At 48.4% G+C, this 143,034-nt stretch overlaps 1 long non-coding RNA gene across 1 annotated transcript; it reads right to left on the bottom strand.

Moving 5' to 3' along the window:
* Nucleotides 1-16,572: 16,572 nt before the first annotated feature.
* Nucleotides 16,573-20,465, bottom strand: LOC309653472. Its single transcript, XR_014259207.1, has 2 exons — nt 19,885-20,465; nt 16,573-18,362 (listed from the first exon to the last, which is right to left on the bottom strand). It is a non-coding gene; the product is annotated as an uncharacterized lncRNA (long non-coding RNA).
* Nucleotides 20,466-143,034: the final 122,569 nt, after the last annotated feature.

Here is a 143,034-nt window from a genome sequence, read left to right as displayed (position 1 = left end):
GGAACATAACTGAGGTTGGTTTCTGGAAGCCTGTTCACTGGGAACATGACTGAGGTTTTATTCTGGACACCTGTGTCCTGGGAACATGACTGAGGTTTGATTGTTGAAACCTGTGGCCTGTGAACATAACTCAGGTTTGATTCTCGAACCATGTGTCCTGGGAATATGACTGAGGTTTGATTCTGGAAGCCTTTGGCCTGGGAAAATGACTGAGGTTTCATTGTGGAAACATGTGGCTTGGGATCATGACTGAGGTTTGATGGTGGAACACTATGGCCTGGCAAAATGACTGAGGCTTGATTCTGGAACCCTGTGGCCTGGCAACTTGACTGAGGTGTGATGGCAGAAACCTGTGGACTGGCAATATGACTGAGTTTGATTGTGGCACCCTGTGCACGGGGAACATGACTGAGGCCTGATACTGGAACCCCGTGGCGTGGGAACTTGACATTGGTTTGATTCTGGAGCCCTGTTTACTGGGAACATGACTGAGGTTTGATGGTTGACACCTGTGGCCTGGCAACATGATTGAGGTTTGATAGTGGAACCCTCAGGCTTGGGAACATGAGTGAGGCTTGATGGTGGAACCCTGTGGCCTGGCAACATGAGTGAAGCTTGATGGTGGAACCCTGTGGCTTGGCAAGATGACTTAGGTTTGATTGTGGAACACTACTGGCCTGGGAACATGACTGAGGCTTGATGGTGGAACCGTGGTCTGGCAACAGGACTGAGGTTTGATTGTGGAACCCTCTGGCCTGGGAATATGACAGAGGTTTATTTGTGGAACCCTGTGGCCTGGGAACATGACTGGGATTTTATTTCTGAAACCTGTGTCCAGGGAACATGACTGAGGTTTTCTTCTGGAACCCTGTGTCCTGGGAACACGACTGAGGTTTGATTCTGGAAACCATTGGCCTGGGAAGATGACTGATGTTAGAGTGTGGAATCCTGTGGCCTGGGAACATGACATCGGTTTGGATTCTGGTACCCTGTTGCGTGGGAACATGTAATCGGTTTGATTCTGGAAACCTCTGACCTGGCAACATGACTGAGGTTTGATTCGGATCCCTGTGACCCGGGAACCTGACTGAGCCTCGGTTCTGGAACCCTGTGGACTGGGAACATGACTGAGGTTTTATTCTGAAGCCCTGTAGCCTGGGAGTATAACTGAGGATTGACTCTGGAACCCTTTGGCCTGGGAACATGACATCGGTAGATTCTGGAACACTGTGGCCTGGGAACATGAGAATGGTTTGATTCTGGAACGCTGTGGTCTGGGAATATGTCTGAGGTTTGACGGTGGAATCCTGTGGCCTGGCAACATGAATGAAGTTTGATTCTGGAAGATTGTGGTCAGGGAAAATGATATTGGGTTGATTCTGTAAACCTGTGTCCTGGGAACAAGATTGAGGTTTGATTCTGGAACCCTGTGGCCTGGGAACATGACTGAGGTTTGTTTCTGGAACCCTGTTCCCAGGGAACATGACTGAAGTTTGATTGTTGAAACCTTTGGCCTGCAAACATGACTAAGGTTTGATTCTGGACACCATGTGCCCTGGGAATATGACTGAGGTTTGATGGTGGAACACTATGGCCTGGCAAAATGACTGAGGCTTGATTGTGGAACCCTGTGGCCTGGCAACTTGACTGAGGTTTGATGGCAGAAACCTGTGGACTGGCAACATGACTGAGGTTTTATTCTGGAATCCTGTAGCCTGGGAACATAACTGAGGATTGATTCTGGAACCCTGTGGCCTGGGAACATGGCATCGGTGGATTCTATAACCCTGTGGCCTGGGAACATGAGAATGGTTTGATTCTGGAACCCTGTGGCCTGGGAACATGCCTGAGGTTTGATGGTGGAAACCTTTGGCCTGGCAACATGACTGAGGTTAGATTCTGGAAGACTGTGGCCTGGGAACATGATATCGGGTTGATTCTGGAAACCTGTGGCCTGGGAACATGACTGAGGTTTGTTTCTGGAAGCCTGTTCCCTGGGAACATGACTGAGGTTTCATTTTGGAAACCTGTGTCTGGGAACATGACTGAGGTTTGATTGTTGAAACCTGTGGCCTGCGAACATGACTCAGGTTTGATTCTGGAACCATGTGTCCTGGGAATATGACTGAGGTTTGATTCTGGAAACCTTTGGCCTGGGAAAATGACTGTGGTTTCAGTGTCGAAACTTGTGGCCTGGGATCATGACTGAGGTTTGATGGTGGAACACTCTGGCCTGGCAAAATGACTGAGGCTTGATTCTGGAACCCTGTGGCCTGACAACTTGACTGAGGTTTGATGGCAGAAACCTGTGGACTGGCAACATGACTGAGGTTTGATTGTGGAAACCTGTGCACGTGGAACATGACTGAGGCCTGATACTGGAACCCCGTGGCGTGGGAACATGACATTGGTTTGATTCTGGAGCCCTGTTTACTGGCAAGATGACTGAGGTTTGGTGGTTGAACCCTGTGGCCTGGCAACATGATTGAGGTTTGATTGTGGAAACCTATGTCTTGGAAAGATGACTTACGTTTGATTGAGGAACACTCTGGCCTGGGAACATAAGTGAGGCTTGATGGTGGAACCGTGGTCTGGCAACAGGACTGAGGTTTGACTATGGAACGCTCTGGCCTGAGAATATGACTGAGGTTTAATTGGGGAACCCTGTGGCCTGGGAACATGACTGGGATTTTATTTCTGAATCCTGTTTCCAGGGAACTTGACTGAGGTTTTATTCTGGAACCCTGTGTCCTGGGAACACGACTTAGGTTTGATTCTGGAACCATGTGGCCTGGGAATATGACTGAGGTTTGATTCTGGAAACCATTGGCCTGGGAACAAGACTGATGTTAGAGTGTGGAATCTGTGGCCTGGGAACATGACATCGGTTTGGATTCTGGAACTCCGTGGCTTGGGAACATGTCATTGGTTTGATTCTGGAGCCCTGTTTACTGGGAAGATGACTGAGGTTTGATGGTTGAACCCTGTGGCCTGGCAACATGATTGAGGTTTGATTCTGGAAGACTGTGGCCTGGGAACATGACTGAAGCGTGATTCTTGAAAACTGTGGCCTGGGAACATGACATCTGTTTAGATTGTGGAATACTCTGCCCCGGGAAACTGACTGAGCCTCGGTTCTGGAACCCTGTGGACTGGGAACATGACTGAGGTTTTATTCTGGAGCCCTGTATCCTGGGAACATAACTGGGGATTGATTCTGGAACCCTGTGGCCTGGGAACATGACATCTGTGGATTCTGGAACCCTGCGGCCTGGGAACATGACATCTGTTTAGATTGTGGAATACTGTGCCCCGGGAACCTGACTGAGCCTTGGTTCTGGAACCTTGTGGACTGGGAACATGACTGAGGTTTTATTCTTGAACCCTGTAGCCTGGGAACATAACTGAGGATTTATTCTGGAACCCTTTGGCCTGGAAACATGAGAAAGGTTTGATTCTGGAACCCTGTGGCCTGGGAATATGTCTGAAGTTTGATTCTGGAAGACTGTGGCCAGGGAAAATGATATTGGGTTGATTCTGGAAACCTGTGTCCTTTGAACAAGATTTAGGTTTGATTCTGGAACCCTGTGGCCTGGGAACATGACTGAGTTTTGTTTCTGGAAGCCTGTTCCCTGGGAACATGACTGAGGTTTGACTGTTGAAACCTTTGGCCTGCGAACATGACACAGGTTTGATTCTGGAAACATGTGTCCTTGGAATATGACTGAGGTTTGATGGTGGAACACTATGGCCTGGCAAAATGACTGAGGCTTGATTCTGGAAACCTGTGGCCTGGCAACTTGACTGAGGTTTGATGGCAGAAACCTGTGGACTGGCAACATGACTGAGGTTTGATTGTGGTACCCTGTGCACGGGGAACATGACTGAGGCCTGATACTGGACCCCCGTGGCGTGGGAACATGACATTGGTTTGATTCTCGAGCCTTGTTTACTGGGAACATGACTGAGGTTTGATGGTTGAACCCTGTGGCCTGGCAACATGACTGAGATTTGATAGTGGAACCCTCAGGGTTGGGAACATTAGTGAGGTTTGATGGTGGAACCCTGTGGCCTGGCAACATGACTGAGGTTTGATGGTGTAACCCTGAGGCTTGGAAAGATGACTTAGGTTTGACTGTGGAACACTCTGTCCTGGGAACATGACTGAGGCTTGATGGTGGAACCGTGGCCTGGCAACAAGACTGAGGTTTGATTGTGGAACACTCTGGCCTGGGAATATGACTGAGGTTTAATTGTGGAACCCTGTGGCCTGGGAACATGACTGGGATTTTATTTCTGAATCCTGTGTCCAGGGAACTTGACTGAGGTTTTATTCTGGAACCCTGTGTCCTGGGAACACGACTGAGGTTTCATTCTTGAACCATGTGGCCTGGGAATATGACTGAGGTTTGATTCTGGAAAGCATTGGCCTGAGAAGATGACTAATGTTAGAGTGTGGAATCCTGTGGCCTGGGAACATTATATCGGTGTGGATTCTGGTACCCTGTTGCCTGGGAACATGAAATCGGTTTGAATCTGGAAACCTGTGGCCTGGGAATATGACTGAGGTTTGATGGTGGTACCTTATGGCCTGGCAACATGACTGAAGTTTGATTCTGGATCCCTGTGGCATGGGAGCATGACTGAGGCGTGATTCTGGAAAACTGTGGCCTGGGAACATGACATCTGTTTAGATTGTGGAATACTGTGCCCCGGGAACCTGACGGAGCCTTTGTTCTGGAACCCTGTGGACTGGGAACATGACTGAGGTTTTATTCTGGAACCCTGTAGCCTGGGAAAATAGCTGAGGATTGATTCTGGAACCCTGTGGCCTGGGAACATGACATCGGTGGATTCTGGAACCCTGAGACCTGGGAACATGACATCTGTTTAGATTGTGTAATACTGTGCACCGGGAAACTGACTGAGCCTTGGTTCTGGAACCCTGTGGACTGGGAACATGACTGAGGTTTTATTCTGGAATCCTGTAGCCTGGGAACATAACTGAGGATTGATTCTGGAACCCTGTGGCCTGGGAACATGACATTGGTGGATTGTGGAACCCTGATGCGTGGGAACATGACATCTGTTTAGATTGTCGAATACTGTGCCCCGGGAACCTGACTGAGCCTTGGTTCTGGAACCCTGTGGACTGGGAACATGCCTGAGGTTTTATTCTGGAATCCTGTAGCCTGGGAACATAACTGAGGATTGATTCTGGAACCCTGTGGCCTAGGAACATGACATCGGTGGATTCTGGAACGCTGTGGCCTGGGAACATGACATTGGTTTGATTCTGGAACCCTGTGACATCGAACATATCTGAGGTTTGATGGTGGAAACCTGTGGTCTGGCAACATGACTGAGGTTTGATTCTGGAAGACTGTGGCCAATGAACATGATATCGGGTTGATTCTGAAATCCTGTGTCTTGGGAACAAGACTGAGGTTTGATTCTGAAACCCTGTTGCCTGGGAACATAACTGAGGTTGGTTTCTGGAAGCCTGTTCACTGGGAACATGACTGAGGTTTTATTCTGGACACCTGTGTCCTGGGAACATGACTGAGGTTTGATTGTTGAAACCTGTGGCCTGTGAACATAACTCAGGTTTGATTCTCGAACCATGTGTCCTGGGAATATGACTGAGGTTTGATTCTGGAAGCCTTTGGCCTGGGAAAATGACTGAGGTTTCATTGTGGAAACATGTGGCTTGGGATCATGACTGAGGTTTGATGGTGGAACACTATGGCCTGGCAAAATGACTGAGGCTTGATTCTGGAACCCTGTGGCCTGGCAACTTGACTGAGGTGTGATGGCAGAAACCTGTGGACTGGCAATATGACTGAGTTTGATTGTGGCACCCTGTGCACGGGGAACATGACTGAGGCCTGATACTGGAACCCCGTGGCGTGGGAACTTGACATTGGTTTGATTCTGGAGCCCTGTTTACTGGGAACATGACTGAGGTTTGATGGTTGACACCTGTGGCCTGGCAACATGATTGAGGTTTGATAGTGGAACCCTCAGGCTTGGGAACATGAGTGAGGCTTGATGGTGGAACCCTGTGGCCTGGCAACATGAGTGAAGCTTGATGGTGGAACCCTGTGGCTTGGCAAGATGACTTAGGTTTGATTGTGGAACACTACTGGCCTGGGAACATGACTGAGGCTTGATGGTGGAACCGTGGTCTGGCAACAGGACTGAGGTTTGATTGTGGAACCCTCTGGCCTGGGAATATGACAGAGGTTTATTTGTGGAACCCTGTGGCCTGGGAACATGACTGGGATTTTATTTCTGAAACCTGTGTCCAGGGAACATGACTGAGGTTTTCTTCTGGAACCCTGTGTCCTGGGAACACGACTGAGGTTTGATTCTGGAAACCATTGGCCTGGGAAGATGACTGATGTTAGAGTGTGGAATCCTGTGGCCTGGGAACATGACATCGGTTTGGATTCTGGTACCCTGTTGCGTGGGAACATGTAATCGGTTTGATTCTGGAAACCTCTGACCTGGCAACATGACTGAGGTTTGATTCGGATCCCTGTGACCCGGGAACCTGACTGAGCCTCGGTTCTGGAACCCTGTGGACTGGGAACATGACTGAGGTTTTATTCTGAAGCCCTGTAGCCTGGGAGTATAACTGAGGATTGACTCTGGAACCCTTTGGCCTGGGAACATGACATCGGTAGATTCTGGAACACTGTGGCCTGGGAACATGAGAATGGTTTGATTCTGGAACGCTGTGGTCTGGGAATATGTCTGAGGTTTGACGGTGGAATCCTGTGGCCTGGCAACATGAATGAAGTTTGATTCTGGAAGATTGTGGTCAGGGAAAATGATATTGGGTTGATTCTGTAAACCTGTGTCCTGGGAACAAGATTGAGGTTTGATTCTGGAACCCTGTGGCCTGGGAACATGACTGAGGTTTGTTTCTGGAACCCTGTTCCCAGGGAACATGACTGAAGTTTGATTGTTGAAACCTTTGGCCTGCAAACATGACTAAGGTTTGATTCTGGACACCATGTGCCCTGGGAATATGACTGAGGTTTGATGGTGGAACACTATGGCCTGGCAAAATGACTGAGGCTTGATTGTGGAACCCTGTGGCCTGGCAACTTGACTGAGGTTTGATGGCAGAAACCTGTGGACTGGCAACATGACTGAGGTTTTATTCTGGAATCCTGTAGCCTGGGAACATAACTGAGGATTGATTCTGGAACCCTGTGGCCTGGGAACATGGCATCGGTGGATTCTATAACCCTGTGGCCTGGGAACATGAGAATGGTTTGATTCTGGAACCCTGTGGCCTGGGAACATGCCTGAGGTTTGATGGTGGAAACCTTTGGCCTGGCAACATGACTGAGGTTAGATTCTGGAAGACTGTGGCCTGGGAACATGATATCGGGTTGATTCTGGAAACCTGTGGCCTGGGAACATGACTGAGGTTTGTTTCTGGAAGCCTGTTCCCTGGGAACATGACTGAGGTTTCATTTTGGAAACCTGTGTCTGGGAACATGACTGAGGTTTGATTGTTGAAACCTGTGGCCTGCGAACATGACTCAGGTTTGATTCTGGAACCATGTGTCCTGGGAATATGACTGAGGTTTGATTCTGGAAACCTTTGGCCTGGGAAAATGACTGTGGTTTCAGTGTCGAAACTTGTGGCCTGGGATCATGACTGAGGTTTGATGGTGGAACACTCTGGCCTGGCAAAATGACTGAGGCTTGATTCTGGAACCCTGTGGCCTGACAACTTGACTGAGGTTTGATGGCAGAAACCTGTGGACTGGCAACATGACTGAGGTTTGATTGTGGAAACCTGTGCACGTGGAACATGACTGAGGCCTGATACTGGAACCCCGTGGCGTGGGAACATGACATTGGTTTGATTCTGGAGCCCTGTTTACTGGCAAGATGACTGAGGTTTGGTGGTTGAACCCTGTGGCCTGGCAACATGATTGAGGTTTGATTGTGGAAACCTATGTCTTGGAAAGATGACTTACGTTTGATTGAGGAACACTCTGGCCTGGGAACATAAGTGAGGCTTGATGGTGGAACCGTGGTCTGGCAACAGGACTGAGGTTTGACTATGGAACGCTCTGGCCTGAGAATATGACTGAGGTTTAATTGGGGAACCCTGTGGCCTGGGAACATGACTGGGATTTTATTTCTGAATCCTGTTTCCAGGGAACTTGACTGAGGTTTTATTCTGGAACCCTGTGTCCTGGGAACACGACTTAGGTTTGATTCTGGAACCATGTGGCCTGGGAATATGACTGAGGTTTGATTCTGGAAACCATTGGCCTGGGAACAAGACTGATGTTAGAGTGTGGAATCTGTGGCCTGGGAACATGACATCGGTTTGGATTCTGGAACTCCGTGGCTTGGGAACATGTCATTGGTTTGATTCTGGAGCCCTGTTTACTGGGAAGATGACTGAGGTTTGATGGTTGAACCCTGTGGCCTGGCAACATGATTGAGGTTTGATTCTGGAAGACTGTGGCCTGGGAACATGACTGAAGCGTGATTCTTGAAAACTGTGGCCTGGGAACATGACATCTGTTTAGATTGTGGAATACTCTGCCCCGGGAAACTGACTGAGCCTCGGTTCTGGAACCCTGTGGACTGGGAACATGACTGAGGTTTTATTCTGGAGCCCTGTATCCTGGGAACATAACTGGGGATTGATTCTGGAACCCTGTGGCCTGGGAACATGACATCTGTGGATTCTGGAACCCTGCGGCCTGGGAACATGACATCTGTTTAGATTGTGGAATACTGTGCCCCGGGAACCTGACTGAGCCTTGGTTCTGGAACCTTGTGGACTGGGAACATGACTGAGGTTTTATTCTTGAACCCTGTAGCCTGGGAACATAACTGAGGATTTATTCTGGAACCCTTTGGCCTGGAAACATGAGAAAGGTTTGATTCTGGAACCCTGTGGCCTGGGAATATGTCTGAAGTTTGATTCTGGAAGACTGTGGCCAGGGAAAATGATATTGGGTTGATTCTGGAAACCTGTGTCCTTTGAACAAGATTTAGGTTTGATTCTGGAACCCTGTGGCCTGGGAACATGACTGAGTTTTGTTTCTGGAAGCCTGTTCCCTGGGAACATGACTGAGGTTTGACTGTTGAAACCTTTGGCCTGCGAACATGACACAGGTTTGATTCTGGAAACATGTGTCCTTGGAATATGACTGAGGTTTGATGGTGGAACACTATGGCCTGGCAAAATGACTGAGGCTTGATTCTGGAAACCTGTGGCCTGGCAACTTGACTGAGGTTTGATGGCAGAAACCTGTGGACTGGCAACATGACTGAGGTTTGATTGTGGTACCCTGTGCACGGGGAACATGACTGAGGCCTGATACTGGACCCCCGTGGCGTGGGAACATGACATTGGTTTGATTCTCGAGCCTTGTTTACTGGGAACATGACTGAGGTTTGATGGTTGAACCCTGTGGCCTGGCAACATGACTGAGATTTGATAGTGGAACCCTCAGGGTTGGGAACATTAGTGAGGTTTGATGGTGGAACCCTGTGGCCTGGCAACATGACTGAGGTTTGATGGTGTAACCCTGAGGCTTGGAAAGATGACTTAGGTTTGACTGTGGAACACTCTGTCCTGGGAACATGACTGAGGCTTGATGGTGGAACCGTGGCCTGGCAACAAGACTGAGGTTTGATTGTGGAACACTCTGGCCTGGGAATATGACTGAGGTTTAATTGTGGAACCCTGTGGCCTGGGAACATGACTGGGATTTTATTTCTGAATCCTGTGTCCAGGGAACTTGACTGAGGTTTTATTCTGGAACCCTGTGTCCTGGGAACACGACTGAGGTTTCATTCTTGAACCATGTGGCCTGGGAATATGACTGAGGTTTGATTCTGGAAAGCATTGGCCTGAGAAGATGACTAATGTTAGAGTGTGGAATCCTGTGGCCTGGGAACATTATATCGGTGTGGATTCTGGTACCCTGTTGCCTGGGAACATGAAATCGGTTTGAATCTGGAAACCTGTGGCCTGGGAATATGACTGAGGTTTGATGGTGGTACCTTATGGCCTGGCAACATGACTGAAGTTTGATTCTGGATCCCTGTGGCATGGGAGCATGACTGAGGCGTGATTCTGGAAAACTGTGGCCTGGGAACATGACATCTGTTTAGATTGTGGAATACTGTGCCCCGGGAACCTGACGGAGCCTTTGTTCTGGAACCCTGTGGACTGGGAACATGACTGAGGTTTTATTCTGGAACCCTGTAGCCTGGGAAAATAGCTGAGGATTGATTCTGGAACCCTGTGGCCTGGGAACATGACATCGGTGGATTCTGGAACCCTGAGACCTGGGAACATGACATCTGTTTAGATTGTGTAATACTGTGCACCGGGAAACTGACTGAGCCTTGGTTCTGGAACCCTGTGGACTGGGAACATGACTGAGGTTTTATTCTGGAGCCCTGTAGCCTGGGAACATAACTGAGTATTGATTCTGGAACCCTGTGTCCTAAGAACATGACATCGGTGGATTCTGGAAAAGTGTGGCCTGCGAAAATGAGAACGGTTTGATTCTGGAACCCTGTGTCCTGGGAACATGCCTGAGGTTTGATGGTGGAAACCTGTGGCCTGGCAACATGACTGAGGTTTGATTCTGGAAGACTGAGGCCAGGGAACATGATATCGGGTTGATTCTGGAAACCTGTGTCCTGGGAACAAGACTGAGGTTTGATTCTGGAACCCTATGGCCTGGCAACATGACTGAGGTTTCAGTGTGGAAACATGTGGCCTGGGATCATGACTGAGGTTTGATAGTGGAACACTCTGGCCTCGCAAAATGACTGAGGCTTGATTCTGGAAACCTGTGGTCTGGCAACTTGACTGAGGTTTGATGGCAGATACCTGAGGACTGGCAACATGACTGAGGTTTGATTGTGGAACCGTGTGCACCGGGAACATGACTGAGGCCTGATACTGGAACCCCGTGGCGTGGCAACATGACATTGGTTTGATTCTGGAGCCCTGTTTACTGGGAACATGACTGAGGTTTGATGGTTGAACCCTGTGGCCTGGCAACATGATTGAGGTTTGATAGTGGAACCCTCATGCTTGGGAACATGAGTGAGGCTTGATGGTGGAACCCTGTGCCCTAGTAACATGACTGAGGTTTGATGGTGGAAACCTATGTCTTGGCAAGATGACTTAGGTTTGATTGTGGAACACTCTGGCCTGGGAACATGACTTAGGCTTGATGGTGGAACTGTGGTCTGGCAACAGGACTGAGGTTTGATTGTGGAACCCTGTGGCCTGGGGACATGACTGGTATTTTATTTCTGAATCCTGTGTCCAGGGAACTGGACTGAGGTTTTATTCTAGAACCCTGTGTCCTGGGAACACGACTTAGGTTTCATTCTGGAACCATGTGGCCTGGGAATATATCTGAGGTTTGATTCTGGAAACCATTGGCCTGGGAACAAGACTGATGTTAGAGTGTGGAATCCTGTGGCCTGGGAACATGACATCGGTTTGGATTCTGGTACCCTGTTGCCTGGGAATATGAAATCGGTTTGATTGTGGAAACCTGTGGCCTGGGAATATGACTGAAGGTTGATGGTGGTACCCTATGGCCTGGCAACATGACTGAGGTTTGATTCTGAATCCCTGTGGCCTGGGAATATGACTGAGGTGTGATTCTTGAAAACTATGGCCTGGGAACATGACATCTGTTTAAATTGTGGAATACTGTGCACCGGGAACCTGACTGAGCCTTGGTTCTGGAACCCTTGGCCTGGGAACATGACTGAGGTTTTATTCTGGAATCCTGTAGGCTGGGAACATAACTGAGGATTGTTTCTGAAACCCTGTGGCCTGGGAACCTGACATCTGTTTAGATTGTGGAATACTGTGCCCTAGGAACCTGACTGAGCCTTGGTTCTGGAACCCTGTGGATTGGGAACATGACTGAGGTTTTATTCTGGAATCCTGTAGCCTGGGAACACAACTGAAGATTGATTCTGGAAACCTGTGTCCTGGGAACATAACACCCGTGGATTCTGAAACCCTGTGGCCTGGGAGAATGAGAACGGTTTGATTCTGGAACGCTGTGGCCTTGGAACATGTCTGAGGTTTGAGGGTGGAAACCTGTGGCCTGGCAACATGACTGAGGTTTGATTCTGGAAGAGTGTGGCCAGGGAACATGATATCGGGTTGATTCTGGAAACCTGTGCCCTGGGAACAAGACTCAGGTTTGATTCTGGAACCCTGTGGCCTGGGAACATGACTGAGGTTTGTTTCTGGAAGCCTGTTCCCTGGGAACATGACTGAGGTTTGATTTTGGACACCTGTGTCCTTGGAACATGACTGAGGTTTGATTGTGGAAACATGTGGCCTGGAAATATGACTGAGGTTTGATGGTGGAACACTCTGGCCTGGCAAAAAGACTGAGGCTTGATTCTGGAACCCTGTGGCCTGGGAACTTGACTGAGGTTTGATGGCAGAAACTTGTGGACAGGCAACATGACTAAGGTTTGATTGTTGGACCCTGTGCCCTGGAAACATGACTGTGGCCTGGTCCTGGAAACTCATGGCCTGGGAACTTGACATTGGTTTGATTCTAGAACCCTGTGTCCTGGGAAAATGATTGAGGTTTAATTCTGGAAACCATTGGTCTGGGAACATGACTGATGTTAGATTGTGGAATCCTGTGCCCTGGGAACATGACTGAGTTCTGATAGAGGAACCCTGTGGCCTGGGAACATGACTGAGGTTTGATGGTTGTACCCTGTGGCCTGGCAACATGACTGAGGCTTGATTCTGGAACCCTGTGTCCTGGGAACTCAACTCTGGTTTGATCGCAGAAACCTGTGGACTGGCAACATGACTGAGGTTTGATGGGGGTACCCTGGGGCCTGGCAACGTGACAGACGTTTGATTGTGGAACCCTCAGCCTTGGGAACATGACTGAGGCTTGATTGTGGAAGCCTATGGCCTGGCAACAGGACTGAGGTTTGATGGTGGAATACTGTGGCCTGGCAAGATGACTTAGGATTGATTGTGGAACCCTCTGGTCTGGGAATATGACTGAGGTTTAATTGTGGAACCCTGTGTCCTGGGAACATGACTGAGGTTTGATTGTGGAACCATGTGGCCTGGAAATATGACTAAGGTTTGTTTCTGGAAACCATTGGCCTGGGAACATGACTGATGCTAGATTGTGGCATCCTGTGGCCTGGGAACATGACATCGGTTTGGATTCTGGTACCCTGTTGCCTGGGAAAATGAAATCGGTTTGATTCTGGAAACCTGTGGTCTGGCAACGTGACTGAGGTTTGATTCTGGATCCCTGTGACCTGGGAACATGACTGAGGCGTGATTCTGGAAACCTGTGGCCTGGGAACATGACATCTGTTTAGATTGTGGAATACTGTGCCCTGGGAACCTGACTGAGGCTTGGTTTTGGAACCCTGTGGCCTGGGAATATGACTGAGGTTAATTCTGGAACCCTGTAGCCTGGGAATATAATTGAGGATTTATTCTGGAACCCTGTGGCCTGGGAATATGACACCGGTTGGATTCTGGAACCCTGTGGCATGGGAATATGACTGAGGTTTGATTGTGGAACCCTCTGGCCTGGGAACATGACTGATTTGATTCTGAAACCCTGTGGTCTGGGAACATTACTGGGGTTTTATTTTTGAAACCTGTGTCCACGCAACATGACTGAGCTTTTATTCTGGAACCCTGTAGCCTGGGAAAATAACTGAGTATTGATTCTGGAACCCTGTGTCCTGGGAACATGATTGAGGTTTGATTCTGGAAACCATTGGTCTGGGAACATGACTGATGTTAGATTGTGGAATCCTGTTGCCTGCGAACATGACTGAGGTTTGATAGAGGAAGCCTGTGGCCTGGGAACATGACTGAGGTGTGATGGTGGTTCCCTGTGGCCTGGCAACATGACTGAGGCTTGATTCTGAAAACCTGTGGCCTGGGAACTTGACTCTGATTTGATAGCAGAAACCTGTGGACTGGTAACATGACTGAGGTTTCATGGGGGAACCCTGTGGCCTGGCAAAATGACAGAGGTTTGATTGTGGAACCCTCCGGCTTGGGAACATGACTGAGGCTTGATGGTGGAACCGTGGCCTGGCAACAGGACTGAGGTTTGATTGTGGAACCCTCTGGCCTGGGAATATGACTGAGGTTTAATTGTGGAACCCTGGATCCTGGGAATATGAGTGAGGCTTGATTCTGGAACCCTGGGACCTGGGAACATGACTGGGGTTTATTTTTGAAACCTGTGTCCAGGGAATATGACTGAGGTTTTATTCTGGAACCCTGTGTCCTGAGAACATGACTGAGGTTTGATTGTGGAACCATTTGGCCTGGGAATATGACTGAGGTTTGATTCGGGAAACCATTGACCTGGGAACATGACTGATGTTAGATTGTGGCATCCTGTGGCCTGGGAACATGACATCGGTTTGGATTCTGGTTCCCTGTTCCCTGGGCACATGAAATCGGTTTCATTCTGGAAACCTGTGGTCTGGGAATATGACTGAGGTTTGATGGTGGTACCCTATGGCCTGGCAACATGACTGAGGTTTCATTCCGGATCCCTGGGGCCTGGAAACATGACTGAGGCATGATTCTGGAAACCTGTTGCCTGAGAACATGACATCTGTTTAGACTGTGGAATACTCTGCCCTGGGCTAAGCGGTGGGGGAATGCTGAGTGGGAGAGGCTGCCTCTCTGCTGGACTCAGAAGGCTTCTTCCCTTTAGGTCAATTCCTTTTGTGTCTTACTTCCTGGAGGAGGAAAGAGGGCGCCTAGAGATATTTTAACATGAAATACCTAAAGACAGAGGATCTTTAAGAGCTGGTTTCTCGGTGGAAGGAGCCAAAACACCTGCATTCCTAAGGTCTCTTTCAGAACTGCCAGACACTCTGTCATCATAGGCCTAAGAATTGGAAATTGTGAGGGCATGGCAACACTTGGAATCCTAGGATGCAGTGGAAGTGCGACTCTCAAACTGGATGGAAGAAGCCTCCAAGCATAGTGTTCTTCCATTTACTAAAGAGAACCCAAGTGTGTGAGGCTGGTAGCGTTGTTGCTGGAGAGAACTGGCATTCCCGTGGGCCTGTCGGTCAATTTCCTGTTTCTGACCCTCTAAGGAAACCCTTCCAAAAAGCCTTTGCGACCCGGTTAGAGAGAACAGCTGCGAAGTTGATGCACAGAACATTAACCTAGATTCCAGCCCTGGGTCCCAATCATCCATCTTTCTCTGGAGGTTACGTAGCCCACAGAGGGATTCAAGCAGGGAGTTTACCTTATACAACTGACCCATGAAACTGGGATGAGATGCAGGGCCACTCTCCTTGCCCTCACACTTCGTGGGCCGGAGAAGTTATCACGCAGCAGAATTCAACACCCTTCCTCTACACGTGTGTACCCAAAAGAAGCGCTGGGCAATGGGTGTTCTCAGGCCAAGAGCAGTTTTGTTCTCGGCTGCACCTGCTCTGTGGTTCAAAGGTTCTCTGACTCTGCTCCTTTGGAAGCCTTTCAGAGCTCACGCTATCCCTGGGCTGCCAAAGCAAGGAGGCAGAGCGGCCTTTCACACTGAAGGCATGAGCTTGTTTCCCTTTCAGAAGGTGTATGTTGCCCCTCCCAGGCTGGAGGCGTGTAAGTTGACACCATTTGCTCTGCCCCTGGAAAATGCAAGTGGGTGTACTAGATTTGGCCTGCCTGGTGAAACAACTTTTAGTCACCAGCACCCTGAGTACCTTTCCTGAAGTGTGATTCCTAGCTAGAAAAACTCGGCCATCGGAGGCTAGATGGGAGCAAACATGTTAAACTTGTGGGGAAAGTCTTTGACCAATGACCAATATGCTTGTGCTTGTGCGAGCGTTAGGCAGGAGCTTTCCAACACAGGGTTTTTACCCTACCATAAGCCGTCCCTTTGGGCTGAAGCAGGCGGGTGGTCTGTATCACAGTCTGGGAAGCAGGACCTCAGGTGAGTCTGTCAGCTGACTGCCTTCCCTATATCATAGCCAGCTGAGGAAATATGGCAAGGCTGATGGAACCCGCTTATAACCAAATGTTTCTCTTCAGAATAGGAGATTTTGCTACCAAATATCAGCAGCTCTTCTCCCTCAGAATGCTGTTCTGGTGTAGACTAGGGAAAGCTTCCACGGTCCCCAGCTTATGAAAAGCTCTTTGCCCAGTTGGTTTCATCCGAGAAAGAGCCAGAGGGGCTGATCTCAACAAATAGGGCTGCACACCGAGAGTCCTTTGGGTAGGGCGCCCCCATTCCTCCTCCACGAAGTAAGACACAAACGGAATTGCCCAAACGGGAAGAAGCCTTCTGAGCCCGGCAGAGAGGCAGACTCTCCCAATCAGCATTCCCACACGGCTGAGCCCAGGGAACGGGACAGAGAGAGGGAGAAAGAGAGCCGTAACCGCGAACTTTTCCACAGTGTAGTCTAGGCCCCACCTTTCAAGCCCACTTGAATTTCCTAGAGAAAGCACCAGGCCTCTCTGTGCTTTCCTGTGGCAGGAAACTTTGCTTTCGTTCTGTAGGAGACACATTGACTCAGAACTGCCCTACCCCAAGGACTCACGGTGTGCAGGCCGATTGGTTGAGATCAGCCCTTCTAGCTCTTTCACGGGTGATACCAACTGGGAAAAGAGCCGTTCAAAACCTGGAAACCGTGGTGGTTTTCCCTAGTCTACACAGGAACAGCACTCTGAGGGAGAGGAGCTGCTGACGTGTGGTAGCAAAATCTCCTCTTCTCAATAGAAACATTTCGTTGTAAGCGGGTTCCGTAAGCCTTGCCCCATTTTCTCAGCTGCCTATAATGGAGGCCAATCAGGTGGCAGACTCCCCTCAGGCCCTACTTCCCAGGATGTGATACAGACACGTCGCCTGCTTCAGCCCAAAGGGATGGCTTAGGGTAAGGTAAAAACCCTGTGTTGGAAAGCTCCTGCCTAAGCCTCTCACAAGCACAAGCATATTGGTCATTGGTCAAAGGCTTTCTCCACAAGCTTAACACGTTTGCTCCCATCTAGCCTCCGAAGTCTGGGTTTACCTAGCTAGGAATCAAACTTGAGGAATAGTACTCAGAGGGCTGGCGAATGCAAACTCTTTCACCAGGCAGCCCAAACCGAGTACACCTACTTGTAATTTCCAGGGGCAGAACAAATGGTGTCAACTTACAGGCCTCCAGCCTGGGAGGGGTGATGGACACATTCTCCATGTGAAACAAGCCCATGCCTTCAGGGTGAAAGGCCGCTATGCCTCTTTGCTTTGGCAACCCAGGGATAGGGTCAGGTCTGAAAGGCTTCCAAAGGAGCAGAGTCAGAGAACCTTTGAACCACAGAGCAGGTGCAGCCGAGAACAATGACTGCTCTTGGCCTGAGAACACCCACTGCCCAGCGCTTCTTTTGGGTACACACGTGTAGAAGAAGGTTGTTGAATTCTGCTGCGTGATAACTTCTCAGGCCCACGAAGTGTGAGGGCAAGGAGAGTGGCCCTGCATCTCATCCCAGTTTCATGGGTCAGTTGTATAAGGCAAACTCCCTGCTTGAATCCCTCTGTGGGCTACGTAACCTCCAGAGAAAGATGGATGATTGGGACCCAGGGCTGGAATCTAGGTTAATGTTCTGTGCATCAACTTCGCAGCTGTTCTCTCTAAGCGGGTCCCAAAAGCTTTTTGGAAGGGTTTCCTTAGAGGGTCAGAAACAGGAAATTGACCGACAGGCCCACGGGGATGCCAGTTCTCTCCAGCAACAACGCTATCAGCCTCACACGCTTGGGTTCTCTTTGGTAAATGGAAGAACACTATGCTTCTAAGCTTCTTCGATCCAGTGTGAGAGTCGCATTACCACTGCATCCTAGGATTCCAAGTGTTGCCATGCCGTCACAATTTCCAGCTCTTAGGCCTATGATGGCAGAGTGTCTGGCAGTTCTGAAAGAGACCTTAGGAATGCAGGCGTTTTGGCTCCTTCCACCGAGAAACCAGCTCCTGCAGATACTCAGTCGTTAGGTATTTCATGGTAGAATATCGCTAGGCGCCCTCTTTCTTCCTCTACGAGGTAAGACACAAACGGAATTGACCTACAGGGAAGAAGCCTTCTGAGTCCGGTAGAGAGGCAGCGTCTCCCACTCACCATTCCTCCACGGCTGAGCCCAGGGTATGGTACCGTGAGAGGGAGAAAGAGAGCCGTAACCCCGAGCTTTTCCACAATGTAGTATAAGACTCACCCTCAAGCTCACGTCCACTTCAAAGAGAAAACACCAGGCCTCGGTGTGCTTTCCTGTGGCAAGGAAACTTTGCTTTCATTCCTTAAGAGGCACATTGGCTCATGACTGCCCTACCCCAAGAATTCACGGATGTGCAGACTGATTAGTTGAGATCAGCCTTTCTGGCTCTTTTATGGATGAAACCAACTGGGAAAAGAGCCGTTCTAATCTGGGGACCATGGTGGCTTTCCAAACTTTACAGAGAAAGAGCACTCTGAGGGAGAGGAGCTGCTGGCTTTGGTATCAATATGTCCTTTTCTGAATAGAAACATTTCGTTGTAAGCGGGTTGCATCAGCCTTGCCAAATTCTCTCAACTGGCTATAAAGGAGGGCAGTCAGTAGGCCCCACCCTTCAAGCCCACTCCAATTTCACATAGAAAACACCCGGTCTCGGTGTACTTTCATGTGGCAAAGAAACGTTGCTTTCATTCCTTAGGTGTGACTTTGGCTCAGAACTGCCCTACCCCAAGGATTCAGGGATGTGCAGCAAGTTTAGTTGAGATCAGCCCTTCTGGCTCTTTCATGGAAGAAACCAACTGGGAAAAGAGCCGTACTAAGCCGGGGACCATGGTGTCTTTCCCTAGTCTACACAGAAACAGCACTCTGAGGGAGAGGAGCTGCGGGCGTTTGGTAGCAAAATCTCCTATTCTGAAGAGAAACATTTCGTTGTATGCGGGTTGCATCAGCCTTGCCACATTTTTCAACTGGCTTTAAAAGAGGGCAGTCAGTTGGCAGACTTACTTGAGGCCCTGCTTCCCAAGCTGGAAACATCGCTTTCATTCCTTAGGTGGCACATTGGCTCAGGACTGCCTTACCCCAAGGATTTGTGGATGTGCAGCCCGATTAGTAGAGATCAGCCCTTCTGGCTCTTTCATTGCTGAAAACAACTGGGAAAAGTGCCATTCTAAGCTGGGGACCATGGTGTCTTTCCCTACTCTACACAGAAACAGCGTTCTGAGGGAGAGGAGCTGCTGGCGTTTGGTAGCAATATCTCCTATTCTGAAGAGAATCATTTCGTTTTAAGCAGGTTGCCTCAGCCTTGTCACATTTTCTCAACTGGCTATAAATGAGGGCAGACAGTAAGCCTCAACCTTCAATCCCACTCCAATTTCAAAGAGAAAACAACAGGCCTCGGTGTGCTTTCCTGTGGCAAGGAAACTCTGCTTTCATTCCTTAGGTGGCACTTTGGCTCAGACCTGCCCTACCCCAAGGATTCAGGGATATTGCAGCCCGATTAGTTGAGATCAGCCCTTCTGGCTCTTTCATGGGTGAAACCAACTGGGAAAAGAGCCGTTCTAAGCAGGGGACCATGGTGTCTTTCCCTATTCTACACAGAAACAGCTCTCTGAGGGAGAGGAGCTGCTGGCGTTTTGTAGCAATATCTCCTATTCTGAAGAGAAACATTTCGTTGTAAGCGGGTTGCCTCAGCCTTGCCACATTTTCTCAACTGGCTATAAATTAGGGCAGTCAGTAGGCCTCACCCTTCAAGCGGAGTCCAATTTCATGGAGAAAACACCATACTTCTCTGTGCTTTCCTGTCTCAAGGAAACTATGCTTTCATTCCTTAAGTGACACATTGGCTCAGAACTGCCCTACCCCAAGGATTCAGGGATGTGCAGCCTGATTAGTTGAGATCAGCCTTTCTGGCTCTTTCATGGAAGAAACCAACTGGGAAAAGAGACGTTCTAAGCTGGGGACCATTGTGTATTTCCCAAGTCTACACAGAAACAGCACTCTAAGGGAGAGGAGCTGCTGGCGTTTGGTAGCAAAATCTCCTATTCTGAAGAGAAACATTTCGTTGTAAGCGGGTTGCATCAGCCTTGCCACATTTTCTCAACTGGCTATAAATTAGGGCAGTCCATAGGCCTCACCCTTCAAGCCCACTCCAATTTCATAGAGAAAACACGCGGCCTCGGTGTGCTTTCCTGTGGCAAAGAAACTTTGCTTTCATTCCTTATGTGAGACTTTGGCTCAGAACTGCCCTACCACAAGGATTCAGGGATCTACAGCCCCATTAGTTGAGATCAGCCCTTCTGGCTCTTTCATGGATGAAACCAACTGGGAAATGAGCCGTTCTAAGCTGGGGAACATGGGGGCTTTCCCTAGTCTACAAAGAAACAGCACTCTGAGGGAGACGAGCTGCTGGCGTTTGGTAGCAAAATCTCCTATTCTGAAGAGAAACATTTCGTTATAACGGGTGGCATGAGCCTTGCCACATTCTCTCAACTGGGTATAAAGGAGGGCAGTCACTAGGCCTCACCTTCAAACACACTCAAATTTAATATAGAAAACACCATGCCTCGCTGTGCTTTCCTCTCACAAGGAAACTTTGCTTTTATTCCTTAGATGGCACATAGGCTTAGAACTGTCCTTCCCCAAGTATTCAGTGATGTGCAGCCAGATTAGTTGAGATAAGCCCTTCTGGCTCTTTCATGGATGAAACCAACTGGGAAAAGAGCCTTTCTAAGCAGGGGACCATGGCGTCTTTCCCTAGTCTACACAGAAACAGCACTCTGAGGGAGAAGAGCTGCTGGCGTTTGGTAACAAAATCTCCAATTCTGAAGAGAAACATTTCGTTGTAAGCAGGTTGCCACAGCCTTGCCACATTTTCTCAACTGGCTATAACGGAGGGCAGTCATTTATCAGACTTAATTGGGACAGTGCTTCCCAGGCTGGAAACTTTGCTTTCATTCCTTAGGTGGCACATTGGTTCAGGAGTGCCTACCCCAAGTATTCAGGGATTTGCAGCCCGATTAGGTGGGATCAGCCCTTCTGGCTCTTTCATGGATGAAACAAACTGGGCAAAGAGCCGTTCTAAGCTGGGGACCATCGTGCCTTTCCCTAGTCTGCACAGAGACAGCACTCTGAGGGAGACGAGCTGCTGGCGTTTGATAGCAAAATCTCCTATTCTGAAGAGAAACATTTCGATGTAAGCGGGTTGCATCATCCTGGCCACATTTTCTCAACTAGCTATAAAGGATGGCAGTCAGTTGGCAGACTTACTTGAGTCCCTGATTCCCAGAGTGGAAACTTTGCTTTCTTTCCTTAGGTTGCACTTCGGCTCAGAACTGCCCTACCCCAAGGATTCAGGGATGTGAAGCCCGATTAGTTGAGATCAGCCCTTCTGGTCTTTCATGGATGAAACCAACAGGGCAAAGAGCCGTTCTAAGCTGGGGAGCATGGTGTCTTTCCTTAGTCTACACAGGAACAGCACTCTGAGGGAGACGAGCTGCTGGCGTTTGATTGCAAAATCTCCTATTCTGAAGAGAAACATTTCGTTGTAAGCGGGTTGCATCAGCCTTGCCACATTTTCTCAACTGGATATAAAGGAGGGCTGTCAGTAGGCGTCAACTTTCAAGCCCACTCCAATTTCATAGAGAAAACTCCAGGCCTCAGTGTGCTTTCCTGTGGCAAGGAAACAGCTTTCATTCCTTAGGTGGCACTTTGGCTCAGAACTGCCCTACCCCAAGGATTCAGGGATGTACAGCCCGAGTAGTTGAGATCAGCCCTTCTGGTTCTCTCATGGATGAAACCATCTGGGGAAAGAGCAGTTCTAAGCTGGGGACCATGGTGTCTCTCCCTAGTCTACACAGAAACAGCATTCTGAGGGAGAGGAGCTGCTGGCGTTTGGTAGTACAATCTCCTATTCTGAAGAGAAACATTTCGTTGTAAGCGGGTTGCATCAGCCTTGCCACATTTCCTCAACTGGCTATGAAGGAGGGCAGGCATTTAGCAGACTTACTTGAGACCCTGTTTCCCAGGCTGTAAATTTGCTTTCATTCCTTAGGTGGCACAGTGGCTCAGGAGTGCCTACACCAAGAATTCAGGGATGTACAGCCCGATTAGTTGAAATCAGCCCTTCTGGTTCTCTCGTGGATGAAATCATATGGGCAAAGAGCGGTTCTAAGCTGGGGACCATGGTGTCTTTCCCTAGTCTACACTGAAGCAGAACTCTGAGGGAGACGAGCTGCTGGCATTTGGTAGCACAATCTCCTATTCTGAAGAGAAACATTTCGTTGTAAGCGGGTTGCATCAGCCTTACCACATTTTCTCAACTGGCTATAAAGGAGGGCAGTCATTTAGCAGACTTACTGGAGACCCTGCTTCCCAGGGTGGAATGTTTGCTTTCATTCTTTAGGTGGCACATTGCCTCAGGACTGCCCTACCCCAAGTATTCAGGAATTTGCAGCCCGATTAGTTGAGATTAGACCATCTGGCTTTTTTATGGATGAAACCAACTGGGCAAAGAGCCGTTCTAAGCTGTGGACCATGGTGTATTTCCCTAGTCTACACAGAAACAGCATTCTGAGGGAGACGAGCTGTTGCAGTTTGGTAGCAAAATCTCCTATTCTGAAGAGAAACATTTCGTTGTAAGCGCGATGCATCAGCCTTGACACATTTCCTCAATTGGCTATAAAGGAGGGAAGTCATTAGGCCTCACCCTTCCAGCCCACTCCAATTTCATAGAGAAAACAACAGGGTTCCGTGTGCTTCCTGTGGTAGGAAATTTGCTTTCATTCCTTAGGTAGCCCTTTGGCTCAGAACAGCCCTCCCAGAAGGATTCAGTGATTTGCAGCCCGATTAGTTGTGATCAGCCCTTCTGGCTCTTTCATGGATGAAACCAACTGGGCAAAGAACCATTCTAAGCTGGGGACCATGCTGTCTTTCCCTAGTCTACACAGAAACAGCAGTCTGAGTGAGACGAGCTGCTGGCGTTTGGTAGCGAAATCTCCTATACTGAAGAGAAACATTTCGTTGTAAGAGGGTTGCATCAGCCTCGTCCCATTTTCTCAACTGGATATAAAGAGGGCAGTCAGTAGGCATCAACCTTCAAGCCCACTCCAGTTTTATAGAGAAAACTCCAGGCCTTGGTGTGCTTTCCTGTGGTAAGCAAACTGCTTTCCTTCCTTGGGTGGCACTTTGACTCAGAACTGCCCTACCCCAAGGATTCGTGGATATGCAGCCCGATTAGTTGAGATCAGCCCTTCTGGTTCTCTCATGGATGAAAAAATCTGGGCAAGGAGCCGTTCTAATCTGGGGACCATGCTGTCTTTCCCTAGTCTACACAGAAACAGCATTCTGAGGGAGACGAGCTGCTGGCGTTTGGTAGTACAATCTCCTATTCTGAAGAGAAACATTTCGTTGTAAGCGGGTTGCACCAGCCTTGCCACATTTTCTCAACTGGCTATAAAGGAGGGCAGGCATTTAGCAGACTTACTTGTGACCCTGCTTCCCAGGCTGTAAATTTGCTTTCATTCTTAGGTGGCACACTGGCTCAGGAGTGCCTACCCCAAGGATTCAGGGATGTGCAGCCCGATTATTTGAGAACAGACATTCTGGTTCTCTAATGGATGAAACCATCTTGGCAAAGAGCCGTTCTAAGATGGGGACCATGGTGTCTTTCCCTAGTCTACACAGAAACAGCACTCTGAGGGAAACGAGCTGCTGGCGTTTGGTAGCAAAATCTCCTATTCTGAAGAGAATCATTTCGTTGTAAGCGGGTTGCATCAGCCTTGTCCCATTTTCTTAACTGGATATAAAGGAGGGCAGTCAGTAGGCCTCACCCTTCGAGCCCACTCCAGTTTCATAGAGAAAACTCCAGGCCTTGGTGTGCTTTCCTGTGGTAAGGAAACTGCTTTCATTCCTTAGGTGGCACTTTGGCTCAGAACTGCCCTACCCCAAGGATTCAGGAATGTGCAGCCTGATTAGTTGAGATCAGCCCTGGCTCTTTCAGGGAAGAAAACAACTGGGAAAAGAGCTGTTCTACGTTGGAACCATGGTGTCTTTCCCTAGTCTACACAGAAACAGCACTCTGAGGGAGACGAGCTGCAGGAGTTTGGTAGCAAAATCTCCTAATCTGAAGAGAAACATTTCGTTGTATGCGGGTTGCCTCAGCCTTGCCACATTTTCTCAACTGGCTATAAAGGAGGGCAGTCAGTTGGCAGACTTACTTGAGTCCCTCCTTCCCAGGCTGGAAACTTTGCTTTCTTTCCTTAGGTTGCACTTCGGCTCAGAGCTGCACTACCCCAAGGATTCAGGGATGTGCAGCCCGATTAGTTGAGATCAGCCCTTCTGGATTTTTCATGGATGAAACCAACTGGGAAAAGAGTCTTTCTAAGTTAGGAACCATGGTGTCTTTCCCTAGTCTACACAGAAACAGCAGTCTGAGTGAGACGAGCTGCTGGCGTTTGGTAGCAAAATTTCCTATTCTGAAGAGAAACATTTCGTTGTAAGCGTGTTGCATCAGCTTTGCCACATTTTTTCAACTGGCTATAAAGGAGGGCAGTCATTTAGCAGACTTACTCTAGACCCAGCTTCCCAGGCTGGAAACTTTGCTTTCATTCCTTAGGTGGCACAGTAGCTGACGAATGGCCTACACCAAGGATTCAGTGATGTGCAGCCCCATTAGTTGAGATCAGCCCTTCTGACTCTTTCATGGATGAAAACAACTGGGCAAAGAGCCGTTTTAAGCTGGGGACCATCGTGTCTTTCACTAGTCTACACCGAAACAGCACTCTGAGGGAGACGAGCTGCTGGAGTTTGACAGCAAAATCTCCTAATCTGAAGAGAAACATTTCGTTGTATGCAGGTTGCCTCAGCCTTGCCACATTTTCTCAACTGGATATAAAGGAGGGCAGTCAGTAGGCCTCACCCTTCGAGGCCACTCCAGTTTCATAGAGAAAACTCCAGGCCTTGGTGTGCTTTCCTGTGGTAAGGAAACTGCTTTCATTCCTTAGGTGGCACTTTGGCTCAGAACTGCCCTACCCCAAGGATTCAGGGATGTGCAGCCTGCTTATTTGAGATCAGCCCTGGCTCTTTCATGGATGAAATCAACTGGGAAAAGAGCTGTTCTAAGCTGGGAACCATGGTGTCTTTCCCTAGTCTACACAGAAACAGCACGCTGAGGGAGACTAGCTGCAAGCGTTTGGTAGCAAAATCTCCTATTCTGAAGAGAAACATTTCGTTCTAAGCGGGTTTCATCAACCTTGCCACATTTTCTCAACTGGCTATAAAGGCGGGCAGGCATTTAGCAAACTTACTTGAGACCCTGCTTCCCAGGCTGTAAATTTGCTTTCATTCCTTAGGTGGCACATTGGCTCAGGGGTGCCTACCCCAAGGATTCAGGGATGTGCAGCCCGATTAGTTGAGATCAGCCCTTCTGGTTCTCTCATGGATGACATCATGTGGGCAAAGAGCCGTTCTAAGCTGGGGACCATGGTGTCTTTCCTTAGTCTACACAGGAACAGCACTCTGAGGGAGACGAGCTGCTGGCGTTTGGTAGCAAAATCTCCTATTCTGAAGAGAAACATTTCGATGTAAGCGGGTAGCATCAGCCTGGCCTCATTTTTTCAACTAGTTATAAAGGAAGGCAGACAGTTGGCAGACTTACTTGAGTCCCTGATTCCCAGAGTGGAAACTTTGCTTTCTTTCCTTAGGTTGCACTTTGGCTCAGAACTGCCCTACCCCAAGGATTCAGGGATGTGCAGCCCGATTAGTTGAGATCAGCCATTATGGCTCTTTCATGGATGAAACCAAGTGGACAAAGAGCCGTTCTAAGCTGGGGACCATCGTGTCTTTCCCTAGTCTACCCAGAAACAGCACTCTGAGGGAGACGAGGTGCTGGCGTTTGGTAGCACAACCTCCTATTCTGAAGAGAAAGATTTCGTTGTAAGCGGGTTGCTTCAGCCTTCCCACATTTCCTCACCTGGATATAAAGGAGGGCAGTCAGTAGGCCTCACCCTTGAAGCCCACTCCAATTTCGTAGAGAAAACTCCAGGCCTCGGTGTGCTTTCCTGTGGCAGGAAATTTGCTTTCATTCCTTAGTTGGCCCTGTGGTTCAGAACAGACCTCCCAGAAGGATTCAGGTATGTGCAACCCAATTAGTTGTGATCAGCCCTTCTGGCTCTTTCATGGATGAAACCAACTGGGCAAAGAGCCATTCTAAGCTGGGGACCATGCTGTCTTTCCCTAGTCTACACAGAAACAGCAGTCTGAGTGAGACGAGCTGCTGGCGTTTAGTAGCAAAATCTCCTATTCTGAAGAGAAACATTTCATTGTAAGCGGGTTGCATCAGCCTTGTCCCATTTTCTCAACTGGATATAAAGGAGGGCAGTCAGTAGGCCTCACCCTTCGAGCCCACTCCAGTTTCATAGAGAAAACTCCAGGCCTTGGTGTGCTTTCCTGTGGTAAGGAAACTGCTTTCATTCCTTAGGTGGCACTTTGGGTCAGAACTGCCCTTCCCCAAGGATTCTGGGATGTGCAGCCCGATTAGCTGAGATCAGCCCTGGCTCTTTCATGGATGAAACCAACTGGGCAAAGAGCCGTTCTAGGCTGGGGACCATCGTGCCTTTCCCTAGTCTACACAGAAACAGCACTCTGAGGGAGGCAAGCTGCTGTCGTGTGATTGCAAAATCTCCTAATCTGAAGAGAAACATTTCGTTGTATGCGGGTTGCCTCAGCCTTGCCACATTTTCTCAACTGGCTATAAAGGAGGGCAGTCAGTTGGCAGACTTACTTGAGTCCCTCCTTCCCAGGCTGGAAACTTTGCTTTCTTTCCTTAGGTTGCACTTCGGCTCAGAGCTGCACTACCTCAAGGATTCGGGGATGTGCAGCCCGATTAGTTGAGATCAGCCCTTCTGGCTCTTTCATGGATGAAACCAACTGGGAAAAGAGTCTTTCTAAGTTAGGAACCATGGTGTCTTTCCCTAGTCTACACAGAAACAGCAGTCTGAGTGAGACGAGCTGCTGGCGTTTGGTAGCAAAATTTCCTATTCTGAAGAGAAACATTTCGTTGTAAGCGTGTTGCATCAGCTTTGCCACATTTTTTCAACTGGCTATAAAGGAGGGCAGTCATTTAGCAGACTTACTCTAGACCCAGCTTCCCAGGCTGGAAACTTTGCTTTCATTCCTTAGGTGGCACAGTAGCTGACGAATGGCCTACCCCAAGGATTCAGTGATGTGCAGCCCCATTAGTTGAGATCAGCCCTTCTGACTCTTTCATGGATGAAACCAAATGGGCAAAGAGCCGTTCTAAGCTGGGGACCATCGTGTCTTTCACTAGTCTACACCAAAACAGCACTCTGAGGGAGACGAGCTGCTGGAGTTTGACAGCAAAATCTCCTAATCTGAAGACAAACATTTCGTTGTATGCAGGTTGCCTCAGCCTTGCCACATTTTCTCAACTGGATATAAAGGAGGGCAGTCAGTAGGCCTCACCCTTCGAGGCCACTCCAGTTTCATAGAGAAAACTCCAGGCCTTGGTGTGCTTTCCTGTGGCAAAGAAACTGCTTTCATTCCTTAGGTGGCACTTTGGCTCAGAACTGCCCTACCCCAAGGATTCGGGGATGTGCCGCCTGCTTAGTTGAGATCAGCCCTGGCTCTTTCATGGATGAAATCAACTGGGAAAAGAGCTGTTCTAAGCTGGGAACCATGGTGTCTTTCCCTAGTCTACACAGAAACAGCATTCTGAGGGAGAGGAGCTGCTGGCGTTTGGTAGCACAATCTCCTATTCTGAAGAGAAATATTTCGTTGTAAGCGGGTTGCATCAGCCTTGCCACCTTTTCTCAAATGGCTATAAAGGAGGGCAGTCATTTAGCAGACTTACTTGAGACCCTGCTTCCCAGGCTGGAAACTTTGCTTTCATTCTTTAGGTGGCACATTGGATCAGGACTGCACTACCCCAAGTATTCGGGGATTTGCAGCCCGATTAGTTGAGATCAGTCCTTCTGGCTCTTTCATGGATGAAACCAACTGGGCAAAGAGCCGTTCTAAGCTAGGGCCCATCGTGTCTTTCCCTAGTCAACACAGAAACCGCATTCTGACGGAGACGAGCTGCTGTCGTTTGATAGCGAAATCTCCTATTCTGAAGAGAAACATTTCGTTGTAAGCGGGTTGCATCACCCTTGTCCCATTTTCTCAACTGCATATAAAGAGGGCAGTCAGTAGGCATCAACCTTCAAGCCCACTCCAGTTTCATAGAGAAAACTCCAGGCCTTGGTGTGCTTTCCTGTTGCAAGGAAACTGCTTTCCTTCCTTAGGTGGCACTTTGACTCAGAACTGCCCTACCCCAAGGATTCTTGGATATGCAGCCCGATTAGTTGAGATCAGCCCTTCTGGTTCTCTCATGGATGAAAAAATCTGGCCAAGGAGCCGTTCTGAGCTGGGGACCAAGGTGTCTTTCCCTAGTCTACAGAGAAACAGCACTCTGAGGGAGACGAGCTGCTGGCGTTTGGTAGCACAATCTCCTATTCTGAAGAGAAACATTTCGTTGTAAGCGGGTTGCATCAGCCTTGCCACATTTTCTCAACTGGCTATAAAGGAGGGCAGGCATTTAGCAGACTTACTTGAGACCCTGCTTCCCAGGCTGTAAATTTCCTTTCATTCCTTAGGTGGCACATTGGCTCAGGAGTGTCTACACCAAGAATTCAGGCATGTGCAGCCCGATTAGTTGAAATCAGCCCTTCTGGTTCTCTCGTGGATGAAATCATATGGGCAAAGAGCGGTTCTAAGCTGGGGACCATGGTGTCTTTCCCTAGTCTACACTGATTCAGATCTCTGAGGGAGACGAGCTGCTGGCATTTGGTAGCACAATCTCCTATTCTGAAGAGAAACATTTCGTCGTAAGCGAGGTGCATCAGCCTTGCCACATTTTCTCAACTGGCTATAAAGGAGGGCAGTCATTTAGCAGACTTACTTGAGACCCTGCTTCCCAGGCTGGAAACTTTGCTTTCATTCTTTAGGTGGCACATTGCCTCAGGACTGCCCTACCCCAAGTATTCAAGGATTTGCAGCCCGATTAGTTGAGATTAGACCATCTGGCTTTTTTATGGATGAAACCAACTGGGCAAAGAGCCGTTCTAAGCTGGGGACCATGGTGTATTTCCCTAGTCTACACAGAAACAGCATTCTGAGGGAGACGAGCTGTTGCCGTTTGGTAGCAAAATCTCCTATTCTGAAGAGAAACATTTCGTTGTAAGCGGGATGCATCAGCCTTGACACATTTCCTCAATTGGCTATAAAGGAGGGAAGTCAGTAGGCCTCACCCTTCCAGCCCACTCCAATTTCATAGAGAAAACAACAGGCTTCCGTGTGCTTCCTCTGGTAGGAAATTTGCTTTCATTCCTTAGGTGGCCCTTTGGCTCAGAACAGCCCTCCCAGAAGGATTCAGTGATTTGCAGCCTGATTAGTTGTGATCAGCCCTTCTGGCTGTTTCATGGATGAAACCAACTGGGCAAAGAACCATTCTAAGCTGGGGACCATGTTGTCTTTCCCTAGTCTACACAGAAACAGCACTCTGAGGGAGACGAGCTGCTGGCGTTTGGTGGCGAAACCTCCTATTCTGAAGAGAAACATTTCGTTGTAAGCGGGTTGCATCAGCTTTGCCACATTTTCTCAACTGGCTATAAAGGAGGGCAGTCAGTTGGCAGACTTACTTGAGTCCCTCCTTCCCAGGCTGGAAACTTTGCTTTCTTTCCTTAGGTTGCACTTCGGCTCAGAGCTGCACTACCCCAAGGATTCAGGGATGTGCAGCCCGATTAGTTGAGATCAGCCCTTCTGGCTCTTTCATGGATGAAACCAACTGGGAAAAGAGTCTTTCTAAGTTAGGAACCATGGTGTCTTTCCCTAGTCTACACAGAAACAGCAGTCTGAGTGAGACGAGCTGCTGGCGTTTGGTAGCAAAATTTCCTATTCTGAAGAGAAACATTTAGTTGTAAGCGTGTTGCATCAGCTTTGCCACATTTTTTCAACTGGCTATAAAGGAGGGCAGTCATTTAGCAGACTTACTCTAGACCCAGCTTCCCAGGCTGGAAACTTTGCTTTCATTCCTTAGGTGGCACAGTAGCTGACGAATGGCCTACCCCAAGGATTCAGTGATGTGCAGCCCCATTAGTTGAGATCAGCCCTTCTGACTCTTTCATGGATGAAAACAACTGGGCAAAGAGCCGTTTTAAGCTGGGGACCATCGTGTCTTTCACTAGTCTACACCGAAACAGCACTCAGAGGGAGACGAGCTGCTGGAGTTTGACAGCAAAATCTCCTAATCTGAAGAGAAACATTTCGTTGTATGCAGGTTGCCTCAGCCTTGCCACATTTTCTCAACTGGATATAAAGGAGGGCAGTCAGTAGGCCTCACCCTTCGAGGCCACTCCAGTTTCATAGAGAAAACTCCAGGCCTTGGTGTGCTTTCCTGTGGTAAGGAAACTGCTTTCATTCCTTAGGTGGCACTTTGGCTCAGAACTGCCCTACCCCAAGGATTCAGGGATGTGCAGCCTGCTTATTTGAGATCAGCCCTGGCTCTTTCATGGATGAAATCAACTGGGAAAAGAGCTGTTCTAAGCTGGGAACCATGGTGTCTTTCCCTAGTCTACACAGAAACAGCACGCTGAGGGAGACTAGCTGCAAGCGTTTGGTAGCAAAATCTCCTATTCTGAAGAGAAACATTTCGTTCTAAGCGGGTTTCATCAACCTTGCCACATTTTCTCAACTGGCTATAAAGGCGGGCAGGCATTTAGCAAACTTACTTGAGACCCTGCTTCCCAGGCTGTAAATTTGCTTTCATTCCTTAGGTGGCACATTGGCTCAGGGGTGCCTACCCCAAGGATTCAGGGATGTGCAGCCCGATTAGTTGAGATCAGCCCTTCTGGTTCTCTCATGGATGACATCATGTGGGCAAAGAGCCGTTCTAAGCTGGGGACCATGGTGTCTTTCCTTAGTCTACACAGGAACAGCACTCTGAGGGAGACGAGCTGCTGGCGTTTGGTAGCAAAATCTCCTATTCTGAAGAGAAACATTTCGATGTAAGCGGGTAGCATCAGCCTGGCCTCATTTTTTCAACTAGTTATAAAGGAAGGCAGACAGTTGGCAGACTTACTTGAGTCCCTGATTCCCAGAGTGGAAACTTTGCTTTCTTTCCTTAGGTTGCACTTTGGCTCAGAACTGCCCTACCCCAAGGATTCAGGGATGTGCAGCCCGATTAGTTGAGATCAGCCATTATGGCTCTTTCATGGATGAAACCAAGTGGACAAAGAGCCGTTCTAAGCTGGGGACCATCGTGTCTTTCCCTAGTCTACCCAGAAACAGCACTCTGAGGGAGACGAGGTGCTGGCGTTTGGTAGCACAACCTCCTATTCTGAAGAGAAAGATTTCGTTGTAAGCGGGTTGCTTCAGCCTTCCCACATTTCCTCACCTGGATATAAAGGAGGGCAGTCAGTAGGCCTCACCCTTGAATCCCACTCCAATTTCATAGAGAAAACTCCAGGCCTCGGTGTGCTTTCCTGTGGCAGGAAATTTGCTTTCATTCCTTAGTTGGCCCTGTGGTTCAGAACAGACCTCCCAGAAGGATTCAGGTATGTGCAACCCAATTAGTTGTGATCAGCCCTTCTGGCTCTTTCATGGATGAAACCAACTGGGCAAAGAGCCATTCTAAGCTGGGGACCATGCTGTCTTTCCCTAGTCTACACAGAAACAGCAGTCTGAGTGAGACGAGCTGCTGGCGTTTAGTAGCAAAATCTCCTATTCTGAAGAGAAACATTTCATTGTAAGCGGGTTGCATCAGCCTTGTCCAATTTTCTCAACTGGATATAAAGGAGGGCAGTCAGTAGGCCTCACCCTTCGAGCCCACTCCAGTTTCATAGAGAAAACTCCAGGCCTTGGTGTGCTTTTCTGTGGTAAGGAAACTGCTTTCATTCCTTAGGTGGCACTTTGGGTCAGAACTGCCCTTCCCCAAGGATTCTGGGATGTGCAGCCCGATTAGCTGAGATCAGCCCTGGCTCTTTCATGGATGAAACCAACTGGGCAAAGAGCCGTTCTAGGCTGGGGACCATCGTGCCTTTCCCTAGTCTACACGGAAACAGCACTCTGAGGGAGGCAAGCTGCTGTCGTGTGACTGCAAAATCTCCTACTCTGAAGAGAAACATTTCGTTGTAAGCGGGTTGCATCAGCCTTGCCACATTTTCTCAACTGGATATAAAGGAGGGCTGTCAGTAGGCGTCACCCTTCTAGCCCACTCCAATTTCATAGAGAAAACTCCAGGCCTCAGTGTGCTTTCCTGTGGCAAGGAAACTGCTTTCATTCCTTAGGTGGCACTTTGGCTCAGAACTGCCCTACCCCAAGGATTCAGGGATGTACAGCCCGAGTAGTTGAGATCAGCCCTTCTGGTTCTCTCATGGATGAAACCATCTGGGCAAAGAGCCGTTCTAAGCTGGGGACCATGGTGTCTTTCCCTAGTCTACACAGAAACAGCATTCTGAGTGAGAGGAGCTGCTGGCGTTTGGTAGCACAATCTCCTATTCTGAAGAGAAATATTTCGTTGTAAGCGGGTTGCATCAGCCTTGCCACCTTTTCTCAAATGGCTATAAAGGAGGGCAGTCATTTAGCAGACTTACTTGTGACCCTGCTTCTCAGGCTGGAAACTTTGCTTTCATTCTTTAGGTGGCACATTGGATCAGGACTGCACTACCCCAAGTATTCGGGGATTTGCAGCCCGATTAGTTGAGATCAGTCCTTCTGGCTCTTTCATGGATGAAACCAACTGGGCAAAGAGCCGTTCTAAGCTAGGGCCCATCGTGTCTTTCCCTAGTCAACACAGAAACCACATTCTGACGGAGACGAGCTGCTGTCGTTTGATAGCGAAATCTCCTATTCTGAAGAGAAACATTTCGTTGTAAGCGGGTGGCATCAGCCTTGCCACATTTTCTCAACTGGCTCTAAAGAGGGCAGTCAGTTGGCAGACTTACTTGTGGCCCTGCTTCCCAGGCTGGAAACTTTGCTTTCATTCCTTATGTGGCACATAGGTTCAGGAGTGCCTACCCCAAGGATTCAGGGATTTGCAGCCCGATTAGTTGAGATCAGCCCTTCTGGCTCTTTCATGGATGAAACCAACTGGGCAAAGAGCCGTTCTAAGCTGGGGACCATCGTGCCTTTCCCTAGTCTACACAGAAACAGCACTCTGAGGGAAACGAGCTGCTGGCGTTTGATAGCAAAATCTCCTATTCTGAAGAGAAACATTTCGTTGTATGCGGGGTGCCTCAACCTTGCCACATTTTCTCACCTGGATATAAAGGAGGGCTGTCAGTAGGCGTCACCCTTCAAGCCCACTCCAGTTTCATAGAGAAAACTCCACGCCTTGGTGTGCTTTCCTGTTGCAAGGAAACTGCTTTCATTCCTTAGGTGGCACTTTGGCTCAGAACTGCCCTACCCCAAGGATTCTTGGATATGCAGCCCGATTAGTTGAGATCAGCCCTTCTAGTTCTCTGATGGATGAAACCATTTGGGCACGGAGCTGTTCTAAGCTGGGGACCATGGTGTCTTTCCCTAGTCTACACAGAAATAACACTCTGAGGGAAACGAGCTGCTGGCGTTTGGTAGCGAAATCTCCTATTCTGAAGAGAAACATTTCGTTGTAAGCGGGTTGCATCAGCCTTGTCCCATTTTCTCAACTGGATATAAAGAGGGCAGTCAGTAGGCATCAACCTTCAAGCCCACTTCAGTTTCATAGAGAAAACTCCAGGCCTTGGTGTGCTTTCCTGTTGCAAGGAAACTGCTTTCCTTCCTTAGGTGGCACTTTGTCTCAGAACTGCCCTACCCCAAGGATTCTTGGATATGCAGCCCGATTAGTTGAGATCAGCCCTTCTGGTTCTCTCATGGATGAAAAAATCTGGGCAAGCAGCCGTTCTGAGCTGGGGACCAAGGTGTCTTTTCCTAGTCTACAGAGAAACAGCATTCTGAGGGAGACGAGCTGCTGGCGTTTGGTAGCACAATCTCCTATTCTGAAGAGAAACATTTCGTTGTAAGCGGGTTGCACCAGCCTTGCCACATTTTCTCAACTGGCTATAAAGGAGGGCATGCATTTAGCAGACTTACTTGAGACCCTGCTTCCCAGGCTGTAAATTTGCTTTCATTCTTAGGTGGCACATTGGCTCAGGAGTGCCTACCCCAAGGATTCAGGGATGTGCAGCCCGATTATTTGAGATCAGACATTCTGGTTCTCTAATGGATGAAACCATCTGGGCAAAGAGCCGTTCTAAGATGGGGACCATGGTGTCTTTCCCTAGTCTACACAGAAACACCACTCTGAGGGAAACGAGCTGCTGGCGTTTGGTAGCAAAATCTCCTATTCTGAAGAGAATCATTTCGTTGTAAGCGGGTTGCAACAGCCTTGTCCCATTTTCTTAACTGGATATAAAGGAGGGCAGTCAGTAGGCCTCACCCTTCGAGCCCACTCCAGTTTCATAGAGAAAACTCCAGGCCTTGGTGTGCTTTCCTGTGGTAAGGAAACTGCTTTCATTCCTTAGGTGGCACTTTGGCTCAGAACTGCCCTACCCCAAGGATTCAGGAATGTGCAGCCTGATTAGTTGAGATCAGCCCTGGCTCTTTCATGGAAGAAAACAACTGGGAAAAGAGCTGTTCTACGTTGGAACCATGGTGTCTTTCCCTAGTCTACACAGAAACAGCATTCTGAGGGAGACGAGCTGTTCCCGTTTGGTAGCAAAATCTCCTATTCTGAAGAGAAACATTTCGATGTAAGCGGGTAGCATCAGCCTGGCCACATTTTTTCAACTAGTTATAAAGGAGGGCAGTCAGTTGGCAGACTTACTTGAGTCCCTGATTCCCAGAGTGGAAACTTTGCTTTCTTTCCTTAGGTTGCACTTCGGCTCAGAACTGCCCTACCCCAAGGATTCAGGGATGTGCAGCCCGATTAGTTGAGATCAGCCATTATGGCTCTTTCATGGATGAAACCAACTGGACAAAGAGCCGTTCTAAGCTGGGGACCATCGTGTCTTTCCCTAGTCTACCCAGAAACAGCACTCTGAGGGAGACGAGGTGCTGGCGTTTGGTAGCACAACCTCCTATTCTGAAGAGAAAAATTTCGTTGTAAGCGGGTTGCTTCAGCCTTCCCACATTTCCACACCTGGATATAAAGGAGGGCAGTCAGTAGGCCTCACCCTTGAAGCCCACTCCAATTTCATAGAGAAAACTCCAGGCCTCGGTGTGCTTTCCTGTGGCAGGAAATTTGCTTTCATTCCTTAGTTGGCCCTGTGGCTCAGAACAGTCCTCCCAGAAGGATTCAGGGATGTGCAACCCAATTAGTTGTGATCAGCCCTTCTGGCTCTTTCATGGATGAAACCAACTGGGCAAAGAGCCATTCTAAGCTGGGGATCATGCTGTCTTTCCCTAGTCTACAGAGAAACAGCAGTCTGAGTGAGACGAGCTGCTGGCGTTTAGTAGCAAAATCTCCTATTCTGAAGAGAAACATTTCATTGTAAGCGGGTTGCATCAGCCTTGTCCCATTTTCTCAACTGGATATAAAGGAGGGCAGTCAGTAGGCCTCACCCTTCGAGCCCACTCCAGTTTCATAGAGAAAACTCCAGGCCTTGGTGTGCTTTCCTGTGGTAAGGAAACTGCTTTCATTCCTTAGGTGGCACTTTGGGTCAGAACTGCCCTTCCCCAAGGATTCTGGGATGTGCAGCCCGATTAGCTGATATCAGCCCTGGCTCTTTCATGGATGAAACCAACTGGGCAAAGAGTCGTTCTAGGCTGGGGACCATCACGCCTTTCCCTAGTCTACACAGAAACAGCACTCTGAGGGAGGAAAGCTGCTGGCGTGTGATTGCAAAATCTCCTATTCTGAAGAGAAACATTTCGTTGTAAGCGGATTGCATCAGCCTTGCCACATTTTCTCAACTGGATATAAAGGAGGGCTGTCAGTAGGCGTCACCCTTCAAGCCCACTCCAATTTCATAGAGAAAACTCCAGGCCTCAGTGTGCTTTCCTGTGGCAAGGAAACTGTTTTCATTCCTTAGGTGGCACTTTGGCTCAGAACTGCCCTACCCCAAGGATTCAGGGATGTACAGCCCGAGTAGTTGAGATCAGCCCTTCTGGTTCTCTCATGGATGAAACCATCTGGGCAAAGAGCCGTTCTAAGCTGGGGACCATGGTGTCTTTCCCTAGTCTACACAGAAACAGCATTCTGAGGGAGAGGAGCTGCTGGCGTTTGGTAGCACAATCTCCTATTCTGAAGAGAAATATTTCGTTTTAAGCGGGTTGCATCAGCCTTGCCACCTTTTCTCAAATGGCTATAAAGGAGGTCAGTCATTTAGCAGACTTACTTGAGACCCTGCTTCCCAGGCTGGAAACTTTGCTTTCATTCTTTAGGTGGCACATTGGATCAAGAATGCACTACCCCAAGTATTCGGGGATTTGCAGCCCGATTAGTTGAGATCAGTCCTTCTGGCTCTTTCATGGATGAAACCAACTGGGCAAAGAGCCGTTCTAAGCTAGGGCCCATCGTGTCTTTCCCTAGTCAACACAGAAACCGCATTCTGACAGAGACGAACTGCTGTCATTTGATAGCGAAATCTCCCATTCTGAAGAGAAACATTTCGTTGTAAGCGGGTTGCATCACCCTTGTCCCATTTTCTCAACTGGATATAAAGAGGGCAGTCAGTAGGCCCCACCCTTCAAGCCCATTCCAATTTCACATAGAAAACACCTGGACTCGGTGTACTTTCATGTGGCAAAGAAACGTTGCTTTCATTCCTTAGGTGTGACTTTGGCTCAGAACTGCCCTACCCCAAGGATTCAGGGATGTGCAGCAAGTTTAGTTGAGATCAGCCCTTCTGGCTCTTTCATGGAAGAAACCAACTGGGAAAAGAGCCGTACTAAGCCGGGGACCATGGTGTCTTTCCCTAGTCTACACAGAAACAGCACTCTGAGGGAGAGGAGCTGCTGGCGTTTGGTAGCAAAATCTCCTATTCTGAAGAGAAACATTTCGTTGTATGCGGGTTGCATCAGCCTTGCCACATTTTTCAACTGGCTTTAAAAGAGGGCAGTCAGTTGGCAGACTTACTTGAGGCCCTGCTTCCCAAGCTGGAAACATCGCTTTCATTCCTTAGGTGGCACATTGGCTCAGGACTGCCTTACCCCAAGGATTTGTGGATGTGCAGCCCGATTAGTAGAGATCAGCCCTTCTGGCTCTTTCATTGCTGAAAACAACTGGGAAAAGTGCCATTCTAAGCTGGGGACCATGGTGTCTTTCCCTACTCTACACAGAAACAGCGTTCTGAGGGAGAGGAGCTGCTGGCGTTTGGTAGCAATATCTCCTATTCTGAAGAGAATCATTTCGTTTTAAGCAGGTTGCCTCAGCCTTGTCACATTTTCTCAACTGGCTATAAATGAGGGCAGACAGTAAGCCTCAACCTTCAATCCCACTCCAATTTCAAAGAGAAAACAACAGGCCTCGGTGTGCTTTCCTGTGGCAAGGAAACTCTGCTTTCATTCCTTAGGTGGCACTTTGGCTCAGACCTGCCCTACCCCAAGGATTCAGGGATATTGCAGCCCGATTAGTTGAGATCAGCCCTTCTGGCTCTTTCATGGGTGAAACCAACTGGGAAAAGAGCCGTTCTAAGCAGGGGACCATGGTGTCTTTCCCTATTCTACACAGAAACAGCTCTCTGAGGGAGAGGAGCTGCTGGCGTTTTGTAGCAAAATCTCCTATTCTGAAGAGAAACATTTCGTTGTAAGCGGGTTGCCTCAGCCTTGCCACATTTTCTCAACTGGCTATAAATTAGGGCAGTCAGTAGGCCTCACCCTTCAAGCGGAGTCCAATTTCATGGAGAAAACACCATACTTCTCTGTGCTTTCCTGTCTCAAGGAAACTATGCTTTCATTCCTTAAGTGACACATTGGCTCAGAACTGCCCTACCCCAAGGATTCAGGGATGTGCAGCCTGATTAGTTGAGATCAGCCTTTCTGGCTCTTTCATGGAAGAAACCAACTGGGAAAAGAGACGTTCTAAGCTGGGGACCATTGTGTATTTCCCAAGTCTACACAGAAACAGCACTCTAAGGGAGAGGAGCTGCTGGCGTTTGGTAGCAAAATCTCCTATTCTGAAGAGAAACATTTCGTTGTAAGCGGGTTGCATCAGCCTTGCCACATTTTCTCAACTGGCTATAAATTAGGGCAGTCCATAGGCCTCACCCTTCAAGCCCACTCCAATTTCATAGAGAAAACACGCGGCCTCGGTGTGCTTTCCTGTGGCAAAGAAACTTTGCTTTCATTCCTTATGTGAGACTTTGGCTCAGAACTGCCCTACCGCAAGGATTCAGGGATCTACAGCCCCATTAGTTGAGATCAGCCCTTCTGGCTCTTTCATGGATGAAACCAACTGGGAAATGAGCCGTTCTAAGCTGGGGAACATGGGGGCTTTCCCTAGTCTACAAAGAAACAGCACTCTGAGGGAGACGAGCTGCTGGCGTTTGGTAGCAAAATCTCCCATTCTGAAGAGAAACATTTCGTTATAACGGGTGGCATGAGCCTTGCCACATTCTCTCAACTGGGTATAAAGGAGGGCAGTCACTAGGCCTCACCTTCAAACCCACTCAAATTTAATATAGAAAACACCATGCCTCGCTGTGCTTTCCTCTCACAAGGAAACTTTGCTTTTATTCCTTAGATGGCACATAGGCTTAGAACTGTCCTTCCCCAAGTATTCAGTGATGTGCAGCCAGATTAGTTGAGATAAGCCCTTCTGGCTCTTTCATGGATGAAACCAACTGGGAAAAGAGCCTTTCTAAGCAGGGGACCATGGCGTCTATCCCTAGTCTACACAGAAACAGCACTCTGAGGGAGAAGAGCTGCTGGCGTTTGGTAACAAAATCTCCAATTCTGAAGAGAAACATTTCGTTGTAAGCAGGTTGCCTCAGCCTTGCCACATTTTCTCAACTGGCTATAACGGAGGGCAGTCATTTATCAGACTTAATTGGGACAGTGCTTCCCAGGCTGGAAACTTTGCTTTCATTCCTTAGGTGGCACATTGGTTCAGGAGTGCCTACCCCAAGGATTCAGGGATTTGCAGCCCGATTAGGTGGGATCAGCCCTTCTGGCTCTTTCATGGATGAAACAAACTGGGCAAAGAGCCGTTCTAAGCTGGGGACCATCGTGCCTTTCCCTAGTCTGCACAGAGACAGCACTCTGAGGGAGACGAGCTGCTGGCGTTTGATAGCAAAATCTCCTATTCTGAAGAGAAACATTTCAATGTAAGCGGGTTGCATCATCCTGGCCACATTTTCTCAACTAGCTATAAAGGATGGCAGTCAGTTGGCAGACTTACTTGAGTCCCTGATTCCCAGAGTGGAAACTTTGCTTTCTTTCCTTAGGTTGCACTTCGGCTCAGAACTGCCCTACCCCAAGGATTCAGGGATGTGAAGCCCGATTAGTTGAGATCAGCCCTTCTGGTCTTTCATGGATGAAACCAACAGGGCAAAGAGCCGTTCTAAGCTGGGGAGCATGGTGTCTTTCCTTAGTCTACACAGGAACAGCACTCTGAGGGAGACGAGCTGCTGGCGTTTGATTGCAAAATCTCCTATTCTGAAGAGAAACATTTCGTTGTAAGCGGGTTGCATCAGCCTTGCCACATTTTCTCAACTGGATATAAAGGAGGGCTGTCAGTAGGCGTCAACTTTCAAGCCCACTCCAATTTCATAGAGAAAACTCCAGGCCTCAGTGTGCTTTCCTGTGGCAAGGAAACAGCTTTCATTCCTTAGGTGGCACTTTGGCTCAGAACTGCCCTACCCCAAGGATTCAGGGATGTACAGCCCGAGTAGTTGAGATCAGCCCTTCTGGTTCTCTCATAGATGAAACCATCTGGGGAAAGAGCAGTTCTAAGCTGGGGACCATGGTGTCTCTCCCTAGTCTACACAGAAACAGCATTCTGAGGGAGAGGAGCTGCTGGCGTTTGGTAGTACAATCTCCTATTCTGAAGAGAAACATTTCGTTGTAAGCGGGTTGCATCAGCCTTGCCACATTTCCTCAACTGGCTATAAAGGAGGGCAGGCATTTAGCAGACTTACTTGAGACCCTGTTTCCCAGGCTGTAAATTTGCTTTCATTCCTTAGGTGGCACAGTGGCTCAGGAGTGCCTACACCAAGAATTCAGGGATGTACAGCCCGATTAGTTGAAATCAGCCCTTCTGGTTCTATCGTGGATGAAATCATATGGGCAAAGAGCGGTTCTAAGCTGGGGACCATGGTGTCTTTCCCTAGTCTACACTGAAGCAGAACTCTGAGGGAGACGAGCTGCTGGCATTTGGTAGCACAATCTCCTATTCTGAAGAGAAACATTTCATTGTAAGCGGGTTGCATCAGCCTTACCACATTTTCTCAACTGGCTATAAAGGAGGGCAGTCATTTAGCAGACTTATTTGAGACCCTGCTTCCCAGGGTGGAATCTTTGCTTTCATTCTTTAGGTGGCACATTGCCTCAGGACTGCCCTACCCCAAGTATTCAGGAATTTGCAGCCCGATTAGTTGAGAATAGACCATCTGGCTTTTTTATGGATGAAACCAACTGGGCAAAGAGCCGTTCTAAGCTGTGGACCATGGTGTATTTCCCTAGTCTACACAGAAACAGCATTCTGAGGGAGACGAGCTGTTGCCGTTTGGTAGCAAAATCTCCTATTCTGAAGAGAAACATTTCGTTGTAAGCGCGATGCATCAGCCTTGACACATTTCCTCAATTGGCTATAAAGGAGGGAAGTCATTAGGCCTCACCCTTCCAGCCCACTCCAATTTCATAGAGAAAACAACAGGGTTCCGTGTGCTTCCTGTGGTAGGAAATTTGCTTTCATTCCTTAGGTAGCCCTTTGCCTCAGAACAGCCCTCCCAGAAGGATTCAGTGATTTGCAGCCCGATTAGTTGTGATCAGCCCTTCTGGCTCTTTCATGGATGAAACCAACTGGGCAAAGAACCATTCTAAGCTGGGGACCATGCTGTCTTTCCCTAGTCTACACAGAAACAGCAGTCTGAGTGAGACGAGCTGCTGGCGTTTGGTAGCGAAATCTCCTATACTGAAGAGAAACATTTCGTTGTAAGAGGGGTGCATCAGCCTCGTCCCATTTTCTCAACTGGATATAAAGAGGGCAGTCAGTAGGCATCAACCTTCAAGCCCACTCCAGTTTTATAGAGAAAACTCCAGGCCTTGGTGTGCTTTCCTGTGGTAAGGAAACTGTTTTCATTCCTTAGGTGGCACTTTGGCTCAGAACTTCCCTACCCCAAGGATTCAGGAATGTGCAGCCTGATTAGATGAGATCAGCCCTGGCTCTTTCATGGATGAAAACAACTGGGAAAAGAGCTGTTCTACGTTGGAACCATGGTGTCTTTCCCTAGTCTACACAGAAACAGCACTCTGAGGGAGACGAGCTGCAGGAGTTTGGTAGCAAAATCTCCTAATCTGAAGAGAAACATTTCGTTGTATGCGGGTTGCCTCAGCCTTGCCACATTTTCTCAACTGGCTATAAAGGAGGGCAGTCAGTTGGCAGACTTACTTGAGTCCCTCCTTCCCAGGCTGGAAACTTTGCTTTCTTTCCTTAGGTTGCAATTCGGATCAGAGCTGCACTACCCCAAGGATTCGGGGATGTGCAGCCCGATTAGTTGAGATCAGCCCTTCTGGCTCTTTCATGGATGAAACCAACTGGGAACAGAGTCTTTCTAAGTTAGGAACCATGGTGTCTTTCCCTAGTCTACACAGAAACAGCAGTCTGAGTGAGACGAGCTGCTGGCGTTTGGTAGAAAAATTTCCTATTCTGAAGAGAAAAATTTCGTTGTAAGCGTGTTGCATCAGCTTTGCCACATTTTTTCAACTGGCTATAAAGGAGGGCAGTCAATTAGCAGACTTACTCTAGACCCAGCTTCCCAGGCTGGAAACTTTGCTTTCATTCCTTAGGTGGCACAGTAGCTGACGAATGGCCTACCCCAAGGATTCAGTGATGTGCAGCCCCATTAGTTGAGATCAGCCCTTCTGACTCTTTCATGGATGAAACCAACTGGGCAAAGAGCCGTTCTAAGCTGGGGACCATCGTGTCTTTCACTAGTCTACACCGAAACAGCACTCTGAGGGAGACGAGCTGCTGGAGTTTGACAGCAAAATCTCCTAATCTGAAGAGAAACATTTCGTTGTATGCAGGTTGCCTCAGCCTTGCCACATTTTCTCAACTGGCTATAAAGGAGGGCAGTCAGTAGGCCTCACCCTTCCAGGCCACTCCAGTTTCATAGAGAAAACTCCAGGCCTTGGTGTGCTTTCCTGTGGTAAGGAAACTGCTTTCATTCCTTAGGTGGCACTTTGGCTCAGAACTGCCCTACCCCAAGGATTCAGGGACGTGCAGCCTGCTTAGTTGAGATCACCCCTGGCTCTTTCATGGATTAAATCAACTGGGAAAAGAGCTGTTCTAAGCTGGGAACCATGGTGTCTTTCCCTAGTCTACACAGAAACAGCACTCTGAGGGAGACTAGCTGCAAGCGTTTGGTAGCAAAATCTCCTATTCTGAAGAGAAACATTTCATTGTAAGCGGGTTGCATCAAACTTGCCACATTTTCTCAACTGGCTATAAAGGCGGGCAGGCATTTAGCAAACTTACTTGAGACCCTGCTTCCCAGGCTGTAAATTTGCTTTCATTCCTTAGGTGGCACATTGTCTCAGGAGTGCCTACCCCAAGGATTCAGGGATGTGCAGCCCGATTAGTTGAGATCAGCCCTTCTGGTTCTCTCATGGATGAAATCATATGGGCAAAGAGCCGTTCTAAGCTGGGGACCATGGTGTCTTTCCTTAGTCTACACAGGAACAGCACTCTGAGGGAGACGAGCTGCTGGCGTTTTGTAGCAAAATCTCCTATTCTGAAGAGAAACATTTCGATGTAAGCGGGTAGCATCAGCCTGGCCACATTTTTTCAACTAGTTATAAAGGAGGGCAGTCAGTTGGCAGACTTACTTGAGTCCCTGATTCCCAGAGTGGAAACTTTGCTTTCTTTCCTTAGGTTGCACTTCGGCTCAGAACTGCCCTACCCCAAGGATTCAGGGATGTGCAGCCCGATTAGTTGAGATCAGCCATTATGGCTCTTTCATGGATGAAACCAACTGGACAAAGAGCCGTTCTAAGCTGGGGACCATCGTGTCTTTCCCTAGTCTACCCAGAAACAGCACTCTGAGGGAGACGAGGTGCTGGCGTTTGGTAGCACAACCTCCTATTCTGAAGAGAAATATTTCGTTGTAAGCGGGTTGCTTCAGCCTTCCCACATTTCCACACCTGGATATAAAGGAGGGCAGTCAGTAGGCCTCACCCTTGAAGCCCACTCCAATTTCATAGAGAAAACTCCAGGCCTCGGTGTGCTTTCCTGTGGCAGGAAATTTGCTTTCATTCCTTAGTTGGCCCTGTGGCTCAGAACAGTCCTCCCAGAAGGATTCAGGGATGTGCAACCCAATTAGTTGTGATCAGCCCTTCTGGCTCTTTCATGGATGAAACCAACTGGGCAAAGAGCCATTCTAAGCTGGGGATCATGCTGTCTTTCCCTAGTCTACAGAGAAACAGCAGTCTGAGTGAGACGAGCTGCTGGCGTTTAGTAGCAAAATCTCCTATTCTGAAGAGAAACATTTCATTGTAAGCGGGTTGCATCAGCCTTGTCCCATTTTCTCAACTGGATATAAAGGAGGGCATCAGTAGGCCTCACCCTTCGAGCCCACTCCAGTTTCATAGAGAAAACTCCAGGCCTTGGTGTGCTTTCCTGTGGTAAGGAAACTGCTTTCATTCCTTAGGTGGCACTTTGGGTCAGAACTGCCCTTCCCCAAGGATTCTGGGATGTGCAACCCGATTAGCTGAGATCAGCCCTGGCTCTTTCATGGATGAAACCAACTGGGCAAAGAGCCGTTCTAGGCTGGGGACCATCGTGCCTTTCCCTAGTCTACACAGAAACAGCACTCTGAGGGAGGAAAGCTGCTGTCGTGTGATTGCAAAATCTCCTATTCTGAAGAGAAACATTTCGTTGTAAGCGGGTTGCATCAGCCTTGCCACATTTTCTCAACTGGATATAAAGGAGGGCTGTCAGTAGGCGTCGCCCTTCAAGCCCACTCCAATTTCATATAGAAAACTCCAGGCCTCAGTGTGCTTTCCTGTGGCAAGGAAACTGTTTTCATTCCTTAGGTGGCACTTTGGCTCAGAACTGCCCTACGCCAAGGATTCAGGGATGTACAGCCCGAGTAGTTGAGATCAGCCCTTCTGGTTCTCTCATGGATGAAACCATCTGGGCAAAGAGCCGTTCTAAGCTGGGGACCATGGTGTCTTTCCCTAGTCTACACAGAAACAGCATTCTGAGGGAGAGGAGCTGCTGGCGTTTGGTAGCACAATCTCCTATTCTGAAGAGAAATATTTCGTTGTAAGCGGGTTGCATCAGCCTTGCCACCTTTTCTCAAATGGCTATAAAGGAGGTCAGTCATTTAGCAGACTTACTTGAGACCCTGCTTCCCAGGCTGGAAACTTTGCTTTCATTCTTTAGGTGGCACATTGGATCAAGAATGCACTACCCCAAGTATTCGGGGATTTGCAGCCCGATTAGTTGAGATCAGTCCTTCTGGCTCTTTCATGGATGAAACCAACTGGGCAAAGAGCCGTTCTAAGCTAGGGCCCATCGTGTCTTTCCCTAGTCAACACAGAAACCGCATTCTGACAGAGACGAGCTGCTGTCGTTTGATAGCGAAATCTCCTATTCTGAAGAGAAACATTTCGTTGTAAGCGGGTTGCATCACCCTTGTCCCATTTTCTCAACTGGATATAAAGAGGGCAGTCAGTAGGCATCAACCTTCAAGCCCACTCCAGTTTCATAGAGAAAACTCCAGGCCTTGGTGTGCTTTCCTGTTGCCAGGAAACTGCTTTCCTTCCTTAGGTGGCACTTTGACTCAGAACTGCCCTACCCCAAGGATTCTTGGATATGCAGCCCGATTAGTTGAGATCAGCCCTTCTGGTTCTCTCATGGATGAAAAAATCTGGGCAAGGAGCCGTTCTGAGCTGGAGACCAAGGTGTCTCTCCCTAGTCTACACAGAAACAGCACTCTGAGGGAGACGAGCTGCTGGCGTTTGGTAGCACAATCTCCTATTCTGAAGAGAAACATTTCGTTGTAAGCGGGTTGCATCAGCCTTGCCACATTTTCTCAACTGGCTATAAAGGAGGGGAGGCAGTTAGCAGACTTACTTGAGACCCTGCTTGCCAGGCTGTATATTTGCTTTCATTCCTTAGGTGGCACATTGGCTCAGGAGTGCCTACCCCAAGGATTCAGGGATTTGCAGCCCGATTAGATGGGATCAGCCCTTCTGGCTCTTTCATGGATGAAACAAACTGGGCAAAGAGCCGTTCTAAGCTGGGGACCATCGTGCCTTTCCCTAGTCTGCACAGAGACAGCACTCTGAGGGAGACGAGCTGCTGGCGTTTGATAGCAAAATCTCCTATTCTGAAGAGAAACATTTCGATGTAAGCGGGTTGCATCATCCTGGCCACATTTTCTCAACTAGCTATAAAGGATGGCAGTCAGTTGGCAGACTTACTTGAGTCCCTGATTCCCAGAGTGGAAACTTTGCTTTCTTTCCTTAGGTTGCACTTCGGCTCAGAACTGCCCTACCCCAAGGATTCAGGGATGTGAAGCCCGATTAGTTGAGATCAGCCCTTCTGGTCTTTCATGGATGAAACCAACAGGGCAAAGAGCCGTTCTAAGCTGGGGAGCATGGTGTCTTTCCTTAGTCTACACAGGAACAGCACTCTGAGGGAGACGAGCTGCTGGCGTTTGATTGCAAAATCTCCTATTCTGAAGAGAAACATTTCGTTGTAAGCGGGTTGCATCAGCCTTGCCACATTTTCTCAACTGGATATAAAGGAGGGCTGTCAGTAGGCGTCAACTTTCAAGCCCACTCCAATTTCATAGAGAAAACTCCAGGCCTCAGTGTGCTTTCCTGTGGCAAGGAAACAGCTTTCATTCCTTAGGTGGCACTTTGGCTCAGAACTGCCCTACCCCAAGGATTCAGGGATGTACAGCCCGAGTAGTTGAGATCAGCCCTTCTGGTTCTCTCATGGATGAAACCATCTGGGGAAAGAGCAGTTCTAAGCTGGGGACCATGGTGTCTCTCCCTAGTCTACACAGAAACAGCATTCTGAGGGAGAGGAGCTGCTGGCGTTTGGTAGTACAATCTCCTATTCTGAAGAGAAACATTTCGTTGTAAGCGGGTTGCATCAGCCTTGCCACATTTCCTCAACTGGCTATAAAGGAGGGCAGGCATTTAGCAGACTTACTTGAGACCCTGTTTCCCAGGCTGTAAATTTGCTTTCATTCCTTAGGTGGCACAGTGGCTCAGGAGTGCCTACACCAAGAATTCAGGGATGTACAGCCCGATTAGTTGAAATCAGCCCTTCTGGTTCTCTCGTGGATGAAATCATATGGGCAAAGAGCGGTTCTAAGCTGGGGACCATGGTGTCTTTCCCTAGTCTACACTGAAGCAGAACTCTGAGGGAGACGAGCTGCTGGCATTTGGTAGCACAATCTCCTATTCTGAAGAGAAACATTTCGTTGTAAGCGGGTTGCATCAGCCTTACCACATTTTCTCAACTGGCTATAAAGGAGGGCAGTCATTTAGCAGACTTACTTGAGACCCTGCTTCCCAGGGTGGAATGTTTGCTTTCATTCTTTAGGTGGCACATTGCCTCAGGACTGCCCTACCCCAAGTATTCAGGAATTTGCAGCCCGATTAGTTGAGATTAGACCATCTGGCTTTTTTATGGATGAAACCAACTGGGCAAAGAGCTGTTCTAAGCTGTGGACCATGGTGTATTTCCCTAGTCTACACAGAAACAGCATTCTGAGGGAGACGAGCTGTTGCCGTTTGGTAGCAAAATCTCCTATTCTGAAGAGAAACATTTCGTTGTAAGCGGGTTGCATCAGCCTTGTCCCATTTTCTCAACTGGATATAAAGGAGGGCAGTCAGTAGGCCTCACCCTTCGAGCCCACTCCAGTTTCATAGAGAAAACTCCAGGCCTTGGTGTGCTTTCCTGTGTTAAGGAAACTGTTTTCATTCCTTAGGTGGCACTTTGGCTCAGAACTTCCCTACCCCAAGGATTCAGGAATGTGCAGCCTGATTAGTTGAGATCAGCCCTGGCTCTTTCATGGATGAAAACAACTGGGAAAAGAGCTGTTCTACGTTGGAACCATGGTGTCTTTCCCTAGTCTACACAGAAACAGCACTCTGAGGGAGACGAGCTGCAGGAGTTTGGTAGCAAAATCTCCTAATCTGAAGAGAAACATTTCGTTGTATGCGGGTTGCCTCAGCCTTGCCACATTTTCTCAACTGGCTATAAAGGAGGGCAGTCAGTTGGCAGACTTACTTGAGTCCCTCCTTCCCAGGCTGGAAACTTTGCTTTCTTTCCTTAGGTTGCACTTCGGCTCACAGCTGCACTACCCCAAGGATTCGGGGATGTGCAGCCCGATTAGTTGAGATCAGCCCTTCTGGCTCTTTCATGGATGAAACCAACTGGGAAAAGAGTCTTTCTAAGTTAGGAACCATGGTGTCTTTCCCTAGTCTACACAGAAACAGCAGTCTGAGTGAGACGAGATGCTGGCGTTTGGTAGCAAAATTTCCTATTCTGAAGAGAAACATTTCATTGTAAGCGTGTTGCATCAGCTTTGCCACATTTTTTCAACTGGCTATAAAGGAGGGCAGTCATTTAGCAGACTTACTCTAGACCCAGCTTCCCAGGCTGGAAACTTTGCTTTCATTCCTTAGGTGGCACAGTAGCTGACGAATGGCCTACCCCAAGGATTCAGTGATGTGCAGCCCCATTAGTTGAGATCAGCCCTTCTGACTCTTTCATGGATGAAACCAACTGGGCAAAGAGCCGTTCTAAGCTGGGGACCATCGTGTCTTTCACTAGTCTACACCGAAACAGCACTCTGAGGGAGACGAGCTGCTGGAGTTTGACAGCAAAATCTCCTAATCTGAAGAGAAACATTTCGTTGTATGCAGGTTGCCTCAGCCTTGCCACATTTTCTCAACTGGCTATAAAGGAGGGCAGTCAGTAGGCCTCACCCTTCGAGGCCACTCCAGTTTCATAGAGAAAACTCCAGGCCTTGGTGTGCTTTCCTGTGGTAAGGAAACTGCTTTCATTCCTTAGGTGGCACTTAGGCTCAGAACTGCCCTACCCCAAGGATTCAGGGACGTGCAGCCTGCTTAGTTGAGATCAGCCCTGGCTCTTTCATGGATGAAATCAACTGGGAAAAGAGCTGTTCTAAGCTGGGAACCATGGTGTCTTTCCCTAGTCTACACAGAAACAGCACTCTGAGGGAGACTAGCTGCAAGCGTTTGGTAGCAAAATCTCCTATTCTGAAGAGAAACATTTCGTTGTAAGCGGGTTGCATCAACCTTGCCACATTTTCTCAACTGGCTATAAAGGCGGGCAGGCATTTAGCAAACTTACTTGAGACCCTGCTTCCCAGGCTGTAAATTTGCTTTCATTCCTTAGGTGGCACATTGTCTCAGGAGTGCCTACCCCAAGGATTCAGGGATGTGCAGCCCGATTAGTTGAGATCAGCCCTTCTGGTTCTCTCATGGATGAAATCATATGGGCAAAGAGCCGTTCTAAGCTGGGGACCATGGTGTCTTTCCTTAGTCTACACAGGAACAGCACTCTGAGGGAGACGAGCTGCTGGCGTTTGGTAGCAAAATCTCCTATTCTGAAGAGAAACATTTCGATGTAAGCGGGTAGCATCAGCCTGACCACATTTTTTCAACTAGTTATAAAGGAGGGCAGTCAGTTGGCAGACTTACTTGAGTCCCTGATTCCCAGAGTGGAAACTTTGCTTTCTTTCCTTAGGTTGCACTTCGGCTCAGAACTGCCCTACCCCAAGGATTCAGGGATGTGCAGTCCGATTAGTTGAGATCAGCCATTATGGCTCTTTCATGGATGAAACCAAGTGGACAAAGAGCCGTTCTAAGCTGGGGACCATCGTGTCTTTCCCTAGTCTACCCAGAAACAGCACTCTGAGGGAGACGAGGTGCTGGCGTTTGGTAGCACAACCTCCTATTCTGAAGAGAAATATTTCGTTGTAAGCGGGTTGCTTCAGCCTTCCCACATTTCCACACCTGGATATAAAGGAGGGCAGTCAGTAGGCCTCACCCTTGAAGCCCACTCCAATTTCATAGAGAAAACTCCAGGCCTCGGTGTGCTTTCCTGTGGCAGGAAATTTGCTTTCATTCCTTAGTTGGCCCTGTGGCTCAGAACAGTCCTCCCAGAAGGATTCAGGGATGTGCAACCCAATTAGTTGTGATCAGCCCTTCTGGCTCTTTCATGGATGAAACCAACTGGGCAAAGAGCCATTCTAAGCTGGGGATCATGCTGTCTTTCCCTAGTCTACAGAGAAACAGCAGTCTGAGTGAGACGAGCTGCTGGCGTTTAGTAGCAAAATCTCCTATTCTGAAGAGAAACATTTCATTGTAAGCGGGTTGCATCAGCCTTGTCCCATTTTCTCAACTGGATATAAAGGAGGGCAGTCAGTAGGCCTCACCCTTCGAGCCCACTCCAGTTTCATAGAGAAAACTCCAGGCCTTGGTGTGCTTTCCTGTGGTAAGGAAACTGCTTTCATTCCTTAGGTGGCACTTTGGGTCAGAACTGCCCTTCCCCAAGGATTCTGGGATGTGCAGCCCGATTAGCTGAGATCAGCCCTGGCTCTTTCATGGATGAAACCAACTGGGCAAAGAGTCGTTCTAGGCTGGGGACCATCACGCCTTTCCCTATTCTACACAGAAACAGCACTCTGAGGGAGGAAAGCTGCTGGCGTGTGATTGCAAAATCTCCTATTCTGAAGAGAAACATTTCGTTGTAAGCGGGTTGCATCACCCTTGTCCCATTTTCTCAACTGGATATAAAGAGGGCAGTCAGTAGGCATCAACCTTCAAGCCCACTCCAGTTTCATAGAGAAAACTCCAGGCCTTGGTGTGCTTTCCTGTTGCCAGGAAACTGCTTTCCTTCCTTAGGTGGCACTTTGACTCAGAACTGCCCTACCCCAAGGATTCTTGGATATGCAGCCCGATTAGTTGAGATCAGCCCTTCTGGTTCTCTCATGGATGAAAAAATCTGGGCAAGGAGCCGTTCTGAGCTGGAGACCAAGGTGTCTCTCCCTAGTCTACACAGAAACAGCACTCTGAGGGAGACGAGCTGCTGGCGTTTGGTAGCACAATCTCCTATTCTGAAGAGAAACATTTCGTTGTAAGCGGGTTGCATCAGCCTTGCCACATTTTCTCAACTGGCTATAAAGGAGGGGAGGCAGTTAGCAGACTTACTTGAGACCCTGCTTGCCAGGCTGTATATTTGCTTTCATTCCTTAGGTGGCACATTGGCTCAGGAGTGCCTACCCCAAGGATTCAGGGATTTGCAGCCCGATTAGATGGGATCAGCCCTTCTGGCTCTTTCATGGATGAAACAAACTGGGCAAAGAGCCGTTCTAAGCTGGGGACCATCGTGCCTTTCCCTAGTCTGCACAGAGACAGCACTCTGAGGGAGACGAGCTGCTGGCGTTTGATAGCAAAATCTCCTATTCTGAAGAGAAACATTTCGATGTAAGCGGGTTGCATCATCCTGGCCACATTTTCTCAACTAGCTATAAAGGATGGCAGTCAGTTGGCAGACTTACTTGAGTCCCTGATTCCCAGAGTGGAAACTTTGCTTTCTTTCCTTAGGTTGCACTTCGGCTCAGAACTGCCCTACCCCAAGGATTCAGGGATGTGAAGCCCGATTAGTTGAGATCAGCCCTTCTGGTCTTTCATGGATGAAACCAACAGGGCAAAGAGCCGTTCTAAGCTGGGGAGCATGGTGTCTTTCCTTAGTCTACACAGGAACAGCACTCTGAGGGAGACGAGCTGCTGGCGTTTGATTGCAAAATCTCCTATTCTGAAGAGAAACATTTCGTTGTAAGCGGGTTGCATCAGCCTTGCCACATTTTCTCAACTGGATATAAAGGAGGGCTGTCAGTAGGCGTCAACTTTCAAGCCCACTCCAATTTCATAGAGAAAACTCCAGGCCTCAGTGTGCTTTCCTGTGGCAAGGAAACAGCTTTCATTCCTTAGGTGGCACTTTGGCTCAGAACTGCCCTACCCCAAGGATTCAGGGATGTACAGCCCGAGTAGTTGAGATCAGCCCTTCTGGTTCTCTCATGGATGAAACCATCTGGGGAAAGAGCAGTTCTAAGCTGGGGACCATGGTGTCTCTCCCTAGTCTACACAGAAACAGCATTCTGAGGGAGAGGAGCTGCTGGCGTTTGGTAGTACAATCTCCTATTCTGAAGAGAAACATTTCGTTGTAAGCGGGTTGCATCAGCCTTGCCACATTTCCTCAACTGGCTATAAAGGAGGGCAGGCATTTAGCAGACTTACTTGAGACCCTGTTTCCCAGGCTGTAAATTTGCTTTCATTCCTTAGGTGGCACAGTGGCTCAGGAGTGCCTACACCAAGAATTCAGGGATGTACAGCCCGATTAGTTGAAATCAGCCCTTCTGGTTCTCTCGTGGATGAAATCATATGGGCAAAGAGCGGTTCTAAGCTGGGGACCATGGTGTCTTTCCCTAGTCTACACTGAAGCAGAACTCTGAGGGAGACGAGCTGCTGGCATTTGGTAGCACAATCTCCTATTCTGAAGAGAAACATTTCGTTGTAAGCGGGTTGCATCAGCCTTACCACATTTTCTCAACTGGCTATAAAGGAGGGCAGTCATTTAGCAGACTTACTTGAGACCCTGCTTCCCAGGGTGGAATGTTTGCTTTCATTCTTTAGGTGGCACATTGCCTCAGGACTGCCCTACCCCAAGTATTCAGGAATTTGCAGCCCGATTAGTTGAGATTAGACCATCTGGCTTTTTTATGGATGAAACCAACTGGGCAAAGAGCTGTTCTAAGCTGTGGACCATGGTGTATTTCCCTAGTCTACACAGAAACAGCATTCTGAGGGAGACGAGCTGTTGCCGTTTGGTAGCAAAATCTCCTATTCTGAAGAGAAACATTTCGTTGTAAGCGGGTTGCATCAGCCTTGTCCCATTTTCTCAACTGGATATAAAGGAGGGCAGTCAGTAGGCCTCACCCTTCGAGCCCACTCCAGTTTCATAGAGAAAACTCCAGGCCTTGGTGTGCTTTCCTGTGTTAAGGAAACTGTTTTCATTCCTTAGGTGGCACTTTGGCTCAGAACTTCCCTACCCCAAGGATTCAGGAATGTGCAGCCTGATTAGTTGAGATCAGCCCTGGCTCTTTCATGGATGAAAACAACTGGGAAAAGAGCTGTTCTACGTTGGAACCATGGTGTCTTTCCCTAGTCTACACAGAAACAGCACTCTGAGGGAGACGAGCTGCAGGAGTTTGGTAGCAAAATCTCCTAATCTGAAGAGAAACATTTCGTTGTATGCGGGTTGCCTCAGCCTTGCCACATTTTCTCAACTGGCTATAAAGGAGGGCAGTCAGTTGGCAGACTTACTTGAGTCCCTCCTTCCCAGGCTGGAAACTTTGCTTTCTTTCCTTAGGTTGCACTTCGGCTCACAGCTGCACTACCCCAAGGATTCGGGGATGTGCAGCCCGATTAGTTGAGATCAGCCCTTCTGGCTCTTTCATGGATGAAACCAACTGGGAAAAGAGTCTTTCTACGTTAGGAACCATGGTGTCTTTCCCTAGTCTACACAGAAACAGCAGTCTGAGTGAGACGAGATGCTGGCGTTTGGTAGCAAAATTTCCTATTCTGAAGAGAAACATTTCATTGTAAGCGTGTTGCATCAGCTTTGCCACATTTTTTCAACTGGCTATAAAGGAGGGCAGTCACTTAGCAGACTTACTCTAGACCCAGCTTCCCAGGCTGTAAACTTTGCTTTCATTCCTTAGGTGGCACAGTAGCTGACGAATGGCCTACCCCAAGGATTCAGTGATGTGCAGCCCCATTAGTTGAGATCAGCCCTTCTGACTCTTTCATGGATGAAACCAACTGGGCAAAGAGCCGTTCTAAGCTGGGGACCATCGTGTCTTTCACTAGTCTACACCGAAACAGCACTCTGAGGGAGACGAGCTGCTGGAGTTTGACAGCAAAATCTCCTAATCTGAAGAGAAACATTTCGTTGTATGCAGGTTGCCTCAGCCTTGCCACATTTTCTCAACTGGCTATAAAGGAGGGCAGTCAGTAGGCCTCACCCTTCGAGGCCACTCCAGTTTCATAGAGAAAACTCCAGGCCTTGGTGTGCTTTCCTGTGGTAAGGAAACTGCTTTCATTCCTTAGGTGGCACTTAGGCTCAGAACTGCCCTACCCCAAGGATTCAGGGACGTGCAGCCTGCTTAGTTGAGATCAGCCCTGGCTCTTTCATGGATGAAATCAACTGGGAAAAGAGCTGTTCTAAGCTGGGAACCATGGTGTCTTTCCCTAGTCTACACAGAAACAGCACTCTGAGGGAGACTAGCTGCAAGCGTTTGGTAGCAAAATCTCCTATTCTGAAGAGAAACATTTCGTTGTAAGCGGGTTGCATCAACCTTGCCACATTTTCTCAACTGGCTATAAAGGCGGGCAGGCATTTAGCAAACTTACTTGAGACCCTGCTTCCCAGGCTGTAAATTTGCTTTCATTCCTTAGGTGGCACATTGTCTCAGGAGTGCCTACCCCAAGGATTCAGGGATGTGCAGCCCGATTAGTTGAGATCAGCCCTTCTGGTTCTCTCATGGATGAAATCATATGGGCAAAGAGCCGTTCTAAGCTGGGGACCATGGTGTCTTTCCTTAGTCTACACAGGAACAGCACTCTGAGGGAGACGAGCTGCTGGCGTTTGGTAGCAAAATCTCCTATTCTGAAGAGAAACATTTCGATGTAAGCGGGTAGCATCAGCCTGACCACATTTTTTCAACTAGTTATAAAGGAGGGCAGTCAGTTGGCAGACTTACTTGAGTCCCTGATTCCCAGAGTGGAAACTTTGCTTTCTTTCCTTAGGTTGCACTTCGGCTCAGAACTGCCCTACCCCAAGGATTCAGGGATGTGCAGCCCGATTAGTTGAGATCAGCCATTATGGCTCTTTCATGGATGAAACCAAGTGGACAAAGAGCCGTTCTAAGCTGGGGACCATCGTGTCTTTCCCTAGTCTACCCAGAAACAGCACTCTGAGGGAGACGAGGTGCTGGCGTTTGGTAGCACAACCTCCTATTCTGAAGAGAAATATTTCGTTGTAAGCGGGTTGCTTCAGCCTTCCCACATTTCCTCACCTGGATATAAAGGAGGGCAGTCAGTAGGCCTCACCCTTGAAGCCCACTCCAATTTCATAGAGAAAACTCCAGGCCTCGGTGTGCTTTCCTGTGGCAGGAAATTTGCTTTCATTCCTTAGTTGGCCCTGTGGCTCAGAACAGTCCTCCCAGAAGGATTCAGGGATGTGCAACCCAATTAGTTGTGATCAGCCCTTCTGGCTCTTTCATGGATGAAACCAACTGGGCAAAGAGCCATTCTAAGCTGGGGATCATGCTGTCTTTCCCTAGTCTACAGAGAAACAGCAGTCTGAGTGAGACGAGCTGCTGGCGTTTAGTAGCAAAATCTCCTATTCTGAAGAGAAACATTTCATTGTAAGCGGGTTGCATCAGCCTTGTCCCATTTTCTCAACTGGATATAAAGGAGGGCAGTCAGTAGGCCTCACCCTTCGAGCCCACTCCAGTTTCATAGAGAAAACTCCAGGCCTTGGTGTGCTTTCCTGTGGTAAGGAAACTGCTTTCATTCCTTAGGTGGCACTTTGGGTCAGAACTGCCCTTCCCCAAGGATTCTGGGATGTGCAGCCCGATTAGCTGAGATCAGCCCTGGCTCTTTCATGGATGAAACCAACTGGGCAAAGAGTCGTTCTAGGCTGGGGACCATCACGCCTTTCCCTATTCTACACAGAAACAGCACTCTGAGGGAGGAAAGCTGCTGGCGTGTGATTGCAAAATCTCCTATTCTGAAGAGAAACATTTCGTTGTAAGCGGGTTGCATCACCCTTGTCCCATTTTCTCAACTGGATATAAAGAGGGCAGTCAGTAGGCATCAACCTTCAAGCCCACTCCAGTTTCATAGAGAAAACTCCAGGCCTTGGTGTGCTTTCCTGTTGCCAGGAAACTGCTTTCCTTCCTTAGGTGGCACTTTGACTCAGAACTGCCCTACCCCAAGGATTCTTGGATATGCAGCCCGATTAGTTGAGATCAGCCCTTCTGGTTCTCTCATGGATGAAAAAATCTGGGCAAGGAGCCGTTCTGAGCTGGAGACCAAGGTGTCTCTCCCTAGTCTACACAGAAACAGCACTCTGAGGGAGACGAGCTGCTGGCGTTTGGTAGCACAATCTCCTATTCTGAAGAGAAACATTTCGTTGTAAGCGGGTTGCATCAGCCTTGCCACATTTTCTCAACTGGCTATAAAGGAGGGGAGGCAGTTAGCAGACTTACTTGAGACCCTGCTTGCCAGGCTGTAAATTTGCTTTCATTCCTTAGGTGGCACATTGGCTCAGGAGTGCCTACCCCAAGGATTCAGGGATTTGCAGCCCGATTAGATGGGATCAGCCCTTCTGGCTCTTTCATGGATGAAACAAACTGGGCAAAGAGCCGTTCTAAGCTGGGGACCATCGTGCCTTTCCCTAGTCTGCACAGAGACAGCACTCTGAGGGAGACGAGCTGCTGGCGTTTGATAGCAAAATCTCCTATTCTGAAGAGAAACATTTCGATGTAAGCGGGTTGCATCATCCTGGCCACATTTTCTCAACTAGCTATAAAGGATGGCAGTCAGTTGGCAGACTTACTTGAGTCCCTGATTCCCAGAGTGGAAACTTTGCTTTCTTTCCTTAGGTTGCACTTCGGCTCAGAACTGCCCTACCCCAAGGATTCAGGGATGTGAAGCCCGATTAGTTGAGATCAGCCCTTCTGGTCTTTCATGGATGAAACCAACAGGGCAAAAAGCCGTTCTAAGCTGGGGAGCATGGTGTCTTTCCTTAGTCTACATAGGAACAGCACTCTGAGGGAGACGAGCTGCTGGCGTTTGATTGCAAAATCTCCTATTCTGAAGAGAAACATTTCGTTGTAAGCGGGTTGCATCAGCCTAGCCACATTTTCTCAACTGGATATAAAGGAGGGCTGTCAGTAGGCGTCAACTTTCAAGCCCACTCCAATTTCATAGAGAAAACTCCAGGCCTCAGTGTGCTTTCCTGTGGCAAGGAAACAGCTTTCATTCCTTAGGTGGCACTTTGGCTCAGAACTGCCCTACCCCAAGGATTCAGGGATGTACAGCCCGAGTAGTTGAGATCAGCCCTTCTGGTTCTCTCATGGATGAAACCATCTGGGGAAAGAGCAGTTCTAAGCTGGGGACCATGGTGTCTCTCCCTAGTCTACACAGAAACAGCATTCTGAGGGAGAGGAGCTGCTGGCGTTTGGTAGTACAATCTCCTATTCTGAAGAGAAACATTTCATTGTAAGCGGGTTGCATCAGCCTTGCCACATTTCCTCAACTGGCTATAAAGGAGGGCAGTCATTTAGCAGACTTACTTGAGACCCTGCTTCCCAGGGTGGAATGTTTGCTTTCATTCTTTAGGTGGCACATTGCCTCAGGACTGCCCTACCCCAAGTATTCAGGAATTTGCAGCCCGATTAGTTGAGATTAGACCATCTGGCTTTTTTATGGATGAAACCAACTGGGCAAAGAGCTGTTCTAAGCTGTGGACCATGGTGTATTTCCCTAGTCTACACAGAAACAGCATTCTGAGGGAGACGAGCTGTTGCCGTTTGGTAGCAAAATCTCCTATTCTGAAGAGAAACATTTCGTTGTAAGCGGGTTGCATCAGCCTTGTCCCATTTTCTCAACTGGATATAAAGGAGGGCAGTCAGTAGCCCTCACCCTTCGAGCCCACTCCAGTTTCATAGAGAAAACTCCAGGACTTGGTGTGCTTTCCTGTGTTAAGGAAACTGTTTTCATTCCTTAGGTGGCACTTTGGCTCAGAACTTCCCTACCCCAAGGATTCAGGAATGTGCAGCCTGATTAGTTGAGATCAGCCTTGGCTCCTTCATGGATGAAAACAACTGGGAAAAGAGCTGTTCTACGTTGGAACCATGGTGTCTTTCCCTAGTCTACACAGAAACAGCACTCTGAGGGAGACGAGCTGCAGGAGTTTGGTAGCAAAATCTCCTAATCTGAAGAGAAACATTTCGTTGTATGCGGGTTGCCTCAGCCTTGCCACATTTTCTCAACTGGCTATAAAGGAGGGCAGTCAGTTGGCAGACTTACTTGAGTCCCTCCTTCCCAGGCTGGAAACTTTGCTTTCTTTCCTTAGGTTGCACTTCGGCTCAGAGCTGCACTACCCCAAGGATTCGGGGATGTGCAGCCCGATTAGTTGAGATCAGCCCTTCTGGCTCTTTCATGGATGAAACCAACTGGGAAAAGAGTCTTTCTAAGTTAGGAACCATGGTGTCTTTCCCTAGTCTACACAGAAACAGCAGTCTGAGTGAGACGAGCTGCTGGCGTTTGGTAGCAAAATTTCCTATTCTGAAGAGAAACATTTCGTTGTAAGCGTGTTGCATCAGCTTTGCCACATTTTTTCAACTGGCTATAAAGGAGGGCATTCATTTAGCAGACTTACTCTAGACCCAGCTTCCCAGGCTGGAAACTTTGCTTTCATTCCTTAGGTGGCACAGTAGCTGACGAATGGCCTACCCCAAGGATTCAGTGATGTGCAGCCCCATTAGTTGAGATCAGCCCTTCTGACTCTTTCATGGATGAAACCAAATGGGCAAAGAGCCGTTCTAAGCTGGGGACCATCGTGTCTTTCACTAGTCTACACCGAAACAGCACTCTGAGGGAGACGAGCTGCTGGAGTTTGACAGCAAAATCTCCTAATCTGAAGAGAAACATTTCGTTGTATGCAGGTTGCCTCAGCATTGCCACATTTTCTCAACTGGCTATAAAGGAGGGCAGTCAGTAGGCCTCACCCTTCGAGGCCACTCCAGTTTCATAGAGAAAACTCCAGGCCTTGGTGTGCTTTCCTGTGGTAAGGAAACTGCTTTCATTCCTTAGGTGGCACTTTGGCTCAGAACTGCCCTACCCCAAGGATTCAGGGATGTGCAGCCTGCTTAGTTGAGATCAGCCCTGGCTCTTTCATGGATGAAATCAACTGGGAAAAGAGCTGTTCTAAGCTGGGAACCATGGTATCTTTCCCTAGTCTACACAGAAACAGCACTCTGAGGGAGACTAGCTGCAAGCGTTTGGTAGCAAAATCTCCTATTCTGAAGAGAAACATTTCGTTGTAAGCGGGTTGCATCAACCTTGCCACATTTTCTCAACTGGCTATAAAGGCGGGCAGGCATTTAGCAAACTTACTTGAGACCCTGCTTCCCAGGCTGTAAATTTGCTTTCATTCCTTAGGTGGCACATTGGCTCAGGAGTGCCTACCCCAAGGATTCAGGGATGTGCAGCCCGATTAGTTGAGATCAGCCCTTCTGGTTCTCTCATGGATGAAATCATATGGGCAAAGAGCCGTTCTAAGCTGGGGACCATGGTGTCTTTCCTTAGTCTACACAGGAACAGCACTCTGAGGGAGACGAGCTGCTGGCGTTTGGTAGCAAAATCTCCTATTCTGAAGAGAAACATTTCGATGTAAGCGGGTAGCATCAGCCTGGCCACATTTTTTCAACTAGTTATAAAGGAGGGCAGTCAGTTGGCAGACTTACTTGAGTCCCTGATTCCCAGAGTGGAAACTTTGCTTTCTTTCCTTAGGTTGCACTTCGGCTCAGAACTGCCCTACCCCAAGGATTCAGGGATGTGCAGCCCGATTAGTTGAGATCAGCCATTATGGCTCTTTCATGGATGAAACCAACTGGACAAAGAGCCGTTCTAAGCTGGGGACCATCGTGTCTTTCCCTAGTCTACCCAGAAACAGCACTCTGAGGGAGTCGAGGTGCTGGCGTTTGGTAGCACAACCTCCTATTCTGAAGAGAAATATTTCGTTGTAAGCGGGTTGCTTCAGCCTTCCCACATTTCCTCACCTGGATATAAAGGAGGGCAGTCAGTAGGCCTCACCCTTGAAGCCCACTCCAATTTCATAGAGAAAACTCCAGGCCTCGGTGTGCTTTCCTGTGGCAGGAAATTTGCTTTCATTCCTTAGTTGGCCCTGTGGCTCAGAACAGTCCTCCCAGAAGGATTCAGGGATGTGCAACCCAATTAGTTGTGATCAGCCCTTCTGGCTCTTTCATGGATGAAACCAACTGGGCAAAGAGCCATTCTAAGCTGGGGATCATGCTGTCTTTCCCTAGTCTACAGAGAAACAGCAGTCTGAGTGAGACGAGCTGCTGGCGTTTAGTAGCAAAATCTCCTATTCTGAAGAGAAACATTTCATTGTAAGCGGGTTGCATCAGCCTTGTCCCATTTTCTCAACTGGATATAAAGGAGGGCAGTCAGTAGGCCTCACCCTTCGAGCCCACTCCAGTTTCATAGAGAAAACTCCAGGCCTTGGTGTGCTTTCCTGTGGTAAGGAAACTGCTTTCATTCCTTAGGTGGCACTTTGGGTCAGAACTGCCCTTCCCCAAGGATTCTGGGATGTGCAGCCCGATTAGCTGAGATCAGCCCTGGCTCTTTCATGGATGAAACCAACTGGGCAAAGAGTCGTTCTAGGCTGGGGACCATCACGCCATTCCCTAGTCTACACAGAAACAGCACTCTGAGGGAGGAAAGCTGCTGGCGTGTGATTGCAAAATCTCCTATTCTGAAGAGAAACATTTCGTTGTAAGCGGGTTGCATCAGCCTTGCCACATTTTCTCAACTGGATATAAAGGAGGGCTGTCAGTAGGCGTCACCCTTCAAGCCCACTCCAATTTCATAGAGAAAACTCCAGGCCTCGGTGTGCTTTCCTGTGGCAAGGAAACTGCTTTCATTCCTTAGGTGGCACTTTGGCTCACAACTGCCCTACCCCAAGGATTCAGGGATGTACAGCCCGAGTAGTTGAGATCAGCCCTTCTGGTTCTCTCATGGATGAAACCATCTGGGCAAAGAGCCGTTCTAAGCTGGGGACCATGGTGTCTTTCCCTAGTCTACACAGAAACAGCATTCTGAGGGAGAGGAGCTGCTGGCGTTTGGTAGCACAATCTCCTATTCTGAAGAGAAATATTTCGTTGTAAGCGGGTTGCATCAGCCTTGCCACCTTTTCTCAAATGGCTATAAAGGAGGTCAGTCATTTAGCAGACTTACTTGAGACCCTGCTTCCCAGGCTGGAAACTTTGCTTTCATTCTTTAGGTGGCACATTGGATCAAGAATGCACTACCCCAAGTATTCGGGGATTTGCAGCCCGATTAGTTGAGATCAGTCCTTCTGGCTCTTTCATGGATGAAACCAACTGGGCAAAGAGCCGTTCTAAGCTAGGGCCCATCGTGTCTTTCCCTAGTCAACACAGAAACCGCATTCTGACAGAGACGAGCTGCTGTCGTTTGATAGCGAAATCTCCTATTCTGAAGAGAAACATTTCGTTGTAAGCGGGTTGCATCACCCTTGTCCCATTTTCTCAACTGGATATAAAGAGGGCAGTCAGTAGGCATCAACCTTCAAGCCCACTCCAGTTTCATAGAGAAAACTCCAGGCCTTGGTGTGCTTTCCTGTTGCCAGGAAACTGCTTTCCTTCCTTAGGTGGCACTTTGACTCAGAACTGCCCTACCCCAAGGATTCTTGGATATGCAGCCCGATTAGTTGAGATCAGCCCTTCTGGTTCTCTCATGGATGAAAAAATCTGGGCAAGGATCCGTTCTGAGCTGGAGACCAAGGTGTCTCTCCCTAGTCTACACAGAAACAGCACTCTGAGGGAGACGAGCTGCTGGCGTTTGGTAGCACAATCTCCTATTCTGAAGAGAAACATTTCGTTGTAAGCGGGTTGCATCAGCCTTGCCACATTTTCTCAACTGGCTATAAAGGAGGGGAGGCAGTTAGCAGACTTACTTGAGACCCTGCTTGCCAGGCTGTAAATTTGCTTTCATTCCTTAGGTGGCACATTGGCTCAGGAGTGCCTAACCCAAGGATTCAGGGATTTGCAGCCCGATTAGATGGGATCAGCCCTTCTGGCTCTTTCATGGATGAAACAAACTGGGCAAAGAGCCGTTCTAAGCTGGGGACCATCGTGCCTTTCCCTAGTCTGCACAGAGACAGTACTCTGAGGGAGACGAGCTGCTGGCGTTTGATAGCAAAATCTCCTATTCTGAAGAGAAACATTTCGATGTAAGCGGGTTGCATCATCCTGGCCACATTTTCTCAACTAGCTATAAAGGATGGCAGTCAGTTGGCAGACTTACTTGAGTCCCTGATTCCCAGAGTGGAAACTTTGCTTTCTTTCCTTAGGTTGCACTTCGGCTCAGAACTGCCCTACCCCAAGGATTCAGGGCTGTGAAGCCCGATTAGTTGAGATCAGCTCTTCTGGTCTTTCATGGATGAAACCAACAGGGCAAAGAGCCGTTCTAAGCTGGGGAGCATGGTGTCTTTCCTTAGTCTACACAGGAACAGCACTCTGAGGGAGACGAGCTGCTGGCGTTTGATTGCAAAATCTCCTATTCTGAAGAGAAATATTTCGTTGTAAGCGGGTTGCATCAGCCTTGCCACCTTTTCTCAAATGGCTATAAAGGAGGTCAGTCATTTAGCAGACTTACTTGAGACCCTGCTTCCCAGGCTGGAAACTTTGCTTTCATTCTTTAGGTGGCACATTGGATCAGGACTGCACTACCCCAAGTATTCGGGGATTTGCAGCCCGATTAGTTGAGATCAGCCCTTCTGGTTCTCTCGTGGATGAAATCATATGGGCAAAGAGCCGTTCTAAGCTAGGGCCCATCGTGTCTTTCCCTAGTCAACACAGAAACCACATTCTGACGGAGACGAGCTGCTGTCGTTTGATAGCGAAATCTCCTATTATAAAGAGAAACATTTCGTTGTAAGCGGGTGGCCTCAGCCTTGCCACATTTTCTCAACTGGCTCTAAAGAGGGCAGTCAGTTGGCAGACTTACTTGAGACCCTGCTTCCCAGGCTGGAAACTTTCCTTTCATTCCTTATGTGGCACATAGGTTCAGGAGTGCCTACCCCAAGGATTCAGGGATTTGCAGCCCGATTAGTTGAGATCAGCCCTTCTGGCTCTTTCATGGATGAAACCAACTGGGCAAAGAGCCGTTCTGAGCTGGGGACCATCGTGCCTTTCCCTAGTCTACACAGAAACAGCACTCTGAGGGAAACGAGCTGCTGGCGTTTGATAACAAAATCTCCTATTCTGAAGAGAAACATTTCGTTGTATGCGGGGTGCCTCAAACTTGCCACATTTTCTCAACTGGATATAAAGGAGGGCTGTCAGTAGGCGTCACCCTTCAAGCCCACTCCAGTTTCATAGAGAAAACTCCACGCCTTGGTGTGCTTTCCTGTTGCAAGGAAACTGCTTTCCTTCCTTAGGTGGCACTTTGACTCAGAACTGCACTACCCCAAGGATTCTTGGATATGCAGCCCGATTAGTTGAGATCAGCCCTTCTGGTTCTCTCATGGATGAAAAAATCTGGGCAAGGAGCCGTTCTGAGCTGGGGACCAAGGTGTCTTTCCCTAGTCTACAGAGAAACAGCACTCTGAGGGAGACGAGCTGCAGGCGTTTGGTAGCACAATCTCCTATTCTGAAGAGAAACATTTCGTTGTAAGCGGGTTGCATCAGCCTTGCCACATTTTCTCAACTGGCTATAAAGGAGGGCAGGCATTTAGCAGACTTACTTGAGACCCTGCTTCCCAGGCTGTAAATTTCCTTTCATTCCTTAGGTGGCACATTGGCTCAGGAGTGCCTACACCAAGAATTCAGGCATGTGCAGCCCGATTAGTTGAAATCAGCCCTTCTGGTTCTCTCGTGGATGAAATCATATGGGCAAAGAGCGGTTCCAAGCTGGGGACCATGGTGTCTTTCCCTAGTCTACACTGATTCAGATCTCTGAGGGAGACGAGCTGCTGGCATTTGGTAGCACAATCTCCTATTCTGAAGAGAAACATTTCGTCGTAAGCGAGTTGCATCAGCCTTGCCACATTTTCTCAACTGGCTATAAAGGAGGGCAGTCATTTAGCAGACTTACTTGAGACCCTGCTTCCCAGGGTGGAATCCTTGCTTTCATTCTTTAGGTGGCACATTGCCTCAGGACTGCCCTACCCCAAGTATTCAAGGATTTGCAGCCCGATTAGTTGGGATTAGACCATCTGGCTTTTTTATGGATGAAACCAACCGGGCAAAGAGCCGTTCTAAGCTGGGGACCATGGTGTATCTCCCTGGTCTACACAGAAACAGCATTCTGAGGGAGACGAGCTGTTGCCGTTTGGTAGCAAAATCTCCTATTCTGAAGAGAAACATTTCGTTGTAAGCGGGATGCATCAGCCTTGACACATTTCCTCAATTGGCTATAAAGGAGGGAAGTCAGTAGGCCTCACCCTTCCAGCCCACTCCAATTTCATAGAGAAAACAACAGGCTTCCGTGTGCTTCCTCTGGTAGGAAATTTGCTTTCATTCCTTAGGTGGCCCTTTGGCTCAGAACAGACCTCCCAGAAGGATTCAGGGATGTGCAGCACAATTAGTTGTGATCAGCCCTTCTGGCTGTTTCATGGATGAAACCTACTGGGCAAAGAACCATTCTAAGCTGGGGACCATGTTGTCTTTCCCTAGTCTACACAGAAACAGCACTCTGAGGGAGACGAGCTGCTGGCGTTTGGTGGCGAAACCTCCTATTCTGAAGAGTAACATTTCGTTGTAAGCGGGTTGCATCAGCTTTGCCACATTTTCTCAACTGGCTATAAAGGAGGGCAGTCAATTGGCAGACTTACTTGAGTCCCTCCTTCCCAGGCTGCAAACTTTGCTTTCTTTCCTTAGGTTGCACTTCGGCTCAGAGCTGCACTACCCCAAGGATTCAGGGATGTGCAGCCCGATTAGTTGAGATCAGCCCTTCTGGCTCTTTCATTGATGAAACCAACTGGGAAAAGAGTCTTTCTAAGTTAGGAACCATGGTGTCTTTCCCTAGTCTACACAGAAACAGCAGTCTGAGTGAGACGAGCTGCTGGCGTTTGGTAGCGAAATCTCCTATACTGAAGAGAAACATTTCGTTGTAAGAGGGTTGCATCAGCCTCGTCCCATTTTCTCAACTGGATATAAAGAGGGCAGTCAGTAGGCATCAACCTTCAAGCCCACTCCAGTTTTATAGAGAAAACTCCAGGCCTTGGTGTGCTTTCCTGTGGTAAGCAAACTGCTTTCCTTCCTTAGGTGGCACTTTGGCTCAGAACTGCCCTACCCCAAGGATTCAGGGATGTGGAGCCTGATTAGTTGAGATCAGCCCTGGCTCTTTCATGGATGAAAACAACTGGGAAAAGAGCTGTTCTACGTTGGAACCATGGTGTCTTTCCCTAGTCTACACAGAAACAGCACTCTGAGGGAGACGAGCTGCAGGAGTTTGGTAGCAAAATCTCCTAATCTGAAGAGAAACATTTCGTTGTATGCGGGTTGCCTCAGCCTTGCCACATTTTCTCAACTGGCTATAAAGGAGGGCAGTCAGTTGGCAGACTTACTTGAGTCCCTCCTTCCCAGGCTGGAAACTTTGCTTTCTTTCCTTAGGTTGCACTTCGGCTCAGAGCTGCACTACCACAAGGATTCGGGGATGTGCAGCCCGATTAGTTGAGATCAGCCCTTCTGGCTCTTTCATGGATGAAACCAACTGGGAAAAGAGTCTTTCTAAGTTAGGAACCATGGTGTCTTTCCCTAGTCTACACAGAAACAGCAGTCTGAGTGAGACGAGCTGCTGGCGTTTGGTAGCAAAATTTCCTATTCTGAAGAGAAACATTTCGTTGTAAGCGTGTTGCATCAGCTTTGCCACATTTTTTCAACTGGCTATAAAGGAGGGCAGTCATTTAGCAGACTTACTCTAGACCCAGCTTCCCAGGCTGGAAACTTTGCTTTCATTCCTTATGTGGCACAGTAGCTGACGAATGGCCTACCCCAAGGATTCAGTGATGTGCAGCCCCATTAGTTGAGATCAGCCCTTCTGACTCTTTCATGGATGAAACCAAATGGGCAAAGAGCCGTTCTAAGCTGGGGACCATCGTGTCTTTCACTAGTCTACACCGAAACAGCACTCTGAGGGAGACGAGCTGCTGGAGTTTGACAGCAAAATCTCCTAATCTGAAGAGAAACATTTCGTTGTATGCAGGTTGCCTCAGCCTTGCCACATTTTCTCAACTGGCTATAAAGGAGGGCAGTCAGTAGGCCTCACCCTTCGAGGCCACTCCAGTTTCATAGAGAAAACTCCAGGCCTTGGTGTGCTTTCCTGTGGTAAGGAAACTGCTTTCATTCCTTAGGTGGCACTTTGGCTCAGAACTGCCCTACCCCAAGGATTCAGGGATGTGCAGCCTGCTTAGTTGAGATCAGCCCTGGCTCTTTCATGGATGAAATCAACTGGGAAAAGAGCTGTTCTAAGCTGGGAACCATGGTATCTTTCCCTAGTCTACACAGAAACAGCACTCTGAGGGAGACTAGCTGCAAGCGTTTGGTAGCAAAATCTCCTATTCTGAAGAGAAACATTTCGTTGTAAGCGGGTTGCATCAACCTTGCCACATTTTCTCAACTGGCTATAAAGGCGGGCAGGCATTTAGCAAACTTACTTGAGACCCTGCTTCCCAGGCTGTAAATTTGCTTTCATTCCTTAGGTGGCACATTGGCTCAGGAGTGCCTACCCCAAGGATTCAGGGATGTGCAGCCCGATTAGTTGAGATCAGCCCTTCTGGTTCTCTCATGGATGAAACCATCTGGGCAAAGAGCCGTTCTAAGCTGGGGACCATGGTGTCTTTCCCTAGTCTACACAGAAACAGCATTCTGAGGGAGAGGAGCTGCTGGCGTTTGGTAGCACAATCTCCTATTCTGAAGAGAAATATTTCGTTTTAAGCGGGTTGCATCAGCCTTGCCACCTTTTCTCAAATGGCTATAAAGGAGGTCAGTCATTTAGCAGACTTACTTGAGACCCTGCTTCCCAGGCTGGAAACTTTGCTTTCATTCTTTAGGTGGCACATTGGATCAAGAATGCACTACCCCAAGTATTCGGGGATTTGCAGCCCGATTAGTTGAGATCAGTCCTTCTGGCTCTTTCATGGATGAAACCAACTGGGCAAAGAGCCGTTCTAAGCTAGGGCCCATCGTGTCTTTCCCTAGTCAACACAGAAACCGCATTTTGACAGAGACGAGCTGCTGTCGTTTGATAGCGAAATCTCCCATTCTGAAGAGAAACATTTCGTTGTAAGCGGGTTGCCTCAGCCTTGCCACATTTTCTCAACTGGCTATAAATTAGGGCAGTCAGTAGGCCTCACCCTTCAAGCGGAGTCCAATTTCATGGAGAAAACACCATACTTCTCTGTGCTTTCCTGTCTCAAGGAAACTATGCTTTCATTCCTTAAGTGACACATTGGCTCAGAACTGCCCTACCCCAAGGATTCAGGGATGTGCAGCCTGATTAGTTGAGATCAGCCTTTCTGGCTCTTTCATGGAAGAAACCAACTGGGAAAAGAGACGTTCTAAGCTGGGGACCATTGTGTATTTCCCAAGTCTACACAGAAACAGCACTCTAAGGGAGAGGAGCTGCTGGCGTTTGGTAGCAAAATCTCCTATTCTGAAGAGAAACATTTCGTTGTAAGCGGGTTGCATCAGCCTTGCCACATTTTCTCAACTGGCTATAAATTAGGGCAGTCCATAGGCCTCACCCTTCAAGCCCACTCCAATTTCATAGAGAAAACACGCGGCCTCGGTGTGCTTTCCTGTGGCAAAGAAACTTTGCTTTCATTCCTTATGTGAGACTTTGGCTCAGAACTGCCCTACCGCAAGGATTCAGGGATCTACAGCCCCATTAGTTGAGATCAGCCCTTCTGGCTCTTTCATGGATGAAACCAACTGGGAAATGAGCCGTTCTAAGCTGGGGAACATGGGGGCTTTCCCTAGTCTACAAAGAAACAGCACTCTGAGGGAGACGAGCTGCTGGCGTTTGGTAGCAAAATCTCCTATTCTGAAGAGAAACATTTCGTTTTAACGGGTGGCATGAGCCTTGCCACATTCTCTCAACTGGGTATAAAGGAGGGCAGTCACTAGGCCTCACCTTCAAACCCACTCAAATTTAATATAGAAAACACCATGCCTCGCTGTGCTTTCCTCTCACAAGGAAACTTTGCTTTTATTCCCTAGATGGCACATAGGCTTAGAACTGTCCTTCCCCAAGTATTCAGTGATGTGCAGCCAGATTATTTGAGATAAGCCCTTCTGGCTCTTTCATGGATGAAACCAACTGCGAAAAGAGCCTTTCTAAGCAGGGGACCATGGCGTCTTTCCCTAGTCTACACAGAAACAGCACTCTGAGGGAGAAGAGCTGCTGGCGTTTGGTAACAAAATCTCCAATTCTGAAGAGAAACATTTCGTTGTAAGCAGGTTGCCTCAGCCTTGCCACATTTTCTCAACTGGCTATAACGGAGGGCAGTCATTTATCAGACTTAATTGGGACAGTGCTTCCCAGGCTGGAAACTTTGCTTTCATTCCTTAGGTGGCACATTGGTTCAGGAGTGCCTACCCCAAGGATTCAGGGATTTGCAGCCCGATTAGGTGGGATCAGCCCGTCTGGCTCTTTCATGGATGAAACAAACTGGGCAAAGAGCCGTTCTAAGCTGGGGACCATCGTGCCTTTCCCTAGTCTGCACAGAGACAGCACTCTGAGGGAGACGAGCTGCTGGCGTTTGATAGCAAAATCTCCTATTCTGAAGAGAAACATTTCGATGTAAGCGGGTTGCATCATCCTGGCCACATTTTCTCAACTAGCTATAAAGGATGGCAGTCAGTTGGCAGACTTACTTGAGTCCCTGATTCCCAGAGTGGAAACTTTGCTTTCTTTCCTTAGGTTGCACTTCGGCTCAGAACTGCCCTACCCCAAGGATTCAGGGATGTGAAGCCCGATTAGTTGAGATCAGCCCTTCTGGTCTTTCATGGATGAAACCAACAGGGCAAAGAGCCGTTCTAAGCTGGGGAGCATGGTGTCTTTCCTTAGTCTACACAGGAACAGCACTCTGAGGGAGACGAGCTGCTGGCGTTTGATTGCAAAATCTCCTATTCTGAAGAGAAACATTTCGTTGTAAGCGGGTTGCATCAGCCTTGCCACATTTTCTCAACTGGATATAAAGGAGGGCTGTCAGTAGGCGTCAACTTTCAAGCCCACTCCAATTTCATAGAGAAAACTCCAGGCCTCAGTGTGCTTTCCTGTGGCAAGGAAACAGCTTTCATTCCTTAGGTGGCACTTTGGCTCAGAACTGCCCTACCCCAAGGATTCAGGGATGTACAGCCCGAGTAGTTGAGATCAGCCCTTCTGGTTCTCTCATGGATGAAACCATTTGGGCACGGAGCTGTTCTAAGCTGGGGACCATGGTGTCTTTCCCTAGTCTACACAGAAATAACACTCTGAGGGAAACGAGCTGCTGGCGTTTGGTAGCGAAATCTCCTATTCTGAAGAGAAACATTTCGTTGTAAGCGGGTTGCATCAGCCTTGTCCCATTTTCTCAACTGGATATAAAGAGGGCAGTCAGTAGGCATCAACCTTCAAGCCCACTTCAGTTTCATAGAGAAAACTCCAGGCCTTGGTGTGCTTTCCTGTTGCAAGGAAACTGCTTTCCTTCCTTAGGTGGCACTTTGACTCAGAACTGCCCTACCCCAAGGATTCTTGGATATGCAGCCCGATTAGTTGAGATCAGCCCTTCTGGTTCTCTCATGGATGAAAAAATCTGGGCAGGGAGCCGTTCTGAGCTGGGGACCAAGGTGTCTTTTCCTAGTCTACAGAGAAACAGCATTCTGAGGGAGACGAGCTGCTGGCGTTTGGTAGCACAATCTCCTATTCTGAAGAGAAACATTTCGTTGTAAGCGGGTTGCACCAGCCTTGCCACATTTTCTCAACTGGCTATAAAGGAGGGCAGGCATTTAGCAGACTTACTTGAGACCCTGCTTCCGAGGCTGTAAATTTGCTTTCATTCTTAGGTGGCACATTGGCTCAGGAGTGCTTACCCCAAGGATTCAGGGATGTGCAGCCCGATTATTTGAGATCAGAAATTCTGGTTCTCTAATGGATGAAACCATCTGGGCAAAGAGCCGTTCTAAGATGGGGACCATGGTGTCTTTCCCTAGTCTACACAGAAACACCACTCTGAGGGAAACGAGCTGCTGGCGTGTGGTAGCAAAATCTCCTATTCTGAAGAGAATCATTTCGTTGTAAGCGGGTTGCATCAGCCTTGTCCCATTTTCTTAACTGGATATAAAGGAGGGCAGTCAGTAGGCCTCACCCTTCGAGCCCACTCCAGTTTCATAGAGAAAACTCCAGGCCTTGGTGTGCTTTCCTCTGGTAAGGAAACTGCTTTCATTCCTTAGGTGGCACTTTGGCTCAGAACTGCCCTACCCCAAGGATTCAGGAATGTGCAGCCTGATTAGTTGAGATCAGCCCTGGCTCTTTCATGGAAGAAAACAACTGGGAAAAGAGCTGTTCTACGTTGGAACCATGGTGTCTTTCCCTAGTCTACACAGAAACAGCACTCTGAGGGAGACGAGCTGCAGGAGTTTGGTAGCAAAATCTCCTAATCTGAAGAGAAACATTTCGTTGTATGCGGGTTGCCTCAGCCTTGCCACATTTTCTCAACTGGCTATAAAGGAGGGCAGTCAGTTGGCAGACTTACTTGAGTCCCTCCTTCCCAGGCTGGAAACTTTGCTTTCTTTCCTTAGGTTGCACTTCGGCTCAGAGCTGCACTACCACAAGGATTCGGGGATGTGCAGCCCGATTAGTTGAGATCAGCCCTTCTGGCTTTTTCATGGATGAAACCAACTGGGAAAAGAGTCTTTCTAAGTTAGGAACCATGGTGTCTTTCCCTAGTCTACACAGAAACAGCAGTCTGAGTGAGACGAGCTGCTGGCGTTTGGTAGCAAAATTTCCTATTCTGAAGAGAAACATTTCGTTGTAAGCGTGTTGCATCAGCTTTGCCACATTTTTTCAACTGCCTATAAAGGAGGGCAGTCATTTACCAGACTTACTCTAGACCCAGCTTCCCAGGCTGGAAACTTTGCTTTCATTCCTTAGGTGGCACAGTAGCTGACGAATGGCCTACCCCAAGGATTCGGGGATGTGCAGCCCGATTAGTTGAGATCAGCCCTTCTGGCTTTTTCATGGATGAAACCAACTGGGAAAAGAGTCTTTCTAAGTTAGGAACCATGGTGTCTTTCCCTAGTCTACACAGAAACAGCAGTCTGAGTGAGACGAGCTGCTGGCGTTTGGTAGCAAAATTTCCTATTCTGAAGAGAAACATTTCGTTGTAAGCGTGTTGCATCAGCTTTGCCACATTTTTTCAACTGGCTATAAAGGAGGGCAGTCATTTAGCAGACTTACTCTAGACCCAGCTTCCCAGGCTGGAAACTTTGCTTTCATTCCTTAGGTGGCATAGTAGCTGACGAATGGCCTACCCCAAGGATTCAGTGATGTGCAGCCCCATTAGTTGAGATCAGCCCTTCTGACTCTTTCATGGATGAAACCAAATGGGCAAAGAGCCGTTCTAAGCTGGGGACCATCGTGTCTTTCACTAGTCTACACCGAAACAGCACTCTGAGGGAGACGAGCTGCTGGAGTTTGACAGCAAAATCTCCTAATCTGAAGAGAAACATTTCGTTGTATGCAGGTTGCCTCAGCCTTGCCACATTTTCTCAACTGGCTATAAAGGAGGGCAGTCAGTAGGCCTCACCCTTCGAGGCCACTCCAGTTTCATAGAGAAAACTCCAGGCCTTGGTGTGCTTTCCTGTGGTAAGGAAACTGCTTTCATTCCTTAGGTGGCACTTTGGCTCAGAACTGCCCTACCCCAAGGATTCAGGGATGTGCAGCCTGCTTAGTTGAGATCAGCCCTGGCTCTTTCATGGATGAAATCAACTGGGAAAAGAGCTGTTCTAAGCTGGGAACCATGGTATCTTTCCCTAGTCTACACAGAAACAGCACTCTGAGGGAGACTAGCTGCAAGCGTTTGGTAGCAAAATCTCCTATTCTGAAGAGAAACATTTCGTTGTAAGCGGGTTGCATCAACCTTGCCACATTTTCTCAACTGGCTATAAAGGCGGGCAGGCATTTAGCAAACTTACTTGAGACCCTGCTTCCCAGGCTGTAAATTTGCTTTCATTCCTTAGGTGGCACATTGGCTCAGGAGTGCCTACCCCAAGGATTCAGGGATGTGCAGCCCGATTAGTTGAGATCAGCCCTTCTGGTTCTCTCATGGATGAAATCATATGGGCAAAGAGCCGTTCTAAGCTGGGGACCATGGTGTCTTTCCTTAGTCTACACAGGAACAGCATTCTGAGGGAGACGAGCTGCTGGCGTTTGGTAGCAAAATCTCCTATTCTGAAGAGAAACATTTGGATGTAAGCGGGTAGCATCAGCCTGGCCACATTTTTTCAACTAGTTATAAAGGAGGGCAGTCAGTTGGCAGACTTACTTGAGTCCCTGATTCCCAGAGTGGAAACTTTGCTTTCTTTCCTTAGGTTGCACTTTGGCTCAGAACTGCCCTACCCCAAGGATTCAGGGATGTGCAGCCCGATTAGTTGAGATCAGCCATTATGGCTCTTTCATGGATGAAACCAAGTGGACAAAGAGCCGTTCTAAGCTGGGGACCATCGTGTCTTTCCCTAGTCTACCCAGAAACAGCACTCTGAGGGAGACGAGGTGCTGGCGTTTGGTAGCACAACCTCCTATTCTGAAGAGAAAGATTTCGTTGTAAGCGGGTTGCTTCAGCCTTCCCACATTTCCTCACCTGGATATAAAGGAGGGCAGTCAGTAGGCCTCACCCTTGAATCCCACTCCAATTTCATAGAGAAAACTCCAGGCCTCGGTGTGCTTTCCTGTGGCAGGAAATTTGCTTTCATTCCTTAGTTGGCCCTGTGGTTCAGAACAGACCTCCCAGAAGGATTCAGGTATGTGCAACCCAATTAGTTGTGATCAGCCCTTCTGGCTCTTTCATGGATGAAACCAACTGGGCAAAGAGCCATTCTAAGCTGGGGACCATGCTGTCTTTCCCTAGTCTACACAGAAACAGCAGTCTGAGTGAGACGAGCTGCTGGCGTTTAGTAGCAAAATCTCCTATTCTGAAGAGAAACATTTCATTGTAAGCGGGTTGCATCAGCCTTGTCCCATTTTCTCAACTGGATATAAAGGAGGGCAGTCAGTAGGCCTCACCCTTCGAGCCCACTCCAGTTTCATAGAGAAAACTCCAGGCCTTGGTGTGCTTTCCTGTGGTAAGGAAACTGCTTTCATTCCTTAGGTGGCACTTTGGGTCAGAACTGCCCTTCCCCAAGGATTCTGGGATGTGCAGCCCGATTAGCTGAGATCATCCCTGGCTCTTTCATGGATGAAACCAACTGGGCAAAGAGCCGTTCTAGGCTGGGGACCATCGTGCCTTTCCCTAGTCTACACAGAAACAGCACTCTGAGGGAGGCAAGCTGCTGTCGTGTGATTGCAAAATCTCCTATTCTGAAGAGAAACATTTCGTTGTAAGCGGGTTGCATCAGCCTTGCCACATTTTCTCAACTGGATATAAAGGAGGGCTGTCAGTAGGCATCACCCTTCTAGCCCACTCCAATTTCATAGAGAAAACTCCAGGCCTCAGTGTGCTTTCCTGTGGCAAGGAAACTGCTTTCATTCCTTAGGTGGCACTTTGGCTCAGAACTGCCCTACCCCAAGGATTCAGGGATGTACAGCCCGAGTAGTTGAGATCAGCCCTTCTGGTTCTCTCATGGATGAAACCATCTGGGCAAAGAGCCGTTCTAAGCTGGGGACCATGGTGTCTTTCCCTAGTCTACACAGAAACAGCATTCTGAGGGAGAGGTGCTGCTGGCGTTTGGTAGCACAATCTCCTATTCTGAAGAGAAATATTTCGTTGTAAGCGGGTTGCATCAGCCTTGCCACCTTTTCTCAAATGGCTATAAAGGAGGGCAGTCATTTAGCAGACTTACTTGAGACCCTGCTTCCCAGGCTGGAAACTTTGCTTTCATTCTTTAGGTGGCACATTGGATCAGGACTGCACTACCCCAAGTATTCGGGGATTTGCAGCCCGATTAGTTGAGATCAGTCCTTCTGGCTCTTTCATGGATGAAACCAACTGGGCAAAGAGCCGTTCTAAGCTAGGGCCCATCGTGTCTTTCCCTAGTCAACACAGAAACCACATTCTGACGGAGACGAGCTGCTGTCGTTTGATAGCGAAATCTCCTATTCTGAAGAGAAACATTTCGTTGTAAGCGGGTGGCATCAGCCTTGCCACATTTTCTCAACTGGCTCTAAAGAGGGCAGTCAGTTGGCAGACTTACTTGTGGCCCTGCTTCCCAGGCTGGAAACTTTGCTTTCATTCCTTATGTGGCACATAGGTTCAGGAGTGCCTACCCCAAGGATTCAGGGATTTGCAGCCCGATTATTTGAGATCAGCCCTTCTGGCTCTTTCATGGATGAAACCAACTGGGCAAAGAGCCGTTCTAAGCTGGGGACCATCGTGCCTTTCCCTAGTCTACACAGAAACAGCACTCTGAGGGAATCGAGCTGCTGGCGTTTGATAACAAAATCTCCTATTCTGAAGAGAAACATTTCGCTGTATGCGGGGTGCCTCAACCTTGCCACATTTTCTCAACTGGATATAAAGGAGGGCTGTCAGTAGGCGTCACCCTTCAAGCCCACTCCAGTTTCATAGAGAAAACTCCACGCCTTGGTGTGCTTTCCTGTTGCAAGGAAACTGCTTTCATTCCTTAGGTGGCACTTTGGCTCAGAACTGCCCTACCCCAAGGATTCTTGGATATGCAGCCCGATTAGTTGAGATCAGCCCTTCTAGTTCTCTCATGGATGAAACCATTTGGGCACGGAGCTGTTCTAAGCTGGGGACCATGGTGTCTTTCCCTAGTCTACACAGAAATAACACTCTGAGGGAAACGAGCTGCTGGCGTTTGGTAGCGAAATCTCCTATTCTGAAGAGAAACATTTCGTTGTAAGCGGGTTGCATCAGCCTTGTCCCATTTTCTCAACTGGATATAAAGAGGGCAGTCAGTAGGCATCAACCTTCAAGCCCACTTCAGTTTCATAGAGAAAACTCCAGGCCTTGGTGTGCTTTCCTGTTGCAAGGAAACTGCTTTCCTTCCTTAGGTGGCACTTTGACTCAGAACTGCCCTACCCCAAGGATTCTTGGATATGCAGCCCGATTAGTTGAGATCAGCCCTTCTGGTTCTCTCTTGGATGAAAAAATCTGGGCAAGCAGCCGTTCTGAGCTGGGGACCAAGGTGTCTTTTCCTAGTCTACAGAGAAACAGCATTCTGAGGGAGACGAGCTGCTGGCGTTTGGTAGCACAATCTCCTATTCTGAAGAGAAACATTTCGTTGTAAGCGGGTTGCACCAGCCTTGCCACAGTTTCTCAACTGGCTATAAAGGAGGGCATGCATTTAGCAGACTTACTTGAGACCCTGCTTCCCAGGCTGTAAATTTGCTTTCATTCTTAGGTGGCACATTGGCTCAGGAGTGCCTACCCCAAGGATTCAGGGATGTGCAGCCCGATTATTTGAGATCAGACATTCTGGTTCTCTAATGGATGAAACCATCTGGGCAAAGAGCCGTTCTAAGATGGGGACCATGGTGTCTTTCCCTAGTCTACACAGAAACACCACTCTGAGGGAAACGAGCTGCTGGCGTTTGGTAGCAAAATCTCCTATTCTGAAGAGAATCATTTCGTTGTAAGCGGGTTGCATCAGCCTTGTCTCATTTTCTTAACTGGATATAAAGGAGGGCAGTCAGTAGGCCTCACCCTTCGAGCCCACTCCAGTTTCATAGAGAAAACTCCAGGCCTTGGTGTGCTTTCCTGTGGTAAGGAAACTGCTTTCATTCCTTAGGTGGCACTTTGGCTCAGAACTGCCCTACCCCAAGGATTCTGGAATGTGCAGCCTGATTAGTTGAGATCAGCCCTGGCTCTTTCATGGAAGAAAACAACTGGGAAATGAGCTGTTCTACGTTGGAACCATGGTGTCTTTCCCTAGTCTACACAGAAACAGCACTCTGAGGGAGACGAGCTGCAGGTGTTTGGTAGCAAAATCTCCTAATCTGAAGAGAAACATTTCGTTGTATGCGGGTTGCCTCAGCCTTGCCACATTTTCTCAACTGGCTATAAAAGAGGGCAGTCAGTTGGCAGACTTACTTGAGTCCCTCCTTCCCAGGCTGGAAACTTTGCTTTCTTTCCTTAGGTTGCACTTCGGCTCAGAGCTGCACTACCCCAAGGATTCAGGGATGTGCAGCCCGATTAGTGGAGATCAGCCCTTCTGGCTTTTTCATGGATGAAACCAACTGGGAAAAGAGTCTTTCTAAGTTAGGAACCATGGTGTCTTTCCCTAGTCTACACAGAAACAGCAGTCTGAGTGAGACGAGCTGCTGGCGTTTGGTAGCAAAATTTCCTATTCTGAAGAGAAACATTTCGTTGTAAGCGTGTTGCATCAGCTTTGCCACATTTTTTCAACTGGCTATAAAGGAGGGCAGTCATTTAGCAGACTTACTCTAGACCCAGCTTCCCAGGCTGGAAACTTTGCTTTCATTCCTTAGGTGGCACAGTAGCTGACGAATGGCCTACCCCAAGGATTCAGTGATGTGCAGCCCCATTAGTTGAGATCAGCCCTTCTGACTCTTTCATGGATGAAACCAACTGGGCAAAGAGCCGTTCTAAGCTGGGGACCATCGTGTCTTTCACTAGTCTACACCGAAACAGCACTCTGAGGGAGACGAGCTGCTGGAGTTTGACAGCAAAATCTCCTAATCTGAAGAGAAACATTTCGTTGTATGCAGGTTGCCTCAGCCTTGCCACATTTTCTCAACTGGCTATAAAGGAGGGCAGTCAGTAGGCCTCACCCTTCGAGGCTACTCCAGTTTCATAGAGAAAACTCCAGGCCTTGGTGTGCTTTCCTGTGGTAAGGAAACTGCTTTCATTCCTTAGGTGGCACTTTGGCTCAGAACTGCCCTACCCCAAGGATTCAGGGATGTGCAGCCTGCTTAGTTGAGATCAGCCCTGGCTCTTTCATGGATGAAATCAACTGGGAAAAGAGCTGTTCTAAGCTGGGAACCATGGTATCTTTCCCTAGTCTACACAGAAACAGCACTCTGAGGGAGACTAGCTGCAAGCGTTTGGTAGCAAAATCTCCTATTCTGAAGAGAAACATTTCGTTGTAAGCGGGTTGCATCAACCTTGCCACATTTTCTCAACTGGCTATAAAGGCGGGCAGGCATTTAGCAAACTTACTTGAGACCCTGCTTCCCAGGCTGTAAATTTGCTTTCATTCCTTAGGTGGCACATTGGCTCAGGAGTGCCTACCCCAAGGATTCAGGGATGTGCAGCCCGATTAGTTGAGATCAGCCCTTCTGGTTCTCTCATGGATGAAATCATATGGGCAAAGAGCCGTTCTAAGCTGGGGACCATGGTGTCTTTCCTTAGTCTACACAGGAACAGCATTCTGAGGGAGACGAGCTGCTGGCGTTTGGTAGCAAAAACTCCTATTCTGAAGAGAAACATTTCGATGTAAGCGGGTAGCATCAGCCTGGCCACATTTTTTCAACTAGTTATAAAGGAGGGCAGTCAGTTGGCAGACTTACTTGAGTCCCTGATTCCCAGAGTGGAAACTTTGCTTTCTTTCCTTAGGTTGCACTTTGGCTCAGAACTGCCCTACCCCAAGGATTCAGGGATGTGCAGCCCGATTAGTTGAGATCAGCCATTATGGCTCTTTCATGGATGAAACCAAGTGGACAAAGAGCCGTTCTAAGCTGGGGACCATCGTGTCTTTCCCTAGTCTACCCAGAAACAGCACTCTGAGGGAGACGAGGTGCTGGCGTTTGGTAGCACAACCTCCTATTCTGAAGAGAAAGATTTCGTTGTAAGCGGGTTGCTTCAGCCTTCCCACATTTCCTCACCTGGATATAAAGGAGGGCAGTCAGTAGGCCTCACCCTTGAATCCCACTCCAATTTCATAGAGAAAACTCCAGGCCTCGGTGTGCTTTCCTGTGGCAGGAAATTTGCTTTCATTCCTTAGTTGGCCCTGTGGTTCAGAACAGACCTCCCAGAAGGATTCAGGTATGTGCAACCCAATTAGTTGTGATCAGCCCTTCTGGCTCTTTCATGGATGAAACCAACTGGGCAAAGAGCCATTCTAAGCTGGGGACCATGCTGTCTTTCCCTAGTCTACACAGAAACAGCAGTCTGAGTGAGACGAGCTGCTGGCGTTTAGTAGCAAAATCTCCTATTCTGAAGAGAAACATTTCATTGTAAGCGGGTTGCATCAGCCTTGTCCCATTTTCTCAACTGGATATAAAGGAGGGCAGTCAGTAGGCCTCACCCTTCGAGCCCACTCCAGTTTCATAGAGAAAACTCCAGGCCTTGGTGTGCTTTCCTGTGGTAAGGAAACTGCTTTCATTCCTTAGGTGGCACTTTGGGTCAGAACTGCCCTTCCCCAAGGATTCTGGGATGTGCAGCCCGATTAGCTGAGATCATCCCTGGCTCTTTCATGGATGAAACCAACTGGGCAAAGAGCCGTTCTAGGCTGGGGACCATCGTGCCTTTCCCTAGTCTACACAGAAACAGCACTCTGAGGGAGGCAAGCTGCTGTCGTGTGATTGCAAAATCTCCTATTCTGAAGAGAAACATTTCGTTGTAAGCGGGTTGCATCAGCCTTGCCACATTTTCTCAACTGGATATAAAGGAGGGCTGTCAGTAGGCGTCACCCTTCTAGCCCACTCCAATTTCATAGAGAAAACTCCAGGCCTCAGTGTGCTTTCCTGTGGCAAGGAAACTGCTTTCATTCCTTAGGTGGCACTTTGGCTCAGAACTGCCCTACCCCAAGGATTCAGGGATGTACAGCCCGAGTAGTTGAGATCAGCCCTTCTGGTTCTCTCATGGATGAAACCATCTGGGCAAAGAGCCGTTCTAAGCTGGGGACCATGGTGTCTTTCCCTAGTCTACACAGAAACAGCATTCTGAGGGAGAGGAGCTGCTGGCGTTTGGTAGCACAATCTCCTATTCTGAAGAGAAATATTTCGTTGTAAGCGGGTTGCATCAGCCTTGCCACCTTTTCTCAAATGGCTATAAAGGAGGGCAGTCATTTAGCAGACTTACTTGAGACCCTGCTTCCCAGGCTGGAAACTTTGCTTTCATTCTTTAGGTGGCACATTGGATCAGGACTGCACTACCCCAAGTATTCGGGGATTTGCAGCCCGATTAGTTGAGATCAGTCCTTCTGGCTCTTTCATGGATGAAACCAACTGGGCAAAGAGCCGTTCTAAGCTAGGGCCCATCGTGTCTTTCCCTAGTCAACACAGAAACCACATTCTGACGGAGACGAGCTGCTGTCGTTTGATAGCGAAATCTCCTATTCTGAAGAGAAACATTTCGTTGTAAGCGGGTGGCATCAGCCTTGCCACATTTTCTCAACTGGCTCTAAAGAGGGCAGTCAGTTGGCAGACTTACTTGTGGCCCTGCTTCCCAGGCTGGAAACTTTGCTTTCATTCCTTATGTGGCACATAGGTTCAGGAGTGCCTACCCCAAGGATTCAGGGATTTGCAGCCCGATTATTTGAGATCAGCCCTTCTGGCTCTTTCATGGATGAAACCAACTGGGCAAAGAGCCGTTCTAAGCTGGGGACCATCGTGCCTTTCCCTAGTCTACACAGAAACAGCACTCTGAGGGAAACGAGCTGCTGGCGTTTGATAGCAAAATCTCCTATTCTGAAGAGAAACATTTCGCTGTATGCGGGGTGCCTCAACCTTGCCACATTTTCTCAACTGGATATAAAGGAGGGCTGTCAGTAGGCGTCACCCTTCAAGCCCACTCCAGTTTCATAGAGAAAACTCCACGCCTTGGTGTGCTTTCCTGTTGCAAGGAAACTGCTTTCATTCCTTAGGTGGCACTTTGGCTCAGAACTGCCCTACCCCAAGGATTCTTGGATATGCAGCCCGATTAGTTGAGATCAGCCCTTCTAGTTCTCTCATGGATGAAACCATTTGGGCACGGAGCTGTTCTAAGCTGGGGACCATGGTGTCTTTCCCTAGTCTACACAGAAATAACACTCTGAGGGAAACGAGCTGCTGGCGTTTGGTAGCGAAATCTCCTATTCTGAAGAGAAACATTTCGTTGTAAGCGGGTTGCATCAGCCTTGTCCCATTTTCTCAACTGGATATAAAGAGGGCAGTCAGTAGGCATCAACCTTCAAGCCCACTTCAGTTTCATAGAGAAAACTCCAGGCCTTGGTGTGCTTTCCTGTTGCAAGGAAACTGCTTTCCTTCCTTAGGTGGCACTTTGACTCAGAACTGCCCTACCCCAAGGATTCTTGGATATGCAGCCCGATTAGTTGAGATCAGCCCTTCTGGTTCTCTCATGGATGAAAAAATCTGGGCAAGCAGCCGTTCTGAGCTGGGGACCAAGGTGTCTTTTCCTAGTCTACAGAGAAACAGCATTCTGAGGGAGACGAGCTGCTGGCGTTTGGTAGCACAATCTCCTATTCTGAAGAGAAACATTTCGTTGTAAGCGGGTTGCACCAGCCTTGCCACAGTTTCTCAACTGGCTATAAAGGAGGGCATGCATTTAGCAGACTTACTTGAGACCCTGCTTCCCAGGCTGTAAATTTGCTTTCATTCTTAGGTGGCACATTGGCTCAGGAGTGCCTACCCCAAGGATTCAGGGATGTGCAGCCCGATTATTTGAGATCAGACATTCTGGTTCTCTAATGGATGAAACCATCTGGGCAAAGAGCCGTTCTAAGATGGGGACCATGGTGTCTTTCCCTAGTCTACACAGAAACACCACTCTGAGGGAAACGAGCTGCTGGCGTTTGGTAGCAAAATCTCCTATTCTGAAGAGAATCATTTCGTTGTAAGCGGGTTGCATCAGCCTTGTCCCATTTTCTTAACTGGATATAAAGGAGGGCAGTCAGTAGGCCTCACCATTCGAGCCCACTCCAGTTTCATAGAGAAAACTCCAGGCCTTGGTGTGCTTTCCTGTGGTAAGGAAACTGCTTTCATTCCTTAGGTGGCACTTTGGCTCAGAACTGCCCTACCCCAAGGATTCAGGAATGTGCAGCCTGATTAGTTGAGATCAGCCCTGGCTCTTTCATGGAAGAAAACAACTGGGAAAAGAGCTGTTCTACGTTGGAACCATGGTGTCTTTCCCTAGTCTACACAGAAACAGCACTCTGAGGGAGACGAGCTGCAGGTGTTTGGTAGCAAAATCTCCTAATCTGAAGAGAAACATTTCGTTGTATGCGGGTTGCCTCAGCCTTGCCACATTTTCTCAACTGGCTATAAAAGAGGGCAGTCAGTTGGCAGACTTACTTGAGTCCCTCCTTCCCAGGCTGGAAACTTTGCTTTCTTTCCTTAGGTTGCACTTCGGCTCAGAGCTGCACTACCCCAAGGATTCAGGGATGTGCAGCCCGATTAGTGGAGATCAGCCCTTCTGGCTTTTTCATGGATGAAACCAACTGGGAAAAGAGTCTTTCTAAGTTAGGAACCATGGTGTCTTTCCCTAGTCTACACAGAAACAGCAGTCTGAGTGAGACGAGCTGCTGGCGTTTGGTAGCAAAATTTCCTATTCTGAAGAGAAACATTTCGTTGTAAGCGTGTTGCATCAGCTTTGCCACATTTTTTCAACTGGCTATAAAGGAGGGCAGTCATTTAGCAGACTTACTCTAGACCCAGCTTCCCAGGCTGGAAACTTTGCTTTCATTCCTTAGGTGGCACAGTAGCTGACGAATGGCCTACCCCAAGGATTCAGTGATGTGCAGCCCCATTAGTTGAGATCAGCCCTTCTGACTCTTTCATGGATGAAACCAACTGGGCAAAGAGCCGTTCTAAGCTGGGGACCATCGTGTCTTTCACTAGTCTACACCGAAACAGCACTCTGAGGGAGACGAGCTGCTGGAGTTTGACAGCAAAATCTCCTAATCTGAAGAGAAACATTTCGTTGTATGCAGGTTGCCTCAGCCTTGCCACATTTTCTCAACTGGCTATAAAGGAGGGCAGTCAGTAGGCCTCACCCTTCGAGGCCACTCCAGTTTCATAGAGAAAACTCCAGGCCTTGGTGTGCTTTCCTGTGGTAAGGAAACTGCTTTCATTCCTTAGGTTGCACTTCGGCTCAGAACTGCCCTACCCCAAGGATTCAGGGATGTGCAGCCCGATTAGTTGAGATCAGCCATTATGGCTCTTTCATGGATGAAACCAAGTGGACAAAGAGCCGTTCTAAGCTGGGGACCATCGTGTCTTTCCCTAGTCTACCCAGAAACAGCACTCTGAGGGAGACGAGGTGCTGGCGTTTGGTAGCACAACCTCCTATTCTGAAGAGAAAGATTTCGTTGTAAGCGGGTTGCTTCAGCCTTCCCACATTTCCTCACCTGGATATAAAGGAGGGCAGTCAGTAGGCCTCACCCTTGAAGCCCACTCCAATTTCATAGGGAAAACTCCAGGCCTCGGTGTGCTTTCCTGTGGCAGGAAATTTGCTTTCATTCCTTAGTTGGCCCTGTGGTTCAGAACAGACCTCCCAGAAGGATTCAGGTATGTGCAACCCAATTAGTTGTGATCAGCCCTTCTGGCTCTTTCATGGATGAAACCAACTGGGCAAAGAGCCATTCTATGCTGGGGACCATGCTGTCTTTCCCTAGTCTACACAGAAACAGCAGTCTGAGTGAGACGAACTGGTGGCGTTTAGTAGCAAAATCTCCTATTCTGAAGAGAAACATTTCATTGTAAGCGGGTTGCATCAGCCTTGTCCCATTTTCTCAACTGGATATAAAGGAGGGCAGTCAGTAGGCCTCACCCTTCGAGCCCACTCAAGTTTCATAGAGAAAACTCCAGGCCTTGGTGTGCTTTCCTGTGGCAAGGAAACTGCTTTCATTCCTTAGGTGGCACTTTGGCTCAGAACTGCCCTACCCCAAGGATTCAGGGATGTACAGCCCGAGTAGTTGAGATCAGCCCTTCTGGTTCTCTCATGGATGAAACCATCTGGGCAAAGAGCCGTTCTAAGCTGGGGACCATGGTGTATTTCCCCAGTCTACACAGAAACAGCATTCTGAGGGAGACGAGCTGTTCCCGTTTGGTAGCAAAATCTCCTATTCTGAAGAGAAACATTTCGTTGTAAGCGGGATGCATCAGCCTTGACACATTTCCTCAACTGGATATAAAGGAGGGCAGTCAGTAGGCCCCACCCTTCAAGCCCACTCCAATTTCACATAGAAAACACCTGGTCTCGGTGTACTTTCATGTGGCAAAGAAACGTTGCTTTCATTCCTTAGGTGTGACTTTGGCTCAGAACTGCCCTACCCCAAGGATTCAGGGATGTGCAGCAAGTTTAGTTGAGATCAGCCCTTCTGGCTCTTTCATGGAAGAAACCAACTGGGAAAAGAGCCGTACTAAGCCGGGGACCATGGTGTCTTTCCCTAGTCTACACAGAAACAGCACTCTGAGGGAGAGGAGCTGCTGGCGTTTGGTAGCAAAATCTCCTATTCTGAAGAGAAACATTTCGTTGTATGCGGGTTGCATCAGCCTTGCCACATTTTTCAACTGGCTTTAAAAGAGGGCAGTCAGTTGGCAGACTTACTTGAGGCCCTGCTTCCCAAGCTGGAAACATCGCTTTCATTCCTTAGGTGGCACATTGGCTCAGGACTGCCTTACCCCAAGGATTTGTGGATGTGCAGCCCGATTAGTAGAGATCAGCCCTTCTGGCTCTTTAATTGCTGAAAACAACTGGGAAAAGTGCCATTCTAAGCTGGGGACCATGGTGTCTTTCCCTACTCTACAGAGAAACAGCGTTCTGAGGGAGAGGAGCTGCTGGCGTTTGGTAGCAATATCTCCTATTCTGAAGAGAATCATTTCGTTTTAAGCAGGTTGCCTCAGCCTTGTCACATTTTCTCAACTGGCTATTAATGAGGGCAGACAGTAAGCCTCAACCTTCAATCCCACTCCTATTTCAAAGAGAAAACAACAGGCCTCGGTGTGCTTTCCTGTGGCAAGGAAACTCTGCTTTCATTCCTTAGGTGGCACTTTGGCTCAGACCTGCCCTACCCCAAGGATTCAGGGATATTGCAGCCCGATTAGTTGAGATCAGCCCTTCTGGCTCTTTCATGGGTGAAACCAACTGGGAAAAGAGCCGTTCTAAGCAGGGGACCATGGTGTCTTTCCCTATTCTACACAGAAACAGCTCTCTGAGGGAGAGGAGCTGCTGGCGTTTTGTAGCAAAATCTCCTATTCTGAAGAGAAACATTTCGTTGTAAGCGGGTTGCCTCAGCCTTGCCACATTTTCTCAACTGGCTATAAATTAGGGCAGTCAGTAGGCCTCACCCTTCAAGCGGAGTCCAATTTCATGGAGAAAACACCATACTTCTCTGTGCTTTCCTGTCTCAAGGAAACTATGCTTTCATTCCTTAAGTGACACATTGGCTCAGAACTGCCCTACCCCAAGGATTCAGGGATGTGCAGCCTGATTAGTTGAGATCAGCCTTTCTGGCTCTTTCATGGAAGAAACCAACTGGGAAAAGAGACGTTCTAAGCTGGGGACCATTGTGTATTTCCCAAGTCTACACAGAAACAGCACTCTAAGGGAGAGGAGCTGCTGGCGTTTGGTAGCAAAATCTCCTATTCTGAAGAGAAACATTTCGTTGTAAGCGGGTTGCATCAGCCTTGCCGCATTTTCTCAACTGGCTATAAATTAGGGCAGTCCATAGGCCTCACCCTTCAAGCCCACTCCAATTTCATAGAGAAAACACGCGGCCTCGGTGTGCTTTCCTGTGGCAAAGAAACTTTGCTTTCATTCCTTATGTGAGACTTTGGCTCAGAACTGCCCTACCGCAAGGATTCAGGGATCTACAGCCCCATTAGATGAGATCAGCCCTTCTGGCTCTTTCATGGATGAAACCAACTGGGAAATGAGCCGTTCTAAGCTGGGGAACATGGGGGCTTTCCCTAGTCTACAAAGAAACAGCACTCTGAGGGAGACGAGCTGCTGGCGTTTGGTAGCAAAATCTCCTATTCTGAAGAGAAACATTTCGTTATAACGGGTGGCATGAGCCTTGCCACATTCTCTCAACTGGGTATAAAGGAGGGCAGTCACTAGGCCTCACCTTCAAACCCACTCAAATTTAATATAGAAAACACCATGCCTCGCTGTGCTTTCCTCTCACAAGGAAACTTTGCTTTTATTCCTTAGATGGCACATAGGCTTAGAACTGTCCTTCCCCAAGTATTCAGTGATGTGCAGCCAGATTAGTTGAGATAAGCCCTTCTGGCTCTTTCATGGATGAAACCAACTGGGAAAAGAGCCTTTCTAAGCAGGGGACCATGGCGTCTTTCCCTAGTCTACACAGAAACAGCACTCTGAGGGAGAAGAGCTGCTGGCGTTTGGTAACAAAATCTCCAATTCTGAAGAGAAACATTTCGTTGTAAGCAGGTTGCCACAGCCTTGCCACATTTTCTTAACTGGATATAAAGGAGGGGAGGCAGTTAGCAGACTTACTTGAGACCCTGCTTGCCAGGCTGTATATTTGCTTTCATTCCTTAGGTGGCACATTGGCTCAGGAGTGCCTACCCCAAGGATTCAGGGATTTGCAGCCCGATTAGATGGGATCAGCCCTTCTGGCTCTTTCATGGATGAAACAAACTGGGCAAAGAGCCGTTCTAAGCTGGGGACCATCGTGCCTTTCCCTAGTCTGCACAGAGACAGCACTCTGAGGGAGACGAGCTGCTGGCGTTTGATAGCAAAATCTCCTATTCTGAAGAGAAACATTTCGATGTAAGCGGGTTGCATCATCCTGGCCACATTTTCTCAACTAGCTATAAAGGATGGCAGTCAGTTGGCAGACTTACTTGAGTCCCTGATTCCCAGAGTGGAAACTTTGCTTTCTTTCCTTAGGTTGCACTTCGGCTCAGAACTGCCCTACCCCAAGGATTCAGGGATGTGAAGCCCGATTAGTTGAGATCAGCCCTTCTGGTCTTTCATGGATGAAACCAACAGGGCAAAGAGCCGTTCTAAGCTGGGGAGCATGGTGTCTTTCCTTAGTCTACACAGGAACAGCACTCTGAGGGAGACGAGCTGCTGGCGTTTGATTGCAAAATCTCCTATTCTGAAGAGAAACATTTCGTTGTAAGCGGGTTGCATCAGCCTTGCCACATTTTCTCAACTGGATATAAAGGAGGGCTGTCAGTAGGCGTCAACTTTCAAGCCCACTCCAATTTCATAGAGAAAACTCCAGGCCTCAGTGTGCTTTCCTGTGGCAAGGAAACAGCTTTCATTCCTTAGGTGGCACTTTGGCTCAGAACTGCCCTACCCCAAGGATTCAGGGATGTACAGCCCGAGTAGTTGAGATCAGCCCTTCTGGTTCTCTCATGGATGAAACCATCTGGGGAAAGAGCAGTTCTAAGCTGGGGACCATGGTGTCTCTCCCTAGTCTACACAGAAACAGCATTCTGAGGGAGAGGAGCTGCTGGCGTTTGGTAGTACAATCTCCTATTCTGAAGAGAAACATTTCGTTGTAAGCGGGTTGCATCAGCCTTGCCACATTTCCTCAACTGGCTATAAAGGAGGGCAGGCATTTAGCAGACTTACTTGAGACCCTGTTTCCCAGGCTGTAAATTTGCTTTCATTCCTTAGGTGGCACAGTGGCTCAGGAGTGCCTACACCAAGAATTCAGGGATGTACAGCCCGATTAGTTGAAATCAGCCCTTCTGGTTCTCTCGTGGATGAAATCATATGGGCAAAGAGCGGTTCTAAGCTGGGGACCATGGTGTCTTTCCCTAGTCTACACTGAAGCAGAACTCTGAGGGAGACGAGCTGCTGGCATTTGGTAGCACAATCTCCTATTCTGAAGAGAAACATTTCGTTGTAAGCGGGTTGCATCAGCCTTACCACATTTTCTCAACTGGCTATAAAGGAGGGCAGTCATTTAGCAGACTTACTTGAGACCCTGCTTCCCAGGGTGGAATGTTTGCTTTCATTCTTTAGGTGGCACATTGCCTCAGGACTGCCCTACCCCAAGTATTCAGGAATTTGCAGCCCGATTAGTTGAGATTAGACCATCTGGCTTTTTTATGGATGAAACCAACTGGGCAAAGAGCTGTTCTAAGCTGTGGACCATGGTGTATTTCCCTAGTCTACACAGAAACAGCATTCTGAGGGAGACGAGCTGTTGCCGTTTGGTAGCAAAATCTCCTATTCTGAAGAGAAACATTTCGTTGTAAGCGGGTTGCATCAGCCTTGTCCCATTTTCTCAACTGGATATAAAGGAGGGCAGTCAGTAGGCCTCACCCTTCGAGCCCACTCCAGTTTCATAGAGAAAACTCCAGGCCTTGGTGTGCTTTCCTGTGTTAAGGAAACTGTTTTCATTCCTTAGGTGGCACTTTGGCTCAGAACTTCCCTACCCCAAGGATTCAGGAATGTGCAGCCTGATTAGTTGAGATCAGCCCTGGCTCTTTCATGGATGAAAACAACTGGGAAAAGAGCTGTTCTACGTTGGAACCATGGTGTCTTTCCCTAGTCTACACAGAAACAGCACTCTGAGGGAGACGAGCTGCAGGAGTTTGGTAGCAAAATCTCCTAATCTGAAGAGAAACATTTCGTTGTATGCGGGTTGCCTCAGCCTTGCCACATTTTCTCAACTGGCTATAAAGGAGGGCAGTCAGTTGGCAGACTTACTTGAGTCCCTCCTTCCCAGGCTGGAAACTTTGCTTTCTTTCCTTAGGTTGCACTTCGGCTCACAGCTGCACTACCCCAAGGATTCGGGGATGTGCAGCCCGATTAGTTGAGATCAGCCCTTCTGGCTCTTTCATGGATGAAACCAACTGGGAAAAGAGTCTTTCTAAGTTAGGAACCATGGTGTCTTTCCCTAGTCTACACAGAAACAGCAGTCTGAGTGAGACGAGATGCTGGCGTTTGGTAGCAAAATTTCCTATTCTGAAGAGAAACATTTCATTGTAAGCGTGTTGCATCAGCTTTGCCACATTTTTTCAACTGGCTATAAAGGAGGGCAGTCATTTAGCAGACTTACTCTAGACCCAGCTTCCCAGTCTGGAAACTTTGCTTTCATTCCTTAGGTGGCACAGTAGCTGACGAATGGCCTACCCCAAGGATTCAGTGATGTGCAGCCCCATTAGTTGAGATCAGCCCTTCTGACTCTTTCATGGATGAAACCAACTGGGCAAAGAGCCGTTCTAAGCTGGGGACCATCGTGTCTTTCACTAGTCTACACCGAAACAGCACTCTGAGGGAGACGAGCTGCTGGAGTTTGACAGCAAAATCTCCTAATCTGAAGAGAAACATTTCGTTGTATGCAGGTTGCCTCAGCCTTGCCACATTTTCTCAACTGGCTATAAAGGAGGGCAGTCAGTAGGCCTCACCCTTCGAGGCCACTCCAGTTTCATAGAGAAAACTCCAGGCCTTGGTGTGCTTTCCTGTGGTAAGGAAACTGCTTTCATTCCTTAGGTGGCACTTAGGCTCAGAACTGCCCTACCCCAAGGATTCAGGGACGTGCAGCCTGCTTAGTTGAGATCAGCCCTGGCTCTTTCATGGATGAAATCAACTGGGAAAAGAGCTGTTCTAAGCTGGGAACCATGGTGTCTTTCCCTAGTCTACACAGAAACAGCACTCTGAGGGAGACTAGCTGCAAGCGTTTGGGAGCAAAATCTCCTATTCTGAAGAGAAACATTTCGTTGTAAGCGGGTTGCATCAACCTTGCCACATTTTCTCAACTGGCTATAAAGGCGGGCAGGCATTTAGCAAACTTACTTGAGACCCTGCTTCCCAGGCTCTAAATTTGCTTTCATTCCTTAGGTGGCACATTGTCTCAGGAGTGCCTACCCAAAGGATTCAGGGATGTGCAGCCCGATTAGTTGAGATCAGCCCTTCTGGTTCTCTCATGGATGAAATCATATGGGCAAAGAGCCGTTCTAAGCTGGGGACCATGGTGTCTTTCCTTAGTCTACACAGGAACAGCACTCTGAGGGAGACGAGCTGCTGGCGTTTGGTAGCAAAATCTCCTATTCTGAAGAGAAACATTTCGATGTAAGCGGGTAGCATCAGCCTGACCACATTTTTTCAACTAGTTATAAAGGAGGGCAGTCAGTTGGCAGACTTACTTGAGTCCCTGATTCCCAGAGTGGAAACTTTGCTTTCTTTCCTTAGGTTGCACTTCGGCTCAGAACTGCCCTACCCCAAGGATTCAGGGATGTGCAGCCCGATTAGTTGAGATCAGCCATTATGGCTCTTTCATGGATGAAACCAACTGGACAAAGAGCCGTTCTAAGCTGGGGACCATCGTGTCTTTCCCTAGTCTACCCAGAAACAGCACTCTGAGGGAGACGAGGTGCTGGCGTTTGGTAGCACAACCTCCTATTCTGAAGAGAAATATTTCGTTGTAAGCGGGTTGCTTCAGCCTTCCCACATTTCCTCACCTGGATATAAAGGAGGGCAGTCAGTAGGCCTCACCCTTGAAGCCCACTCCAATTTCATAGAGAAAACTCCAGGCCTCGGTGTGCTTTCCTGTGGCAGGAAATTTGCTTTCATTCCTTAGTTGGCCCTGTGGCTCAGAACAGTCCTCCCAGAAGGATTCAGGGATGTGCAACCCAATTAGTTGTGATCAGCCCTTCTGGCTCTTTCATGGATGAAACCAACTGGGCAAAGAGCCATTCTAAGCTGGGGATCATGCTGTCTTTCCCTAGTCTACAGAGAAACAGCAGTCTGAGTGAGACGAGCTGCTGGCGTTTAGTAGCAAAATCTCCTATTCTGAAGAGAAACATTTCATTGTAAGCGGGTTGCATCAGCCTTGTCCCATTTTCTCAACTGGATATAAAGGAGGGCAGTCAGTAGGCCTCACCCTTCGAGCCCACTCCAGTTTCATAGAGAAAACTCCAGGCCTTGGTGTGCTTTCCTGTGGCAAGGAAACAGCTTTCATTCCTTAGGTGGCACTTTGGCTCAGAACTGCCCTACCCCAAGGATTCAGGGATGTACAGCCCGAGTAGTTGAGATCAGCCCTTCTGGTTCTCTCATGGATGAAACCATCTGGGGAAAGAGCAGTTCTAAGCTGGGGACCATGGTGTCTCTCCCTAGTCTACACAGAAACAGCATTCTGAGGGAGAGGAGCTGCTGGCGTTTGGTAGTACAATCTCCTATTCTGAAGAGAAACATTTCGTTGTAAGCGGGTTGCATCAGCCTTGCCACATTTCCTCAACTGGCTATAAAGGAGGGCAGGCATTTAGCAGACTTACTTGAGACCCTGTTTCCCAGGCTGTAAATTTGCTTTCATTCCTTAGGTGGCACAGTGGCTCAGGAGTGCCTACACCAAGAATTCAGGGATGTACAGCCCGATTAGTTGAAATCAGCCCTTCTGGTTCTCTCGTGGATGAAATCATATGGGCAAAGAGCGGTTCTAAGCTGGGGACCATGGTGTCTTTCCCTAGTCTACACTGAAGCAGAACTCTGAGGGAGACGAGCTGCTGGCATTTGGTAGCACAATCTCCTATTCTGAAGAGAAACATTTCGTTGTAAGCGGGTTGCATCAGCCTTACCACATTTTCTCAACTGGCTATAAAGGAGGGCAGTCATTTAGCAGACTTACTTGAGACCCTGCTTCCCAGGGTGGAATGTTTGCTTTCATTCTTTAGGTGGCACATTGCCTCAGGACTGCCCTACCCCAAGTATTCAGGAATTTGCAGCCCGATTAGTTGAGATTAGACCATCTGGCTTTTTTATGGATGAAACCAACTGGGCAAAGAGCTGTTCTAAGCTGTGGACCATGGTGTATTTCCCTAGTCTACACAGAAACAGCATTCTGAGGGAGACGAGCTGTTGCCGTTTGGTAGCAAAATCTCCTATTCTGAAGAGAAACATTTCGTTGTAAGCGGGTTGCATCAGCCTTGTCCCATTTTCTCAACTGGATATAAAGGAGGGCAGTCAGTAGGCCTCACCCTTCGAGCCCACTCCAGTTTCATAGAGAAAACTCCAGGCCTTGGTGTGCTTTCCTGTGTTAAGGAAACTGTTTTCATTCCTTAGGTGGCACTTTGGCTCAGAACTTCCCTACCCCAAGGATTCAGGAATGTGCAGCCTGATTAGTTGAGATCAGCCCTGGCTCTTTCATGGATGAAAACAACTGGGAAAAGAGCTGTTCTACGTTGGAACCATGGTGTCTTTCCCTAGTCTACACAGAAACAGCACTCTGAGGGAGACGAGCTGCAGGAGTTTGGTAGCAAAATCTCCTAATCTGAAGAGAAACATTTCGTTGTATGCGGGTTGCCTCAGCCTTGCCACATTTTCTCAACTGGCTATAAAGGAGGGCAGTCAGTTGGCAGACTTACTTGAGTCCCTCCTTCCCAGGCTGGAAACTTTGCTTTCTTTCCTTAGGTTGCACTTCGGCTCACAGCTGCACTACCCCAAGGATTCGGGGATGTGCAGCCCGATTAGTTGAGATCAGCCCTTCTGGCTCTTTCATGGATGAAACCAACTGGGAAAAGAGTCTTTCTAAGTTAGGAACCATGGTGTCTTTCCCTAGTCTACACAGAAACAGCAGTCTGAGTGAGACGAGATGCTGGCGTTTGGTAGCAAAATTTCCTATTCTGAAGAGAAACATTTCATTGTAAGCGTGTTGCATCAGCTTTGCCACATTTTTTCAACTGGCTATAAAGGAGGGCAGTCATTTAGCAGACTTACTCTAGACCCAGCTTCCCAGGCTGGAAACTTTGCTTTCATTCCTTAGGTGGCACAGTAGCTGACGAATGGCCTACCCCAAGGATTCAGTGATGTGCAGCCCCATTAGTTGAGATCAGCCCTTCTGACTCTTTCATGGATGAAACCAACTGGGCAAAGAGCCGTTCTAAGCTGGGGACCATCGTGTCTTTCACTAGTCTACACCGAAACAGCACTCTGAGGGAGACGAGCTGCTGGAGTTTGACAGCAAAATCTCCTAATCTGAAGAGAAACATTTCGTTGTATGCAGGTTGCCTCAGCCTTGCCACATTTTCTCAACTGGCTATAAAGGAGGGCAGTCAGTAGGCCTCACCCTTCCAGGCCACTCCAGTTTCATAGAGAAAACTCCAGGCCTTGGTGTGCTTTCCTGTGGTAAGGAAACTGCTTTCATTCCTTAGGTGGCACTTTGGCTCAGAACTGCCCTACCCCAAGGATTCAGGGATGTGCAGCCTGCTTAGTTGAGATCAGCCCTGGCTCTTTCATGGATGAAATCAACTGGGAAAAGAGCTGTTCTAAGCTGGGAACCATGGTGTCTTTCCCTAGTCTACACAGAAACAGCACTCTGAGGGAGACTAGCTGCAAGCGTTTGGTAGCAAAATCTCCTATTCTGAAGAGAAACATTTCGTTGTAAGCGGGTTGCATCAACCTTGCCACATTTTCTCAACTGGCTATAAAGGCGGGCAGGCATTTACCAAACGTACTTGAGACCCTGCTTCCCAGGCTGTAAATTTGCTTTCATTCCTTAGGTGGCACATTGTCTCAGGAGTGCCTACCCCAAGGATTCAGGGATGTGCAGCCCGATTAGTTGAGATCAGCCCTTCTGGTTCTCTCATGGATGAAATCATATGGGCAAAGAGCCGTTCTAAGCTGGGGACCATGGTGTCTTTCCTTAGTCTACACAGGAACAGCACTCTGAGGGAGACGAGCTGCTGGCGTTTGGTAGCAAAATCTCCTATTCTGAAGAGAAACATTTCGATGTAAGCGGGTAGCATCAGCCTGGCCACATTTTTTCAACTAGTTATAAAGGAGGGCAGTCAGTTGGCAGACTTACTTGAGTCCCTGATTCCCAGAGTGGAAACTTTGCTTTCTTTCCTTAGGTTGCACTTCGGCTCAGAACTGCCCTACCCCAAGGATTCAGGGATGTGAAGCCCGATTAGTTGAGATCAGCCGTTCTGGTCTTTCATGGATGAAACCAACAGGGCAAAGAGCCGTTCTAAGCTGGGGAGCATGGTGTCTTTCCTTAGTCTACACAGGAACAGCACTCTGAGGGAGACGAGCTGCTGGCGTTTGGTAGCAAAATCTCCTATTCTGAAGAGAAACATTTCGATGTAAGCGGGTAGCATCAGCCTGGCCACATTTTTTCAACTGGATATAAAGGACGGCTGTCAGTAGGCGTCAACTTTCAAGCCCACTCCAATTTCATAGAGAAAACGCCAGGCCTCAGTGTGCTTTCCTGTGGCAAGGAAACAGCTTTCATTCCTTAGGTGGCACTTTGGCTCAGAACTGCCCTACCCCAAGGATTCAGGGATGTACAGCCCGAGTAGTTGAGATCAGCCCTTCTGGTTCTCTCATAGATGAAACCATCTGGGGAAAGAGCAGTTCTAAGCTGGGGACCATGGTGTCTCTCCCTAGTCTACACAGGAACAGCACTCTGAGGGAGACGAGCTGCTGGCGTTTGATTGCAAAATCTCCTATTCTGAAGAGAAACATTTCGTTGTAAGCGGGTTGCATCAGCCTTGCCACATTTCCTCAACTGGCTATAAAGGAGGGCAGGCATTTAGCAGACTTACTTGAGACCATGTTTCCCAGGCTGTAAATTTGCTTTCATTCCTTAGGTGGCACAGTGGCTCAGGAGTGCCTACACCAAGAATTCAGGGATGTACAGCCCGATTAGTTGAAATCAGCCCTTCTGGTTCTATCGTGGATGAAATCATATGGGCAAAGAGCGGTTCTAAGCTGGGGACCATGGTGTCTTTCCCTAGTCTACACTGAAGCAGAACTCTGAGGGAGACGAGCTGCTGGCATTTGGTAGCACAATCTCCTATTCTGAAGAGAAACATTTCATTGTAAGCGGGTTGCATCAGCCTTACCACATTTTCTCAACTGGCTATAAAGGAGGGCAGTCATTTAGCAGACTTATTTGAGACCCTGCTTCCCAGGGTGGAATCTTTGCTTTCATTCTTTAGGTGGCACATTGCCTCAGGACTGCCCTACCCCAAGTATTCAGGAATTTGCAGCCCGATTAGTTGAGAATAGACCATCTGGCTTTTTTATGGATGAAACCAACTGGGCAAAGAGCCGTTCTAAGCTGTGGACCATGGTGTATTTCCCTAGTCTACACAGAAACAGCATTCTGAGGGAGACGAGCTGTTGCCGTTTGGTAGCAAAATCTCCTATTCTGAAGAGAAACATTTTGTTGTAAGCGCGATGCATCAGCCTTGACACATTTCCTCAATTGGCTATAAAGGAGGGAAGTCATTAGGCCTCACCCTTCCAGCCCACTCCAATTTCATAGAGAAAACAACAGGGTTCCGTGTGCTTCCTGTGGTAGGAAATTTGCTTTCATTCCTTAGGTAGCCCTTTGCCTCAGAACAGCCCTCCCAGAAGGATTCAGTGATTTGCAGCCCGATTAGTTGTGATCAGCCCTTCTGGCTCTTTCATGGATGAAACCAACTGGGCAAAGAACCATTCTAAGCTGGGGACCATGCTGTCTTTCCCTAGTCTACACAGAAACAGCAGTCTGAGTGAGACGAGCTGCTGGCGTTTGGTAGCGAAATCTCCTATACTGAAGAGAAACATTTCGTTGTAAGAGGGGTGCATCAGCCTCGTCCCATTTTCTCAACTGGATATAAAGAGGGCAGTCAGTAGGCATCAACCTTCAAGCCCACTCCAGTTTTATAGAGAAAACTCCAGGCCTTGGTGTGCTTTCCTGTGGTAAGCAAACTGCTTTCCTTCCTTAGGTGGCACTTTGGCTCAGAACTGCCCTACCCCAAGGATTCAGGGATGTGGAGCCTGATTAGTTGAGATCAGCCCTGGCTCTTTCATGGATGAACCCACCTGGGAAAAGAGCTGTTCTAAGCTGGGAACCATGGTGTCTTTCCCTAGTCTACACAGAAACAGCACTCTGAGGGAGACGAGCTGCAGGCTTTTGGTAGCAAAATCTCCTATTCTGAAGAGAAACCTTTCATTGTAAGCGGGTTGCATCAGCCTTGTCCCATTTTCTCAACTGGATATAAAGGAGGGCAGTCAGTAGGCCTCACCCTTCGAGCCCACTCCAGTTTCATAGAGAAAACTCCAGGCCTTGGTGTGCTTTCCTGTGGTAAGGAAACTGTTTTCATTCCTTAGGTGGCACTTTGGCTCAGAACTTCCCTACCCCAAGGATTCAGGAATGTGCAGCTTGATTAGATGAGATCAGCCCTGGCTCTTTCATGGATGAAAACAACTGGGAAAAGAGCTGTTCTACGTTGGAACCATGGTGTCTTTCCCTAGTCTACACAGAAACAGCACTCTGAGGGAGACGAGCTGCAGGAGTTTGGTAGCAAAATCTCCTAATCTGAAGAGAAACATTTCGTTGTATGCGGGTTGCCTCAGCCTTGCCACATTTTCTCAACTGGCTATAAAGGAGGGCAGTCAGTTGGCAGACTTACTTGAGTCCCTCCTTCCCAGGCTGGAAACTTTGCTTTCTTTCCTTAGGTTGCAATTCGGCTCAGAGCTGCACTACCCCAAGGATTCGGGGATGTGCAGCCCGATTAGTTGAGATCAGCCCTTCTGGCTCTTTCATGGATGAAACCAACTGGGAAAAGAGTCTTTCTAAGTTAGGAACCATGGTGTCTTTCCCTAGTCTACACAGAAACAGCAGTCTGAGTGAGACGAGCTGCTGGCGTTTGGTAGAAAAATTTCCTATTCTGAAGAGAAAAATTTCGTTGTAAGCGTGTTGCATCAGCTTTGCCACATTTTTTCAACTGGCTATAAAGGAGGGCAGTCAATTAGCAGACTTACTCTAGACCCAGCTTCCCAGGCTGGAAACTTTGCTTTCATTCCTTAGGTGGCCCAGTAGCTGACGAATGGCCTACCCCAAGGATTCAGTGATGTGCAGCCCCATTAGTTGAGATCAGCCCTTCTGACTCTTTCATGGATGAAACCAACTGGGCAAAGAGCCGTTCTAAGCTGGGGACCATCGTGTCTTTCACTAGTCTACACCGAAACAGCACTCTGAGGGAGACGAGCTGCTGGAGTTTGACAGCAAAATCTCCTAATCTGAAGAGAAACATTTCGTTGTATGCAGGTTGCCTCAGCCTTGCCACATTTTCTCAACTGGCTATAAAGGAGGGCAGTCAGTAGGCCTCACCCTTCCAGGCCACTCCAGTTTCATAGAGAAAACTCCAGGCCTTGGTGTGCTTTCCTGTGGTAAGGAAACTGCTTTCATTCCTTAGGTGGCACTTTGGCTCAGAACTGCCCTACCCCAAGGATTCAGGGACGTGCAGCCTGCTTAGTTGAGATCACCCCTGGCTCTTTCATGGATGAAATCAACTGGGAAAAGAGCTGTTCTAAGCTGGGAACCATGGTGTCTTTCCCTAGTCTACACAGAAACAGCACTCTGAGGGAGACTAGCTGCAAGCGTTTGGTAGCAAAATCTCCTATTCTGAAGAGAAACATTTCATTGTAAGCGGGTTGCATCAAACTTGCCACATTTTCTCAACTGGCTATAAAGGCGGGCAGGCATTTAGCAAACTTACTTGAGACCCTGCTTCCCAGGCTGTAAATTTGCTTTCATTCCTTAGGTGGCACATTGTCTCAGGAGTGCCTACCCCAAGGATTCAGGGATGTGCAGCCCGATTAGTTGAGATCAGCCCTTCTGGTTCTCTCATGGATGAAATCATATGGGCAAAGAGCCGTTCTAAGCTGGGGACCATGGTGTCTTTCCTTAGTCTACACAGGAACAGCACTCTGAGGGAGACGAGCTGCTGGCGTTTGGTAGCAAAATCTCCTATTCTGAAGAGAAACATTTCGATGTAAGCGGGTAGCATCAGCCTGGCCACATTTTTTCAACTAGTTATAAAGGAGGGCAGTCAGTTGGCAGACTTACTTGAGTCCCTGATTCCCAGAGTGGAAACTTTGCTTTCTTTCCTTAGGTTGCACTTCGGCTCAGAACTGCCCTACCCCAAGGATTCAGGGATGTGCAGCCCGATTAGTTGAGATCAGCCATTATGGCTCTTTCATGGATGAAACCAACTGGACAAAGAGCCGTTCTAAGCTGGGGACCATCGTGTCTTTCCCTAGTCTACCCAGAAACAGCACTCTGAGGGAGACGAGGTGCTGGCGTTTGGTAGCACAACCTCCTATTCTGAAGAGAAATATTTCGTTTTAAGCGGGTTGCTTCAGCCTTCCCACATTTCCACACCTGGATATAAAGGAGGGCAGTCAGTAGGCCTCACCCTTGAAGCCCACTCCAATTTCATAGAGAAAACTCCAGGCCTCAGTGTGCTTTCCTGTGGCAGGAAATTTGCTTTCATTCCTTAGTTGGCCCTGTGGCTCAGAACAGTCCTCCCAGAAGGATTCAGGGATGTGCAACCCAATTAGCTGTGATCAGCCCTTCTGGCTCTTTCATGGATGAAACCAACTGGGCAAAGAGCCATTCTAAGCTGGGGATCATGCTGTCTTTCCCTAGTCTACAGAGAAACAGCAGTCTGAGTGAGACGAGCTGCTGGCGTTTAGTAGCAAAATCTCCTATTCTGAAGAGAAACATTTCATTGTAAGCGGGTTGCATCAGCCTTGTCCCATTTTCTCAACTGGATATAAAGGAGGGCAGTCAGTAGGCCTCACCCTTCGAGCCCACTCCAGTTTCATAGAGAAAACTCCAGGCCTTGGTGTGCTTTCCTGTGGTAAGGAAACTGCTTTCATTCCTTAGGTGGCACTTTGGGTCAGAACTGCCCTTCCCCAAGGATTCTGGGATGTGCAGCCCGATTAGCTGAGATCAGCCCTGGCTCTTTCATGGATGAAACCAACTGGGCAAAGAGCCGTTCTAGGCTGGGGACCATCGTGCCTTTCCCTAGTCTACACAGAAACAGCACTCTGAGGGAGGAAAGCTGCTGGCGTGTGATTGCAAAATCTCCTATTCTGAAGAGAAACATTTCGTTGTAAGCAGGTTGCATCAGCCTTGCCACATTTTCTCAACTGGATATAAAGGAGGGCTGTCAGTAGGCGTCACCCTTCAAGCCCACTCCAATTTCATAGAGAAAACTCCAGGCCTCAGTGTGCTTTCCTGTGGCAAGGAAACTGTTTTCATTCCTTAGGTGGCACTTTGTCTCAGAACTGCCCTACCCCAAGGATTCAGGGATGTACAGCCCGAGTAGTTGAGATCAGCCCTTCTGGTTCTCTCATGGATGAAACCATCTGGGCAAAGAGCCGTTCTAAGCTGGGGACCATGGTGTCTTTCCCTAGTCTACACAGAAACAGCATTCTGAGGGAGAGGAGCTGCTGGCGTTTGGTAGCACAATCTCCTATTCTGAAGAGAAATATTTCGTTGTAAGCGGGTTGCATCAGCCTTGCCACCTTTTCTCAAATGGCTATAAAGGAGGTCAGTCATTTAGCAGACTTACTTGAGACCCTGCTTCCCAGGCTGGAAACTTTGCTTTCATTCTTTAGGTGGCACATTGGATCAAGAATGCACTACCCCAAGTATTCGGGGATTTGCAGCCCGATTAGTTGAGATCAGTCCTTCTGGCTCTTTCATGGATGAAACCAACTGGGCAAAGAGCCGTTCTAAGCTAGGGCCCATCGTGTCTTTCCCTAGTCAACACAGAAACCACATTCTGACGGAGACGAGCTGCTGTCGTTTGATAGCGAAATCTCCTATTCTGAAGAGAAACATTTCGTTGTAAGCGGGTTGCATCACCCTTGTCCCATTTTCTCAACTGGATATAAAGAGGGCAGTCAGTAGGCATCAACCTTCAAGCCCACTCCAGTTTCATAGAGAAAACTCCAGGCCTTGGTGTGCTTTCCTGTTGCCAGGAAACTGCTTTCCTTCCTTAGGTGGCACTTTGACTCAGAACTGCACTACCCCAAGGATTCTTGGATATGCAGCCCGATTAGTTGAGATCAGCCCTTCTGGTTCTCTCATGGATGAAAAAATCTGGGCAAGGAGCCGTTCTGAGCTGGAGACCAAGGTGTCTCTCCCTAGTCTACACAGAAACAGCACTCTGAGGGAGACGAGCTGCTGGCGTTTGGTAGCACAATCTCCTATTCTGAAGAGAAACATTTCGTTGTAAGCGGGTTGCATCAGCCTTGCCACATTTTCTCAACTGGCTATAAAGGAGGGGAGGCAGTTAGCAGACTTACTTGAGACCCTGCTTGCCAGGCTGTATATTTGCTTTCATTCCTTAGGTGGCACATTGGCTCAGGAGTGCCTACCCCAAGGATTCAGGGATTTGCAGCCCGATTAGATGGGATCAGCCCTTCTGGCTCTTTCATGGATGAAACAAACTGGGCAAAGAGACGTTCTAAGCTGGGGACCATCGTGCCTTTCCCTAGTCTGCACAGAGACAGCACTCTGAGGGAGACGAGCTGCTGGCGTTTGATAGCAAAATCTCCTATTCTGAAGAGAAACATTTCGATGTAAGCGGGTTGCATCATCCTGGCCACATTTTCTCAAGTAGCTATAAAGGATGGCAGTCAGTTGGCAGACTTACTTGAGTCCCTGATTCCCAGAGTGGAAACTTTGCTTTCTTTCCTTAGGTTGCACTTCGGCTCAGAACTGCCCTACCCCAAGGATTCAGGGCTGTGAAGCCCGATTAGTTGAGATCAGCCCTTCTGGTCTTTCATGGATGAAACCAACAGGGCAAAGAGCCGTTCTAAGCTGGGGAGCATGGTGTCTTTCCTTAGTCTACACAGGAACAGCACTCTGAGGGAGACGAGCTGCTGGCGTTTGATTGCAAAATCTCCTATTCTGAAGAGAAACATTTCGTTGTAAGCGGGTTGCATCAGCCTTGCCACATTTTCTCAACTGGATATAAAGGAGGGCTGTCAGTAGGCGTCAACTTTCAAGCCCACTCCAATTTCATAGAGAAAACTCCAGGCCTCAGTGTGCTTTCCTGTGGCAAGGAAACAGCTTTCATTCCTTAGGTGGCACTTTGGCTCAGAACTGCCCTACCCCAAGGATTCAGGGATGTACAGCCCGAGTAGTTGAGATCAGCCCTTCTGGTTCTCTCATGGATGAAACCATCTGGGGAAAGAGCAGTTCTAAGCTGGGGACCATGGTGCCTCTCCCTAGTCTACACAGAAACAGCATTCTGAGGGAGAGGAGCTGCTGGCGTTTGGTAGTACAATCTCCTATTCTGAAGAGAAACATTTCGTTGTAAGCGGGTTGCATCAGCCTTGCCACATTTCCTCAACTGGCTATAAAGGAGGGCAGGCATTTAGCAGACTTACTTGAGACCCTGTTTCCCAGGCTGTAAATTTGCTTTCATTCCTTAGGTGGCACAGTGGCTCAGGAGTGCCTACACCAAGAATTCAGGGATGTACAGCCCGATTAGTTGAAATCAGCCCTTCTGGTTCTCTCGTGGATGAAATCATATGGGCAAAGAGCGGTTCTAAGCTGGGGACCATGGTGTCTTTCCCTAGTCTACACTGAAGCAGAACTCTGAGGGAGACGAGCTGCTGGCATTTGGTAGCACAATCTCCTATTCTGAAGAGAAACATTTCGTTGTAAGCGGGTTGCATCAGCCTTACCACATTTTCTCAACTGGCTATAAAGGAGGGCAGTCATTTAGCAGACTTACTTGAGACCCTGCTTCCCAGGGTGGAATGTTTGCTTTCATTCTTTAGGTGGCACATTGCCTCAGGACTGCCCTACCCCAAGTATTCAGGAATTTGCAGCCCGATTAGTTGAGATTAGACCATCTGGCTTTTTTATGGATGAAACCAACTGGGCAAAGAGCTGTTCTAAGCTGTGGACCATGGTGTATTTCCCTAGTCTACACAGAAACAGCATTCTGAGGGAGACGAGCTGTTGCCGTTTGGTAGCAAAATCTCCTATTCTGAAGAGAAACATTTCGTTGTAAGCGTGTTGCATCAGCCTTGTCCCATTTTCTCAACTGGATATAAAGGAGGGCAGTCAGTAGGCCTCACCCTTCGAGCCCACTCCAGTTTCATAGAGAAAACTCCAGGCCTTGGTGTGCTTTCCTGTGTTAAGGAAACTGTTTTCATTCCTTAGGTGGCACTTTGGCTCAGAACTTCCCTACCCCAAGGATTCAGGAATGTGCAGCCTGATTAGTTGAGATCAGCCCTGGCTCTTTCATGGATGAAAACAACTGGGAAAAGAGCTGTTCTACGTTGGAACCATGGTGTCTTTCCCTAGTCTACACAGAAACAGCACTCTGAGGGAGACGAGCTGCAGGAGTTTGGTAGCAAAATCTCCTAATCTGAAGAGAAACATTTCGTTGTATGCGGGTTGCCTCAGCCTTGCCACATTTTCTCAACTGGCTATAAAGGAGGGCAGTCAGTTGGCAGACTTAGTTGAGTCCCTCCTTCCCAGGCTGGAAACTTTGCTTTCTTTCCTTAGGTTGCACTTCGGCTCACAGCTGCACTACCCCAAGGATTCGGGGATGTGCAGCCCGATTAGTTGAGATCAGCCCTTCTGGCTCTTTCATGGATGAAACCAACTGGGAAAAGAGTCTTTCTAAGTTAGGAACCATGGTGTCTTTCCCTAGTCTACACAGAAACAGCAGTCTGAGTGAGACGAGATGCTGGCGTTTGGTAGCAAAATTTCCTATTCTGAAGAGAAACATTTCATTGTAAGCGTGTTGCATCAGCTTTGCCACATTTTTTCAACTGGCTATAAAGGAGGGCAGTCATTTAGCAGACTTACTCTAGACCCAGCTTCCCAGGCTGGAAACTTTGCTTTCATTCCTTAGGTGGCACAGTAGCTGACGAATGGCCTACCCCAAGGATTCAGTGATGTGCAGCCCCATTAGTTGAGATCAGCCCTTCTGACTCTTTCATGGATGAAACCAACTGGGCAAAGAGCCGTTCTAAGCTGGGGACCATCGTGTCTTTCACTAGTCTACACCGAAACAGCACTCTGAGGGAGACGAGCTGCTGGAGTTTGACAGCAAAATCTCCTAATCTGAAGAGAAACATTTCGTTGTATGCAGGTTGCCTCAGCCTTGCCACATTTTCTCAACTGGCTATAAAGGAGGGCAGTCAGTAGGCCTCACCCTTCGAGGCCACTCCAGTTTCATAGAGAAAACTCCAGGCCTTGGTGTGCTTTCCTGTGGTAAGGAAACTGCTTTCATTCCTTAGGTGGCACTTAGGCTCAGAACTGCCCTACCCCAAGGATTCAGGGACGTGCAGCCTGCTTAGTTGAGATCAGCCCTGGCTCTTTCATGGATGAAATCAACTGGGAAAAGAGCTGTTCTAAGCTGGGAACCATGGTGTCTTTCCCTAGTCTACACAGAAACAGCACTCTGAGGGAGACTAGCTGCAAGCGTTTGGGAGCAAAATCTCCTATTCTGAAGAGAAACATTTCGTTGTAAGCGGGTTGCATCAACCTTGCCACATTTTTTCAACTGGCTATAAAGGCGGGCAGGCATTTAGCAAACTTACTTGAGACCCTGCTTCCCAGGCTGTAAATTTGCTTTCATTCCTTAGGTGGCACATTGGCTCAGGAGTGCCTACCCCAAGGATTCAGGGATGTGCAGCCCGATTAGTTGAGATCAGCCCTTCTGGTTCTCTCATGGATGAAATCATATGGGCAAAGAGCCGTTCTAAGCTGGGGACCATGGTGTCTTTCCTTAGTCTACACAGGAACAGCACTCTGAGGGAGACGAGCTGCTGGCGTTTGGTAGCAAAATCTCCTATTCTGAAGAGAAACATTTCGATGTAAGCGGGTAGCATCAGCCTGACCACATTTTTTCAACTAGTTATAAAGGAGGGCAGTCAGTTGGCAGACTTACTTGAGTCCCTGATTCCCAGAGTGGAAACTTTGCTTTCTTTCCTTAGGTTGCACTTCGGCTCAGAACTGCCCTACCCCAAGGATTCAGGGATGTGCAGCCCGATTAGTTGAGATCAGCCATTATGGCTCTTTCATGGATGAAACCAACTGGACAAAGAGCCGTTCTAAGCTGGGGACCATCGTGTCTTTCCCTAGTCTACCCAGAAACAGCACTCTGAGGGAGACGAGGTGCTGGCGTTTGGTAGCACAACCTGCTATTCTGAAGAGAAAAATTTCGTTGTAAGCGGGTTGCTTCAGCCTTCCCACATTTCCACACCTGGATATAAAGGAGGGTAGTCAGTAGGCCTCACCCTTGAAGCCCACTCCAATTTCATAGAGAAAACTCCATGCCTCGGTGTGCTTTCCTGTGGCAGGAAATTTGCTTTCATTCCTTAGTTGGCCCTGTGGCTCAGAACAGTCCTCCCAGAAGGATTCAGGGATGTGCAACCCAATTAGTTGTGATCAGCCCTTCTGGCTCTTTCATGGATGAAACCAACTGGACAAAGAGCCATTCTAAGCTGGGGATCATGCTGTCTTTCCCTAGTCTACAGAGAAACAGCAGTCTGAGTGAGACGAGCTGCTGGCGTTTAGTAGCAAAATCTCCTATTCTGAAGAGAAACATTTCATTGTAAGCGGGTTGCATCAGCCTTGTCCCATTTTCTCAACTGGATATAAAGGAGGGCAGTCAGTAGGCCTCACCCTTCGAGCCCACTCCAGTTTCATAGAGAAAACTCCAGGCCTTGGTGTGCTTTCCTGTTGCAAGGAAACTGCTTTCATTCCTTAGGTGGCACTTTGGCTCAGAACTGCCCTACCCCAAGGATTCATGGATATGCAGCCCGATTAGTTGAGATCAGCCCTTCTGGTTCTCTCATGGATGAAACCATCTGGGCAAAGAGCCGTTCTAAGCTGGGGACCATGGTGTCTTTCCCTAGTCTACACAGAAACAGCATTCTGAGGGAGAGGAGCTGCTGGCGTTTGGTAGCACAATCTCCTATTCTGAAGAGAAATATTTCGTTTTAAGCGGGTTGCATCAGCCTTGCCACCTTTTCTCAAATGGCTATAAAGGAGGTCAGTCATTTAGCAGACTTACTTGAGACCCTGCTTCCCAGGCTGGAAACTTTGCTTTCATTCTTTAGGGGGCACATTGGATCAAGAATGCACTACCCCAAGTATTCGGGGATTTGCAGCCCGATTAGTTGAGATCAGTCCTTCTGGCTCTTTCATGGATGAAACCAACTGGGCAAAGAGCCGTTCTAAGCTAGGGCCCATCGTGTCTTTCCCTAGTCAACACAGAAACCGCATTCTGACAGAGACGAGCTGCTGTCGTTTGATAGCGAAATCTCCCATTCTGAAGAGAAACATTTCGTTGTAAGCGGGTTGCATCACCCTTGTCCCATTTTCTCAACTGGATATAAAGAGGGCAGTCAGTAGGCCCCACCCTTCAAGCCCACTCCAATTTCACATAGAAAACACCTGGTCTCGGTGTACTTTCATGTGGCAAAGAAACGTTGCTATCATTCCTTAGGTGTGACTTTGGCTCAGAACTGCCCTACCCCAAGGATTCAGGGATGTGCAGCAAGTTTAGTTGAGATCAGCCCTTCTGGCTCTTTCATGGAAGAAACCAACTGGGAAAAGAGCCGTACTAAGCCGGGGACCATGGTGTCTTTCCCTAGTCTACACAGAAACAGCACTCTGAGGGAGAGGAGCTGCTGGCGTTTGGTAGCAAAATCTCCTATTCTGAAGAGAAACATTTCGTTGTATGCGGGTTGCATCAGCCTTGCCACATTTTTCAACTGGCTTTAAAAGAGGGCAGTCAGTTGGCAGACTTACTTGAGGCCCTGCTTCCCAAGCTGGAAACATCGCTTTCATTCCTTAGGTGGCACATTGGCTCAGGACTGCCTTACCCCAAGGATTTGTGGATGTGCAGCCTGATTAGTAGAGATCAGCCCTTCTGGCTCTTTCATTGCTGAAAACAACTGGGAAAAGTGCCATTCTAAGCTGGGGACCATGGTGTCTTTCCCTACTCTACACAGAAACAGCGTTCTGAGGGAGAGGAGCTGCTGGCGTTTGGTAGCAATATCTCCTATTCTGAAGAGAATCATTTCGTTTTAAGCAGGTTGCCTCAGCCTTGTCACATTTTCTCAACTGGCTATAAATGAGGGCAGACAGTAAGCCTCAACCTTCAATCCCACTCCAATTTCAAAGAGAAAACAACAGGCCTCGGTGTGCTTTCCTGTGGCAAGGAAACTCTGCTTTCATTCCTTAGGTGGCACTTTGGCTCAGACCTGCCCTACCCCAAGGATTCAGGGATATTGCAGCCCGATTAGTTGAGATCAGCCCTTCTGGCTCTTTCATGGGTGAAACCAACTGGGAAAAGAGCCGTTCTAAGCAGGGGACCATGGTGTCTTTCCCTATTCTACACAGAAACAGCTCTCTGAGGGAGAGGAGCTGCTGGCGTTTTGTAGCAAAATCTCCTATTCTGAAGAGAAACATTTCGTTGTAAGCGGGTTGCCTCAGCCTTGCCACATTTTCTCAACTGGCTATAAATTAGGGCAGTCAGTAGGCCTCACCCTTCAAGCGGAGTCCAATTTCATGGAGAAAACACCATACTTCTCTGTGCTTTCCTGTCTCAAGGAAACTATGCTTTCATTCCTTAAGTGACACATTGGCTCAGAACTGCCCTACCCCAAGGATTCAGGGATGTGCAGCCTGATTAGTTGAGATCAGCCTTTCTGGCTCTTTCATGGAAGAAACCAACTGGGAAAAGAGACGTTCTAAGCTGGGGACCATTGTGTATTTCCCAAGTCTACACAGAAACAGCACTCTAAGGGAGAGGAGCTGCTGGCGTTTGGTAGCAAAATCTCCTATTCTGAAGAGAAACATTTCGTTGTAAGCGGGTTGCATCAGCCTTGCCACATTTTCTCAACTGGCTATAAATTAGGGCAGTCCATAGGCCTCACCCTTCAAGCCCACTCCAATTTCATAGAGAAAACACGCGGCCTCGGTGTGCTTTCCTGTGGCAAAGAAACTTTGCTTTCATTCCTTATGTGAGACTTTGGCTCAGAACTGCCCTACCGCAAGGATTCAGGGATCTACAGCCCCATTAGTTGAGATCAGCCCTTCTGGCTCTTTCATGGATGAAACCAACTGGGAAATGAGCCGTTCTAAGCTGGGGAACATGGGGGCTTTCCCTAGTCTACAAAGAAACAGCACTCTGAGGGAGACGAGCTGCTGGCGTTTGGTAGCAAAATCTCCCATTCTGAAGAGAAACATTTCGTTATAACGGGTGGCATGAGCCTTGCCACATTCTCTCAACTGGGTATAAAGGAGGGCAGTCACTAGGCCTCACCTTCAAACCCACTCAAATTTAATATAGAAAACACCATGCCTCGCTGTGCTTTCCTCTCACAAGGAAACTTTGCTTTTATTCCTTAGATGGCACATAGGCTTAGAACTGTCCTTCCCCAAGTATTCAGTGATGTGCAGCCAGATTAGTTGAGATAAGCCCTTCTGGCTCTTTCATGGATGAAACCAACTGGGAAAAGAGCCTTTCTAAGCAGGGGACCATGGCGTCTTTCCCTAGTCTACACAGAAACAGCACTCTGAGGGAGAAGAGCTGCTGGCGTTTGGTAACAAAATCTCCAATTCTGAAGAGAAACATTTCGTTGTAAGCAGGTTGCCTCAGCCTTGCCACATTTTCTCAACTGGCTATAACGGAGGGCAGTCATTTATCAGACTTAATTGGGACAGTGCTTCCCAGGCTGGAAACTTTGCTTTCATTCCTTAGGTGGCACATTGGTTCAGGAGTGCCTACCCCAAGGATTCAGGGATTTGCAGCCCGATTAGGTGGGATCAGCCCTTCTGGCTCTTTCATGGATGAAACAAACTGGGCAAAGAGCCGTTCTAAGCTGGGGACCATCGTGCCTTTCCCTAGTCTGCACAGAGACAGCACTCTGAGGGAGACGAGCTGCTGGCGTTTGATAGCAAAATCTCCTATTCTGAAGAGAAACATTTCGATGTAAGCGGGTTGCATCATCCTGGCCACATTTTCTCAACTAGCTATAAAGGATGGCAGTCAGTTGGCAGACTTACTTGAGTCCCTGATTCCCAGAGTGGAAACTTTGCTTTCTTTCCTTAGGTTGCACTTCGGCTCAGAACTGCCCTACCCCAAGGATTCAGGGATGTGAAGCCCGATTAGTTGAGATCAGCCCTTCTGGTCTTTCATGGATGAAACCAACAGGGCAAAGAGCCGTTCTAAGCTGGGGAGCATGGTGTCTTTCCTTAGTCTACACAGGAACAGCACTCTGAGGGAGACGAGCTGCTGGCGTTTGATTGCAAAATCTCCTATTCTGAAGAGAAACATTTCGTTGTAAGCGGGTTGCATCAGCCTTGCCACATTTTCTCAACTGGATATAAAGGAGGGCTGTCAGTAGGCGTCAACTTTCAAGCCCACTCCAATTTCATAGAGAAAACTCCAGGCCTCAGTGTGCTTTCCTGTGGCAAGGAAACAGCTTTCATTCCTTAGGTGGCACTTTGGCTCAGAACTGCCCTACCCCAAGGATTCAGGGATGTACAGCCCGAGTAGTTGAGATCAGCCCTTCTGGTTCTCTCATGGATGAAACCATTTGGGCACGGAGCTGTTCTAAGCTGGGGACCATGGTGTCTTTCCCTAGTCTACACAGAAATAACACTCTGAGGGAAACGAGCTGCTGGCGTTTGGTAGCGAAATCTCCTATTCTGAAGAGAAACATTTCGTTGTAAGCGGGTTGCATCAGCCTTGTCCCATTTTCTCAACTGGATATAAAGAGGGCAGTCAGTAGGCATCAACCTTCAAGCCCACTTCAGTTTCATAGAGAAAACTCCAGGCCTTGGTGTGCTTTCCTGTTGCAAGGAAACTGCTTTCCTTCCTTAGGTGGCACTTTGACTCAGAACTGCCCTACCCCAAGGATTCTTGGATATGCAGCCCGATTAGTTGAGATCAGCCCTTCTGGTTCTCTCATGGATGAAAAAATCTGGGCAGGGAGCCGTTCTGAGCTGGGGACCAAGGTGTCTTTTCCTAGTCTACAGAGAAACAGCATTCTGAGGGAGACGAGCTGCTGGCGTTTGGTAGCACAATCTCCTATTCTGAAGAGAAACATTTCGTTGTAAGCGGGTTGCACCAGCCTTGCCACATTTTCTCAACTGGCTATAAAGGAGGGCAGGCATTTAGCAGACTTACTTGAGACCCTGCTTCCGAGGCTGTAAATTTGCTTTCATTCTTAGGTGGCACATTGGCTCAGGAGTGCTTACCCCAAGGATTCAGGGATGTGCAGCCCGATTATTTGAGATCAGAAATTCTGGTTCTCTAATGGATGAAACCATCTGGGCAAAGAGCCGTTCTAAGATGGGGACCATGGTGTCTTTCCCTAGTCTACACAGAAACACCACTCTGAGGGAAACGAGCTGCTGGCGTGTGGTAGCAAAATCTCCTATTCTGAAGAGAATCATTTCGTTGTAAGCGGGTTGCATCAGCCTTGTCCCATTTTCTTAACTGGATATAAAGGAGGGCAGTCAGTAGGCCTCACCCTTCGAGCCCACTCCAGTTTCATAGAGAAAACTCCAGGCCTTGGTGTGCTTTCCTCTGGTAAGGAAACTGCTTTCATTCCTTAGGTGGCACTTTGGCTCAGAACTGCCCTACCCCAAGGATTCAGGAATGTGCAGCCTGATTAGTTGAGATCAGCCCTGGCTCTTTCATGGAAGAAAACAACTGGGAAAAGAGCTGTTCTACGTTGGAACCATGGTGTCTTTCCCTAGTCTACACAGAAACAGCACTCTGAGGGAGACGAGCTGCAGGAGTTTGGTAGCAAAATCTCCTAATCTGAAGAGAAACATTTCGTTGTATGCGGGTTGCCTCAGCCTTGCCACATTTTCTCAACTGGCTATAAAGGAGGGCAGTCAGTTGGCAGACTTACTTGAGTCCCTCCTTCCCAGGCTGGAAACTTTGCTTTCTTTCCTTAGGTTGCACTTCGGCTCAGAGCTGCACTACCACAAGGATTCGGGGATGTGCAGCCCGATTAGTTGAGATCAGCCCTTCTGGCTTTTTCATGGATGAAACCAACTGGGAAAAGAGTCTTTCTAAGTTAGGAACCATGGTGTCTTTCCCTAGTCTACACAGAAACAGCAGTCTGAGTGAGACGAGCTGCTGGCGTTTGGTAGCAAAATTTCCTATTCTGAAGAGAAACATTTCGTTGTAAGCGTGTTGCATCAGCTTTGCCACATTTTTTCAACTGCCTATAAAGGAGGGCAGTCATTTAGCAGACTTACTCTAGACCCAGCTTCCCAGGCTGGAAACTTTGCTTTCATTCCTTAGGTGGCACAGTAGCTGACGAATGGCCTACCCCAAGGATTCGGGGATGTGCAGCCCGATTAGTTGAGATCAGCCCTTCTGGCTCTTTCATGGATGAAACCAACTGGGAAAAGAGTCTTTCTAAGTTAGGAACCATGGTGTCTTTCCCTAGTCTACACAGAAACAGCAGTCTGAGTGAGACGAGCTGCTGGCGTTTCGTAGCAAAATTTCCTATTCTGAAGAGAAACATTTCGTTGTAAGCGTGTTGCATCAGCTTTGCCACATTTTTTCAACTGGCTATAAAGGAGGGCAGTCATTTAGCAGACTTACTCTAGACCCAGCTTCCCAGGCTGGAAACTTTGCTTTCATTCCTTAGGTGGCATAATAGCTGACGAATGGCCTACCCCAAGGATTCAGTGATGTGCAGCCCCATTTGTTGAGATCAGCCCTTCTGACTCTTTCATGGATGAAACCAAATGGGCAAAGAGCCGTTCTAAGCTGGGGACCATCGTGTCTTTCACTAGTCTACACCGAAACAGCACTCTGAGGGAGACGAGCTGCTGGAGTTTGACAGCAAAATCTCCTAATCTGAAGAGAAACATTTCGTTGTATGCAGGTTGCCTCAGCCTTGCCACATTTTCTCAACTGGCTATAAAGGAGGGCAGTCAGTAGGCCTCACCCTTCGAGGCCACTCCAGTTTCATAGAGAAAACTCCAGGCCTTGGTGTGCTTTCCTGTGGTAAGGAAACTGCTTTCATTCCTTAGGTGGCACTTTGGCTCAGAACTGCCCTACCCCAAGGATTCAGGGATTTGCAGCCTGCTTAGTTGAGATCAGCCCTGGCTCTTTCATGGATGAAATCAACTGGGAAAAGAGCTGTTCTAAGCTGGGAACCATGGTATCTTTCCCTAGTCTACACAGAAACAGCACTCTGAGGGAGACTAGCTGCAAGCGTTTGGAAGCAAAATCTCCTATTCTGAAGAGAAACATTTCGTTGTAAGCGGGTTGCATCAACCTTGCCACATTTTCTCAACTAGCTATAAAGGCGGGCAGGCATTTAGCAAACTTACTTGAGACGCTGCTTCCCAGGCTGTAAATTTGCTTTCATTCCTTAGGTGGCACATTGGCTCAGGAGTGCCTACCCCAAGGATTCAGGGATGTGCAGCCCGATTAGTTGAGATCAGCCCTTCTGGTTCTCTCATGGATGAAATCATATGGGCAAAGAGCCGTTCTAAGCTGGGGACCATGGTGTCTTTCCTTAGTCTACACAGGAACAGCATTCTGAGGGAGACGAGCTGCTGGCGTTTGGTAGCAAAATCTCCTATTCTGAAGAGAAACATTTCGATGTAAGCGGGTAGCATCAGCCTGGCCACATTTTTTCAACTAGTTATAAAGGAGGGCAGTCAGTTGGCAGACTTACTTGAGTCCCTGATTCCCAGAGTGGAAACTTTGCTTTCTTTCCTTAGGTTGCACTTCGGCTCAGAACTGCCCTACCCCAAGGATTCAGGGATGTGCAGCCCGATTAGTTGAGATCAGCCATTATGGCTCTTTCATGGATGAAACCAACTGGACAAAGAGCCGTTCTAAGCTGGGGACCATCGTGTCTTTCCCTAGTCTACCCAGAAACAGCACTCTGAGGGAGACGAGGTGCTGGCGTTTGGTAGCACAACCTCCTATTCTGAAGAGAAAAATTTCGTTGTAAGCGGGTTGCTTCAGCCTTCCCACATTTCCACACCTGGATATAAAGGAGGGCAGTCAGTAGGCCTCACCCTTGAAGCCCACTCCAATTTCATAGAGAAAACTCCAGGCCTCGGTGTGCTTTCCTGTGGCAGGAAATTTGCTTTCATTCCTTAGTTGGCCCTGTGGCTCAGAACAGTCCTCCCAGAAGGATTCAGGGATGTGCAACCCAATTAGTTGTGATCAGCCCTTCTGGCTCTTTCATGGATGAAACCAACTGGGCAAAGAGCCATTCTAAGCTGGGGATCATGCTGTCTTTCCCTAGTCTACAGAGAAACAGCAGTCTGAGTGAGACGAGCTGCTGGCGTTTAGTAGCAAAATCTCCTATTCTGAAGAGAAACATTTCATTGTAAGCGGGTTGCATCAGCCTTGTCCCATTTTCTCAACTGGATATAAAGGAGGGCAGTCAGTAGGCCTCACCCTTCGAGCCCACTCCAGTTTCATAGAGAAAACTCCAGGCCTTGGTGTGCTTTCCTGTGGTAAGGAAACTGCTTTCATTCCTTAGGTGGCACTTTGGGTCAGAACTGCCCTTCCCCAAGGATTCTGGGATGTGCAGCCCGATTAGCTGATATCAGCCCTGGCTCTTTCATGGATGAAACCAACTGGGCAAAGAGTCGTTCTAGGCTGGGGACCATCACGCCTTTCCCTAGTCTACACAGAAACAGCACTCTGAGGGAGGAAAGCTGCTGGCGTGTGATTGCAAAATCTCCTATTCTGAAGAGAAACATTTCGTTGTAAGCGGATTGCATCAGCCTTGCCACATTTTCTCAACTGGATATAAAGGAGGGCTGTCAGTAGGCGTCACCCTTCAAGCCCACTCCAATTTCATAGAGAAAACTCCAGGCCTCAGTGTGCTTTCCTGTGGCAAGGAAACTGTTTTCATTCCTTAGGTGGCACTTTGGCTCAGAACTGCCCTACCCCAAGGATTCAGGGATGTACAGCCCGAGTAGTTGAGATCAGCCCTTCTGGTTCTCTCATGGATGAAACCATCTGGGCAAAGAGCCGTTCTAAGCTGGGGACCATGGTGTCTTTCCCTAGTCTACACAGAAACAGCATTCTGAGGGAGAGGAGCTGCTGGCGTTTGGTAGCACAATCTCCTATTCTGAAGAGAAATATTTCGTTTTAAGCGGGTTGCATCAGCCTTGCCACCTTTTCTCAAATGGCTATAAAGGAGGTCAGTCATTTAGCAGACTTACTTGAGACCCTGCTTCCCAGGCTGGAAACTTTGCTTTCATTCTTTAGGTGGCACATTGGATCAAGAATGCACTACCCCAAGTATTCGGGGATTTGCAGCCCGATTAGTTGAGATCAGTCCTTCTGGCTCTTTCATGGATGAAACCAACTGGGCAAAGAGCCGTTCTAAGCTAGGGCCCATCGTGTCTTTCCCTAGTCAACACAGAAACCGCATTCTGACAGAGACGAACTGCTGTCATTTGATAGCGAAATCTCCCATTCTGAAGAGAAACATTTCGTTGTAAGCGGGTTGCATCACCCTTGTCCCATTTTCTCAACTGGATATAAAGAGGGCAGTCAGTAGGCCCCACCCTTCAAGCCCATTCCAATTTCACATAGAAAACACCTGGACTCGGTGTACTTTCATGTGGCAAAGAAACGTTGCTTTCATTCCTTAGGTGTGACTTTGGCTCAGAACTGCCCTACCCCAAGGATTCAGGGATGTGCAGCAAGTTTAGTTGAGATCAGCCCTTCTGGCTCTTTCATGGAAGAAACCAACTGGGAAAAGAGCCGTACTAAGCCGGGGACCATGGTGTCTTTCCCTAGTCTACACAGAAACAGCACTCTGAGGGAGAGGAGCTGCTGGCGTTTGGTAGCAAAATCTCCTATTCTGAAGAGAAACATTTCGTTGTATGCGGGTTGCATCAGCCTTGCCACATTTTTCAACTGGCTTTAAAAGAGGGCAGTCAGTTGGCAGACTTACTTGAGGCCCTGCTTCCCAAGCTGGAAACATCGCTTTCATTCCTTAGGTGGCACATTGGCTCAGGACTGCCTTACCCCAAGGATTTGTGGATGTGCAGCCCGATTAGTAGAGATCAGCCCTTCTGGCTCTTTCATTGCTGAAAACAACTGGGAAAAGTGCCATTCTAAGCTGGGGACCATGGTGTCTTTCCCTACTCTACACAGAAACAGCGTTCTGAGGGAGAGGAGCTGCTGGCGTTTGGTAGCAATATCTCCTATTCTGAAGAGAATCATTTCGTTTTAAGCAGGTTGCCTCAGCCTTGTCACATTTTCTCAACTGGCTATAAATGAGGGCAGACAGTAAGCCTCAACCTTCAATCCCACTCCAATTTCAAAGAGAAAACAACAGGCCTCGGTGTGCTTTCCTGTGGCAAGGAAACTCTGCTTTCATTCCTTAGGTGGCACTTTGGCTCAGACCTGCCCTACCCCAAGGATTCAGGGATATTGCAGCCCGATTAGTTGAGATCAGCCCTTCTGGCTCTTTCATGGGTGAAACCAACTGGGAAAAGAGCCGTTCTAAGCAGGGGACCATGGTGTCTTTCCCTATTCTACACAGAAACAGCTCTCTGAGGGAGAGGAGCTGCTGGCGTTTTGTAGCAAAATCTCCTATTCTGAAGAGAAACATTTCGTTGTAAGCGGGTTGCCTCAGCCTTGCCACATTTTCTCAACTGGCTATAAATTAGGGCAGTCAGTAGGCCTCACCCTTCAAGCGGAGTCCAATTTCATGGAGAAAACACCATACTTCTCTGTGCTTTCCTGTCTCAAGGAAACTATGCTTTCATTCCTTAAGTGACACATTGGCTCAGAACTGCCCTACCCCAAGGATTCAGGGATGTGCAGCCTGATTAGTTGAGATCAGCCTTTCTGGCTCTTTCATGGAAGAAACCAACTGGGAAAAGAGACGTTCTAAGCTGGGGACCATTGTGTATTTCCCAAGTCTACACAGAAACAGCACTCTAAGGGAGAGGAGCTGCTGGCGTTTGGTAGCAAAATCTCCTATTCTGAAGAGAAACATTTCGTTGTAAGCGGGTTGCATCAGCCTTGCCACATTTTCTCAACTGGCTATAAATTAGGGCAGTCCATAGGCCTCACCCTTCAAGCCCACTCCAATTTCATAGAGAAAACACGCGGCCTCGGTGTGCTTTCCTGTGGCAAAGAAACTTTGCTTTCATTCCTTATGTGAGACTTTGGCTCAGAACTGCCCTACCGCAAGGATTCAGGGATCTACAGCCCCATTAGTTGAGATCAGCCCTTCTGGCTCTTTCATGGATGAAACCAACTGGGAAATGAGCCGTTCTAAGCTGGGGAACATGGGGGCTTTCCCTAGTCTACAAAGAAACAGCACTCTGAGGGAGACGAGCTGCTGGCGTTTGGTAGCAAAATCTCCCATTCTGAAGAGAAACATTTCGTTATAACGGGTGGCATGAGCCTTGCCACATTCTCTCAACTGGGTATAAAGGAGGGCAGTCACTAGGCCTCACCTTCAAACCCACTCAAATTTAATATAGAAAACACCATGCCTCGCTGTGCTTTCCTCTCACAAGGAAACTTTGCTTTTATTCCTTAGATGGCACATAGGCTTAGAACTGTCCTTCCCCAAGTATTCAGTGATGTGCAGCCAGATTAGTTGAGATAAGCCCTTCTGGCTCTTTCATGGATGAAACCAACTGGGAAAAGAGCCTTTCTAAGCAGGGGACCATGGCGTCTTTCCCTAGTCTACACAGAAACAGCACTCTGAGGGAGAAGAGCTGCTGGCGTTTGGTAACAAAATCTCCAATTCTGAAGAGAAACATTTCGTTGTAAGCAGGTTGCCTCAGCCTTGCCACATTTTCTCAACTGGCTATAACGGAGGGCAGTCATTTATCAGACTTAATTGGGACAGTGCTTCCCAGGCTGGAAACTTTGCTTTCATTCCTTAGGTGGCACATTGGTTCAGGAGTGCCTACCCCAAGGATTCAGGGATTTGCAGCCCGATTAGGTGGGATCAGCCCTTCTGGCTCTTTCATGGATGAAACAAACTGGGCAAAGAGCCGTTCTAAGCTGGGGACCATCGTGCCTTTCCCTAGTCTGCACAGAGACAGCACTCTGAGGGAGACGAGCTGCTGGCGTTTGATAGCAAAATCTCCTATTCTGAAGAGAAACATTTCGATGTAAGCGGGTTGCATCATCCTGGCCACATTTTCTCAACTAGCTATAAAGGATGGCAGTCAGTTGGCAGACTTACTTGAGTCCCTGATTCCCAGAGTGGAAACTTTGCTTTCTTTCCTTAGGTTGCACTTCGGCTCAGAACTGCCCTACCCCAAGGATTCAGGGATGTGAAGCCCGATTAGTTGAGATCAGCCCTTCTGGTCTTTCATGGATGAAACCAACAGGGCAAAGAGCCGTTCTAAGCTGGGGAGCATGGTGTCTTTCCTTAGTCTACACAGGAACAGCACTCTGAGGGAGACGAGCTGCTGGCGTTTGATTGCAAAATCTCCTATTCTGAAGAGAAACATTTCGTTGTAAGCGGGTTGCATCAGCCTTGCCACATTTTCTCAACTGGATATAAAGGAGGGCTGTCAGTAGGCGTCAACTTTCAAGCCCACTCCAATTTCATAGAGAAAACTCCAGGCCTCAGTGTGCTTTCCTGTGGCAAGGAAACAGCTTTCATTCCTTAGGTGGCACTTTGGCTCAGAACTGCCCTACCCCAAGGATTCAGGGATGTACAGCCCGAGTAGTTGAGATCAGCCCTTCTGGTTCTCTCATGGATGAAACCATTTGGGCACAGAGCTGTTCTAAGCTGGGGACCATGGTGTCTTTCCCTAGTCTACACAGAAATAACACTCTGAGGGAAACGAGCTGCTGGCGTTTGGTAGCGAAATCTCCTATTCTGAAGAGAAACATTTCGTTGTAAGCGGGTTGCATCAGCCTTGTCCCATTTTCTCAACTGGATATAAAGAGGGCAGTCAGTAGGCATCAACCTTCAAGCCCACTTCAGTTTCATAGAGAAAACTCCAGGCCTTGGTGTGCTTTCCTGTTGCAAGGAAACTGCTTTCCTTCCTTAGGTGGCACTTTGACTCAGAACTGCCCTACCCCAAGGATTCTTGGATATGCAGCCCGATTAGTTGAGATCAGCCCTTCTGGTTCTCTCATGGATGAAAAAATCTGGGCAGGGAGCCGTTCTGAGCTGGGGACCAAGGTGTCTTTTCCTAGTCTACAGAGAAACAGCATTCTGAGGGAGACGAGCTGCTGGCGTTTGGTAGCACAATCTCCTATTCTGAAGAGAAACATTTCGTTGTAAGCGGGTTGCACCAGCCTTGCCACATTTTCTCAACTGGCTATAAAGGAGGGCAGGCATTTAGCAGACTTACTTGAGACCCTGCTTCCGAGGCTGTAAATTTGCTTTCATTCTTAGGTGGCACATTGGCTCAGGAGTGCTTACCCCAAGGATTCAGGGATGTGCAGCCCGATTATTTGAGATCAGAAATTCTGGTTCTCTAATGGATGAAACCATCTGGGCAAAGAGCCGTTCTAAGATGGGGACCATGGTGTCTTTCCCTAGTCTACACAGAAACACCACTCTGAGGGAAACGAGCTGCTGGCGTGTGGTAGCAAAATCTCCTATTCTGAAGAGAATCATTTCGTTGTAAGCGGGTTGCATCAGCCTTGTCCCATTTTCTTAACTGGATATAAAGGAGGGCAGTCAGTAGGCCTCACCCTTCGAGCCCACTCCAGTTTCATAGAGAAAACTCCAGGCCTTGGTGTGCTTTCCTCTGGTAAGGAAACTGCTTTCATTCCTTAGGTGGCACTTTGGCTCAGAACTGCCCTACCCCAAGGATTCAGGAATGTGCAGCCTGATTAGTTGAGATCAGCCCTGGCTCTTTCATGGAAGAAAACAACTGGGAAAAGAGCTGTTCTACGTTGGAACCATGGTGTCTTTCCCTAGTCTACACAGAAACAGCACTCTGAGGGAGACGAGCTGCAGGAGTTTGGTAGCAAAATCTCCTAATCTGAAGAGAAACATTTCGTTGTATGCGGGTTGCCTCAGCCTTGCCACATTTTCTCAACTGGCTATAAAGGAGGGCAGTCAGTTGGCAGACTTACTTGAGTCCCTCCTTCCCAGGCTGGAAACTTTGCTTTCTTTCCTTAGGTTGCACTTCGGCTCAGAGCTGCACTACCACAAGGATTCGGGGATGTGCAGCCCGATTAGTTGAGATCAGCCCTTCTGGCTTTTTCATGGATGAAACCAACTGGGAAAAGAGTCTTTCTAAGTTAGGAACCATGGTGTCTTTCCCTAGTCTACACAGAAACAGCAGTCTGAGTGAGACGAGCTGCTGGCGTTTGGTAGCAAAATTTCCTATTCTGAAGAGAAACATTTCGTTGTAAGCGTGTTGCATCAGCTTTGCCACATTTTTTCAACTGCCTATAAAGGAGGGCAGTCATTTAGCAGACTTACTCTAGACCCAGCTTCCCAGGCTGGAAACTTTGCTTTCATTCCTTAGGTGGCACAGTAGCTGACGAATGGCCTACCCCAAGGATTCGGGGATGTGCAGCCCGATTAGTTGAGATCAGCCCTTCTGGCTCTTTCATGGATGAAACCAACTGGGAAAAGAGTCTTTCTAAGTTAGGAACCATGGTGTCTTTCCCTAGTCTACACAGAAACAGCAGTCTGAGTGAGACGAGCTGCTGGCGTTTCGTAGCAAAATTTCCTATTCTGAAGAGAAACATTTCGTTGTAAGCGTGTTGCATCAGCTTTGCCACATTTTTTCAACTGGCTATAAAGGAGGGCAGTCATTTAGCAGACTTACTCTAGACCCAGCTTCCCAGGCTGGAAACTTTGCTTTCATTCCTTAGGTGGCATAATAGCTGACGAATGGCCTACCCCAAGGATTCAGTGATGTGCAGCCCCATTTGTTGAGATCAGCCCTTCTGACTCTTTCATGGATGAAACCAAATGGGCAAAGAGCCGTTCTAAGCTGGGGACCATCGTGTCTTTCACTAGTCTACACCGAAACAGCACTCTGAGGGAGACGAGCTGCTGGAGTTTGACAGCAAAATCTCCTAATCTGAAGAGAAACATTTCGTTGTATGCAGGTTGCCTCAGCCTTGCCACATTTTCTCAACTGGCTATAAAGGAGGGCAGTCAGTAGGCCTCACCCTTCGAGGCCACTCCAGTTTCATAGAGAAAACTCCAGGCCTTGGTGTGCTTTCCTGTGGTAAGGAAACTGCTTTCATTCCTTAGGTGGCACTTTGGCTCAGAACTGCCCTACCCCAAGGATTCAGGGATGTGCAGCCTGCTTAGTTGAGATCAGCCCTGGCTCTTTCATGGATGAAATCAACTGGGAAAAGAGCTGTTCTAAGCTGGGAACCATGGTATCTTTCCCTAGTCTACACAGAAACAGCACTCTGAGGGAGACTAGCTGCAAGCTTTTGGTAGCAAAATCTCCTATTCTGAAGAGAAACATTTCGTTGTAAGCGGGTTGCATCAACCTTGCCACATTTTCTCAACTGGCTATAAAGGCGGGCAGGCATTTAGCAAACTTACTTGAGACGCTGCTTCCCAGGCTGTAAATTTGCTTTCATTCCTTAGGTGGCACATTGGCTCAGGAGTGCCTACCCCAAGGATTCAGGGATGTGCAGCCCGATTAGTTGAGATCAGCCCTTCTGGTTCTCTCATGGATGAAATCATATGGGCAAAGAGCCGTTCTAAGCTGGGGACCATGGTGTCTTTCCTTAGTCTACACAGGAACAGCATTCTGAGGGAGACGAGCTGCTGGCGTTTGGTAGCAAAATCTCCTATTCTGAAGAGAAACATTTCGATGTAAGCGGGTAGCATCAGCCTGGCCACATTTTTTCAACTAGTTATAAAGGAGGGCAGTCAGTTGGCAGACTTACTTGAGTCCCTGATTCCCAGAGTGGAAACTTTGCTTTCTTTCCTTAGGTTGCACTTCGGCTCAGAACTGCCCTACCCCAAGGATTCAGGGATGTGCAGCCCGATTAGTTGAGATCAGCCATTATGGCTCTTTCATGGATGAAACCAACTGGACAAAGAGCCGTTCTAAGCTGGGGACCATCGTGTCTTTCCCTAGTCTACCCAGAAACAGCACTCTGAGGGAGACGAGGTGCTGGCGTTTGGTAGCACAACCTCCTATTCTGAAGAGAAAAATTTCGTTGTAAGCGGGTTGCTTCAGCCTTCCCACATTTCCACACCTGGATATAAAGGAGGGCAGTCAGTAGGCCTCACCCTTGAAGCCCACTCCAATTTCATAGAGAAAACTCCAGGCCTCGGTGTGCTTTCCTGTGGCAGGAAATTTGCTTTCATTCCTTAGTTGGCCCTGTGGCTCAGAACAGTCCTCCCAGAAGGATTCAGGGATGTGCAACCCAATTAGTTGTGATCAGCCCTTCTGGCTCTTTCATGGATGAAACCAACTGGGCAAAGAGCCATTCTAAGCTGGAGATCATGCTGTCTTTCCCTAGTCTACAGAGAAACAGCAGTCTGAGTGAGACGAGCTGCTGGCGTTTAGTAGCAAAATCTCCTATTCTGAAGAGAAACATTTCATTGTAAGCGGGTTGCATCAGCCTTGTCCCATTTTCTCAACTGGATATAAAGGAGGGCAGTCAGTAGGCCTCACCCTTCGAGCCCACTCCAGTTTCATAGAGAAAACTCCAGGCCTTGGTGTGCTTTCCTGTGGTAAGGAAACTGCTTTCATTCCTTAGGTGGCACTTTGGGTCAGAACTGCCCTTCCCCAAGGATTCTGGGATGTGCAGCCCGATTAGCTGATATCAGCCCTGGCTCTTTCATGGATGAAACCAACTGGGCAAAGAGTCGTTCTAGGCTGGGGACCATCACGCCTTTCCCTAGTCTACACAGAAACAGCACTCTGAGGGAGGAAAGCTGCTGGCGTGTGATTGCAAAATCTCCTATTCTGAAGAGAAACATTTCGTTGTAAGCGGATTGCATCAGCCTTGCCACATTTTCTCAACTGGATATAAAGGAGGGCTGTCAGTAGGCGTCACCCTTCAAGCCCACTCCAATTTCATAGAGAAAACTCCAGGCCTCAGTGTGCTTTCCTGTGGCAAGGAAACTGTTTTCATTCCTTAGGTGGCACTTTGGCTCAGAACTGCCCTACCCCAAGGATTCAGGGATGTACAGCCCGAGTAGTTGAGATCAGCCCTTCTGGTTCTCTCATGGATGAAACCATCTGGGCAAAGAGCCGTTCTAAGCTGGGGACCATGGTGTCTTTCCCTAGTCTACACAGAAACAGCATTCTGAGGGAGAGGAGCTGCTGGCGTTTGGTAGCACAATCTCCTATTCTGAAGAGAAATATTTCGTTTTAAGCGGGTTGCATCAGCCTTGCCACCTTTTCTCAAATGGCTATAAAGGAGGTCAGTCATTTAGCAGACTTACTTGAGACCCTGCTTCCCAGGCTGGAAACTTTGCTTTCATTCTTTAGGTGGCACATTGGATCAAGAATGCACTACCCCAAGTATTCGGGGATTTGCAGCCCGATTAGTTGAGATCAGTCCTTCTGGCTCTTTCATGGATGAAACCAACTGGGCAAAGAGCCGTTCTAAGCTAGGGCCCATCGTGTCTTTCCCTAGTCAACACAGAAACCGCATTCTGACAGAGACGAACTGCTGTCATTTGATAGCGAAATCTCCCATTCTGAAGAGAAACATTTCGTTGTAAGCGGGTTGCATCACCCTTGTCCCATTTTCTCAACTGGATATAAAGAGGGCAGTCAGTAGGCCCCACCCTTCAAGCCCATTCCAATTTCACATAGAAAACACCTGGACTCGGTGTACTTTCATGTGGCAAAGAAACGTTGCTTTCATTCCTTAGGTGTGACTTTGGCTCAGAACTGCCCTACCCCAAGGATTCAGGGATGTGCAGCAAGTTTAGTTGAGATCAGCCCTTCTGGCTCTTTCATGGAAGAAACCAACTGGGAAAAGAGCCGTACTAAGCCGGGGACCATGGTGTCTTTCCCTAGTCTACACAGAAACAGCACTCTGAGGGAGAGGAGCTGCTGGCGTTTGGTAGCAAAATCTCCTATTCTGAAGAGAAACATTTCGTTGTATGCGGGTTGCATCAGCCTTGCCACATTTTTCAACTGGCTTTAAAAGAGGGCAGTCAGTTGGCAGACTTACTTGAGGCCCTGCTTCCCAAGCTGGAAACATCGCTTTCATTCCTTAGGTGGCACATTGGCTCAGGACTGCCTTACCCCAAGGATTTGTGGATGTGCAGCCCGATTAGTAGAGATCAGCCCTTCTGGCTCTTTCATTGCTGAAAACAACTGGGAAAAGTGCCATTCTAAGCTGGGGACCATGGTGTCTTTCCCTACTCTACACAGAAACAGCGTTCTGAGGGAGAGGAGCTGCTGGCGTTTGGTAGCAATATCTCCTATTCTGAAGAGAATCATTTCGTTTTAAGCAGGTTGCCTCAGCCTTGTCACATTTTCTCAACTGGCTATAAATGAGGGCAGACAGTAAGCCTCAACCTTCAATCCCACTCCAATTTCAAAGAGAAAATAACAGGCCTCGGTGTGCTTTCCTGTGGCAAGGAAACTCTGCTTTCATTCCTTAGGTGGCACTTTGGCTCAGACCTGCCCTACCCCAAGGATTCAGGGATATTGCAGCCCGATTAGTTGAGATCAGCCCTTCTGGCTCTTTCATGGGTGAAACCAACTGGGAAAAGAGCCGTTCTAAGCAGGGGACCATGGTGTCTTTCCCTATTCTACACAGAAACAGCTCTCTGAGGGAGAGGAGCTGCTGGCGTTTTGTAGCAAAATCTCCTATTCTGAAGAGAAACATTTTGTTGTAAGCGGGTTGCCTCAGCCTTGCCACATTTTCTCAACTGGCTATAAATTAGGGCAGTCAGTAGGCCTCACCCTTCAAGCGGAGTCCAATTTCATGGAGAAAACACCATACTTCTCTGTGCTTTCCTGTCTCAAGGAAACTATGCTTTCATTCCTTAAGTGACACATTGGCTCAGAACTGCCCTACCCCAAGGATTCAGGGATGTGCAGCCTGATTAGTTGAGATCAGCCTTTCTGGCTCTTTCATGGAAGAAACCAACTGGGAAAAGAGACGTTCTAAGCTGGGGACCATTGTGTATTTCCCAAGTCTACACAGAAACAGCACTCTAAGGGAGAGGAGCTGCTGGCGTTTGGTAGCAAAATCTCCTATTCTGAAGAGAAACATTTCGTTGTAAGCGGGTTGCATCAGCCTTGCCACATTTTCTCAACTGGCTATAAATTAGGGCAGTCCATAGGCCTCACCCTTCAAGCCCACTCCAATTTCATAGAGAAAACACGCGGCCTCGGTGTGCTTTCCTGTGGCAAAGAAACTTTGCTTTCATTCCTTATGTGAGACTTTGGCTCAGAACTGCCCTACCGCAAGGATTCAGGGATCTACAGCCCCATTAGTTGAGATCAGCCCTTCTGGCTCTTTCATGGATGAAACCAACTGGGAAATGAGCCGTTCTAAGCTGGGGAACATGGGGGCTTTCCCTAGTCTACAAAGAAACAGCACTCTGAGGGAGACGAGCTGCTGGCGTTTGGTAGCAAAATCTCCCATTCTGAAGAGAAACATTTAGTTATAACGGGTGGCATGAGCCTTGCCACATTCTCTCAACTGGGTATAAAGGAGGGCAGTCACTAGGCCTCACCTTCAAACCCACTCAAATTTAATATAGAAAACACCATGCCTCGCTGTGCTTTCCTCTCACAAGGAAACTTTGCTTTTATTCCTTAGATGGCACATAGGCTTAGAACTGTCCTTCCCCAAGTATTCAGTGATGTGCAGCCAGATTAGTTGAGATAAGCCCTTCTGGCTCTTTCATGGATGAAACCAACTGGGAAAAGAGCCTTTCTAAGCAGGGGACCATGGCGTCCTTCCCTAGTCTACACAGAAACAGCACTCTGAGGGAGAAGAGCTGCTGGCGTTTGGTAACAAAATCTCCAATTCTGAAGAGAAACATTTCGTTGTAAGCAGGTTGCCTCAGCCTTGCCACATTTTCTCAACTGGCTATAACGGAGGGCAGTCATTTATCAGACTTAATTGGGACAGTGCTTCCCAGGCTGGAAACTTTGCTTTCATTCCTTAGGTGGCACATTGGTTCAGGAGTGCCTACCCCAAGGATTCAGGGATTTGCAGCCCGATTAGGTGGGATCAGCCCTTCTGGCTCTTTCATGGATGAAACAAACTGGGCAAAGAGCCGTTCTAAGCTGGGGACCATCGTGCCTTTCCCTAGTCTGCACAGAGACAGCACTCTAAGGGAGACGAGCTGCTGGCGTTTGATAGCAAAATCTCCTATTCTGAAGAGAAACATTTCGATGTAAGCGGGTTGCATCATCCTGGCCACATTTTCTCAACTAGCTATAAAGGATGGCAGTCAGTTGGCAGACTTACTTGAGTCCCTGATTCCCAGAGTGGAAACTTTGCTTTCTTTCCTTAGGTTGCACTTCGGCTCAGAACTGCCCTACCCCAAGGATTCAGGGATGTGAAGCCCGATTAGTTGAGATCAGCCCTTCTGGTCTTTCATGGATGAAACCAACAGGGCAAAGAGCCGTTCTAAGCTGGGGAGCATGGTGTCTTTCCTTAGTCTACACAGGAACAGCACTCTGAGGGAGACGAGCTGCTGGCGTTTGATTGCAAAATCTCCTATTCTGAAGAGAAACATTTCGTTGTAAGCGGGTTGCATCAGCTTTGCCACATTTTCTGAAATGGCTATAAAGGAGGGCAGTCAATTGGCAGACTTACTTGAGTCCCTCCTTCCCAGGCTGGAAACTTTGCTTTCTTTCCTTAGGTTGCACTTCGGCTCAGAGCTGCAGTACCCCAAGGATTCAGGGATGTGCAGCCCGATTAGTTGGGATCAGCCCTTCTGGCTCTTTCATGGATGAAACCAACTGGGAAAAGAGTCTTTCTAAGTTAGGAACCATGGTGTCTTTCCCTAGTCTACACAGAAACAGCAGTCTGAGTGAGACGAGCTGCAGGCTTTTGGTAGCAAAATCTCCTATTCTGAAGAGAAACCTTTCGTTGTAAGCGGGTTGCATCAGCCTTGTCCCATTTTCTCAACGGGATATAAAGGAGGGCAGTCAGTAGGCCTCACCCTTCGAGCCCACTCCAGTTTCATAGAGAAAACTCCAGGCCTTGGTGTGCTTTCCTGTGGTAAGGAAACTGTTTTCATTCCTTAGGTGGCACTTTGGCTCAGAACTTCCCTACCCCAAGGATTCAGGAATGTGCAGCCTGATTAGTTGAGATCAGCCCTGGCTCTTTCATGGATGAAAACAACTGGGAAAAGAGCTGTTCTACGTTGGAACCATGGTGTCTTTCCCTAGTCTACACAGAAACAGCACTCTGAGGGAGACGAGCTGCAGGAGTTTGGTAGCAAAATCTCCTAATCTGAAGAGAAACATTTCGTTGTATGCGGGTTGCCTCAGCCTTGCCACATTTTCTCAACTGGTTATAAAGGAGGGCAGTCAGTTGGCAGACTTAGTTGAGTCCCTCCTTCCCAGGCTGGAAACTTTGCTTTCTTTCCTTAGGTTACACTTCGGCTCAGAGCTGCACTACCCCAAGGATTCGGGGATGTGCAGCCCGATTAGTTGAGATCAGCCCTTCTGGCTCTTTCATGGATGAAACCAACTGGGAAAAGAGTCTTTCTAAGTTAGGAACCATGGTGTCTTTCCCTAGTCTACACAGAAACAGCAGTCTGAGTGAGACGAGCTGCTGGCGTTTGGTAGCAAAATCTCCTATTCTGAAGAGAAACCTTTCGATGTAAGCGGGTAGCATCAGCCTGGCCACATTTTTTCAACTAGTTATAAAGGAGGGCAGTCAGTTGGCAGACTTACTTGAGTCCCTGATTCCCAGAGTGGAAACTTTGCTTTCTTTCCTTAGGTTGAACTTCGGCTCAGAACTGCCCTACCCCACGGATTCAGGGATGTGCAGCCCGATTAGTTGAGATCAGCCATTATGGCTCTTTCATGGATGAAACCAAGTGGACAAAGAGCCGTTCTAAGCTGGGGACCATCGTGTCTTTCCCTAGTCTACACAGAAATAGCACTGTGAGGGAAACGAGCTGCTGGCGTTTGGTAGCGAAATATCCTATTCTGAAGAGAAAAATTTCGTTGTAAGCGGGTTGCATCAGCCTTGTCCCATTTTCTCAACTGGATATAAAGAGGGCAGTCAGTAGGCCTCACCCTTCGAGGCCACTCCAGTTTCATTGAGAAAACTCCAGGCCTTGGTGTGCTTTCCTGTGGTAAGGAAACTGCTTTCATTCCTTAGGTGGCACTTTGGCTCAGAACTGCCCTACCCCAAGGATTCAGGGATGTACAGCCCGAGTAGTTGAGATCAGCCCTTCTGGTTCTCTCATGGATGAAACCATTTGGGCATGGAGCTGTTGTAAGCTGGGGACCATGGTGTCTTTCCCTAGTCTACACAGAAATAACACTCTGAGGGAAACGAGCTGCTGGCGTTTGGTAGCGAAATCTCCTATTCTGAAGAGAAACATTTCGTTGTAAGCGGGTTGCATCAGCCTTGTCCCATTTTCTCAACTGGATATAAAGGAGGGCAGTCAGTAGGCCTCACCCTTCGAGCCCACTCCAGTTTCATAGAGAAAACTCCAGGCCTTGGTGTGCTTTCCTGTGGTAAGGAAACTGCTTTCATTCCTTAGGTGGCACTTTGGGTCAGAACTGCCCTTCCCCAAGGATTCTGGGATGTGCAGCCCGATTAGCTGAGATCAGCCCTGGCTCTTTCATGGATGAAACCAACTGGGCAAAGAGCCGTTCTAGGCTGGGGACCATCGTGCCTTTCCCTAGTCTACACAGAAACAGCACTCTGAGGGAGGCAAGCTGCTGTCGTGTGATTGCAAAATCTCCTATTCTGAAGAGAAACATTTCGTTGTAAGCGGGTTGCATCAGCCTTGCCACATTTTCTCAACTGGATATAAAGGAGGGCTGTCAGTAGGCGTCACCCTTCAAGCCCACTCCAATTTCATAGAGAAAACTCCAGGCCTCAGTGTGCTTTCCTGTGGCAAGGAAACTGCTTTCATTCCTTAGGTGGCACTTTGGCTCAGAACTGCCCTACCCCAAGGATTCAGGGATGTACAGCCCGAGTAGTTGAGATCAGCCCTTCTGATTCTCTCATGGATGAAACCATCTGGGCAAAGAGCCGTTCTAAGCTGGGGACCATGGTGTCTTTCCCTAGTCTACACAGAAACAGCATTCTGAGGGAGAGGAGCTGCTGGCGTTTGGTAGCACAATCTCCTATTCTGAAGAGAAATATTTCGTTGTAAGCGGGTTGCATCAGCCTTGCCACCTTTTCTCAAATGGCTATAAAGGAGGGCAGTCATTTAGCAGACTTACTTGAGACCCTGCTTCCCAGGCTGGAAACTTTGCTTTCATTCTTTAGGTGGCACATTGGATCAGGACTGCACTACCCCAAGTATTCGGGGATTTGCAGCCCGATTAGTTGAGATCAGTCCTTCTGGCTCTTTCATGGATGAAACCAACTGGGCAAAGAGCCGTTCTAAGCTGGGGACCATGGTGTATTTCCCTCGTCTACACAGAAACAGCATTCTGAGGGAGACGAGCTGTTGCCGTTTGGTTGCAAAATCTCCTATTCTGAAGAGAAACATTTCGTTGTAAGCGGGATGCATCAGCCTTGACACATTTCCTCAATTGGCTATAAAGGAGGGAAGTCAGTAGGCCTCACCCTTCCAGCCCAATCCAATTTCATAGAGAAAACAACAGTCTTCCGTGTGCTTCCTCTGGTAGGAAATTTGCTTTCATTCCTTAGGTGGCCCTTTGGCTCAGAACAGCCCTCCCAGAAGGATTCAGTGATTTGCAGCCTGATTAGTTGTGATCAGCCCTTCTGGCTGTTTCATGGATGAAACCAACTGGGCAAAGAACCATTCTAAGCTGGGGACCATGCTGTCTTTCCCTAGTCTACACAGAAACAGCACTCTGAGGGAGACGAGCTGCTGGCATTTGGTGGCGAAACCTCCTATTCTGAAGAGAAACATTTCGTTGTAAGCGGGTTGCATCAGCTTTGCCACATTTTCTGAAATGGCTATAAAGGAGGGCAGTCAATTGGCAGACTTACTTGAGTCCCTCCTTCCCAGGCTGGAAACTTTGCTTTCTTTCCTTAGGTTGCACTTCGGCTCAGAGCTGCAATACCCCAAGGATTCAGGGATGTGCAGCCCGATTAGTTGGGATCAGCCCTTCTGGCTCTTTCATGGATGAAACCAACTGGGAAAAGAGTCTTTCTAAGTTAGGAACCATGGTGTCTTTCCCTAGTCTACACAGAAACAGCAGTCTGAGTGAGACGAGCTGCTGGCGTTTGGTAGCGAAATCTCCTATACTGAAGAGAAACATTTCGTTGTAAGAGGGTTGCATCAGCCTCGTCCCATTTTCTCAACTGGATATAAAGAGGGCAGTCAGTAGGCATCAACCTTCAAGCCCACTCCAGTTTTATAGAGAAAACTCCAGGCCTTGGTGTGCTTTCTTGTGGTAAGCAAACTGCTTTCCTTCCTTAGGTGGCACTTTGGCTCAGAACTGCCCTACCCAAAGGATTCAGGGATGTGGAGCCTGATTAGTTGAGATCAGCCCTGGCTCTTTCATGGATGAACCGACCTGGGAAAAGAGCTGTTCTAAGCTGGGAACCATGGTGTCTTTCCCTAGTCTACACAGAAACAGCACTCTGAGGGAGACGAGCTGCAGGCTTTTGGTAGCAAAATCTCCTATTCTGAAGAGAAACCTTTCGTTGTAAGCGGGTTGCATCAGCCTTGTCCCATTTTCTCAACTGGATATAAAGGAGGGCAGTCAGTAGGCCTCACCCTTCGAGCCCACTCCAGTTTCATAGAGAAAACTCCAGGCCTTGGTGTGCTTTCCTGTTGCAAGGAAACTGCTTTCATTCCTTAGGTGGCACTTTGACTCAGAACTGCCCTACCCCAAGGATTCTTGGATATGCAGCCCGATTAGTTGAGATCAGCCCTTCTGGTTCTCTCATGGATGAAAAAATCTGGGCAAGGAGCCGTTCTGAGCTGGGGACCAAGGTGTCTTTCCCTAGTCTACAGAGAAACAGCATTCTGAGGGAGACGAGCTGCTGGCGTTTGGTAGCACAATCTCCTATTCTGAAGAGAAACATTTCGTTGTAAGCGGGTTGCATCAGCCTTGCCACATTTTCTCAACTGGCTATAGAGGCGGGCAGGCATTTATCAAACTTACTTGAGACCCTGCTTCCCAGGCTGTAAATTTGCTTTCATTCCTTAGGTGGCACATTGGCTCAGGAGTGCCTACCCCAAGGATTCAGGGATGTGCAGCCCGATTAGTTGAGATCAGCCCTTCTGGTTCTCTCATGGATGACATCATGTGGGCAAAGAGCCGTTCTAAGCTGGGGACCATGGTGTCTTTCCTTAGTCTACACAGGAACAGCACTCTGAGGGAGATGAGCTGCTGGCGTTTGGTAGCAAAATCTCCTATTCTGAAGAGAAACATTTCGATGTAAGCGGGTAGCATCAGCCTGGCCACATTTTTTCAACTAGTTATAAAGGAGGGCAGTCAGTTGGCAGACTTACTTGAGTCCCTGATTCCCAGAGTGGAAACTTTGCTTTCTTTCCTTAGGTTGCACTTCGGCTCAGAACTGCCCTACCCCAAGGATTCAGGGATGTGCAGCCCGATTAGTTGAGATCAGCCATTATGGCTCTTTCATGGATGAAACCAAGTGGACAAAGAGCCGTTCTAAGCTGGGAACCATTGTGTCTTTCCCTAGTCTACACAGAAATAGCACTCTGAGGGAAACGAGCTGCTGGCGTTTGGTAGCGAAATCTCCTATTCTGAAGAGAAAAATTTCGTTGTAAGCGGGTTGCATCAGCCTTGTCCCATTTTCTCAACTGGATATAAAGAGGGCAGTCAGTAGGCCTCACCCTTCGAGGCCACTCCAGTTTCATAGAGAAAACTCCAGGCCTTGGTGTGCTTTCCTGTGGTAAGGAAACTGCTTTCATTCCTTAGGTGGCACTTTGGCTCAGAACTGCCCTACCCCAAGGATTCAGGGATGTGCAGCCTGCTTAGTTGAGATCAGCCCTGGCTCTTTCATGGATGAAATCAACTGGGAAAAGAGCTGTTCTAAGCTGGGAACCATGGTGTCTTTCCCTAGTCTACACAGAAACAGCACGCTGAGGGAGACTAGCTGCAAGCGTTTGGTAGCAAAATCTCCTATTCTGAAGAGAAACATTTCGTTGTAAGCGGGTTTCATCAACCTTGCCACATTTTCTCAACTGGCTATAAAGGCGGGCAGGCATTTAGCAAACTTACTTGAGACCCTGCTTCCCAGGCTGTAAATTTGCTTTCATTCCTTAGGTGGCACATTGGCTCAGGAGTGCCTACCCCAAGGATTCAGGGATGTGCAGCCCGATTAGTTGAGATCAGCCCTTCTGGTTCTCTCATGGATGACATCATGTGGGCAAAGAGCCGTTCTAAGCTGGGGACCATGGTGTCTTTCCTTAGTCTACACAGGAACAGCACTCTGAGGGAGACGAGGTGCTGGCGTTTGGTAGCAAAATCTCCGATTCTGAAGAGAAACATTTCGATGTAAGCGGGTAGCATCAGCCTGACCACATTTTTTCAACTAGTTATAAAGGAGGGCAGTCAGTTGGCAGACTTACTTGAGTCCCTGATTCCCAGAGTGGAAACTTTGCTTTCTTTCCTTAGGTTGCACTTCGGCTCAGAACTGCCCTACCCCAAGGATTCAGGGATGTGCAGCCCGATTAGTTGAGATCAGCCATTATGGCTCTTTCATGGATGAAACCAAGTGGACAAAGAGCCGTTCTAAGCTGGGGACCATCGTGTCTTTCCCTAGTCTACCCAGAAACAGCACTCTGAGGGAGACGAGGTGCTGGCGTTTGGTAGCACAACCTCCTATTCTGAAGAGAAAGATTTCGTTGTAAGCGGGTTGCTTCAGCCTTCCCACATTTCCTCACCTGGATATAAAGGAGGGCAGTCAGTAGGCCTCACCCTTGAAGCCCACTCCAATTTCATAGAGAAAACTCCAGGCCTCGGTGTGCTTTCCTGTGGCAGGAAATTTGCTTTCATTCCTTAGTTGGCCCTGTGGTTCAGAACAGACCTCCCAGAAGGATTCAGGTATGTGCAACCCAATTAGTTGTGATCAGCCCTTCTGGCTCTTTCATGGATGAAACCAACTGGGCAAAGAGCCATTCTAAGCTGGGGACCATGCTGTCTTTCCCTAGTCTACAGAGAAACAGCAGTCTGAGTGAGACGAGCTGCTGGCGTTTAGTAGCAAAATCTCCTATTCTGAAGAGAAACATTTCATTGTAAGCGGGTTGCATCAGCCTTGTCCCATTTTCTCAACTGGATATAAAGGAGGGCAGTCAGTAGGCCTCACCCTTCGAGCCCACTCCAGTTTCATAGAGAAAACTCCAGGCCTTGGTGTGCTTTCCTGTGGTAAGGAAACTGCTTTCATTCCTTAGGTGGCACTTTGGGTCAGAACTGCCCTTCCCCAAGGATTCTGGGATGTGCAGCCCGATTAGCTGAGATCAGCCCTGGCTCTTTCATGGATGAAACCAACTGGGCAAAGAGCCGTTCTAGGCTGGGGACCATCGTGCCTTTCCCTAGTCTACACAGAAACAGCACTCTGAGGGAGGCAAGCTGCTGTCGTGTGATTGCAAAATCTCCTATTCTGAAGAGAAACATTTCGTTGTAAGCGGGTTGCATCAGCCTTGCCACATTTTCTCAACTGGATATAAAGGAGGGCTGTCAGTAGGCGTCACCCTTCAAGCCCACTCCAATTTCATAGAGAAAACTCCAGGCCTCAGTGTGCTTTCCTGTGGCAAGGAAACTGCTTTCATTCCTTAGGTGGCACTTTGGCTCAGAACTGCCCTACCCCAAGGATTCAGGGATGTACAGCCCGAGTAGTTGAGATCAGCCCTTCTGGTTCTCTCATGGATGAAACCATCTGGGCAAAGAGCCGTTCTAAGCTGGGGACCATGGTGTCTTTCCCTAGTCTACACAGAAACAGCATTCTGAGGGAGAGGAGCTGCTGGCGTTTGGTAGCACAATCTCCTATTCTGAAGAGAAATATTTCGTTGTAAGCGGGTTGCATCAGCCTTGCCACCTTTTCTCAAATGGCTATAAAGGAGGGCAGTCATTTAGCAGACTTACTTGAGACCCTGCTTCCCAGGCTGGAAACTTTGCTTTCATTCTTTAGGTGGCACATTGGATCAGGACTGCACTACCCCAAGTATTCGGGGATTTGCAGCCCGATTAGTTGAGATCAGTCCTTCTGGCTCTTTCATGGATGAAACCAACTGGGCAAAGAGCCGTTCTAAGCTAGGGCCCATCGTGTCTTTCCCTAGTCAACACAGAAACCGCATTCTGACGGAGACGAGCTGCTGTCGTTTGATAGCGAAATCTCCTATTCTGAAGAGAAACATTTCGTTGTAAGCGGGTTGCATCACCCTTGTCCCATTTTCTCAACTGCATATAAAGAGGGCAGTCAGTAGGCATCAACCTTCAAGCCCACTCCAGTTTCATAGAGAAAACTCCAGGCCTTGGTGTGCTTTCCTGTTGCAAGGAAACTGCTTTCCTTCCTTAGGTGGCACTTTGACTCAGAACTGCCCTACCCCAAGGATTCTTGGATATGCAGCCCGATTAGTTGAGATCAGCCCTTCTGGTTCTCTCATGGATGAAAAAATCTGGGCAAGGAGCCGTTCTGAGCTGGGGACCAAGGTGTCTTTCCCTAGTCTACAGAGAAACAGCATTCTGAGGGAGACGAGCTGCTGGCGTTTGGTAGCACAATCTCCTATTCTGAAGAGAAACATTTCGTTGTAAGCGGGTTGCATCAGCCTTGCCACATTTTCTCAACTGGCTATAAAGGCGGGCAGGCATTTAGCAGACTTACTTGAGACCCTGCTTCCCAGGCTGTAAATTTGCTTTCATTCCTTAGGTGGCACATTGGCTCAGGAGTGCCTACCCCAAGGATTCAGGGATGTGCAGCCCAATTAGTTGAGATCAGCCCTTCTGGTTCTCTCATGGATGAAATCATGTGGGCAAAGAGCCGTTCTAAGCTGGGGACCATGGTGTCTTTCCTTAGTCTACACAGGAACAGCACTCTGAGGGAGACGAGCTGCTGGCGTTTGGTAGCAAAATCTCCTATTCTGAAGAGAAACATTTCGATGTAAGCGGGTAGCATCAGCCTGGCCACATTTTTTCAACTAGTTATAAAGGAGGGCAGTCAGTTGGCAGACTTACTTGAGTCCCTGATTCCCAGAGTGGAAACTTTGCTTTCTTTCCTTAGGTTGCACTTCGGCTCAGAACTGCCCGACCCCAAGGATTCAGGGATGTGCAGCCCGATTAGTTGAGATCAGCCATTATGGCTCTTTCATGGATGAAACCAAGTGGACAAAGAGCCGTTCTAAGCTGGGGACCATCGTGTCTTTCCCTAGTCTACACAGAAATAGCACTCTGAGGGAAACGAGCTGCTGGCGTTTGGTAGCGAAATCTCCTATTCTGAAGAGAAAAATTTCGTTGTAAGCGGGTTGCATCAGCCTTGTCCCATTTTCTCAACTGGATATAAAGAGGGCAGTCAGTAGGCCTCACCCTTCGAGGCCACTCCAGTTTCATAGAGAAAACTCCAGGCCTTGGTGTGCTTTCCTGTGGTAAGGAAACTGCTTTCATTCCTTAGGTGGCACTTTGGCTCAGAACTGCCCTACCCCAAGGATTCAGGAATGTGCAGCCTGATTAGTTGAGATCAGCCCTGGCTCTTTCATGGAAGAAAACAACTGGGAAAAGAGCTGTTCTACGTTGGAACCATGGTGTCTTTCCCTAGTCTACACAGAAACAGCACTCTGAGGGAGACGAGCTGCAGGAGTTTGGTAGCAAAATCTCCTAATCTGAAGAGAAACATTTCGTTGTATGCGGGTTGCCTCAGCCTTGCCACATTTTCTCAACTGGCTATAAAGGAGGGCAGTCAGTTGGCAGACTTACTTGAGTCCCTCCTTCCCAGGCTGGAAACTTTGCTTTCTTTCCTTAGGTTGCACTTCGGCTCAGAGCTGCACTACCCCAAGGATTCGGGGATGTGCAGCCCGATTAGTTGAGATCAGCCCTTCTGGCTTTTTCATGGATGAAACCAACTGGGAAAAGAGTCTTTCTAAGTTAGGAACCATGGTGTCTTTCCCTAGTCTACACAGAAACAGCAGTCTGAGTGAGACGAGCTGCTGGCGTTTGGTAGCAAAATTTCCTATTCTGAAGAGAAACATTTCGTTGTAAGCGTGTTGCATCAGCTTTGCCACATTTTTTCAACTGGCTATAAAGGAGGGCAGTCATTTAGCAGACCTACTCTAGACCCAGCTTCCCAGGCTGGAATCTTTGCTTTCATTCCTTAGGTGGCACAGTAGCTGACGAATGGCCTACCCCAAGGATTCAGTGATGTGCAGCCCCATTAGTTGAGATCAGCCCTTCTGACTCTTTCATGGATGAAACCAAATGGGCAAAGAGCCGTTCTAAGCTGGGGACCATCGTGTCTTTCACTAGTCTACACCGAAACAGCACTCTGAGGGAGACGAGCTGCTGGAGTTTGACAGCAAAATCTCCTAATCTGAAGAGAAACATTTCGTTGTATGCAGTTTGCCTCAGCCTTGCCACATTTTCTCAACTGGATATAAAGGAGGGCAGTCAGTAGGCCTCACCCTTCGAGGCCACTCCAGTTTCATAGAGAAAACTCCAGGCCTTGGTGTGCTTTCCTGTGATAAGGAAACTGCTTTCATTCCTTAGGTGGCACTTTGGCTCAGAACTGCCCTACCCCAAGGATTCAGGGATGTGCAGCCTGCTTAGTTGAGATCAGCCCTGGCTCTTTCATGGATGAAATCAACTGGGAAAAGAGCTGTTCTAAGCTGGGAACCATGGTGTCTTTCCCTAGTCTACACAGAAACAGCACGCTGAGGGAGACTGGCTGCAAGCGTTTGGTAGCAAAATCTCCTATTCTGAAGAGAAACATTTCGTTCTAAGCGGGTTTCATCAACCTTGCCACATTTTCTCAACTGGCTATAAAGGCGGGCAGGCATTTAGCAAACTTACTTGAGACCCTGCTTCCCAGGCTGTAAATTTGCTTTCATTCCTTAGGTGGCACATTGGCTCAGGAGTGCCTACCCCAAGGATTCAGGGATGTGCAGCCCGATTAGTTGAGATCAGCCCTTCTGGTTCTCTCATGGATGACATCATATGGGCAAAGAGCCGTTCTAAGCTGGGGACCATGGTGTCTTTCCTTAGTCTACACAGGAACAGCACTCTGAGGGAGACGAGCTGCTGGCGTTTGGTAGCAAAATCTCCTATTCTGAAGAGAAACATTTCGATGTAAGCGGGTAGCATCAGCCTGGCCACATTTTTTCAACTAGTTATAAAGGAGGGCAGTCAGTTGGCAGACTTACTTGAGTCCCTGATTCCCAGAGTGGAAACTTTGCTTTCTTTCCTTAGGTTGCACTTCGGCTCAGAACTGCCCTACCCCAAGGATTCAGGGATGTGCAGCCCGATTAGTTGAGATCAGCCATTATGGCTCTTTCATGGATGAAACCAAGTGGACAAAGAGCCGTTCTAAGCTGGGGACCATCGTGTCTTTCCCTAGTCTACCCAGAAACAGCACTCTGAGGGAGACGAGGTGCTGGCGTTTGGTAGCACAACCTCCTATTCTGAAGAGAAAGATTTCGTTGTAAGCGGGTTGCTTCAGCCTTCCCACATTTCCTCACCTGGATATAAAGGAGGGCAGTCAGTAGGCCTCACCCTTGAAGCCCACTCCAATTTCATAGAGAAAACTCCAGGCCTCGGTGTGCTTTCCTGTGGCAGGAAATTTGCTTTCATTCCTTAGTTGGCCCTGTGGTTCAGAACAGACCTCCCAGAAGGATTCAGGTATGTGCAACCCAATTAGTTGTGATCAGCCCTTCTGGCTCTTTCATGGATGAAACCAACTGGGCAAAGAGCCATTCTAAGCTGGGGACCATGCTGTCTTTCCCTAGTCTACAGAGAAACAGCAGTCTGAGTGAGACGAGCTGGTGGCGTTTAGTAGCAAAATCTCCTATTCTGAAGAGAAACATTTCATTGTAAGCGGGTTGCATCAGCCTTGTCCCATTTTCTCAACTGGATATAAAGGAGGGCAGTCAGTAGGCCTCACCCTTCGAGCCCACTCCAGTTTCATAGAGAAAACTCCAGGCCTTGGTGTGCTTTCCTGTGGTAAGGAAACTGCTTTCATTCCTTAGGTGGCACTTTGGGTCAGAACTGCCCTTCCCCAAGGATTCTGGGATGTGCAGCCCGATTAGCTGAGATCAGCCCTGGCTCTTTCATGGATGAAACCAACTGGGCAAAGAGCCGTTCTAGGCTGGGGACCATCGTGCCTTTCCCTAGTCTACACAGAAACAGCACTCTGAGGGAGGCAAGCTGCTGTCGTGTGATTGCAAAATCTCCTATTCTGAAGAGAAACATTTCGTTGTAAGCGGGTTGCATCAGCCTTGCCACATTTTCTCAACTGGATATAAAGGAGGGCTGTCAGTAGGCGTCACCCTTCAAGCCCACTCCAATTTCATAGAGAAAACTCCAGGCCTCAGTGTGCTTTCCTGTGGCAAGGAAACTGCTTTCATTCCTTAGGTGGCACTTTGGCTCAGAACTGCCCTACCCCAAGGATTCAGGGATGTACAGCCCGAGTAGTTGAGATCAGCCCTTCTGGTTCTCTCATGGATGAAACCATCTGGGCAAAGAGCCGTTCTAAGCTGGGGACCATGGTGTCTTTCCCTAGTCTACACAGAAACAGCATTCTGAGGGAGAGGAGCTGCTGGCGTTTGGTAGCACAATCTCCTATTCTGAAGAGAAATATTTCGTTGTAAGCGGGTTGCATCAGCCTTGCCACCTTTTCTCAAATGGCTATAAAGGAGGGCAGTCATTTAGCAGACTTACTTGAGACCCTGCTTCCCAGGCTGGAAACTTTGCTTTCATTCTTTAGGTGGCACATTGGATCAGGACTGCACTACCCCAAGTATTCGGGGATTTGCAGCCCGATTAGTTGAGATCAGTCCTTCTGGCTCTTTCATGGATGAAACCAACTGGGCAAAGAGCCGTTCTAAGCTAGGGCCCATCGTGTCTTTCCCTAGTCAACACAGAAACCGCATTCTCACGGAGACGAGCTGCTGTCGTTTGATAGCGAAATCTCCTATTCTGAAGAGAAACATTTCGTTGTAAGCGGGTTGCATCACCCTTGTCCCATTTTCTCAACTGCATATAAAGAGGGCAGTCAGTAGGCATCAACCTTCAAGCCCACTCCAGTTTCATAGAGAAAACTCCAGGCCTTGGTGTGCTTTCCTGTTGCAAGGAAACTGCTTTCCTTCCTTAGGTGGCACTTTGACTCAGAACTGCCCTACCCCAAGGATTCTTGGATATGCAGCCCGATTAGTTGAGATCAGCCCTTCTGGTTCTCTCATGGATGAAAAAATCTGGGCAAGGAGCCGTTCTGAGCTGGGGACCAAGGTGTCTTTCCCTAGTCTACAGAGAAACAGCATTCTGAGGGAGACGAGCTGCTGGCGTTTGGTAGCACAATCTCCTATTCTGAAGAGAAACATTTCGTTGTAAGCGGGTTGCATCAGCCTTGCCACATTTTCTCAACTGGCTATAAAGGCGGGCAGGCATTTAGCAGACTTACTTGAGACCCTGCTTCCCAGGCTGTAAATTTGCTTTCATTCCTTAGGTGGCACATTGGCTCAGGAGTGCCTACCCCAAGGATTCAGGGATGTGCAGCCCAATTAGTTGAGATCAGCCCTTCTGGTTCTCTCATGGATGAAATCATGTGGGCAAAGAGCCGTTCTAAGCTGGGGACCATGGTGTCTTTCCTTAGTCTACACAGGAACAGCACTCTGAGGGAGACGAGCTGCTGGCGTTTGGTAGCAAAATCTCCTATTCTGAAGAGAAACATTTCGATGTAAGCGGGTAGCATCAGCCTGGCCACATTTTTTCAACTAGTTATAAAGGAGGGCAGTCAGTTGGCAGACTTACTTGAGTCCCTGATTCCCAGAGTGGAAACTTTGCTTTCTTTCCTTAGGTTGCACTTCGGCTCAGAACTGCCCGACCCCAAGGATTCAGGGATGTGCAGCCCGATTAGTTGAGATCAGCCATTATGGCTCTTTCATGGATGAAACCAAGTGGACAAAGAGCCGTTCTAAGCTGGGGACCATCGTGTCTTTCCCTAGTCTACACAGAAATAGCACTCTGAGGGAAACGAGCTGCTGGCGTTTGGTAGCGAAATCTCCTATTCTGAAGAGAAAAATTTCGTTGTAAGCGGGTTGCATCAGCCTTGTCCCATTTTCTCAACTGGATATAAAGAGGGCAGTCAGTAGGCCTCACCCTTCGAGGCCACTCCAGTTTCATAGAGAAAACTCCAGGCCTTGGTGTGCTTTCCTGTGGTAAGGAAACTGCTTTCATTCCTTAGGTGGCACTTTGGCTCAGAACTGCCCTACCCCAAGGATTCAGGAATGTGCAGCCTGATTAGTTGAGATCAGCCCTGGCTCTTTCATGGAAGAAAACAACTGGGAAAAGAGCTGTTCTACGTTGGAACCATGGTGTCTTTCCCTAGTCTACACAGAAACAGCACTCTGAGGGAGACGAGCTGCAGGAGTTTGGTAGCAAAATCTCCTAATCTGAAGAGAAACATTTCGTTGTATGCGGGTTGCCTCAGCCTTGCCACATTTTCTCAACTGGCTATAAAGGAGGGCAGTCAGTTGGCAGACTTACTTGAGTCCCTCCTTCCCAGGCTGGAAACTTTGCTTTCTTTCCTTAGGTTGCACTTCGGCTCAGAGCTGCACTACCCCAAGGATTCGGGGATGTGCAGCCCGATTAGTTGAGATCAGCCCTTCTGGCTTTTTCATGGATGAAACCAACTGGGAAAAGAGTCTTTCTAAGTTAGGAACCATGGTGTCTTTCCCTAGTCTACACAGAAACAGCAGTCTGAGTGAGACGAGCTGCTGGCGTTTGGTAGCAAAATTTCCTATTCTGAAGAGAAACATTTCGTTGTAAGCGTGTTGCATCAGCTTTGCCACATTTTTTCAACTGGCTATAAAGGAGGGCAGTCATTTAGCAGACCTACTCTAGACCCAGCTTCCCAGGCTGGAATCTTTGCTTTCATTCCTTAGGTGGCACAGTAGCTGACGAATGGCCTACCCCAAGGATTCAGTGATGTGCAGCCCCATTAGTTGAGATCAGCCCTTCTGACTCTTTCATGGATGAAACCAAATGGGCAAAGAGCCGTTCTAAGCTGGGGACCATCGTGTCTTTCACTAGTCTACACCGAAACAGCACTCTGAGGGAGACGAGCTGCTGGAGTTTGACAGCAAAATCTCCTAATCTGAAGAGAAACATTTCGTTGTATGCAGTTTGCCTCAGCCTTGCCACATTTTCTCAACTGGATATAAAGGAGGGCAGTCAGTAGGCCTCACCCTTCGAGGCCACTCCAGTTTCATAGAGAAAACTCCAGGCCTTGGTGTGCTTTCCTGTGATAAGGAAACTGCTTTCATTCCTTAGGTGGCACTTTGGCTCAGAACTGCCCTACCCCAAGGATTCAGGGATGTGCAGCCTGCTTAGTTGAGATCAGCCCTGGCTCTTTCATGGATGAAATCAACTGGGAAAAGAGCTGTTCTAAGCTGGGAACCATGGTGTCTTTCCCTAGTCTACACAGAAACAGCACGCTGAGGGAGACTGGCTGCAAGCGTTTGGTAGCAAAATCTCCTATTCTGAAGAGAAACATTTCGTTCTAAGCGGGTTTCATCAACCTTGCCACATTTTCTCAACTGGCTATAAAGGCGGGCAGGCATTTAGCAAACTTACTTGAGACCCTGCTTCCCAGGCTGTAAATTTGCTTTCATTCCTTAGGTGGCACATTGGCTCAGGAGTGCCTACCCCAAGGATTCAGGGATGTGCAGCCCGATTAGTTGAGATCAGCCCTTCTGGTTCTCTCATGGATGACATCATGTGGGCAAAGAGCCGTTCTAAGCTGGGGACCATGGTGTCTTTCCTTAGTCTACACAGGAACAGCACTCTGAGGGAGACGAGCTGCTGGCGTTTGGTAGCAAAATCTCCTATTCTGAAGAGAAACATTTCGATGTAAGCGGGTAGCATCAGCCTGGCCACATTTTTTCAACTAGTTATAAAGGAGGGCAGTCAGTTGGCAGACTTACTTGAGTCCCTGATTCCCAGAGTGGAAACTTTGCTTTCTTTCCTTAGGTTGCACTTCGGCTCAGAACTGCCCTACCCCAAGGATTCAGGGATGTGCAGCCCGATTAGTTGAGATCAGCCATTATGGCTCTTTCATGGATGAAACCAAGTGGACAAAGAGCCGTTCTAAGCTGGGGACCATCGTGTCTTTCCCTAGTCTACCCAGAAACAGCACTCTGAGGGAGACGAGGTGCTGGCGTTTGGTAGCACAACCTCCTATTCTGAAGAGAAAGATTTCGTTGTAAGCGGGTTGCTTCAGCCTTCCCACATTTCCTCACCTGGATATAAAGGAGGGCAGTCAGTAGGCCTCACCCTTGAAGCCCACTCCAATTTCATAGAGAAAACTCCAGGCCTCGGTGTGCTTTCCTGTGGCAGGAAATTTGCTTTCATTCCTTAGTTGGCCCTGTGGTTCAGAACAGACCTCCCAGAAGGATTCAGGTATGTGCAACCCAATTAGTTGTGATCAGCCCTTCTGGCTCTTTCATGGATGAAACCAACTGGGCAAAGAGCCATTCTAAGCTGGGGACCATGCTGTCTTTCCCTAGTCTACAGAGAAACAGCAGTCTGAGTGAGACGAGCTGGTGGCGTTTAGTAGCAAAATCTCCTATTCTGAAGAGAAACATTTCATTGTAAGCGGGTTGCATCAGCCTTGTCCCATTTTCTCAACTGGATATAAAGGAGGGCAGTCAGTAGGCCTCACCCTTCGAGCCCACTCCAGTTTCATAGAGAAAACTCCAGGCCTTGGTGTGCTTTCCTGTGGTAAGGAAACTGCTTTCATTCCTTAGGTGGCACTTTGGGTCAGAACTGCCCTTCCCCAAGGATTCTGGGATGTGCAGCCCGATTAGCTGAGATCAGCCCTGGCTCTTTCATGGATGAAACCAACTGGGCAAAGAGCCGTTCTAGGCTGGGGACCATCGTGCCTTTCCCTAGTCTACACAGAAACAGCACTCTGAGGGAGGCAAGCTGCTGTCGTGTGATTGCAAAATCTCCTATTCTGAAGAGAAACATTTCGTTGTAAGCGGGTTGCATCAGCCTTGCCACATTTTCTCAACTGGATATAAAGGAGGGCTGTCAGTAGGCGTCACCCTTCAAGCCCACTCCAATTTCATAGAGAAAACTCCAGGCCTCAGTGTGCTTTCCTGTGGCAAGGAAACTGCTTTCATTCCTTAGGTGGCACTTTGGCTCAGAACTGCCCTACCCCAAGGATTCAGGGATGTACAGCCCGAGTAGTTGAGATCAGCCCTTCTGGTTCTCTCATGGATGAAACCATCTGGGCAAAGAGCCGTTCTAAGCTGGGGACCATGGTGTCTTTCCCTAGTCTACACAGAAACAGCATTCTGAGGGAGAGGAGCTGCTGGCGTTTGGTAGCACAATCTCCTATTCTGAAGAGAAATATTTCGTTGTAAGCGGGTTGCATCAGCCTTGCCACCTTTTCTCAAATGGCTATAAAGGAGGGCAGTCATTTAGCAGACTTACTTGAGACCCTGCTTCCCAGGCTGGAAACTTTGCTTTCATTCTTTAGGTGGCACATTGGATCAGGACTGCACTACCCCAAGTATTCGGGGATTTGCAGCCCGATTAGTTGAGATCAGTCCTTCTGGCTCTTTCATCGATGAAACCAACTGGGCAAAGAGCCGTTCTAAGCTAGGGCCCATCGTGTCTTTCCCTAGTCAACACAGAAACCGCATTCTCACGGAGACGAGCTGCTGTCGTTTGATAGCGAAATCTCCTATTCTGAAGAGAAACATTTCGTTGTAAGCGGGTTGCATCACCCTTGTCCCATTTTCTCAACTGCATATAAAGAGGGCAGTCAGTAGGCATCAACCTTCAAGCCCACTCCAGTTTCATAGAGAAAACTCCAGGCCTTGGTGTGCTTTCCTGTTGCAAGGAAACTGCTTTCCTTCCTTAGGTGGCACTTTGACTCAGAACTGCCCTACCCCAAGGATTCTTGGATATGCAGCCCGATTAGTTGAGATCAGCCCTTCTGGTTCTCTCATGGATGAAAAAATCTGGGCAAGGAGCCGTTCTGAGCTGGGGACCAAGGTGTCTTTCCCTAGTCTACAGAGAAACAGCATTCTGAGGGAGACGAGCTGCTGGCGTTTGGTAGCACAATCTCCTATTCTGAAGAGAAACATTTCGTTGTAAGCGGGTTGCATCAGCCTTGCCACATTTTCTCAACTGGCTATAAAGGCGGGCAGGCATTTAGCAGACTTACTTGAGACCCTGCTTCCCAGGCTGTAAATTTGCTTTCATTCCTTAGGTGGCACATTGGCTCAGGAGTGCCTACCCCAAGGATTCAGGGATGTGCAGCCCAATTAGTTGAGATCAGCCCTTCTGGTTCTCTCATGGATGAAATCATGTGGGCAAAGAGCCGTTCTAAGCTGGGGACCATGGTGTCTTTCCTTAGTCTACACAGGAACAGCACTCTGAGGGAGACGAGCTGCTGGCGTTTGGTAGCAAAATCTCCTATTCTGAAGAGAAACATTTCGATGTAAGCGGGTAGCATCAGCCTGGCCACATTTTTTCAACTAGTTATAAAGGAGGGCAGTCAGTTGGCAGACTTACTTGAGTCCCTGATTCCCAGAGTGGAAACTTTGCTTTCTTTCCTTAGGTTGCACTTCGGCTCAGAACTGCCCGACCCCAAGGATTCAGGGATGTGCAGCCCGATTAGTTGAGATCAGCCATTATGGCTCTTTCATGGATGAAACCAAGTGGACAAAGAGCCGTTCTAAGCTGGGGACCATCGTGTCTTTCCCTAGTCTACACAGAAATAGCACTCTGAGGGAAACGAGCTGCTGGCGTTTGGTAGCGAAATCTCCTATTCTGAAGAGAAAAATTTCGTTGTAAGCGGGTTGCATCAGCCTTGTCCCATTTTCTCAACTGGATATAAAGAGGGCAGTCAGTAGGCCTCACCCTTCGAGGCCACTCCAGTTTCATAGAGAAAACTCCAGGCCTTGGTGTGCTTTCCTGTGGTAAGGAAACTGCTTTCATTCCTTAGGTGGCACTTTGGCTCAGAACTGCCCTACCCCAAGGATTCAGGAATGTGCAGCCTGATTAGTTGAGATCAGCCCTGGCTCTTTCATGGAAGAAAACAACTGGGAAAAGAGCTGTTCTACGTTGGAACCATGGTGTCTTTCCCTAGTCTACACAGAAACAGCACTCTGAGGGAGACGAGCTGCAGGAGTTTGGTAGCAAAATCTCCTAATCTGAAGAGAAACATTTCGTTGTATGCGGGTTGCCTCAGCCTTGCCACATTTTCTCAACTGGCTATAAAGGAGGGCAGTCAGTTGGCAGACTTACTTGAGTCCCTCCTTCCCAGGCTGGAAACTTTGCTTTCTTTCCTTAGGTTGCACTTCGGCTCAGAGCTGCACTACCCCAAGGATTCGGGGATGTGCAGCCCGATTAGTTGAGATCAGCCCTTCTGGCTTTTTCATGGATGAAACCAACTGGGAAAAGAGTCTTTCTAAGTTAGGAACCATGGTGTCTTTCCCTAGTCTACACAGAAACAGCAGTCTGAGTGAGACGAGCTGCTGGCGTTTGGTAGCAAAATTTCCTATTCTGAAGAGAAACATTTCGTTGTAAGCGTGTTGCATCAGCTTTGCCACATTTTTTCAACTGGCTATAAAGGAGGGCAGTCATTTAGCAGACCTACTCTAGACCCAGCTTCCCAGGCTGGAATCTTTGCTTTCATTCCTTAGGTGGCACAGTAGCTGACGAATGGCCTACCCCAAGGATTCAGTGATGTGCAGCCCCATTAGTTGAGATCAGCCCTTCTGACTCTTTCATGGATGAAACCAAATGGGCAAAGAGCCGTTCTAAGCTGGGGACCATCGTGTCTTTCACTAGTCTACACCGAAACAGCACTCTGAGGGAGACGAGCTGCTGGAGTTTGACAGCAAAATCTCCTAATCTGAAGAGAAACATTTCGTTGTATGCAGTTTGCCTCAGCCTTGCCACATTTTCTCAACTGGATATAAAGGAGGGCAGTCAGTAGGCCTCACCCTTCGAGGCCACTCCAGTTTCATAGAGAAAACTCCAGGCCTTGGTGTGCTTTCCTGTGATAAGGAAACTGCTTTCATTCCTTAGGTGGCACTTTGGCTCAGAACTGCCCTACCCCAAGGATTCAGGGATGTGCAGCCTGCTTAGTTGAGATCAGCCCTGGCTCTTTCATGGATGAAATCAACTGGGAAAAGAGCTGTTCTAAGCTGGGAACCATGGTGTCTTTCCCTAGTCTACACAGAAACAGCACGCTGAGGGAGACTGGCTGCAAGCGTTTGGTAGCAAAATCTCCTATTCTGAAGAGAAACATTTCGTTCTAAGCGGGTTTCATCAACCTTGCCACATTTTCTCAACTGGCTATAAAGGCGGGCAGGCATTTAGCAAACTTACTTGAGACCCTGCTTCCCAGGCTGTAAATTTGCTTTCATTCCTTAGGTGGCACATTGGCTCAGGAGTGCCTACCCCAAGGATTCAGGGATGTGCAGCCCGATTAGTTGAGATCAGCCCTTCTGGTTCTCTCATGGATGACATCATGTGGGCAAAGAGCCGTTCTAAGCTGGGGACCATGGTGTCTTTCCTTAGTCTACACAGGAACAGCACTCTGAGGGAGACGAGCTGCTGGCGTTTGGTAGCAAAATCTCCTATTCTGAAGAGAAACATTTCGATGTAAGCGGGTAGCATCAGCCTGGCCACATTTTTTCAACTAGTTATAAAGGAGGGCAGTCAGTTGGCAGACTTACTTGAGTCCCTGATTCCCAGAGTGGAAACTTTGCTTTCTTTCCTTAGGTTGCACTTCGGCTCAGAACTGCCCTACCCCAAGGATTCAGGGATGTGCAGCCCGATTAGTTGAGATCAGCCATTATGGC

The sequence above is a fragment of the Balaenoptera physalus genome (genome assembly GCF_965194825.1).
Source record: "Balaenoptera physalus genome assembly, contig: HAP1_SCAFFOLD_75, whole genome shotgun sequence".
Lineage (NCBI taxonomy): Eukaryota > Metazoa > Chordata > Mammalia > Artiodactyla > Balaenopteridae > Balaenoptera > Balaenoptera physalus.
Note: the sequence above shows the minus strand (reverse complement) of the source record. Positions and strands in the feature narration are given on the sequence as shown.